Raw genomic sequence first — 144,179 nt, 5'->3', positions numbered from 1 at the left:
GTTATACCATGAGTTTTTACTTCTATATGTAAACTGCATCAAATATACTTGTATTCAATGTGAATACACTGTTATACCATGAGTTTTTACTTCTATATGTAAACAGCATCAAATATACTTGTATTCAATGTGAATACACTGTTATACCATGAGTTTTTACTTCTATATGTAAACTGCATGGAATATACTTGTATTCAATGTGAATACACTGTTATACCATGAGTTTTTAGTTCTATATGTAAACAGCATCAAATATACTTGTATTCAATGTGAATACACTGTTATACCATGAGTTTTTACTTCTATATGTAAACTGCATGGAATATACTTGTATTCAATGTGAATACACTGTTATACCATGAGTTTTTAGTTCTATATGTAAACAGCATCAAATATACTTGTATTCAATGTGAATACACTGTTATACCATGAGTTTTTACTTCTATATGTAAACTGCATGGAATATACTTGTATTCAATGTGAATACACTGTTATACCATGAGTTTTTACTTCTATATGTAAACAGCATCAAATATACTTGTATTCAATGTGAATACACTGTTATACCATGAGTTTTTACTTCTATATGTAAACTGCATGGAATATACTTGTATTCAATGTGAATACACTGTTATACCATGAGTTTTTACTTCTATATGTAAACTGCATGGAATATACTTGTATTCAATGTGAATACACTGTTATACCATGAGTTTTTAGTTCTATATGTAAACAGCATCAAATATACTTGTATTCAATGTGAATACACTGTTATACCATGAGGTTTTACTTCTATATGTAAACTGCATGGAATATACTTGTATTCAATGTGAATACACTGTTATACCATGAGTTTTTACTTCTATATGTAAACTGCATGGAATATACTTGTATTCAATGTGAATACACTGTTATACCATGAGTTTTTACTTCTATATGTAAACAGCATCAAATATACTTGTATTCAATGTGAATACACTGTTATACCATGAGTTTTTACTTCTATATGTAAACAGCATCAAATATACTTGTATTCAATGTGAATACACTGTTATACCATGAGTTTTTACTTCTATATGTAAACTGCATCAAATATACTTGTATTCAATGTGAATACACTGTTATACCATGAGTTTTTACTTCTATATGTAAACAGCATCAGGAATATACTTGTATTCAATGTGAATACACTGTTATACCATGAGTTTTTACTTCTATATGTAAACAGCATCAAATATACTTGTATTCAATGTGAATACACTGTTATACCATGAGTTTTTACTTCTATATGTAAACAGCATCAAATATACTTGTATTCAATGTGAATACACTGTTATACCATGAGTTTTTACTTCTATATGTAAACAGCATCAAATATACTTGTATTCAATGTGAATACACTGTTATACCATGAGTTTTTACTTCTATATGTAAACAGCATGAAATATACTTGTATTCAATGTGAATACACTGTTATACCATGAGTTTTTACTTCTATATGTAAACAGCATCAAATATACTTGTATTCAATGTGAATACACTGTTATACCATGAGTTTTTACTTCTATATATAAACAGCATCAAATATACTTGTATTCAATGTGAATACACTGTTATACCATAAGTTTTTACTTCTATATGTAAACTGCATCAAATATACTTGTATTCAATGTGAATACACTGTTATACCATGAGTTTTTACTTCTATATGTAAACAGCATCAAGGTATACTTGTATTCAATGTGAATACACTGTTATACCATGAGTTTTTACTTCTATATGTAAACAGCATCAAATATACTTGTATTCAATGTGAATACACTGTTATACCATGAGTTTTTACTTCTATATGTAAACAGCATCAAATATACTTGTATTCAATGTGAATACACTGTTATACCATGAGTTTTTACTTCTATATGTAAACAGCATCAAATATACTTGTATTCAATGTGAATACACTGTTATAACCATGAGTTTTTACTTCTATATGTAAACTGCATCAAATATACTTGTATTCAATGTGAATACACTGTTATACCATGAGTTTTTACTTCTATATGTAAACAGCATCAAATATACTTGTATTCAATGTGAATACACTGTTATACCATGAGTTTTTACTTCTATATGTAAACAGCATCAAATATACTTGTATTCAATGTGAATACACTGTTATACCATGAGTTTTTACTTCTATATGTAAACAGCATGAAATATACTTGTATTCAATGTGAATACACTGTTATACCATGAGTTTTTACTTCTATATGTAAACTGCATCAAATATACTTGTATTCAATGTGAATACACTGTTATACCATGAGTTTTTACTTCTATATGTAAACGAGCATCAAATATACTTGTATTCAATGTGAATACACTGTTATACCATGAGTTTTTACTTCTATATATAAACAGCATCAAATATACTTGTATTCAATGTGAATACACTGTTATACCATGAGTTTTTACTTCTATATGTAAACAGCATCAAATATACTTGTATTCAATGTGAATACACTGTTATACCATGAGTTTTTACTTCTATATGTAAACAGCATCAAATATACTTGTATTCAATGTGAATACACTGTTATACCATGAGTTTTTACTTCTATATGTAAACAGCATCAAATATACTTGTATTCAATGTGAATACACTGTTATACCATGAGTTTTTACTTCTATATGTAAACTGCATCAAATATACTTGTGTATCAATTCAATGTGAATACACTGTTATACCATGAGTTTTTACTTCTATATGTAAACTGCATCAAATATACTTGTATTCAATGTGAATACACTGTTATACCATGAGTTTTTACTTCTATATGTAAACAGCATCAAATATACTTGTATTCAATGTGAATACACTGTTATACCATGAGTTTTTACTTCTATATGTAAACTACAGCATGGAATATACTTGTATTCAATGTGAATACACTGTTATACCATGAGTTTTTACTTCTATATGTAAACTGCATGGAATATACTGTGTATTCAATGTGAATACACTGTTATACCATGAGTTTTTAGTTCTATATGTAAACAGCATCAAATATACTTGTATTCAATGTGAATACACTGTTATACCATGAGTTTTTACTTCTATATAAAAACTAGCATGGAATATACTTGTATTCAATGTGAATACACTGTTATACCATGAGTTTTTAGTTCTATATGTAAACAGCATCAAATATACTTGTATTCAATGTGAATACACTGTTATACCATGAGTTTTTACTTCTATATGTAAACTGCATGGAATATACTTGTATTCAATGTGAATACACTGTTATACCATGAGTTTTTAGTTCTATATGTAAACAGCATCAAATATACTTGTATTCAATGTGAATACACTGTTATACCATGAGGTTTTAGTTCTATATGTAAACAGCATCAAATATACTTGTATTCAATGTGAATACACTGTTATACCATGAGTTTTTACTTCTATATGTAAACAGCATCAAATATACTTGTATTCAATGTGAATACACTGTTATACCATGAGTTTTTACTTCTATATGTAAACTGCATGGAATATACTTGTATTCAATGTGAATACACTGTTATACCATGAGTTTTTTAGTTCTATATGTAAACAGCATCAAATATACTTGTATTCAATGTGAATACACTGTTATACCATGAGTTTTTACTTCTATATGTAAACAGCATCAAATATACTTGTATTCAATGTGAATACACTGTTATACCATGAGTTTTTACTTCTATATGTAAACAGCATCAAATATACTTGTATTCAATGTGAATACACTGTTATACCATGAGTTTTTACTTCTATATGTAAACTGCATCAAATATACTTGTGTATAATTCAATGTGAATACACTGTTATACCATGAGTTTTTACTTCTATATGTAAACTGCATCAAATATACTTGTATTCAATGTGAATACACTGTTATACCATGAGTTTTTACTTCTATATGTAAACTGCATCAAATATACTTGTATTCAATGTGAATACACTGTTATACCATGAGTTTTTACTTCTATATGTAAACAGCATCAAATATACTTGTATTCAATGTGAATACACTGTTATACCATGAGTTTTTACTTCTATATGTAAACAGCATCAAATATACTTGTATTCAATGTGAATACACTGTTATACCATGAGTTTTTACTTCTATATGTAAACATGGGATCAAATATACTTGTATTCAATGTGAATACACTGTTATACCATGAGTTTTTACTTCTATATGTAAACAGCATCAAATATACTTGTATTCAATGTGAATACACTGTTATACCATGAGTTTTTACTTCTATATGTAAACAGCATCAAATATACTTGTATTCAATGTGAATACACTGTTATACCATGAGTTTTTACTTCTATATGTAAACTGCATCAAATATACTTGTATTCAATGTGAATACACTGTTATACCATGAGTTTTTACTTCTATATGTAAACAGCATCAAATATACTTGTATTCAATGTGAATACACTGTTATACCGTGAGTTTTTACTTCTATATGTAAACTGCATCAAATATACTTGTATTCAATGTGAATACACTGTTTTACCATGAGTTTTTACTTCTATATGTAAACAGCATCAAATATACTTGTATTCAATGTGAATACACTGTTATACCATGAGTTTTTACTTCTATATGTAAACAGCATCAAATATACTTGTATTCAATGTGAATACACTGTTATACCATGAGTTTTTACTTCTATATGTAAACAGCATGAAATATACTTGTATTCAATGTGAATACACTGTTATACCATGAGTTTTTACTTCTATATGTAAACTGCATCAAATATACTTGTATTCAATGTGAATACACTGTTATACCATGAGTTTTTACTTCTATATGTAAACAGCATCAAATATACTTGTATTCAATGTGAATACACTGTTATACCATGAGTTTTTACTTCTATATGTAAACTGCATCAAATATACTTGTGTATAATTCAATGTGAATACACTGTTATACCATGAGTTTTTACTTCTATATGTAAACTGCATCAAATATACTTGTATTCAATGTGAATACACTGTTATACCATGAGTTTTTACTTCTATATGTAAACAGCATCAAATATACTTGTATTCAATGTGAATACACTGTTATACCATGAGTTTTTACTTCTATATGTAAACAGCATCAAATATACTTGTATTCAATGTGAATACACTGTTATACCATGAGTTTTTACTTCTATATGTAAACAGCATCAAATATACTTGTATTCAATGTGAATACACTGTTATACCATGAGTTTTTACTTCTATATGTAAACTGCATCAAATATACTTGTATTCAATGTGAATACACTGTTATACCATGAGTTTTTACTTCTATATATGTAAACAGCATCAAATATACTTGTATTCAATGTGAATACACTGTTATACCATGAGTTTTTACTTCTATATGTAAACAGCATGAAATATACTTGTATTCAATGTGAATACACTGTTATACCATGAGTTTTTACTTCTATATGTAAACAGCATCAAATATACTTGTATTCAATGTGAATACACTGTTATACCATGAGTTTTTACTTCTATATGTAAACAGCATCAAATATACTTGTATTCAATGTGAATACACTGTTATACCATGAGTTTTTTACTTCTATATGTAAACTGCATGCAAATATACTTGTATTCAATGTGAATACACTGTTATACCATGAGTTTTTACTTCTATGTGTAAACAGCATCAAATATACTTGTATTCAATGTGAATACACTGTTATACCATGAGTTTTTACTTCTATATGTAAACAGCATCAAATATACTTGTATTCAATGTGAATACACTGTTATACCATGAGTTTTTACTTCTATATGTAAACAGCATGAAATATACTTGTATTCAATGTGAATACACTGTTATACCATGAGTTTTTACTTCTATATGTAAACTGCATCAAATATACTTGTATTCAATGTGAATACACTGTTACTACATGAGTTTTTACTTCTATATGTAAACAGCATCAAATATACTTGTATTCAATGTGAATACACTGTTATACCATGAGTTTTTACTTCTATATGTAAACTGCATCAAATATACTTGTGTATATTCAATGTGAATACACTGTTATACCATGAGTTTTTACTTCTATATGTAAACTGCATCAAATATACTTGTATTCAATGTGAATACACTGTTATACCATGAGTTTTTACTTCTATATGTAAACAGCATCAAATATACTTGTATTCAATGTGAATACACTGTTATACCATGAGTTTTTACTTCTATATGTAAACAGCATCAAATATACTTGTATTCAATGTGAATACACTGTTATACCATGAGTTTTTACTTCTATATGTAAACAGCATCAAATATACTTGTATTCAATGTGAATACACTGTTATACCATGAGTTTTTACTTCTATATGTAAACTGCATCAAATATACTTGTATTCAATGTGAATACACTGTTATACCATGAGTTTTTACTTCTATATATAAACAGCATCAAGTATACTTGTATTCAATGTGAATACACTGTTATACCATGAGTTTTTACTTCTATATGTAAACAGCATCAAATATACTTGTATTCAATGTGAATACACTGTTATACCATGAGTTTTTACTTCTATATGTAAACAGCATCAAATATACTTGTATTCAATGTGAATACACTGTTATACCATGAGTTTTTACTTCTATATGTAAACAGCATCAAATATACTTGTATTCAATGTGAATACACTGTTATACCGTGAGTTTTTACTTCTATATGTAAACTGCATCAAATATACTTGTATTCAATGTGAATACACTGTTTTACCATGAGTTTTTACTTCTATATGTAAACAGCATCAAATATACTTGTATTCAATGTGAATACACTGTTATACCATGAGTTTTTACTTCTATATGTAAACAGCATCAAATATACTTGTATTCAATGTGAATACACTGTTATACCATGAGTTTTTACTTCTATATGTAAACAGCATGAAATATACTTGTATTCAATGTGAATACACTGTTATACCATGAGTTTTTACTTCTATATGTAAACTGCATCAAATATACTTGTATTCAATGTGAATACACTGTTATACCATGAGTTTTTACTTCTATGTGTAAACAGCATCAAATATACTTGTATTCAATGTGAATACACTGTTATACCATGAGTTTTTACTTCTATATATAAACAGCATCAAATATACTTGTATTCAATGTGAATACACTGTTATACCATGAGTTTTTACTTCTATATGTAAACAGCATCAAATATACTTGTATTCAATGTGAATACACTGTTATACCATGAGTTTTTACTTCTATATGTAAACTGCATCAAATATACTTGTGTATATTCAATGTGAATACACTGTTATACCATGAGTTTTTACTTCTATATGTAAACTGCATCAAATATACTTGTATTCAATGTGAATACACTGTTATACCATGAGTTTTTACTTCTATATGTAAACAGCATCAAATATACTTGTATTCAATGTGAATACACTGTTATACCATGAGTTTTTACTTCTATATGTAAACAGCATCAAATATACTTGTATTCAATGTGAATACACTGTTATACCATGAGTTTTTACTTCTATATGTAAACTGCATCAAATATACTTGTATTCAATGTGAATACACTGTTATACCATGAGTTTTTACTTCTATATATAAACAGCATCAAATATACTTGTATTCAATGTGAATACACTGTTATACCATGAGTTTTTACTTCTATATGTAAACAGCATCAAATATACTTGTATTCAATGTGAATACACTGTTATACCATGAGTTTTTACTTCTATATGTAAACAGCATCAAATATACTTGTATTCAATGTGAATACACTGTTATACCATGAGTTTTTACTTCTATATGTAAACAGCATCAAATATACTTGTATTCAATGTGAATACACTGTTATACCGTGAGTTTTTTACTTCTATATGTAAACTGCATCAAATATACTTGTATTCAATGTGAATACACTGTTTTACCATGAGTTTTTACTTCTATGTGTAAACAGCATCAAATATACTTGTATTCAATGTGAATACACTGTTATACCATGAGTTTTTACTTCTATATGTAAACAGCATCAAATATACTTGTATTCAATGTGAATACACTGTTATACCATGAGTTTTTACTTCTATATGTAAACAGCATGAAATATACTTGTATTCAATGTGAATACACTGTTATACCATGAGTTTTTACTTCTATATGTAAACTGCATCAAATATACTTGTATTCAATGTGAATACACTGTTATACCATGAGTTTTTACTTCTATATGTAAACAGCATCAAATATACTTGTATTCAATGTGAATACACTGTTATACCATGAGTTTTTACTTCTATATATAAACAGCATCAAATATACTTGTATTCAATGTGAATACACTGTTATACCATAAGTTTTTACTTCTATATGTAAACAGGATCAAATATACTTGTATTCAATGTGAATACACTGTTATACCATGAGTTTTTACTTCTATATGTAAACAGGATCAAATATACTTGTATTCAATGTGAATACACTGTTATACCATGAGTTTTTACTTCTATATATAAACAGGATCAAATATACTTGTATTCAATGTGAATACACTGTTATACCATGAGTTTTTACTTCTATATGTAAACTGCATCAAATATACTTGTGTATATTCAATGTGAATACACTGTTATACCATGAGTTTTTACTTCAATATGTATACTGAATCAAATATACTTGTATTCAATGTGAATACACTGTTATACCATGAGTTTTTACTTCTATATGTAAACAGCATCAAATATACTTGTATTCAATGTGAATACACTGTTATACCATGAGTTTCTACTTCTATATGTAAACAGCATCAAATATATTTGTATTCAATGTGAATACACTGTTATACCATGAGTTTTTACTTCTATATGTAAACTGCATCAAATATACTTGTATTCAATGTGAATACACTGTTATACCATGAGTTTTTACTTCTATGTGTAAACAGCATCAAATATACTTGTATTCAATGTGAATACACTGTTATACCATGAGTTTTTACTTCTATATGTAAACAGCATCAAATATACTTGTATTCAATGTGAATACACTGTTATACCATGAGTTTTTACTTCTATATGTATACTGCATCAAATATACTTGTATTCAATGTGAATACACTGTTATACCATGAGTTTTTACTTCTATATGTAAACAGCATCAAATATACTTGTATTCAATGTGAATACACTGTTATACCATGAGTTTTTACTTCTATATGTAAACAGCATCAAATATACTTGTATTCAATGTGAATACACTGTTATCTCATGGGTTTTTACTTCTATATGTAAACAGCATCAAATATACTTGTATTCAATGTGAATACACTGTTATACCATGAGTTTTTACTTCTATATGTAAACAGCATCAAATATACATGTATTCAATGTGGATACACTGTTATAACAAGAGTTTTTACTTCTATACGTATACTGCATCAAATATACTTGTATTCAATGTGAATACACTGTTATACCATGAGTTTCTACTTCTATATGTAAACAGGATCAAATATACTTGTATTCAATGTGAATACAATGTTATACCATGAGTTTCTACTTCTATATGTAATCAGGATCAAATATACTTGTATTCAATGTGAATACACTGTTATACCATGTGTTTTTACTTCTATATGTAAACAGCATCAAATATACTTGTATTCAATGTGAATACACTGTTATACCATGAGTTTTTACTTCTATATGTAAACAGCATCAAATATACATGTATTCAATATGAATACACTGTTATACCATGAGTTTTTACTTCTATATGTAAACAGGATCAAATATACTTGTATTCAATGTGAATACACTGTTATACCATGAGTTTCTACTTCTATATGTAAACAGGATCAAATACACTTGTATTCAATGTGAATGCACTGTTATACATTGAGTTTTTACTTCTATATGTATTCTGCATCTGATATACTTGTATTCAATGTGAATACACTATTGTACCATGAATTTTTACTTCTATATGTAAACAGCATGAAATATGGTTGTATTCAATGTGAATACACTGTTATACCATGAGTTTCTACTTCTATATGTAAACAGGATGAAATATACTTGTATTCAATGTGAATACAATGTTATACCATGAGTTTTTACTTCTATATGTAAAGAGCATTAAATATACTTGTATTCAATGTTAATACACTGTTATACCATGAGTTTTTACTTCTATATATAAACATCATCAAATATACTTGTATTCAATGTGAATACACTGTTATACCATGAGTTTTACTTCTTTATGTAAACAGGGTCAAATATACTTGTATTCAATGTGAATACACTGTTATATTATGAGTTTATACTTCTACGTGTAATCAGAATCAAATATACCTGTATTCAATGTGAATACACTGTGATACCATGAGTTTTAACTTCTATATGTAAACAGGATCAAATATACTTGTATTCAATGTGAATACACTGTTATACCTTGAGTTTTTACTTCTATATGTAAACAGGATCAAATATACTTGTATTCAATGGGAATACACTGTTATATTGTAGCGTTCACGCATCGTTGTAAAGAGAACTCTCGCCATCCGTTATAACTGTAACGGATAGACAAACGACCGACGGAAGTGTCATTCGAGTGTCATCCGATTGCTGATGCATCGGATTCGCCGACTGACCCTTTCCCACGCCTGTAAGACTATAAATGGGACTGTAGTGTAGACCTTCGTGGCCAGTAGTTAGATAGAACCGTTATGTTTACTTTGTGTAGTTTTTGAGTGTTGGAGAGATTAAATACACCAATATTGATTCACTGAACCCATCGGCGATAACTCGTTACATGGTGGAGATGCAGGGTAGACCTTCCTGGTAAAATAAGGTAAGATCATTGTGCTTGAATCTGAGTTGTTAGGGGACGAAGTGAGAGAGTAAGAAACTAGGAGGCAGGTGCTGTTGAGAGGTCCTTGGAAGGTGTGACCAGCGGGTATTGGTACCTTAAATTGCTTGGGTATAGGACCACAGGCCTGGCCGAGCTTCTTATTCGTTTGAACGTCCACAACTCGGGTAAGAGAGCAGATCTTGTCTTGTTTTACGCGGGTTAAAATAGGTCTACCGGGGGTTCGTCGATCCTGAATGATCGGGTGTAGATGAGTACTGGTCCACTGCGGCAAAGTAAACGGCTAAGGAGGATTGCAGCGTCACCCGAGGGCGAAGTAAGGGAACGTAGGGGGCCAACGTAACGGAAGCTCAAACGGAAGTTACGACCAAAGTTTGTGTTAGTACTGGGATGCAAACCTCTCTAGCGATTAGTCAACCCGCCCCGAGCCTCGGAGCTGAATCAGGGAGTCTGGTTGGGAGTTCTGGAGAGAGGTCGAATCGGGGGTGCAATTATCGGAAGTTCTTGCTACAGCGGAGACCGAGAGACAGCGGTCTAGGAGAACGGACGGTCGTAGATCCAGACGACTCAGGAGAAGAGGCGGGCGCAAGGGAGCGATCCGCTACCTATCCACCCCTGCCAGGAAGTAGGGCCGAGAGTAGGCTTAACTTGGTGGAGGCGGGGATAGAAGGGGCCTATTACACGGAGTCACTGCAGTGGGATTCCGGCGACCTACGAGAGGACGCGGTAGAGCTCAGAGCGACTTCCGAGCCGGAAGAGGGCACCAGTCAGGAGGGCTCGGATTGGCACGATTGGAGAAGCCAACCCATATCCTCGAGAGAGTCATCACTTGCGAGTGAGTCGGTAGACGAAGAGGAGCTTGCGAGTGAGTCGGTAGACGAAGAGGAGCTTGCGAGTGAGTCGTCAGGCAGTTCAGCCGGTTCTCGGGCCGCGTCACCAGTAGTCATGGCCCAACGACCACCTGCCCCCCAATTGAAGTACCGGGCTCCTCCGATCTTCTACGGGAGGAAGGATGAGGATGCAGTGGATTGGCTAGAGCGTTATGGCTATGGAACGTCTACCAGCTACCCTTTTTCCCCCGCTGCAAATTCAAGCCGCCCTGAAAAAAATCGTTGCCCAGCAGTAACTCGATCCCTCTCATTTCCAATAGAATTACTTTTCCACTGGCCTTCATTCCTCTATGCTCGATTTCTAGCTCGAGGGCTCCTAGCGGGGGGAGCTCTCTGGCCGTTTACCATGACTACAGACGGTCCGTCCCATCCCATTCGACGAGCTCTTAATTTCTCTTGCAAGCTCGGAGACGCCACCGACACCACCGCTCCGGTGTCAATCACGGCCTTGATCCTTATTCCTCGGCACACTACCTCTTCGGTTATCAGGCGGGAAGAGTCGATAAGCAGTACGGCCGCCTCTCGTGAGTCTTCTTCGTCGGCCGACACCATGCCCACGGTATTCCGGTCATCTTCTTCGGAATCCCGTCGCCTAGCCTGCCAAGCCCTTCCATCTTCCTTGCGCCGATCGTTTTTCCATCTGTTCTCTCCCTCGTCTCGACGGTCACTCCGCTGACCGCCCTTCCCATCTTCTTTTGGGGCCGTACTTTTCTGGTCTTGACCCTTCTCCGCTCTACAGAAACGAGCAATGTGCCCCGCTTTGGCACAATTATGACAGATAGGCTTCCCATCCGAAGTCCGAGACGCGAACGACACATTATTTTGAGGTCGCCCCGAGTTTCCCCGTCCGCCCTCCGGCCTGGGAGATTTTGACACGCGCTTTAACTCGGCGATCTCAGCTTTCAATTCTAACACCAGGTCTCTCAATTCAGTCCCAGCTTCCTCCTTTGGAGGAGGTAACCCCTTCATTGGTCCTAACACGCTCACAGCCCATTCTGGTCGAATAGCTAACTCCGACGCTTCCGTGTGCAGCTGCACCGCAGTCAAGAATTCCGCCGTAGTTCTCGGGCTAGTCACCCAGATCTTCTCGACAAGGGTAGGCTTCAAACCACGAAACAGATAATCCACTTTTGCCTCTTCCAACATCCCTGGGTCTACCCTCCGACACAAATCAATGACGTCGTAGAAGTATTCCACCCCTGATTCATCTATCCCCTGCTTCCGCTGTCGTAACTTTGCCTCTTTATAGCGGCCATAATGTCGGGCGGTCAGCGGAGTGATCGTCGAGACGAGGGAGAGAACAGATGGAGAAACGATCGGCGCAAGGAAGATGGAAAGGCTTTGCAGGCTAGGCGACGGGACTCCGAAGAAGATGACAGGAATACCGTGGGCATGGTGTCGGCCGACGAAGACGACTCAGGAGAGACGGCTGTACTGCTTATCGACTCTTCCCGCCTGATAACCGAAGAGGTAGTGTGCCGAGGAATAAGGATGAAGGCCGTGATTGACACCGGAGCAGTGGTGTCGGTGGCGTCTCCGAGCTTGCAAGAGAAACTAGGAGCTCGTCGAATGGGATGGGACGGGTCATGGTAAATGGAGAGAGCTCCCCCGCTAGGAGCCCTCGAGCTAGAAATCGAGCATAGAGGAATGAAGGCCAGTGGAAAAGTAATTCTATTGGAAATGAGAGGGATCGAGTTACTGCTGGGCAACGATTTTTTGAGCCAGTTCAAGCGGCTCAAATAAATTACGTCCCAAATGGCGCTGAATTATTGCTCGGAGAGTTACCCGTGAACGTAATCGAAGAACAGGAGGCCATGAAAGCACCTAGATTGGTCACAAAGACGGGTAGAATGCTTCCGCCCAGAGCCATTGTTCCGGTGGAGATAGAAACCACGACTCTCAATGAAGCAACGTGGATGATTGAACCTTCGGAACATCTGGCTCAAACCAACGGACTGACGGCGGGTAAAGTGCTGGTGTCTTCGGATCAACCGTTAGGACAAGTGTTGATGGTTAATTTAACCAATCGGCGCGCCTATCTAAGAGAGGGAACCGTTTTGGGGCAGATGGAGGCTGTGGAGCCCTCCATTGTCGCAGTGGATGAGGGGGAAACGCCAGATTCACTGGACGACGATGTTGGGGAGGACTCAGCTGAGTCAATAAGCGACTCAGATTCTATGCCGAGAGTGACCTCTATTCCGAGTCAAGCTTTTCGGGCTCAAGTAGCATCGACGCTTCCCCCTGCTGATGTGGAGAAGATGGTTGAGCTACTCGAGGAATTTGACACTAGTTTTGTGTTGAAGGAGGGAGAACTGGGGGTGTGCAAGATTGCAGAGCATCGCATAAATACTGGTACAGCTACGCCGTTACATCAGTCTCCCTACAAGAGTGCTTGGAAAGAGAGGGCTATTGTGCAAAAACAAGTGGACGAAATGCTGAGCAGAAGTGTATTTGAACGTTCAACTAGCCCGTGGGCATCACCTGTGGTCTTAGTGAAGAAAAAGGATGGAAGTTGGCGTTTTTGTGTGGAATATCGCCGCCTCAACGCCATATCCGTAAAAGATGTTTACCCGTTGCCGAGGATCGAAGAGACGCTGTCTCGGATGGGGAACGCTAGCATCTTGTCAACGCTGGATCTGGAGAGTGGGTACTGGCAAGTACCACTAAACGAAGAGGATAAAGTCAAGACGGCGTTTGTCACCCCCGACGGACTTTATCAGTTTCTTGTTATGCCCTTCGGGTTGGCCTCCGCACCGGGGACATTCCAGCGCATGATGGATTTGGTTTTAACTGGTCTGAGATGGACGATTTGTCTCGTTTACCTGGACGACATCATCATCTACGCGGCTGATGCGGAGGAACACTTGGTGCGAGTGCGACAAGTGTTGACCACCCTGCGGAAGGCCGGGTTGAAAATTAAGTTGGTGAAGTGTCAGTTTGGGGCCAGCGAAGTAAAGGCTTTGGGCCACGTCATTAGTGGAGATGGAGTTAGGCCTGACCCAGAAAAAATTAATGCGGTCGCAAACTTCCCTTCTCCATCGACCCTGTGTAAGCCAAGTGAACAGTTGAAGTGCGTACGTAGCTTTGTGGGGATTTGCTCGTATTATCGCCGGTTCATTCCTCAGTTTGCAAACACAGCCAAACCCCTGACGGACATGTTTAAAAAGGGTGGTTGCTTCGTGTGGGAAGAGTCGCAAGAAGTCAGCTTTGAGCTGATGAAGCAGGCGCTAGTGAGTTCGGCCACTTTGGCCTATCCCGATTTTACAAGGCCGTTCGAGATACACCCTGACGCCTGTGACTACAGTTTAGGAGCGGTGTTACTACAACGCGTAAATAACATTGAGAGGCCCCTGGCCTACGCGAGTCGCCTCTTGTCTCCAAGTGAGTCGAATTACTCGATCACGGAGAAAGAGTGTCTCGCTTTCGTTTGGGCCGTGAAGAAATTCCGGACTTACATATGGGGAATGGATACTTTGGTGGTGACTGATCATCACGCTCTGTGTTGGCTACTCACCAAGAAGGATCTAGCCGGACGTTTAGCTCGCTTGAGTCTACAGCTACAGGAACTTCTACTACGGATCATGCACCGAAATGGAAGACTTTATACGGATGCAGATGCGTTTTCCCGCTATCCGGTCGACGCACCGCAGGAGCTCGACGAACAGCTGTATTGTACTCTAGCTGCCTTCAGTATTGACACTGTGAGTTTCGGCATGCGCAGCAAGTGGAGTGGGACCAAGTCTTCGCGGGTCTGGAGAAAGGAAGAAAATACAGCCAGTATCGCTTTAAGGATGGTCTGCTGTTCCAGACCAAGGTCGTTGACGACGGCCTCCTACTAAGGCTATGGGTGCCTCAATCCTTTAAAAACGAGGTAATGCGCTCTTGCCATCATGACATTACCGCCGGCCACCTAGGTGTCACTCGTACTCTTGACAAAGTGAGGGGTAGATACTACTGGTGGGCCTAAGCCGAGGACGTGCGTAATTTTGTGCGGGCGTGCCGGGAGTGCCAGTCCCGAAAACCAGTCTACCAGCGACCAGCGGGGCTTATGGAAATTCAAAGAAGTGAACGTCCATTCGAGAGACTGGGAATGGATATTCTGGGACCTTTTCCACTATTCAAGAGTGGGAATAAAATTATTGTGGTAGCCGTAGATTACGTCACCAAGTGGGCGGAGACTCGAGCTCTACCTTCAGCAGATGCGTCGGAGGTAGCAGATTTCTTGGTGAAATTTGTGTTTTTAAGACATGGAGCTCCACGCCAGTTGACGACCGACCAGGGACGTTGCTTCACCGCTGAGGTAACTCAAAAGTTGTTGCAGGCCTTGGAGACGAACCATCGTACGACAACGGCTTATCGTCCCCAGGCAAATGGTTTGGTGGAAAGGTTGAACCACACCCTAGCTGACATGCTGCCCATGTATGTTAGCTCCGACCATAAGGATTGGGACGAGTCGTTACCTTTCGTAACGTTCGCTTATAACACCAGCCGTCATAAAAGTACGGGACGAACTCCATTCTACCTGGTGTATGGAAGAGAAGCTGTTCTCCCCATCGATGGCGCTCTGAACGCGGATCCGAATTTGGTACTTCCACCTAGCCGGGATCCGTCCGAATGGGCGGTGGAACGTCTTCAACAGGCCCGATTGGAAGTGCAGGCTCGCGCTGCTGCTGTGCAGCGGAAGCAGAAAAAATTTTACGACGAGGGCCGGAGGGAGGCGATGACATATCTACCTGGAGAAGAGGTACTGATCTACAAGCCTATCAGAAAGGTAGGAAAATCTGAGAAGCTTTTGCATCGTTGGTTGGCTCCGTACACGGTCGTACGACAGACCACTCCTAGTAACTACGAGCTGCGGCTGGGACGAACGGTTAAAACCGAAATCGTTCATGTGGAACGTATGAAACCGTTCGTCGATTGCGTTAGCATTCCGCCGCCGGAACGAGAAGCTGCCGTTGGGAGCTCATCAGGAGTCCGTGGACCTGAACCGAGAGGAGTAAACCGGAACTCTCCGGCTGACAATCCCGCTGCACGTGATGGGCCGTCACATGCTACAGCCATCGCACCCGAAGGCGTCGGCCTTCGACGCTCTACGAGAATACGGGCACCGAGGAAAACCTTCTTACTTGCTTTCCCGTTGATGTTTTTGCTTACCATAATGTCAGGTCCGGGTCCGGTAGCTGCCAGCGAGATCGTCGCCTATCAAGGGGTGATCTTCAAGTCGGAAAGAGACTTAGCCTTCTCCGACTCGGAGTGGGTCGTAGTGACAGATTTTACGTTTGATCCAGTGGATCAAGTGGTAAAATCGTTATACGAGTGGTTAGACATTCGAGTGAATGCCATGTCCGATCACTACGACGGAGTTCAATCACAGTTAAACAGGCATTGCAACAACATGTGAAAGAACGGGCACAAGAAGAATTGTTGAAATTGCGGAAGGTTCATCGGCGCTGGAATGAACTAAAAACAGCCGTCGGTGTGCAAGACTTCAGAGTGAAACGTGGCCTAGTGGATGGAGGAGGTCGACTTCTTAACTGGCTTTTCGGGGTCTCTACCCAAGGAGATCTCGAACACGTGAACGGCCGGATCAATAAGCTTTCGAGGGAGACAACATCCATTGTGCATGCCCTGGAAGTTCATGCTTCTCTCATTAACGAGACGCTGTGGGAGACTAAGGCAAGTGGCGAGGCCGTAGCTGAGCTACAGATTGCTTTCGACAAAATTGAACGAGAGTCCTGGAAAATGGACAACAAAATGGACGGGGTGGTAAAAGAGATCGAAAGGCAATGGATTGCTACCACGAAAGTTGGAGATGCGTTCCATCAAATTGGGTCCACCGTGGGATGGATCGAAGAGGTGTTGGATAACTTTGCCGTTGGATTGGCTGTTATGGCTATGGAACGTCTACCAGCTGCCCTTTTTCCCCCGCTGCAAGTTCAAGCCGCCCTGAAAGAAATTAAATCGGTGCTGCCGTCAGGATGGTCCTTGAGTCCATCCATCCAGAAGGGCGATGTCTGGAAAGTGTACACTGAAGCTAAAGTAGTCGTGGCTGCGGTTAATAATGGTCTTAGAATTTTTATTCATTTACCTGTTTTTGAGTTTCCTTTTCGTTTTACACTCTATAAAGTAATCAGTTTGCCGCGCCCTATAGACAATGCCACACAAGGTGCACAATTTTATCCTCTTCCACCATTTCTTGCCGTAGCAACTGATAGACAAGCCTTTGAAGAGTTATCAGCAGACGATGCATTTCGTTGTTTAATGTCACCGGCTTTAATTTGTCCGATAAGTAGGGCTATTAATCGGAAAAACAGGAAACCCGGGTGTGCAATGTCTTTGTTTGTTAAGGACGAGTCCCGTAGTCGCGCCCAGTGCAAGACTCATGTTTCACCTTGGCTTGGCCAACAAACTGTATATCTAGGCCATAGGAGGTGGGGTTATTCCACTACTGAAGAAACAACAATAACAATAACTTGCCCGCAAAGTCGTGAAAAGGTTAACACTTTAATTAGAAGAAAACCTTTTGATGTCTTTGAAGTTCCAATGTCGTGTACCGCACACCTGGATAATTGGATTTTTCAGGCAAGCTTCAGGAAGAATGTCAAGTATATGTAAGTATGCACTTAACAACGCGTCACTGCCGTCGCTCACTGAGCTTGAAACGGTAGGGCAAGTTTTGAAAGCGCCCGAGGCTAGTGAGACTATCCTAGAAAGGGAGGAGGGCCAGAACCCAGAATAGCCAGCCGATACTGACGCGCCGTGCGATGATTCAAGGTCGCGTAGCCCTCATGGGGGAACATCTGCGTATCATTGAGGAAGAAGAGAAAGCTAGACGGGGCGCGGGGCAACCCGAAACAGTTCGGTACCCGTTCGAATTGGTAGCAGTTATAGCGATTTTATTCTTTGGTTTGGGAGCAAGTCTGTTCGTTTATTTCGTCAAACCGGGGCATCCATAAAAACCTTGACTCACTGCATAGTCCAATTGGAAGGTCGATTGACTATTCATGAGGCCGAGGTGGAAGAGCGTTTATAACCGTTACCCGACCCGTTGTATTTGTTTTTGTTTTTCTCTCTCTCTCTCCCCTTTTCTGTTAGGAATTATTCGAATTGCTGAACTTATTTTGGTGTTTCTTGTGTAACTTTTCTTTTTCTTCTCAATAGCTATTTGTAGCTGTTATTTTGTTTCATGCTTGTTTTATTGGTAATTTCGTTTTTTTTTTTAATGTTTTGCATTTACTTTTGGCAAAAAAATTGTTTCTTTGCACTGATTTTTTTTTGGCCGAAAATTGCTCGTGTCTCTTATGTTTTGGGGTTTTTGTTTATTTTTCTCCTTGTTCTTCGTCGTCATAGTGCGATCGGGACGAGTCGCAGGCTGAAGGGGGGGATGTAGCGTTCACGCATCGTTGTAAGAGAACTCTCGCCATCCGTTATAACTGTAACGGATAGACAAACGACCGACGGAAGTGTCATTCGAGTGTCATCCGATTGCTGATGCATCGGATTCGCCGACTGACCCTTTCCCACGCCTGTAAGACTATAAATGGGACTGTAGTGTAGACCTTCGGGGCCAGTAATTAGATAGAACCGTTATGTTTACTTTGTGTAGTGTTTGAGTGTTGAAGAGATTGAATACACCGATATTGATTCACCGAACCCATCGGCGATAACTCGTTACAATATCAAACACTTTGCTGATAGCATCCTGACTATTCTTCACTTTCAATGCTAACTTGATAATGAGTGGAACGTACTCAATCCAGTTTGCCATGAATTTCTGGCAAATTCCTGTCCCTTTTATTAGCTCAAAGTCACTATGAAGCTGTAAATTGCATTGAAAAAGAAAATTAGTTTTCCTTGTGAAGTGTATGTGAAAAAAAAACGTGTTACTTACGTATTCAACTTGATTCAGTACTGGACAGGCAGTTTGAAGAAGATGAGCGACGTTAGGAAATTTTCTGGATAAAATGTCTTGCCGTCTGCCCTCGAAAGTTGCTTCCCACAGACATTTTATACTGGCCGGTTTTCCAAAGCTGCGAGACATTTCAATTAACTTTGCAACATTTTCTGCATAAGACACCATGTCTACAGCTGAGAAATGAGAGGTGAGTATGACGAAACGAAAAGACATTTGTTACAAAAAATGTACGTACCAGGGCAGTCATTTCTCCTTTGAGGTCCTTTTTCCAGCAGCAATTTTTTTGCTGATAATTGACCGAAATCATCAGTATGCAATTTTTTGGTTGATACACGGCCACCATTTCTGGAAAATTTCTCGTCGTTCTTACTCCTCTTGTACTCAAAAATCCTTTGGATTTTAAAATAAAAAGTCACCTACATATTCAAAAGCAAAACTCTTAATAACTGTAACGTAGAGGTGTTTTAATTTGAGCATACTTACATTTGTTGCCATTGAATCATTTTTGTCCAATAATAAATGAGGGAATTTCATCAATACTGGTCAACCACATAACGAATAGAATGCGGATGTGGGTGGATGGTGTGTTCTTCGATTGAGTCTGCGAGTATTAGATAGATTGCAGGTACTCGGTGTTCGTCAAAGTCTGTTTACTGTCTTTCATTTTTTTAGTTAACTGGTCCCGAAAAATGGTGGTAATTTGTACGTGGCAGTGTTCAGTCGAACATAGTCCATTGACATCGCACATTTGCATCTCTCAGTGTTGTGGCCATTTCATAGCAAAACTGTTTGCTATGTTTGACGTAGTAATAATCTTAATGGCTTCAGCTCCTATCAGAATCACACCAGTTGAATACACTTTGACATTGGGCAGGGCTGAAAACAAAATGAAAGACCCATCGTTTTTGTTAGCTAATTGGACCAAATTTTGCTGCGCTGCATTGTGTCTACAATTATTCGACACTTTTCTTGATGACTGCCGTGACGCTGGATAGACACTTTACAATGACACAGATTTATTAGTGGCCCAATGAAAAACCTATTGTATCAGATTCACTGGGTTAAGGGATGTATTCAGTCATAGACAGCTTACACGACACAAACACACAGCATTACACAGTGACAGCACTAACAGCACTAACCACTAGTCTGAATCACTACATTGGACTTCTCGTCTGCTCGGCCATAGACCGGCATTTGAGTCCTCTGACATCCGGCTAGAGTGGCAAAGTCCATTGACATCGCACATTTGCATATCTTAGCATCTCGCGCTAAAGAATAAAGTACATTGGCGCTACATCCCCCCTCCTACCTACTGACATGGGTTCCCTAAACTGGATAACAAACCCCACAAGGCATAACAAACAGAGTCCCCTATGTTTTCTACTTTAACATTTGGTAAATCTAATCTGGGTTAAACGACAATATTCATGCGACTGCATTCGGCCCGGGCTGGCCTTAATCCTCTTCTCCTGGCTCCCGCACCTCCACAAGACGATCCAACAGTAGGGTGTCCACGTGACTACTCAGCCTCCGATACTCGAAGCACAGGTACACCACCATTGGCAACGGGAACAAGCATCCGATCAACCATTCAAACGGATAACGCTTGGCATTCTCCTCTTCTTCCCATTGCCGTTGTAGGCGTTCGACCACTTTCAGGTGTGAACTCGTCCCCGCTAGGTCTTTACGCGTAGGCGTTCTTAGGGTGGCTGGTGCTTCCTCCATGATAGGGCTCTTTGCCACTTTGCGATTGCTCGACCACCGGTGCCAGTAGACCCTTCAGCATCCCTGCAGCTTCCTCGTCGATGACGCTTGTTACATTCACTGGCATCATCTGTCGAAAGCTCGCTTGCAGAACCCATTCTTTCGAGGTTGCCGAACACAACCATGGGATTTTTATGACTCCCGCTGCTGGCAGCACTTGCGTTAGACCAATTCCGCCGATCCTTTTCCCAGGGCACTGGAGCACTATGGTTACTTTGTTTTTATCAGCGTAACCCCACTTCCTTACTCCAATGTAGAACAGGTCAATGCCGGTCCACTTCTTATTGTCTAGGTGACAGTTCCTCTGGATTCCTTCCTGCTCCTGCAGAAAGACAGCCGCTGCGCAGCTCTTCATTCTTCCTTTTCTGTCAATCGGCTTCAAGAATGGGCACACACTGCCTATGTATGGAGCGCATTTCCTGACTTCATTTATGATGAACTAAACGAACAGCTGCCGATCTGGCGATACCCCCAGGTATGGAGCCAATCCCGCGTACGAGTGGGATACCGACTCCTCTTTGCTGGTGGCTACCGGCATAGGAAACACGCTGTAAATCTGCAAGGCATAATTAAACTCAAATACCGGCAGATGAATGAACAAACTAACGTTGCCGTTCGCCAGCGCCGCCTCTACCCTGGCCTCCTGGTACGCTCTCCAGCCATTTCCTCCTTGCAATGCTGGTGTCAGTCCCCAACCTTGAAGCAAGGCTTGTCGAACCGAATTCAGCGCTTTAGCCAGTGCATTTGGAGGACAAAATGGTGACAGTCTCCCTATAGCTGCATCTGCTAAGCCGGTTTGCCAGCCGTCCAATCCAGTGCCCTATTTGCCTTTTCCACAGACCTCGTTACCTTCTTTAGGAAAAAAAATTCTCTGGAAAGGTGGGTCCAGCTGTCATTGAAGACTTTTTTAGCTGCGCCTGTTCTCTCCGCATCTGACCCGCCGCTGCAATGAGAGCACTGATTTCAGACTCATGCTCCACCAGGTGCCCCATGGTCACAATTAACAGGGTGGCCTGCTCCTGGAAAAGGTGCACCACCTCCAGACCTTTCTTGTCAAATGACTCGAGCCTCGAGTGCACTGATTCCAGGTCCTTTGTCGTAGCGGTCCCGAAGAGCCAGTTAAGCAGCTTACAGCGTTCACAGCCCGTGCTTCCGCCTGGTTCCATCGCCTTTCAGAGCTCGTTCCAACTCCCGAAATTCCTGCCTCCGGCGCTCCGCTCTTGCCTTGATTTCCGCCAAGTCCAGTGCTGGACCTTCCAAAAATGGAGTGACTTCCATAGGGAAATTCCCCGTGATTGCTTTGTCAAACGCCCGCGCCATATCGTCTACCCAAGCAATGACAAGTTTAATTACTTGTTCCGCTCGCTTAGTGGGCACATCATAGATGACTACCCATTCCGAGTCCCTTAGGGCCAAAGTACCTCTGGGATGAAACACCGCTCCTTCGGTCGCGACGTACTTCCCCCTCATTTCATCTGCTTGAACCATTTGGCCTACGACACAGACCAAGGTGAAGAACAGCATGTTCTTCATCCAACCGGGTGCCCGTTTCTTCTTGGTCGGACGACCCGCTGGTGATTCCGTTGCTGCTGGGGCCACGGAATTCTTTCCGTCTTGTAGGCCCTCGTCCATTTCAGCTATCGGCTCCAATGGCCGGCGCCTCATTCTCCCCTTTTCTCTCCTGGCTGGCGGCTTCACAGCTGTCGCAGCAGTGCTGGCATCGGGTGTCACCCCAGTGTCGACTTCAGGCGTCTCACCCATGTTTGTTTCGGCACACGCCATACCCTCTTCAGTTTCGGTTCGTGCTTCTTCCGAGCCAGTGTCGGCGCGCGCGACACCCGAGTTGGTTTCGGCCAGCTCAACATCCAAGTCGGTGTCGGCATGCTCTAGTTTCTTTTCTTCTTCGTCGCTATCGGACTCCTCGTCCGATTCCAGAACAAACTTCTTCATTTGCGACACATGCACCACAAGAGTTTTTTTTTCACTTGGTTTCCGAAGTTCGTAGTTCAGCTCCGTGACCTGCCTGATCACTTTGTAGGGCCCCACGTATTGATGCAGTAACTTTTCCGCGAGCCCCTTCTTCCGCTGCGGGCGAAAGATTAACACTAGGTCTCCGGGTTCGTACACTGGTTCTGCACTGACTCTGGCATCGTACTGCGTCTTCTTACGTTGCTGTACCATGGCCAGCCGGTCCTTTACGTCTTCTCTAAGCTCCATCATCGCCTTCATTAGGTCTTCTGCACAGACGAGCTTCGTCTGGCTTGGCCCAGTCGCCGCCAGCAGATCCGCTGGAATCACCACTTCCCTTCCATACACAATCATGAATGGTGTATGGAATACACCATATACACATACGCCTCTCCTCTCGCGCGGTGTTGTAGGCAAAAGTCACAAATCCCAGGATTCATACCAGTCTTTGTGGCTCTCATCCACGTACATCGCTAACATTGTTGCTAGCGTTTTCTTCTGTCTTTCATCCAGGCCGTTCACTGGTTCGGCTGGACGACAGTCGCAACAGGGCCAACGCTTAACGGGTGTCTTCAGCCGTAAAACACTTCCCTTGGTCCAAGGTCAATTCCCGTGGAAATCCATGTCGTACCAATACATCCTCGACGAAGAATTTTGCGATTTGTCGGGCCGTGGCATCCGGCAAGGCCCTTGCTTCTACCCATTTCGTAATGTAGTCCGCCGCAACAACAATGTTTGTGTTCCCGTTTCGTGATCGCGGGAAAGGGCACAGGACATCAATTCCGATGCGCACGAAGGGTCCCCCCACCTGCGTTATCTCCATCAGCCCCTTCTTCTTCCCTTGATCCGGCTTCCGGGTCTGGCAACTCTTGCAGCTTTGGACGTAACGGGTAACCACCCTGTCCATTTTAGGCCAATAAAATCTATGCCTAGCTCTCTACAGAGTCTTTTTTTGCCCCAGGTGACCAGCCGTGGGATCATCATGAACCCACGACAATGACTCCTTACGACGTTCCGGTGGCACACAAAGCCAATCAAACTCCTGCCCGAACCTGATTGTTCTCAGGTACAGCAAGCCCTCCTTGAGAATGAAGTTTCCGTACTGGGTGGAGCCATTCTTGATCATTACTTGCTTGATCTATCGCCACTGCTTCACCCAATCTTGACCATCCGCCCAAGACCGCGTATCCAAACCTATGGCAGCGACTGGGATGGCCACCGCCTGCTCCTCCCCACCCCTTTCTTGTATTTTGTATAGGGTAACGCGATAGGGCATCTGCGTCCTCGTGCAAGCTTCCTTTCTTGTAGTGGATGGAAATGTCGTACTCTTGCAACGACAAACTCCATCTCTCAAGCCGGCCGCTTAGCTCCTGCTTGGTCATTAGCCAACATAAGGCATGATGATCGGTTTTTACCACAATTTTCGTACCCCAAATGTATGGCCGAAACTTCTATACAGCCCATACAATGGCAAGGCACTCTTTTTCCGTTATCGTGTAATTTCTCTCCGATTTTTTTAACACTCTGCTGACGAAACAAATTGGCATGGGATGCCCGTTTCTTTTTTGCATCATTTCCGCCCCTATGCCGTAATCACAGGCACTAGGATGCACTTCGAAACTCTTTGAATAATCCGGTTGAGCAAGCTGTGCTGCTTTCACCAGCGCAGCCTTCAGCTCGGCAAAACCGTTCCGTTCCGGCTCTCCCCAACGAAAAACCCCTTTACCTTCCATTACCGTAAGCGGGTACGCCACCTGGGAGAAGTTCGGAACAAACTTGCGGTAAAATGAGCAAAGGCCTGCAAAACTCTTCACCCACTTCCTCTTTGCCTTTTAATTGGCATTAAGGTTCAGCCACGGGAACATTTTTATAGCCTTACAGTGCTCCGGATCAGGTTCGATTCCGGCCTTGCTTACCACGTGACCCAGCATCCACACACGCTCGTTCCCCAAAAGGCACATTTTTCCATCTTCAGCTTTAAATTGGCCTTTCGGAAGCACGATAAGACCTTTCCTAGTCTCTCCAAATGCTCTTTGGAATCCTTTCCAAAGATGACCACGTCATCCATGTAACCCAGGAAATCAGTCCACTTCAATCCAGCCAACACCATATCCATTAGCCGTTGGAATGTGCTCGGAGCTGAGCATAGCCCAAACGGCATTACTCGGAACTGGTACAGGCCATCCGGTGTAACGAAAGCTGTCTTCGGCTTATCAGCTTCCGCGACTGGCACCTGCCAGTACCCGCTCTGAAGGTCTACAACACTAAACAGAGCCGTTCCTCCCAATTTGGACAGTACATCGTCTATGCGTGGGAGTGGATACACATCTTTCGTTGTCACTTCATTCAGCCGCCTCTAGTCAATGCAGAATCGCCACTTCCCGTCCTTTTTCTTCACCAGTTTTGTGTTGCTGCAGAGCTGAAGGGAAAAATTATAACGCTTATTTTATTATTATAAAACTTAAGTAAATATCTCGAGAACAAATCGGTAGGCGCATCACCGACTTTAGCGGTTATTATTCAAGAATTTTGGTAGTGATGTCATCTAATCTTTGGCAATTATTAATTGAGTCTAGGGGTTTTTACACCCAATTTTTAGTATCTTGTATTATCAGTGATTTACAATTTCTAATCGAGATGACACTTATCTAACTTGATAAGATGACATGCACAATTTATACAATCAACTTGGACGTTGCTACGAAGCCAACTTTGGTCAACATGGAACACAGCAGCGGTAAACTACTTATGATTTCCTGCTTAAGAGGAGCCAGGATCTCTTATATGTTTTGAGTACTAAAATTCCGTCCATACTTAAGTGATATATCCCTACTAACACAACCATTATTATTAAGTATGTGTCAGTTGTGAAGTAGGAATGATTGAAATCAATTGAAACGCGAGTTGAAAAAAAATCTAGCTATCGACGTAATGAGAGGAAAAGATTTGATAAAATTTGGGGTAATAGACCTTTTTCGCAATGCGAATAACACGGATTTTTTCATGTGCAACGCCGAAATCGGCCATCTTTATTCCGTGTTTACCTATCCCTGTTCGGGTACCATGCTTATGGGGAAACCAATGTTGCTATTCGACGTCGATGGCTCCGACATTTTTGCGTTTTTTAAATTTGGGGAATCCCTAGTTTTTTACAGTTTACTGCTAGTTATATCCATGTTACTCCACAAAAAATATTGTTGTTTAGCTAAGATAGTTTGTTACACAACTTTATGTATTTGGTTGAATTAAATCAGTATTTTAGTTAGAGGGACCAAAAATACAAAAATACGTGGCAGTATTCTAGTATTTTAGGGATATTAGGATACTGCCAACAGGGAACTCGGAGGTGTTTATCCACAATCACGACAGTGTATTACTAGACTAGGCCAAAAATATAAAGAGAATACACGTATAAGAATATGGGGAAATAATGGAAAACAAGAGGGAAATTGTAACGTAATTGTGTCTTACCGTAGTAGCGCGAGCAGTACGGACGAAATTAAAAGACGAAAAGAGACGATAGGAAATACAACTCGGATGGGCACTTACGGAAAGCAGGTAGGCGGTGAAACACTTGTAACAGAAAAACACTAAGGCAAGTTAGGAGTCGAACTAGTTTGCTGAAGGCAACTGAACGTTTAGCGAGCTGCTAGTTGTCTGATCTTTCCCAGATTTGTGGGTTCACCATGAGATCTTGCATCTCGTCAAAGTGGCGTGATGCTCTTGACGTGTCGTTATGTCGCGCGTGCAGCCAATCAGAAGTTTATTTAATGGCTTGATTGGCGTCACGCGTGTGACCAATCAACGGATGTTTGTTTGGTGGAATGATTGTATCGCACGCGTGAATCAGGCAGCAGGTGTTCAATTGGGTCAACGCTTAGATGTCGATGACTAATGGTTGCAATGCGGATAACAATATTCGAATAATATGGAAGAGAGGAGTAAATGTGTGAGAGTAAAACGTGGACATAATTATATGCCAAGGGAGAGTAAACATAATAGAATAAAAATATGGTTATCATAAGTAAATGTATTTCTAGGCCTTCGTTACATAGCTCCCGGCGGTGCGAGATTACATCCCGTAATCAAACTGGGAGCATGGGGATGCGTTCGGAGGTTGGTGATCAAGCCTCTTCCACTGGGTGGCCGCATAGTTTCCAGATGAGTCCAACCAACTTGGCCGTTGCTACGAAGCCAACTTTGGTCAACATGGAACACAGCAGCGGTAAACTACTTATGATTTCCTGCTTAAGAGGAGCCAGGATCTCTTATATGTTTTGAGTACTAAAACTCCGTCCATACTTAAGTGATATATCCCTACTAACACAACCATTATTATTAAGTATGTGTCAGTTGTGAAGTAGGAATGATTGAAATCAATTGAAACGCGAGTTGAAAAAAAATCTAGCTATCGACGTAATGAGAGGAAAAGATTTGATAAAATTTGGGGTAATAGACCTTTTTCGCAATGCGAATAGCACGGATTTTTTCATGTGCAACGCCGAAATCGGCCATCTTTATTCCGTGTTTCCCTATCCCTGTTCGGGTACCATGCTTATGGGGAAAACAATGTTGCTATTCGACGTCGATGGCTCCGACATTTTTGCGTTTTTTTAATTTGGGGAATCCCTAGTTTTTTACAGTTTACTGCTAGTTATATCCATGTAACTCCACAAAAATATTGTTGTTTAGCTAAGATAGTTTGTTACACAACTTTATGTATTTGGTTGAATTAAATCAGTATTTTATTTAGAGGGACCAAAAAGATGTCGATGACTAATGGTTGCAATGCGGATAACAATATTCGAATAATATGGAAGAGAAGAGTAAATGTGTGAGAGTAAAACGTGGACATAATTATATGCCAAGGGAGAGTAAACATAATAGAATAAAAATATGGTTATCATAAGTAAATGTATTTGTAGGCCTTCGTTACATAGCTCCCGGCGGTGGTGCGAGATTACATCCCGTAATCAAACTGGGTGCATAAGGATGCGTTCGGAGGTTGGTGATCAAGCCTCTTCCACTGGTTGGCCGCATAGTTTCCAGATGAGTCCAAAGAAACCCAAACAGTAGCAGACGCGTAAGATGACTTGGCTGAACCCACATAGCACACTTCTGCCGTCGGATGTCCGATTAATCGCCGAACATCCGTTTGATATCCATGTACTCTATGAGCAGTTCCAGGGATGTCCGTCGGACAGCAACAATTGAAGTGCAAATGGATGTTCAAAAATGTGATTCTACGGACGTCCATTCAACAGCCAAAAATATTTTTTACTGTTTTGTTTTTGATTGACAACAATTTTTTTTTTTTACTTATGGGGACTTTAATTTTCCACCACAAGGTGTTTGGCTTTGCACATGGAAGGGCTAGCTTGGGTTTGGGGTGGTTTAAGACAAGCTCTTGGCTTTTTATAAAAATAAAAAAAAAACTGTGATGAGAAGTTAGATTTTACGATTTTATTTATATATTTTCTTATATCTGTGAGCTCGATAATTTGTATCAGCGATTCGTAGTGTAACAGGAACAGCAAAATAAAAATAATAGAATGAAAAAATAAGTCTATGCAAGTTTTAAATTATTTTAAAATTGTACTAAGCTGATAATTATATAAGACAGCTGTTGGGCATCCCTAGCAGCAAACATTTCACAAGTATTTCACAATATTTTGATTCAGTAACAAAATATAGTTGAAATGATTGTTAAAGGGATGGCAGAATGGTCAGAGATTCCATCGACGACGTGGGAGACCCGGTTTCGAATCCTCACTCGGCTATATTCCTTTCGCATATAATGTCTTATTCATAGCCCAAAGAAGTCATGTTGGATGTTCTTAGAATGTCCGATGGTATCTTTTCGGCAGGTCTTGTAATATTCAGTCGTTACCCATCGGATATATCGGATATCGGTAGTTCGAATATCGGGCAGTTCTACGGATGTCCGTAGCATATCACCATTAGCCGTGTTGGATAAGCTATTGATGTGCGTGGGACCGACCTGTGCTATGTAGGAAAGGAATGTGCCAGCGTTTGTTCCGGCAATACTGTGTTGCCGTCAACTGGTTTCCAGGTGTTTTTGCGAAAAACGCAAGGCTTATCATTGAAGTTAATGTATTCGTTGGTCCAATAGCATGGGGAATATTTCACTAATTCCCAGCCATCGAGATTAATTGTGTAATTGTTGAATTTTGGCTGCGATCCGCATGACGTAATTACGGTCTCAAATGTGACATTCACGGAGTTGTTATGTATTACACTTGATCACAACAGTAGTTTATCCAAAAGCTTGTAATTTTGTGCACTTTGGTAATTTTAAATGTGAAGCGGCAAGCCAACCCTTATACTAAGCGGTTGCAATTGCTCTTTCATGTTTTGCTTTCCGGGCATCTCATTGTAACTTTTGAATCATACGCATTAATTCATTCTCATGATCGGTAACAAGGTCTTGGATATATTGTTTATAAGCCATTTTGACTAAATCCAGTGCCATATGGCGTGGAAGTCTCTACGGTGGTTGGCGGATTTTTTTCCATGATAGCCGACGTTACCAGGGTCAATTTTGATTGGCCGACGATGTTAAAGGCTGTAATATGGTTGGAACAGTGTTGTTCAGTTGGAACGCAAGGTGGCTGTAGAGTTAAGTGAAAATCCAGTTGGCAACAATCATCCAAAAGTCGAAAATATTTATCATCTCTCAATTTCTTCATTAGTGCACCGGTTCCAGATTCAACAATTCGTGATGTATGTTGAGATTTTTGCGTGTACGTTTTGTCCTAAACTAGTGTCAAGTGATTGTGGGACAAATTACCGGATTTTGCGGAAGCTTCGCCGATAGGTGTTGGAAAATCTTCATCTTCCACTTATTGATAAAACTGAATTCGTTCGAGCGCACAATTTATAATTTTCGAATCGATTGTTTGTAACCAGATCCGACAATTTCTGGATAACACCCAAATACATATTCGTTGTCAGAAAAAGCCATTTGATGTTCACCACCCCTTTTATTATTTACCATATCGTAGCACTCTGATGGCATCGTATCAATAGAAATTTTGTCCGGCACGATCACTAACTGGCCGAAAAGGTCTTTGTAATATGGCGAATATTTATCCACTTCGCGCAGATAAAACCGGGAAATTTTACCGCGGCGCGTTCATCACTCTATACGGTATATTTCACTTGCACGGTATCGATATTTTTTGTTTCCGGTTTGTAGTTTGAATCAGGAAATTGAATAATTCCCATACTCGTCGGTTCGGAACAATCGCATACAGTTGTCTCAAATGCCTGCGTGTGTAAACCGCAAAGCCGCAGTAGGAAAGGTAACGAGGACATTTCTACATATGAAAATAAAGGGTAAATGACAAAGACAAAGATAAAACGAACAGTATACTGGCCAACTATTCTAAGTCGTCATGTGGGTTAACTAAGCTAAGATAATCAAATATGAAAAGGAAGAATGGAAAGGTAAAATTGATATCGTTGGAAAGAGGGAAAGTAAACCTAATTATCGAAAAGAATGAATTAAAAAATATTCATTGATGTGGAAATGCTGATGAGAAAGAAACGTTTCAAAAATTGACGATGGAAAATTTGTCTGCCACGGAAGGTAATGCGCGTATCTCGGTATTTTTTCAAGTCGAGTGCAGGGAAAAACGAATAGAGGAAGAGCGGAGGGGAAGAATAAAGAGTATGAGAAAGGGTGAAACTAAAAAACTTGGTGGTTGCCGTCGGCAATGGGAAAAAACTTTGCAGGGATAGCAAGGCTATGGAAAATCGTACAAGGGAAGTGGTATATAGTGGGAAAATTTCAACTGTTTCGTTCGCTTGCGAATTTCTTAGAGAAGTGGGAGTTGTTAAATTCAAATGGAATAAATTACTATCAAAATTTTATCTTTTTTCAAGACTTCACTTTTTACTATTTCCAATGTTGTATTGCTACTGAATAATTACAACAGATAAATTCTTAAGAAAATCTACTATCTTCCAATTTGTTTCTGATAAATGTCTGTTATTTCTATCTTAAAAGACTTAAATATAAGAAGTTTCAATGAGAGGGAAAATGCAAAAATTTTAATAGAAAACAGAGGAATGGAGAAATAATGAATTATTTTAACTTGTCGAACAAGAAACATTGTTTATGGTATCTGAACATATGACTTACTATGGAATGACTGTAAGAAATGCAATAGTCTAATGGAATAATTAACTTGTTTTTTCATGTTATACATGTATTTTTTTCATGTTTTATATATATATATTGTTTGTTTTTGTTTGAGAGAGAACATGTATTTTTTTTTGTTTCATTATTTTTTTTTTGTTTTTTGGGGTTTTTTTTTCAAGAGATTATTGTTCTCCGATGTTTATTTTCTTACGATGAATGGTATATAATTTTTATAATTACAATAAAAATCATTCGACCATTTCGTCAGTAAAGCGAATTGGTTTTCTTCGATTGCGTTGCGCGCGTCCGGTGACAATTAGTTGTTCCAATTTCTCTGCCATGTCGAGTGCGGCGTTGTCCTCGGTAAATGGAGGGTGATGACGCTGATCTGTGGCGTAGTCGCACATTTCAGTGGAGGTTGATATACTACCATCGTTACACTATTACTACTATTTATTATTACTATTTACTACATTTCGCTCGTTTATTATATTTTTCACGCTGGCGGTTCCGTGCTTTTTCACTTTCTTCACGGACTAGCTGAAAGCTATAGCGTAAAAGACCAGCTAGGTTTCCTACAAAATAAGATGCATATTTAAATGTTTGAGGGGAAGCGTCTAAAAAATCATTAATGGGAATATTATGATCTCTACCATGGACTAAATAATAAGGGGTTTCAAGTCGAGAGTGAACTGAACTACGATAAGCGAATAAAGCATCGTCTAACATATTTTACCAATTTGCATCGTCTCCGTCTTTTAATTCTTTCCTTAACATAGTGGTCAGTGTCCGATTAAACCTTTCTGTCCGGCCATTACTAGCGGGATTGTAGGATTTGGTCAATCTTTGGTCAATTTTTAACTTTTTTTAAAAATAACGGAACAATTTTGAGGTGAAATTTGTTCCACGATCGGAAATAATGGTTTTAGGCATACCATGTCTTACAATTATTGTTTTATATACGCATTCTGCCGTGGTTTGGGTGGTTTGATCTTTTAGAGCAACTGTTCCACCCAGCGACTAAAATAATCAGTAATAACTAAAACTTAACTATATCCCTTAGGAGAAACTGAAGTAAAAGGTCCTTAACAAATCCATGCCAATTACTGGAAAGGGGCTTTAGCAATTTCATGGGGGTGTATAAGTGCTCTATATGTGGAAGAAGTGTTAGCTATACAAGTTTCACAAGCTTGACAATATTCTAAATTATCTCTTCTCATTGTAGGCCAATAATAATGATTTTTGACTCAAATAAGTTTTCTAAAAAGCTAAATTTCCTCCCATCGGTGCGTCGTGTAATTCCTTTAACACCAGATGGCGAAGTGATAAAGGCAAAACCACTTGACGGTTAATTTTATTAGGCTTACTAGTTTTGGAAGGCAATTCATGTCGATAAAGTGTACCTTCTATAATTTCAAAGAATTCAATTTCTTTAGCCCACTCAGGCTTAGATTGGCTGTTTTCCTCGTCGGGTTCTTTCTTCTCTAAATAATTTCTAATGGTTACACAAAGTTCGTCTTCTAACTTTTTTTCGCAAATCAACTTAATATTATTGGGTACAGGTTATATACTAGCAATTTTTAATCGTGATAAACAATCAGCATTTTGATGAATACGTCCAGGCCTATACTTTAATTTATAGTTTGTAATAAAATAAAACTCATGCATAGCAACCCATTTCTATACCACTGAGCTATACCATGCTACAATTCAATGAAATTTTTCTTTAGTCAAATAAAAAAGACTTTATCCAAAAAAGTATAGTATAGTATAGAATAGTTCAGTGAGTATAGTATAGCATAGTATATAATAGTATACTGCAGTGAAGTATAGCATAGTAAAATATATCATAGTACAACAAATCATAACAAACTATAGTCTATAAATAAACAATAATGTAGTAAAGTATAATATAGTAAAGTATACAAAATATAAACATACCTAAATGCCAAAATTTTAACTTAAGAAGTTTAGTAAAGTATTACTAAACAAACTATTCCACGGACAACAATAGAAATACAATACTTAACTAAACTTTACTTTTTAAAATTTTTATTGCTGAATAGTAAAAAAAATAGTTAATTTACTTTATTTAACTTTATTATTAACTTAATAAGCTAAATTCATTTACATAGACTTAGGGTGCGTTTTATCGTCAACTTGTAGTTGAGCTACTAAAATTTTTGGTTGACCATAAAATGCTTTTTGGGTGGTCGAGTTGAACTTTTTAGTTGGACTGTTGTATTAACCATAAAACGAAAATTGAGCTCAAGTTGAAGAAAGCTCCTCCTCCTGTCCCATCCCTTTCATGAACGTTAACTTTAAATTAAGTACTGAAAAATAGTGGTTTTCAGATATTTTTACAAATTTTAATATTATTATTACATTGATAACTGGAATACACTAAAATGATTAAAAATATTTGGAATTGTGTTGCAGTAGCAGACGTAAGCTATCAACGCAAAACGTAAGAAAACAAATAAAAAATTTATATTTTTCAATATTTCTTGAATCGTCTTCGTTGTTTCGTCTCTAATCTCTCATTTCGAGAATTTTTATAAATTTATTTCATAATACTTTCACACTTATTGTTTTAACTCATAGATCCATATAAAGTAGTACTATGTATTTTAAATATAGATTTCCGTCTGCTACGCCAACTTAATCAAAAACATAAGTGTTGCCAGATGAAAGAAAATATGAATTATTATAAAGTGGGAGGGTCAACCAACTTGGATTTAGTTCAATCATGGTCTGTACTGTGGTTGAACTTTTAGAAAATATCTCGCTCAATTTGGTAGAGCTCAACCTTGGTTGATCTTTTGGTGAACCATAACTCGGAAATCGTGCTCAACTGTGACGAATTGGTTAACGAAAAAATACTGATTTAGCTCAATTTAGGTTCGGTTTGAGCTCAAAAGTTGACGATAAAACGCACCCTTATACAATTATGCCACATCTAGATTTGAACAATAAGCTTTATTCTTAGCAATCCCTTTGCTATACCACTGAGCTACCCAATTATACAATCATATGATTCTTTACACATTGTATAAACCGATCTGAACATGTCATTTAATAACGACTAATAATAATAGATCCATTCGTAGAAATAATCGAACCAACTAGTATTACGTTAAATAATCAAAAACCGGATTAAAGTATAAAGTATAATTGTAAGAAATTGGGGAATTGTAAGGAAACAATCTCCCAGATTGCAAAGAACCTTGAGAGTTCAACGTTCTCAGGGTAGCCCCTGTTATTGTCACAAAGCAATACGGGGAGTTGACCGTGGGAATGACTTTCTACTCGTGACCTCCAATCGGAAACCCATCTAGCTAGTCTAGAATGTTCCCCCTTACTTGTCACTATGACAAGGCCAAGAGTAGACCATAGACTGCTTTCTTTTCATTTGACTTCTAAGAAATGTAACAAATAGGACCAAAAAAGCAGAAACAAGTAGATTCTCAGACGGACCATTCTTCCCTTAACTTGTGTGTTATCCCTGTTCTCCATTGTACTAGAAACCCCTGTCATGTGCTTCATCATCAAGCTGCATTCTTCCTCACGGTGTTTCGGTGTACTTTTAATGCGGTAAATACAGAAATTACATTAAACCTCTACATTTGTCGTTAATAGTCTACGCAGTCACGCGCGGAAACTATTACACTGGTGGCAGCGATTATCCGAACTTTTTACAATTCATAGCAGTTTTGTTGACTCACAGCCAACTCTGCCAATCTTTTTTACAATCTTTTTTTCACCATTCATAGCAGTTTTGTTGACTCACAGCCAACTCTTCCAATCTTTTTTACAATATTTTTACACAATTCATAGCAGTTTTGTTGACTCACAGCCAACTCTGCCAATCTTTTTTTACAATCTTTTTTTCACAATTCATAGCAGTTTTGTTGACTCACAGCCAACTCTGCCAATCTTTTTTTTACAATCTTTTTTTTCACAATTCATAGCAGTTTTGTGACTCACAGCACACTCTGCCAATCTTTTAAAATAATTTTTACAATGGATAGCAGTTCGACAGGTTCTCTGTCATTTCATCAATTTTCTTTAAATAATAAAAAAAAAGAAAGAAAAACGAACGGTCAACCGACGATCATTTTATTTTGGGCGGAATGTCAGAAACCACTAAAGAAAAATTAGGTACAACAGCCTTTTTGAAAAACATTGGGAAGGTAGTCTTAAACACATTATCCCCTAAACAATTTAAGCGAACGCCGAAAGTGGGAGAAACAAAATCAGAAGGGCCAGACAATAGCGAGTCGGAAGACCATCAAACATTCAGTTCAGAAACCGAATACGAAACCGACGAAGAAGTGCCAAGAGAAGACGAACAAGCAGCAGACGACACTCATTGGGAAAATTCAAAAGGGAAAGCTTTAAGACGAACACCTCCCCCTACTGAGAGACTTTACCCACACCTATCTGAGGTCGAAGAAAATGAAGTCGTGGAGTCAAAATCTGAAAAAGAATTACCAGAAGTAGACGAGGAAGATAAAAATCAGGCAGAATTAAGCAAACCAAAAAGAAAGGCACGCAAGGGACACATTAAGGGACAGCCACCAACTCGGTGGAGTAGTCGTGCGCAGGTGCATCAGGAAGAAGAGAGTTTGAAGAACCCAAAAATCTGCAGAAATCAAAGAAACAAAATTGATGGAAGAGAAAGATTAAGCAACGGAAGAGGAGGACGAAAGCGATAGCTCTATAGATAGTGAAGAAGAGGTAAAAGGAGATAACGAGAATCTCACGTCAGAAGAGAAGGAGGACGGCAATCCAGTCTGTCAAATAGGGAAAGAAAAGAGCTTAAAAGAAAGAGAAATAAAAACAGAAAGAAATAAGCCGATAGCTTCTAGCTATCCAAAACAGTTAGATCAATCCATCAAGACAGGGAAGAAGCTACTGGGAGAGAAAATACCCAGAATGAATTATCAAAGCCACTATGATCACATGTACCGTTGCATGAAAGCGGGAGGAGCTTCAAAGGAAGAAGCGCACGCAGGCGCCAACGCCGCAGCAAAACACGTAACGAAATCAATGAACAAAATTAAGGAAGAGCAAAAAAAGGAAACGATAGAAAAATATTGCCCAGTAGAAACAAATCAAAGCTACTATTTGAGCCAAAAACTATTGTGAAATCAACAACAACAGACGGTCTCCCTCTTGGCTCAAGTACCAGCCTTTAATGGATTAGGTTCGACGAAATTTGAGGACTGGATCAAACATTTTGATGCAGTAATGAATACTTCAGAGTTTGAAGAGGGAAGGAAAATAAAGTTGCTGTGCTCTAAACTTTTTGGTTCAGCGACCGACTGCGTAACGACTTTTCAGTTACGCTATCCAAAAGAGGCACAGGAGTTCTCAAAGATAAAGCAATACTTACAAGACCGGTATCATTGAGGAAATAGTAGAAAAATTTACTTGACCGAACACAACAATTGTATACGAAACCCTGGAGAATCAATTAGGGATTACGCGTGTCGCATACAAAAACTTTTTTCATTTGCTTACCCAACAAGGGAGGGGAAATTGGTAGACCTCGAAATGAGAGAACAGCTGATAATGGACAAATTCTTGGGGGGACTTTAAAAAAATCTTCGAGAACGAGAGAGAGAACGAGAATGAGCTTTAAAGAATTTAAGAATCTAGATAGTTTGATTAAAGCAACGGAGAATTGTGCGGCCGTCTTAAATGAAGCTAAATAAGAGAGACGAAACGTAGAATTCATTAATGCTGTCGCATGAAATTCGAATGCATCTCCTTCAAGCGAAATTAAAGGAAAATTATCAGAATTAGAAGTAACGCTAAAAAATAATCAGCAATTAATGAGTGAGTTAATGCTGCAAAACCAGGAAACGGTCAAATTATTGAATAAAGTCGTACAAGCACAGACCCAAACCAATTTCCGTTCCCAAACCGGTTTTCATCCCCAGCCCGCTTTTCAAGACCAAGCTGGTTTCCCTACTCGATCCATGCCGCAATCCCAACTAACACAGAACTGCAATAGTCAATTTTAAATTAAAAATTTAATTTAAATTATTTAATTAATGTGTAATATGATTAAACGAAGACCAGCAGACAACAGATTTACTTACAACAAGACTTCTAAGTGAAGAACGACGAATTGGAAAGCCAAGCACAGAAAAACCAGATACAAGCAACTTAACTGAGACTGCCTTCTCATCCACACATTCTAATCAAAAATTCAAAAGAGGATCTTATAGAACTTCTGGCAGTATCAGGGGCTCGTATCAAAATCGCAATAGAGGGTGGAAGAATAAGGCTAATATCTACTGCGATTTTCATAATAGTACAACTCATTCGTCTCAAGAGTGTAGAGCCAATCCAAGTAATCAGAAGAAACAAAGGATCGATGACCATGCCAAGATGAGTTGTCTACAATCCGAAGAAAAGGGAACTGAAGAAGACCACAGTTTTCACACTACAGATAGTCACATCCCACTGATATCAGAAACAAGCGTTGACTGGTTTGCTGATTCCGGAGCGACGCGTCACATGTCCGGTAATTACCAGCTATTCACAAACCTAAAGGATCAAGAATCTACCAAATGGAACATCAAAGGCATTGGTGGAAAACGACTGCCAGTCAAAGGTGTTGGTGATGTATTTTTCGAAACTGTGATGAATGGTAAAACACAAACAGGTGTATTCAAAGATGTACTCTACGTACCCGATCTCGTGGTGAATCTGGTGTCTATCGGAACAGCAACTGAAAAAGATGGAGTTCAGATTATCTTTCTTGAAAAAAAAATTGTTTTCTCAAGGAATGGGACTGCCTCGATCAAGGGTAGCAAGATTCAAAATGGACTCTACCGGTTAGACCTGTCAACAATTCCTCAACCCAACCATGAAGCACTACTTGCTACACCATCAGAACCACTATCTACTTGGCACGAGCGACTAGCACACATCAATATCAAAACTATTCAAGAGATGGCCAAACGGGAACTCGTTCAAGGACTGAAACTTGACTGTGAATCTTTTCCTCCTATCTGCCCTGGGTGTCTTCACGGAAAGATGGCTCACAAATCTTTCAAAAAGGGACGCAAGAGAGCTAAAAGAGTTGGAGAACTTGTCCACTCTGATTTAGTTGGCCCTATGCAAGTGATCTCTCCTGGAGGCAAAAAATATTTTATGGTCTGTAAAGATGATTTTTCTCGTTACGCACAAATATTTTTCTTACATTCAAAAAGTGAAGCTGCAGCCAAACTCAAATCACTTAATGCACTTTTTCACACAAAATTTAACCGGGGAATAGAGACCCTGCGTGTTGAAGGAGGAGGTGAGTGGTTTCACAAAGAATTTATCGAATGGCTAGAACAGGAAGGAATCACTCATCAATTCACCGCTCCTTATACCCCACAGCAAAATAGGGTGGCTGAGCGATACAACCGCACTGTGATGGAGGCTGCTCGAAGTATGCTCTATGCCAGAAAACTTCCGCTATCATTGTGGGCTGAAGCTGTTCATCACGCCAACCACGTGCTGAATAGAACGCTGTGTAAGGGTGGCTCCACCACGCCATTTGAGATGTACCATGGATTTAAACCCGACATCTCTAATTTATTTATCTTTGGATCGACAGCCTACTACTACATCCCCTCTGAACAACGCCGCAAACTCGACTCTAAAAGTAAGATTGGAATCTATGTCGGCCTTTGTGATACCTCTAAAGCCTTCAGAATTTGGGACCCACAACAAAACAAAATAAAAATCTGTCGCGACGTGTTCATCGACGAGTTAGCTTCTCTTGAAAAGGTTGAATGGTCTGCTTCAAATGTTAATAATCTCCGAAGTTTCCTAAAAACCATGCTACCAGTAGAAGTCCAACACAGGTATGGAACCAAACCTCTCGGTCAAGAACAAGCACACCTAGAACCTACTCTAGTTTAAAATACATCAGCCTCTTTATCCTCATCTGAACAACCGTGTGAAACAACAACTCAACATCAGGTTCTCCCAACTCAATCCATGCCTGAAGACTCTAAAACGAGCGACGACTCAACAATGGAGCTGCAATCTTCAGATCCTCCACTATGTTCGTCAACAAACATTTCCGATGATCCAATTCTCCTGCAGGAGTCAACTGAAGAACGCCCACCAGAGCTCCGTAGATCAACAAGAAAGAGAATACCTAGAATCATTTCCAGCATGACTACTCTGATGGAACCCTCCATTCTATCTTCAGAATTATATGAATCAACAGATTATCATGATGCAATCTCGTGTCAAGATGCATCCCTCTGGAAAGATTCCATCGACGCTGAGATTACGGCACTTAGGACGAAAAATACATGGATCCTGGCTGAACTTCCATCCGACCGTAAAGCCATCAAATGCATGTTTGTTTTCAAGTGCAAACCAGGTTATGCTGGGGTGGAACCAAGAAGAAAAGTTCGTCTTGTTGCGAAAGGATGCTCGCAACCAGGTATTGACTTCTCTGAAACCTTTACTCCAGTCGTCAAGTTGGACACATTCCGTCTAGTTATTGCCTTCTCCTTGAAGCACAAACTCCAGATTTCTTCACTCGATGTGTGGGTTGCCTTCTTAAATGTTGACCTTAACGAAGAAATTTACATGGATCAGCCTGAAGGCTATCAGGACCCCGAGAGACCGCAACCACATATTTATTTATTTTTTTTTCTGTTAACTCACATTTTCTTTTTTTTTTTCTTTAGCAATTTCAAATGTATCTTGAAGAAATGCATTTACGGTCTTAAACAGGCTCCACGGGCCGGGCCTCAAAAATTTTCCCCAAGATTAGTTGAGTTTGGTCTAGTTCAAAGTCAAACAGATCGCTGTCTATTCTTCCGTCGTCAACAGGGGTAAATATTAATCGTCATTATCTTCGTTGACGACTCGCTTGTCCTTTACAACAACACGCTGGCTTTCCAAGATCTTACTCAACATCTAAAACAACATTTTGAGATTAGAGTGCTTCCTGCAACACGGTTTATTGGAATCGATATCGAACAAGACAAGAAGAACCACCGGATCTTCCTTCATCAACACAGTTACACAGTGAAACTGTTGGATAAATTTAATATGGGGAATTGCAACCCCAAACTCACACCTAGTGATCCAAATGTTCGTTTTACAAAGTCCGGTAATCCTCAAGAAGAGGCTGCTGATGAAGACCCCCTAATCGGACGCTACAGAGAGATTCTTGGTGGAATCATGTACCTTGCCGTTTCAACACGCCCAGACATTGCGCAAGCCCTAAATGTCCTAGCAAGATTCGTGGAAAACCCAAAAAAGGAACACATGACTGGTGCCAAACACTTATTGGCTTACCTCAAAGGAACAACTACCCGCGGATTATTGTTCGATGCTGGCCATCCCACCATATTGACTGGATATGCCGACGCCGATTTTGGAGGTGATCTAATCGAAAGGAAATCAACATCCGGTTATATTTTCTTACTTTCTGGTGGACCTATTGCGTGGGCGTCAAGAAGGCAAGAATGTGTAGCCCAATCAACCACAGAAGCTGAACTGATAAGTGTCAACGAAGCAACCAGAGAAGCCGTCTGGCTGAAAAGAATGCTGGAAGAACTGGAACCTTGCAACACTAGTCAAATTGAGATCAAGTGTGATAATCAAAGCGCTATTCGACTCACAAACAACTCTGAACTGCATCGTCGGTCTTAACACATCGAACTCAAGCACTTCTATGTTCGCCAAGAACAACTAAAGAAAAACGTAAAAATTGTCTACATCGACTCCCTAAATCAACTGGCTGACGGACTGACGAAAGGACTGCCACGTCCACGCTTTGAGGAACTATGGTCCAAATTAGGAGTCATCAGTGGTAAATAAATTACGAAAAGAATAATCTTTTTTTTTACCAGTTTACCATTACAAGTTTGAGGGGGAATGTTGGAATCTGGTATAGGCTAAGTATTACAAACTTGTTACTTTATATAGATGGCGTTGTAGGTGACCAAGGGAATGCTGTTTACCCCCTATCTCACCTGAGGTCACTGTACGTCTGAATGGCTCTGCCTTCCCTTCTCTTCTCTCTCTCTCTTTATTTTTTTTCACTGAACTTACTTTGTACATCAGAGACTAGACTTGCGCTCTTGATTCTAATCAGCTACTTTGTGACACCTCAACGATTAACTTGTATTCTGTGAAATATACCCTTAAGTTAAAACATCAATTTACTACATTTATTTCCAACAGATAAAAACGGAAATTTTGCAACGAATTGGGAATCAAATCATAAACTATAGTACTGATGCCCCGGTAGAACTCTTAGGTGTGGACAACATTAGACTTAGAACAAGAGGGACAGTTACCCTCGAAATGAATGTATTAGGCGATGATCTTCTGCAGGATTTCATTGTCGTGGATAGAATCAACGAAGATTGTATCTTAGGTTTAGACGCTTTATACGAGCACAAATTTATTATAGATGGGAGCGAGAGAACAATATACCGTGTCAAAGAAGACACGGCCTCTTCGCCAGCCATAATCACAAGACAGAGGATCACGATCATGCCCTTTAGCGCCACTGTCGTTGAATCCGAAGGGGAAGGCGGAAAACTTCCTCTGAATATCACATGTTATTTAGAAAGAGGGCCGGGATTACACAGCGGGTTACGAGTGGACCCCTACGTCTGCAGTGTTAACGACTTGACAGTTTTCTCCGTAGTTTTAATTAACGAAACCAACGAACCGATAACCATACCAAAATTCCAAGTAATTGGAAGAATGGAATTCGGAAGAACAGAAAAAGAGTGCATTAACTTTTGTGGGACAGAAGAACAATCTTCTATCGAATTAGATTTTAGTAAAAACTTACCTCCAGTAATGGCAGAAGCAGACCGAGCTTCTTTGATTAAATTTTAAAAAAATAAATCTTTAATGTTCGCATCTAAAGCAGATGAATTAGGAAAAACAGGACTAGTTAAACACCACATTAACACGGAAGGACAAGGACCCATACGATTAAGACCCTATCGGATTCACAAAAACAATAAAAAAGAATTAGAAAGTATTTTGCAAGAGTTATTACTTAATAGAATAATAAAGCCGTCCGTTTCCCCATGGGCAGCACCCGTAGTTTTAGTAAAAAAGAAAAGTGGGGGGATTAGATTGTGCATAGATTACAGGAAACTAAACCAGATAACAAAAAAAGACTCGTTTCCGCTACCCAGAATTGATGATGTCCTCGACTTACTTCATGGACAGCAGTACTTCAGTACACTTGATTTAGCATCAGGCTATTGGCAAATTGAAATGGATGAGAGTTCCAAGGAAAAAACTGCTTTTATAGTTGATAATAATTTGTACGAGTGGAACCGACTGGCATTCGGATTGACGAATGCACCGGGGACATTTCAACGTTTAATGAACTTTGTGTTACGCTCAGTGATTGGCGAAATCTGTTTAGTCTATCTGGACAATATTATAGTTTTTACGAAAACCAAGGAGGAACATCTCCACAACTTGGAAAGAATTTTCAATCTATTAAAAGAAGCTAATCTAAAACTTGGCCCCTCAAAATGTATATTTATGTGTGAATCCGTGCAGTATTTGGGGCATGTAATTTCAGCAAGTGGAATCACCCCTGATCCAGAAAAAATTCAGCGACTAAAAAATTACGAAAGGCTGAAAACCATAGACTTGCATCTTATTACAGGCGTTTTATAAAAAAAATTGCAGATATAGCCCACCCGTTAATTAAGCTTACAAAAAAACAAAAAACAGAGTTAACAAAAAAGGAAAAAAAGTAACAGTAATAACGAAAGAAGAAAAGAAAAAAAGTAATTTTGAATGGGGGGAAGAGGAACAAAAATCCTTTAAGACCCTTTGCGAATGTCTCATAACACCGCCTATTGTCGCATTCCCTGATTTTAACAAGGAATTTTTAATTTTCACGGATGCAAGTAACTATGGTATTGGAGCGGTCTTAAGCCAGATTCAAAATGACCAGGAAGTAGTCATTACGTATTCCAGTAGACATCTAAACAATGCTGAGCGCAACTATTCAGCAATAGAGCGTGAAGCACTTGCAATTGTTTATGGGATAAAAAGATATTGCCATTACATACAAGATGAAAGGTTTGAGATCGTAAGCGATCACAAACCACTACAATGGCTGGAATCTCACAAGGACGAGAATAGTAGGTTGGGACGGTGGTCAATTGCGTTATCGGCAGCAAAATACAAGATTAGATACAAACCTGGAAAAGAACATAGCAATGCTGATTTTTTCTCCCGTATCCGAGTTGTAACAACTGGGGAACTATCAGATTTTACAAAAAAATTGATAGAAGAACAGAAGAAAGACAAGCTATGCGCAAAGATAATGAATTATTTGAGTGAAGGATTTCTATCAGAAATAGATGAGCTAGAGAACCCTGATTGGGTGAAAGAAATTGGAACTTTTCGAATCGACAGCGGAGTTTTGAGAAGGGAATTCTATCCTGCTTCAAAGAAAAGAAGAAAATATGTACAAGAACAAACTGTTGTACCCTATTCGCTGAGAAAAACTGTAGTTAAAGAATACCACAATTCTCTTTTAGCGGGACATCTAGCGTTTCTACGCACATACTTCCCACATAGCACACTGATGTCTTAAAGACGTTTTTAATACATGGTTGCTAAACCACTTGGATGTATTTAATTCGTCCTAAAATCCTGCAACTATGACTTTTAGACGTATTTCTCAGGTGCTGATGACCGGCAAAAACTGCTCTTAAAAACGGATTCTGCTGGTCTGGCATGGACGAATTTTTGCTATAAATAGGACGTCTTTTTAACTGCTTATAAGCTGTTAAAAAGCTGTGAAAACGACGTTGTAAAGCTGTTAAAAAGACGTCTTTTTAACAGCTTATAAGCTGTTAAAAAACTGTGAGAAGACGTTGTAAAGCTGGTAAAAAGACGTCTTTTTAACAGCTAATAAGCTGTTAAAAAGTAAAATTTAACAGCTAATAAGCTGTTAAAAAGTAAAATTTAACAGCTAATAAGCTGTTAAAAAGCTATGAAAAGGACGTGGTAAAGCTGTTAAAAAGACGTCTTTTCACTATGTAATATTTCCCTTTTATCTTAAATATTAGCATAATTATTATTGCAGCAAAATAATTGGGAAAGTTAGATTATTGTTTCGTATTTTATTGTCTTGTGTATGACACATTTTTTATCACAAAAAACATGTAATAAAATTATTCATCTTCATTGCTGCTGCCATCTTTTCTAGCCCGCGCATGTCGCAACCAGTTTTTAATTTTAGATTCAATTGCGTCTTCCGTTAGGGATAATTTTTTTTGGCAGCGAACGGATTCTGGGAGAAGGTAAATACAAAAAAGTTTAATTATTATTTCTTAACATTACTTATTGTTTAGATATTACCGATAACAGCGGAACATAGGGCCAAATTTTGGAATGCACGCTTTTCTTCGTTTTGTCCTTTGTAGCAGTATTGGCTAGCCAGCTCGTTTGTCATCGCACGACTGAGGATTCTGCCAACGACATTCGATTGGCTTCCTCCAATTCCGCTGAAATACGATATCTTACAAAAAATGAATAATTTTACGTGTTTCAGGAAGTTAAAATTTAAAAAAACTTACAAGTGTCCTACGTTCCACATCATTTTCTAAAATGCTTTCTAGCTTTGTCATGTCAGAGAATGTTTTTAATTTGAACCCGAACTGGCGCAGCGCGTCTTTTATTTCAGGCTCGGGAGGTGAAGAATTTTTAAGTACAATATCGAGCAGTTGCCCATGTTCCCGCTGCGTAGCTTTGATGATTTCCTGGTTTCTTATTATCAAATCCATTTTCCTCATCAATGCCAATAAACCTTGTACCTCTGAAAAAAAAGTTAGTTTAATCTTCTTATTTGATCCTAGTACATCTTAACTGATAGAGACGAAGCTGGGGTAGTGGTATGGTTAGTTGACCTTAAGTCCGCTCTGTCTGCTAACCGCGTACATTCAGTAACGGGAAATGTCTTTGAAACTCTGGTGCGGACTGCGTAAACTGGCCTAGCAGCCGCAATACTCAGCTCGGTGGATGTGGAGGTCGACTGGTAATCATTTTCAAAGGTGTTGCTGTTTTGGCTTCCGATGTCATGGATGGGGCTTTGCAATACTGGGAAAAATTCCAAAGTTGAAACAATGTGATGGTACTAAAAGTGAATATGAATATCTTACCTGAATTTAGCGATGATGGGGGGTGATTGCTCGTTTTGTGGGCTTTGTCTTTTGTACAAATCCTATTTGTTAACCCTAGTGCGGTAGGAACTAGCGGAAGCCCACAATTCTTCCTTCCTTTACGATATAAAATAAAATAAGTTTTAAAACGTACTAAGTGAATTCCTGCATAAGCTTAATTGATTGTATTACCTCTAAGAGTACCGACATTGTGAGGTACAATATGAGAATCGTGTGCTTCGCTTTGGCGTTGACTAATGGGTGTAGACTGAATATCCATGTCTTCATCTGATGATTGTGGCTGCACGTCACTATCGCCCACATCACTAGAAAACGGATCGTTTTCTGGCGATGGAATCACTGATTTACGAGACAAGAAAGACGAGGAGGCTGAGGCTGCCTTCATTGTAGCTTGCCGCTTCCGTTTATGTTTCCCCAGATCTTCGATGTCAGTACTGCTATGAATTGGCAATTTTTCTTTCCTTACATTTACATTAGCTTCTCCATAATTATCTAAAAATAAAAAATTTATTGCAACATAGTGATCTTTATAAATATTATTAAAGATTAAAGTAATGTTTGCTTTACTGCTGTATGAAGCAAGGAATGCTGCACTGTGTATGGTCCATGTGGATTCATCTATCGGTCCTGATTTCATGACAAGCTTTGTCAAGTCATCTGCGGTATGCAGTGATGGAGGCCACCAACAATGTTTGTGTCCAACACACCAAGACTTTGGCACGATTTCAACTGCACTCCCTTTACCTTCATCGAGAAATTCGACGACACAAAACATCTGTTGGAAGAAAAAAGCACTCAATGTAACATTCCTATCATTAAATTAACTCTTATCTTACCTGGAAAAAATGTTGATCTTCTTTTTTTTACCAAAGTAAGAGGGCTTATAATCACACTATGATGAGTGATGTGACACAAAGAATTATCCAATATGAAAAATCACTGCAGAAAAAAAAATTACATCGCATCCAACGACACTTGGAGAACCATGCTACATCAACCGAAAAGACGTACTTAAAAGCAATGTTAAGGAAGATGTTTTTATCCTGGTCTTGTAAAAAGTATGCAGACAAATTATCTCCAGCACAGCAGTCAGTCACATGTAAAAGGTAGGGTAAAGCATAGTTGCCGGATAACAAGATTAGGTAGGCCTGCAATATAAATAAAATTGATTATTAACGCATGATCGATTTGAAATAAATTATTTTTAAGCAATATTCCGTACCATTAATTGTTCTTAAAGAAGTTAGGAAGGACATACGCAATTATGGATGTATTTAGTGCCCCATTTGTTCAAACAATAACGGGAAAACGGCAAAACTGTCAAATTTTTCGGCGCGAACAGGAATCATTACAGCTTTTGATTTAAACCGCGATACAGGCCAATAATGCATGGCAGCCAACTGATTTACTACATAAATGCCAAGTCGCGATGACTCAATAGGCGAGTCAAACAGATTTTTTTTACTTTAAACTGTTGACCGACAAAAAATATTCCCGACTCGTTTTGAACAAAATTGCAAATTTTTACAATAGTCTCGCCATGAAGAATTACGCAGCAGTCAGCAGCAGTATAAGATTTTAAATTACAGTAAGATTTTACTGTCAAGCACATAAATTGACTACCGGAACAATTGTTCAAAACCGGCCCATTTAAATGTTTTCTTGTTAATGTAACGGCACCTACTTCTTCCTTTTCAGCTTCATTCAATAAATTTTTTTCTATTTCGATTATTCGCCTTATCACTTGAGGTAAGGGCTTATCGTGTTTTCTGATTAGCTTTTTGATTTCCTGCAAATGATTTTCAAATGGAAATGCACAAAAATTGTCTAAGTGTCCAAAAGTTTTTACGTCATCAGCCAGGTGTATCAAGTTGTGTACGTTGTAAGATAAGAAATCTTTCCCATAAAGTTCTCGACATTGACTCACAAAAAGGACAAGTAATTGTTTTGCGTAATCGTTAAATTGTTGGCTTAACAATTTGTGAGTCAAAATCTTGATACCTGTGTGTAGTAATAAAAAATGCAAATAGAGTGGTTTCGGTAAAATTGGTTTTAAGACGACGGGACCAGTGTACAAAAGAAATTGACGTAATTCCGTGGCTTTCCATCTTGCTAGTTCGCAAAGGGACCTGGGTTTACGCGCAAAGTCGGCAGGAATATAGCTAGAAATAACTAACAAAAAATTCGATATCTTGTTAACACTTCTGAGACCAATTCGGCATTTTAAAGAACCACGAATCCAAGCCCAAAGCAACTTGCGCATTATCCCGAGGCAAACTAAATGCATGTAATCAAGAGGGAAGGACTGAACCATGTCAATGGGCAATCGTTCTAATATTGTTTTTCCAGTGTGATGGTCTTCATGTTCTCGTTTTCTAAACGTTGCATCACTGCGAAGTGGTGCGTTTTCGTTTAAAAAAACCACCTTCCCCTCCCAATCACCCTCTTCGATGCACTTTGAGCAGCTCGAATACCCACTGTGAGACTTGGTGGCGGATATGTATGCTCTTGCCGGAGCATCACACACGAAACCCAACAATTCAATTTTTAAATTTTGTCCGTTACTTACAAGCCCTGACTCTGTCAATTGTAAAATTTCGTTTACAAAATCTTCAAGGAACAAGTTGGCGTTTTTTGGCTTACTGTGACCATGGTAAATGCCAATGAGAAATGGTTTTGAATTTAGAATATCAACAATGAGGCCTAATATAGGCCAGAATGGACTGCCGGAGCTCTTTGCAATGGGAATGCCATCAACGTTAACAATGAGTTTAATTTTAGGATTGGAAAGATTTATGATTTTCAATTTGAAAAGCATTTGCAAAATGCCGTTAGCAATTCCCAAGTGATGGTAATGGCCCGGGTCGACTATTTTTAACGGGGTTTTTCGAACAGTATGTAATAATGAACGACATGTTTCTGGAAGATCTAATAAATAGCTTTCAGGAATTGTTTTTAGAATGAAAAGTTATTTGTCAACATAACATTGATTCACTTGACAATCGACCACCCATGATGCCAGCTTCTCACGGAAAGAACTTATGGTCTTCGTCTGTCGAAAAATTAGTTTTTCGTCTAACAAAGTTGTAGACAACGTTTCTAAGCCACCGTCATTGTCAACATCACTATCACTGGACACCCAATTGGTTTCACCGTCATAAAAATTACTTGTTTCACTTTGCAGATCTTCAACCGTGTTCAATTTCACACGAAAAACTACAGCGAGATGATTTTCACCAGCACTATGGTCAACCTCATAGGAAGTTAAGTGCACGTCAGTTGTCATGTAACTATCATGAACCGCTTCACTTAAATTTCGTCTTTTTTGCCTCGGCCCCACTAAATCAGATCGTTGTCGCCGACACGCCATTAAAAATAATGAAATTGTATGAAACGAAAATGGCGACTCTAACACTAACTCTACTCTAACTAACACTGGACACTAAGCAACTACTGTGGCGTCTACTGGCGTTTTTCTTTACTTCTTTATTCGCAAACGTTGCCAGATTGTTTTTTAAGAAGCTTTCAAAACTGGCAACCTAGGATTTTAAAAAGTTTTTACCAAAACCTGCCAAAACACGTCGGGATCAGACGCAAAATTGTTTCAACAACAAAGCTGATTTAAATACGTTCTAAGGCAGTCCTGTATAGGTCCAGTGCTGGACGTCCTAATAGGATGGACTTAGGACGAGTTTCTGCACTGAATTGTTATGTGGGTTTAGAAATAGAGACAAATTCTATTGGCCAGAGATGTTAAAAGACATAAAAAATTATTGTAAATCGTGCGAAGTTTGTGCATTACAGAGACGCGTGGTAACCAGAGCGTTTCTGAATCCTCTTGAAATAGCGACGGCCCCATTTGAAGTTATAGGTATGGATTTTCTAGGGTCAATCAAACCCGAATCCTTGAACGGAAATAAATATGTATTGGTGATGACCGATGTTTTTTCAAAATGGACGGAGATCGTAGCGTTGCCGAACCAAACGGCCGAAACGACTTGCCGAGCCTTAATGGACAAGATTGTACTGTATCACGGCCCACCCAAAATTATCATTACTGATAGAGGCTCCAATTTTACCTCCCAACTGTTCAACAGTTTGCGTAGAGAATTGAAAACTAAACACAAGACTACGACAGCCTATCATCCGCAATCAAATGGTATGACAGAGCGCTTCAACAAAACCGTAGTTGAAATGATTCGGAAATATATAGATGATGGTTATGAACATTGGGAAGAGGTATTGGGACCTATGGCGTCAGCGTATAGAAATTCAGTTCACTCATCCACAATGGAGAGCCCCTATTTTTTAATAATGGCAAAAGACCCAAATATGGTCGTCGATAGATTTTTAATCCCAGAAGCAGAATTGATCACTCCGCAAGATTATAAAAGTTAGGCAATGAAACGACTAAGAGAGGGTTTCGCACTAGCAAGAAAAAATCTATTAGACGTCAGAGTAAGACAAAAAATTCAATATGACAAGAGGGCAAAAGAAAACAACTTTGAACTGGGAGACAGAGTACTGCTAGACGTAAGAGTGACTAAGATAGGCACGAGCAAAAATCTCAATCCGAGATATCAAGGTCCATATAGAATTTCTAAAGTCCACTCAAACGGAACTGTAGAAATACGTTCCTACAATGGCGCGAGAACTCAACTCACCCATTTAAATCGGTTAAAGGCGCTAACTGAATGTATGGTATGGCGTGATGAGGAATGTGTCGACTTTGACGATCTGAGAACGACCGAGTTACGAGCGATAAGACAGTCTGAATCGTCTAATGGTGACAAGTTAGACGAGGAACCGGAAGAAGAATCCGACGAAGACGAAGCAGAAAATTTGAATTTCGAGAGAGAAAATAGTCCAATTAAGACAAGCCCTGAAACAAGTCAACAACCAGGCACCTTTGGCTACGGTAACCCTTTTTTGGAAAATAAAGTTCCTAAGCATATCCGGCCAAACCTAGAACAAACTAGGGACGAAGAAGCTAACGTACAAAAAGAGAAAGACAAACCAGTACAACCAAACGGTACCCAACGAGAAAAAAGAACACGAGTCGCGACCCGTCTTCCCGATAAGTTTAAGGACTTTGACATGGAAGCATAAAAAATAATAATCTAAATTTTCTTTCAATACTTTCAGAGAGTATAAAAAGACAAACAAAGGTGACAGTCACCAGGCACAAGCTAAAATGGAAGAGGAAACCAAAACAGAGGGAAGGTCTGTTGGAGGACGAAGTCGTTCTCTAAACTTTACAATATTTTGTGTTATAATTTTGCACGCCATAGCTGATTCGTGAACAACGAATCCTTGTGACCAATTTCGTTCAAATCGAACGAAGCGTGCGGGAGTTTTTCAGAAATTCAAAAAAATTGAATTCAGCGCGTAAAGGTACATAGAAGCCTCTCCTCACTAGGAGTAGAAATTCAGTCCCTTAATTTAAAAAAAATATATATTTATACATATATTTTGTGTTATAATTTTGTACGTCATAGCTGGTTCGTGAACAACGAACACAGCGTGACCAATTTCATTCAAATCGAACGAAACGTGCGGGAGTTTTTCAGAAATTCAAAAAAATTTAAGTTAGCGCTCAGGTACGATGAAGCCTCGACTCACTAGGAGTAGGAATCCAAAATTATTAATCCCATAATAAGCCACCATGTCTTATTATATTTTTCCTCTCACATAACAACCAATTTCATAATTTTTTCTCTCTCTCCTTAGTTTATTTTTGGTAGTACTATTGACCTGCCTTCAAACAGCATTGGCGATGAACGCTACGATATGCGACTGTAGTCAGGCAAAAATGAAAGGATTCTTGAACTTTGGCGACGAAAATTGCCAAATTATAGAAGATCCATCCCCCCCAAAAGCTGTTATATATACCCTCTTGTCCCACTTACCAGAAGTTAAACGATTCCCGGGATATATGTGTAGCGTCTGGTATGCCCATCGTTCAGTTAACACAGATTTCTTTGGTTGGCATACACATAGTCAAAGAAAATCGCCAGCAGTAGCTACTCCAGAAATGTGCAGCCAAATGAAAGAATTCAGAAGATGTGGCGACTACGCAATGAATCCGGCGGGGCCACGAAAATTTACTTACGACCTGTATCCTAACATTCAACCATTGTGTATGAGAACAATAACCCATAAGGTTCTGAACTGTAAAATTGAAGAAATAGCTCTAGAAACGGAATGCGACAATTGCACAATCAATTCTCCGTTAGGAACACTTTCAGGCAGCTTGAACGGGACAGCAATTGTTAACTTCGTTACTTTAATCTGGGATAATTCATATAAAGAAAAGAAAGACTGTGAGCTTAAGTTAGTAAGAAGCGGAGAAGGACAGCTTTACAAAACCAATAATCCCGAGATCAAACGTTTATAGGATAAACACAGCCAAACAGACTTTCTCATCAACACAACAATGCTCGCTTATTGCGGAAAGCGGCAGTTACAAAGTGTAATGGGAATGGAAAAAATTTTAGTAGCAATTAACATGGCACCCCCAACAGGAGATTTTGAGAAATTCGATCCCAATGCAACGGTAGAGAACGAGAGGAAAACCAGCAGTAGTACAACAAATGCACAGGTCAAACAGGTTGCCTGAACAATAAAAGCAGAAATTGAAGCCGCAGCCCATGTCCAATACACCAGAGACATAGCATTAGACTACGAGAATAGACTGGCAAGAGAAATTCGTCGGTTACAATGTGAAAACCGAAAAATGAACCATCACAGCGTAATCGTAAGCGTTCAGTAAAATGGCTGGTTAGCAGCTACTCACATGCAACTTCCAAAATGTTCTAAATTAGTAGCCAACGGTGCCTAAGCTTCAGTCTTACAATGTAGAGAACAAAATGTAACCTTCCACACAGAATTTACAAAATGTGGTCCTCAACCACATTATCTCAATTTTACAATTGCAGTCGAAGGTTGGAAGCTCGTAGCCTTCACCGACTGCTATTGGTATTCAAATTTTGTAAATTTTAACGGGAAAACTCACGCTCAAAAAAATGGGGAATGGATTCCGGTGTTTGCCAACATCCAAGTTCAAGGTAGAAAACTCATTGAAACAGAGAAATTCGAAGCCGACAATACTCTAGCAACCCTCCTGCAAATGCACCCAGCAATTCAAAATAGCCCTTTGAGTCATGCGTCGGTAATGGCTGACATTCTCGCCACCATTCATGAGCATCACTCAGAAGACAACACAAAAGAACTCCTCACTTCCAATGTCCTAATTCACCATAGCGATGCCCCTCACGTAGATTTTGTAGCTAAAATGGGGGGTTGGATAAAAAATTTTGGAGCCATTTCAGGCTTTGGGATAATTTCAGTATTCGCTGTAAGATTTTGTGGTATCGGGTCCCTCCTACTCAAAGCCTCCCCAATCATGTCAAAAATATTTCAACTCAACTACTTCAACAAAACACCACCAGCCATTACTGCAACAGCCACACCACCACCGATCCAAATCATTATGCCTCCTACCAGTTCATATTCAACCCAATCTACAGCCTCAGAGCGATCGACAGAGCCCCCACGGAGAAAGAAGAGGCAGCGAAACCGCCAATGCCCTAATCAGCCAGAAGCCGAATCATTCCTCCAAAATCGAATCAATCCTCCCACATAATTTAGCTAATTGACGTCTAATGCAATAAATTCGCCACTGTGTTCCTATAATCAATATACTCCTATTCCTGTACTTTCCTTAAACACCCTTCTAGACTTAACCGTATAATTGCTGATGTCGGATTTGCTTAGATATTTCAAACTATGTTCCATTTTTCATCTCCTAAGTAGAAATGGGTCTTCGAAGGAATTTACGAGTAAGAATGCAAAAGAGATCAAAACGTATACACAAGTCCCCTATAAAAAAAAAAAAAAAAAAAGGCACTGCTATAACACTCACAATGTATGCCGGCTGAATGGTTCACCTCGGGAGCACGAAAAATAGACGAAGTCTAATTCAGGAAACTGAAACATCGTACCCGTGTCATCAGCGTAGGATCCACACATCATTCGATGAAAATAAAATTCAGAAGCTGGTACCGATTGTTGCGGGACGCAACAAAAGAGGAGGGGGGGTGATGTAAGGAATTGATCTCCCAGATTGCAAAGAACCTTGAGAGTTCAACGTTCTCAGGGTAGCCCCTGTTATTGTCACAAAGCAATACGGGGAGTTGACCGTGGGAATGACTTTCTACTCGTGACCTCCAATCGGAAACCCATCTAGCTAGTCTAGAATGTTCCCCCTTACTTGTCACTAGGGCAAGGCCAAGAGTAGACCATAGACTGCTTCCCTTTCATTTGACCTCTAAGAAATGTAACAAATAGGACCAAAAAAGCAGAAACAAGTAGATTCTCAGACGGACCATTCTTCCCTTAACTTGTGTGTTATCCCTGTTCTCCATTGTACTAGAAACCCCTGTCATGTGCTTCATCATCAAGCTGCATTCTTCCTCACGGTGTTTCGGTGTACTTTCAATGCGGTAAATACAGAAATTACATTAAACCTCTAAATTTGTCGTTAATAGTCTACGCAGTCACGCGCGGAAACTATTACAATAATAATTGTTGAATAGTAAGGGAAAAAGTAACTTTACTTTACATAAACGTAATTTATTAATATACACTAAGAAAGTTTTACGTTCGCTAGATTTGTACCGTAGATCTCAATCACAACAATCCAGTGATATACTACTAAGCTATCCAACACTGTATTCATATAAAATATTGCAGATTATATAAGCCATTTCATACATTATACCATTTAAGGATTTCAACATGCCTTACTACGTTTGGAACTATTGTGATTCTAAAATAACTATTTCTCTGTCAATCAGTAGAATACAGAAGAGTTCAGTTTATTTGTGTCTCTACATTTTGTACAAGTTAAGTAATAACAAAGTTACTTTGGTCATGAAAATTAGACTTTATCCTTTCACTGAATCATCGTTTCTGTTATGCCAATATTGATAAATTAATCCCGGACCAACACTGCTCGCCGGTGTTCTACCAAAATACATGTGTAATATTGGCATAACAGAAATGGACAAGGTTTGGCGACTCAAGTTGGAAATGACCCGGGCCAATGTACGATTCTGATCCTGAACCAATGGCCGATTCTGTATCGGCAACAACATTGGACCAAGATAAAATTCCTACCCGGGTATGACGCCCCGGGACCAAACACCTGAAACTAGCACTCGCATGCGTTGGCCGTTACTTAACGCTAAGCAACGAGCATCCGGGGCCCATCTATGGAAGAATGACGCTTCCGCCTGTCTCTTCTGTAGTTATTGAACTTCTCTGGCTGCTGAAACTGACGCCAGCTGAAGACATGATCGTAAGAAAGGCAAAGCATCGCGTAAATTTGGGCTTTGCAGCAGGACCGCTGGTGACGGCAGGGACTCTGACAGCGGGGTTGAGCGAATTGCCGCTAGAGCTTCAAACAGCGTTTTCCCACCCTGGAGCCTTTTGAGAAGTGTTCTTTACATGATTTGGATATGACGTTCCAGGAGATGATTGGAGCGTGCATACTCTGTACTCGACGTTCTGAGGCGGCAGTTATGTCGAGCACCGAACCTCCTTACTTCCGCGTTTGCAAAATGAGTCCCATTGTCTGACTTGAGGACTTCTGGCAATCCAAACTCCGCGAATATTCAGTCAAGCTGTACGATGGTGGCCGCAGCCGACAGATGTTTGAATTGGGCTGCACCCGGCCACTTACTATAAGCGTCTACCGTCAACAAATAAAACCGGCCCTGAAACTTGAAAATGTCAGCTTACACGAACTGAAATGGGTGTACGTGCAGTTCTACTGGGTACAACGGCTGTGACGGGTTTCGGCTTTTGTTTGACTGACAAATGGTGCTGCTCGCTTCAACGTTTTTGACTTGGTCCTCACAACCCGGCCAGTAAATCGCTGACCTTGCTCTGAGTGAGTTTAAACACTTAGTTTTGCCGAAATGGCCAATGTGAATCACTTTTAGCACCTCCTGTCGTAGAGTTGTGGGAACTATCAGACGTTCTTTGTAGAGAAGCAGCCCACCCACTTCAGCAATATTATGCCTTACTGCCCAATAAGGCTTTGTAGGAACGTGGCACTGGCTTTTGTGGTCGGGCCACTCATTTAGAGTGAGCTTTTTTACTAGCTGCAACGTTGAATCCTCCACTGTCGCTTCCGCATAGCGAACACGTGTATCGGCTGCTGGCACGACTTGATGCAACACAAAGAAAACTTGCTCTTCACACGCCTAGGTGACATCATCCTGATACTGGCTGGACACAGGTGCTCTGCTTAGAGCATCAGCGATGAAAAACTCTTTTCCCGTTTTGTATTGGAGGTTGAAAATGAACCGCTGGAGTTGGAGCCTCTTGCGCTGGATTCTGGGGGGACTGGTAGCAAAAGCTTTTCAACAAGGCCAATTAAGGGCTTGTGATCCGTTTCCACAACTCCAGACTGTCCAAGCACGTACTGCCGAAAGCGCATAAGCCCAAACTGGACCACCAGGAGTTCTTTTTCAATTTGAAAATATCTACGTTGGGTGGGTGTGAGAGAAGTGGACGCGTTTTCCACCGGGTGACCTTCTTGCAGCAATACAGCCCAGATTCCTAAAGACGAGGCGTCGACTGAGACCCCTACCGGTTTCAACGGATCGTACAGGCGCAAGACGGGGAGGGTTGCAATTGCAACTTTGAGCTTAGTCATAATCACTTTCTGCGGCTCCCACCACGTCCAGTCTGTGTCTTCTTTCAGGGGATCTCTAAGCGGTCGAGTTAGGCCGGCAAGGCTCTTACAAAACTTGTCAAGGTATTTAACCATTCCTAGCAGACGGATTAGGCTCTTCTTGTCCTCGGATTCTGGCATGTTGATGATTGCTTTGACTTTTTCTGGGCCAGCCTTGAGCGTCCCCTCCGCTATTATGTGTCCTAGCCACGGTAGTTCTTTTAAAAAGAACGGGCACTTTGACAGCTGTAACTTTAGATTGTATTTTCGGCACCGTATTAGCACTTGTCGGAGGTTGAATTGCTGCTCGCCGAGTGTTTCTCCCACTGTCAGAAAATCGTCGAAATAGATAAGTACACCCTTTAAATCTCCGAACAGTTTTGCAATGGTTTCCAGATAAACTTCCGGCGCTGACTTATTGTCGAAAGGCATTCTGAGGTATCTGTAGCAGCCTTTTGGTGTTGCCATGGTGCCGAGGTAAGGCACTTCTTCTGTTAGTGGTGTTTGATAGAAGCCAGATGCCGCGTCAAGGCTACAGAAAAACTTAGCTTTTCCCACTTTTGCTGGGCGAGCTACGTTACGGGTAAGAGCTGTTTGGCCGTGGGCACTGTGAAAGGTTGCCTCTGGATCGCCTGGTTGAGGTCAGATGGATCTAAGCAGATTCGGACGTCTCCACTGGGATTTCCGACAGCTAAAATTTTGCTTACCCAATCAGTTGGCTCTATGACAGGCGTGATTATCCCATCTCTGACGATCTGGTCAAGTTTACTGAATACTGGCTCCTCCAACTTGAATGGCAGGCGGCTGGCTGCAGAAACCGTTGTCTGGATTTTGCCTTCCCCGGTGGTGAGCTTGTTGTCGTGTGCCACTGGCAACTTGCCTAACTGACTACTGTTAACATCACTAAACTCGTGCACTACTGCGGGATTACCATCGACAGGCGCCGGCTTCACTACATGAACTCTGTTGGATGAGATTCAACCTCTCACACGTGCGAAGCCCTAGAATGGCAGGCTTCCCGGCTCATCCACCACTACAAAGCTTACTTTGTCGGACTTGTTCTTGTGGCAGATTTCTGTGCAGTACAGCCCGACAACTGATAAGTAACCGCCCTTCGCTCCATAACTCCGAACTTTAGGACCTGGCTGAAGACGACGATGATGTCGAGGGATACATTTGAACAATTATAACGGTAGGAGATCTAAGCTGGCACCAGAGTCGATTTTGAACTTCACCACTACTCCGTCAACTGAGAAGCTTTCGAACCACTCCTTGTCGTTGCCGTTTGTCTCCAGTGTTTAAACAACATAGTCTTCACTGAAACTGAGTCTGGCGTCAAACTGCTCAGGGAGGAAATCATACTCGTCGTAAATTGTATGCACTCTTCCATCACGTGGTGGGTACCTGGATGGACGTGGACGGGTTTCCGCTCTCTGATCGCGACCCTTTGGACACTGACCGCCACTGCAGCAATTTTCGAAATGTCCCATTAGCCAACACTGGTAACACGTGATATTGACGGCACGGCAGCTACCATGATCATGTTTCCGTTCACAGTTAGGGCACTGCGATTTTTTATTTTCTTCTTTTGGGTTTCCAGTGCCGAATCAACCATCTTGCTTGCGGGTTTTCTTAAGAGCAAGGCTGTGCGATTTTTAAGTTTCAGTGCTCTGTGCCTCGATCTGAGACAAGTGAGATTTGGATGACTCACATGCTCTTGTGATTTTGTTGCGTGATCCAGAGTTTGATCCTTCTCGAACAATAACCTCTTGCGAACCCCACTGTCTGCCACACCAAGAACGATCTGGTCGCGTAAGATTACCGAAGTCGTATTTCTATTATTGCAATTTTTTACTAGAGCACGCAAGTCAACCATCTAATCATCGAACGACTCGCCTTGCTGTTGGTGACGACATAGAAATTTAAAATTTTCAAACAGTTCACTGCTGCGTGGTTCGAAAAAACCGCTAAACTTGTCTAGCAGCGGCGTAATTTTCTTGGAATCACATGCTGTCGCGAAGGTAGATTTTGAGAACTTCACTGCCGAGCAGGGTGAGAAGAACACCAACCAACACCTCTCCGTCATGTTCCTCTTTTCTTGCAGCTACCAAAAACAACTGAAACTGTCGACGTCTCACTGCCCATTGTGTGGCCAAATCACTAGCCGAAAACGAGAAGGGCTCCCGAGCTTTAAGAGAGGACGACATGACGACAGGGTTTTACACAGCGTGGTACACATTTGGTTGAGCACAATACAACAATATGGAACTTATTCTGTCGCCCCATGGAAGACGCTAGAGTTCCAGTCCCCGAACGCATCGCCATGCATCCAGTCTGATTACGGGACGTAATCTCGCACCACCGGGAGCGATGCAACGAAGCCTAAAAATACATATGGTTATTTTGCCGACATAAAGCCCCTTGGGCGCCTTCAGGATTTAAGGTTAGATTTAGTTGTTATAGTTGTTAAATTATCTCTTCACTTCCAAGATTCGTAATCCAAGTTTGTCTTCATAATTGGTTACTGTGACACGTTTTCCAATCTTTTTTGTTTTCGTTGAGCTCTTGCGGAATACAAAACAATTTAATTTGGTTTCTATTACAATACCTGCTACATATTCTTGTTTGTTTTATTGATCGGCTTCGAAACCTAACATAATCCGGACAACTGTTTATCTCAAATCTAAATTTCTGTTTTCCAATTTTGTTATTATAGTGACATCTAGTTTTTGAATTTTGAATTAGAAAAAAAGTATAAAGGTGCTGTCTGTTTTCCAAATGTTGAAGCACCCCAAACAGTACAAAATGGCCGATTGTTGACTTTGTTATATACGAAAAAAAGATTCTAGTTGTCACATACTTTAACAAATAAGACAATAAAATGGCGTGCATTATCATTTGTCACTTTTGTCATAATTTACATCTACTAATTTCAGCTTAAGAAATATCGTTAATGGTGTTTTTTCGCTTTCCTTCATTCTTATTGGTGGAAAAAATTCCAATAAACCTTTTCGGGTCCCTATCTCGAGGAGGAGCCTATCGTAAGTTGTGCTGCATTAAAGGCCCTTAAACCTTCGGTAATTTAGTAAACTAAATCCCTCAGGGATTATATTCTTTAAAAATTACTCCTCCATTGCATATTATTCAAGTATTGTAATCTATATAGTAACAAGTAGTCATAGATGTTTCCCTAAATGAGAAGTTGCGTTCTGACTCACTCGTGCGACGCAGATCGCGCGATAAATGAACAATTGTCTGATTAGTCGCCCGTGCGTTACCAATCAATCGATTAAATAAACATCTTTTGATTAGCTGCACGCGTGACATAGCCACTAATCATCAGGATCACGCCACTTTGCGTAATGCGAGGTATCGTGATGAACCTGCAAACTAAGGAAGATCAGACAAGTAGCAGTTCACTAAATGTACAGTTACCTTTTAGCTGAACTCGTTTAGTTACCTTTTTTGTCTTTCTCGTCAAATTGTCGTATTCTTCTAAGTCTCTCTCTCTCTCTCTCTTTCTCTCTCTCTCTCTCTCTCATACACACACATTCTCTCACTCTCTCTCTTCACTCGAGTTATTAAAACATTATCCTTCAGTGAACGCTATCAGGGAGATTCAGCTTTCTCAATAAGTGTTTGTGGTTTTCCTTTCTTGCCCGAGTGTTCAAACAAGCCTGGTTCTTTATCGCCTTTCCGCTTCTATTTTCACCCGTACTGCTCGCGCTTCTACGGTAATATTGAATTACCCTGACTCCAATTTTGCTCTCGTTCCCCTTGTATTCCTATATGCTTATCCTCCCGTGTATTTGTATGGCCTAGCTTAGTAAAACACATTTAACCATTGGGTGTAAAACGCTTCCGAGTTCCATTTAATTAAAATACAATTAACTTTAAATCCCGTATCATCATCCACCTCTCGGAGGATGCGTTACAATACAGGACAGCATCATACGTCCAAATTTTGAGACCACCACTCATTTCAAAGAGTACGTACCATCCCATTCGGAATGGAATTTTTGCGGTAATAGACGCGCATAAGCGGTATCATCAGGTACCGTTGGATGATGAATCCATCGACCCCATGCAATTCTTTACTCTGTTCGGTCGATAACTATATTGTCACATGAATGTCGTATTTGCCCAACAAGAAATAATACAACAATTGATGACTTAAACTAAACAATGTTTTTCTAAAACCAAAAGGGTAGTAACAATTTACCCAGACTCGCTGAAGCATCTGAAGACCTCTATTGAAACCAGGGAACTCCTCTAACGGAGCCCAGCTCTCGGAGCTCATCCAACGAGACTCATCTAACGCAGATTCGGGGCAGTGTTTTATACCGTCGCGTGAATTACTCCTCTTCCGGACTGCGTATCTCCGTATCTTCCTTAGAGCGGACTTCTCCTGATAATTTCTTCACCATGGTCGCAGCGTTCTTCAAGGAGCGGATGACTCATCTCTGCAAAGAGATAACCAATCTCACTTTTCACTCGTGACAATATATACGGCTCCCGTTTGGTGTCAAATACACTGGCAATGACTATTGCCGGAGAGTGTCCCAAGTGTTCTTCGATTTGCCCAACTGCAGTAGCATCGTTGAAGACCTTATAATGTATTCCGCAAACTACGATGAACACATCGACACAGTGCGTGCATTATTTTTCCCGAGCAGCGGCTCACCATGTGGGCATCAATATGAGCAAACTTGTCTTAGCGAAACCGACCGTCACATTCCGTGGTTACCTGGTCGACGAAAACGGTTTTCGCCCGGATCCTGAGAAAATGCGAGCTATCCGTAAATTTCCACGGCCCCCTTCCATCACCGACATCCGGTCAGGTTTGGCATTGTAGCAACAAGTCACTTCTCCGACGAGCTATCGGAGGCTTTGGAACCTTTATCTCCACTCTTGGAGACAGGATACACGTGAGAGTGGAAAACACGGAACGACGACGCATTCAACGCTTCCAGAATTGTCATTTCGACGTTCAATGATTTGATCGTCTTTGATCCGGCACGGCCCACCAGCCTCCAAGTTGAAGCATCGAGGCTCAACGACCTCGGGTTTTTATTGAAACATCTCGTCGATGCAAAAGTCTTGCGCGTTGTTCAGACCGAATCTCGCTTCTTTTCCACTGCGGAACAAGATATGCGATGATTGAACTAGAGTGTTTATGCGCTGTATGAGCCATGCACTTGCATTTAGCGGGCGGCAGCCGCCGACACCGGCATGAAATAGCTCAGGAGCCAAATAGTCATGGGATTTCCAAATGACAAGTGCAATCTGGACCTGGATCTACGCCCTTTCTGGTTCATAACACAAGGCATGGTCATCTACGAGTAAAAAGGTTGTTGTCGACCAAGAATAATGATCCCGCAGTCGGTTCATGCCGACGTTTTACGGGACTTGTTAATAATGCACCAGGAGGCCACGAAAACTCGTCAACTAGCCCGCCTGTCCGTCTACTGGCCAAACATTGATAATGACATTATCAACGCCACCAAAAGCTGTTAAGTATGCACCAAGCATCTCCCTTCATTGCCTCCCGAATCATTCATTTGCGTTAACCACTACCTCTGCCATTCTGAACAAATCCATGCCGATCTCGGGGAGATTAACGGCCACGGTTTTCGTGTCCTGGTCGATAGTCTTAGTGACTGGCCTCACGTAGTGGCGTTCCGCGACAAATGCACGACTCCCCGTCAAGTGGTCGAACATTTTCGGAAATTTTTCTCAAATATAGGTGCGCCGCTGACATTCTGTTCCGACAACGGTCGTCAATTTAGGGCGGAGGAATTTTGATTTTGTCTTTCCGATCAAGGGATAACGGTCCGCGTATATTCGTCAAACTACGATCAGTCAAATAGCCGTGCCGGGTACAAAATAAACACAATGAAAATACTCATCCGAGGGTTTTGGACGTCTGGCGCGATCAACGCGGCAAAATTCAACAATAGCATCTTGCTTTTTCGCGACGCGCCGCGGTCCGAAGGTGCATCACCCACACAATTGATTTTCATCCGCCTCGTTCGTGATTGTTTATCTTCGGCCTCATTCACTCTCCGTTAAATACATCTCGGATTCAGTTCACAGGTTAATTTACTTCATCACGGCTAGGATGCAAATCCGTAGGAGGGCTTTTTCCATCTGTTATAAGATAATATATGCAGTATTTTAGAATGTGGCTAGATTGTCCTCTACCATATGTTGTATTGCACATTTCTCGTATTGGTTGGGGTGTCGGATTCGTGTATGACCAATTCAGTCAAGGAGTGTGGTTATAGGGTTTTTAGTATTGCCTTTTATCTCTTCAATCTTAAATGTGTGGGATAATTTCCTACGGTGGTGATTTTACGTAGTCTTCCATGACTTTTTGAACTTTCTTTCAATTGTAGAATGCCGTGGGGTGGATCCAATAAGATAAACGCAATTCCTAAACCAAGCCATAGCTATGGCGGCCAGGTTACGTTCCAAAGCCACACCAGATTTTGCAGGAGGAGAGCATGACGACGTTGGAAACTGGCTACATACCCAGGTAAAACTTTACTTGGCATTACTCAAGTAATACAAAAAAAAACTTGAGTAATACTAAAGGATTTTGGAACAAGTATTTTTCCAATAACAAAATAGAAATACTATAGAATTACTTGAAGCAAAAAACTTTTAGAAAATAAAGCAAGCAGTACCGAAGCAGTCATTTTCTAGTGAAACCCTCGTAAATGTACTTCAGGGAATTTAGAATATAATATAATAGTAGACTAGTCTACCATTGACTAAAACGTAAAAAAAGAAAAGTCTTCGGTGGGGATTGAACACAGAACCACACATTACTGACTTTCACAGTCGAGCGCCTGACCCACTAAGCTATTTTGATATAATATTGTTTCTACATTTTCCTGACTATATCGAGGATTCAGTTAAGAACTTAGAAAAAATTCCATTGTCATATCAATGGTTTCCTTTATTAGTATTCACCAGGCCAGGAGTGTCGGATACCAGGCCAGGGAGTGTCGGCGGGTGACCAGATGGAAAGGTTGGAGAAAATGTTCGAAGACTGCATGGAAGGGGTATGAGACCTCCAAACGGTGGCCCAGTAGAAAAAGGGGTGGTATACCACCGGGTGGTCTCTATTTTCATTGTTTTAAAATGTAGTACTTCATTAGGGGATACAGATATGCAAATAGGCTGGATAGGGGGATGTCCTGCGGTCGCTTAACCGCGCTAAAATTTCAGCGACAAATCCCGCTCTGGTAGGTACGAACGGCATAGTGCTATGGGTAGCCAGACACTATTCCGGGGCAATATATCCGGTGGGGGTGGCCTGCTTTATTGGGACCAAGAGTTGAACGACGGTCTCAGTCTGTTGACAAAATTGTTATCTTATATACAACGAGTTCTTCGATTCATTTTTAAGGCAGTCTATTGTCGTTTTCATTTGTTGTCTGCGCATGGTTACCCTTAATTGTCAATAGCTTTCAGACCTAGAAGTCAAGTTATTCATTTTGCTGACATTTAGTAAAACATCCTTGTCATTCTGCGAAAGAAGAATAAGCGTCTAGCTGAGAAGGATGTTGATAAGCAGCGGCTTCCGACAGGAGCAATATCGATTCCAGCATATTAAGGATCAGGAGCCAGCTAACCGAGAGACTGCACATGACACAGCGCCAAGAGTTATCACACAGCAAAGGAAAGCAGACGACATGTTAGCAGTTGCTCTTCCTGCTCCACGTGTAAAGAATCGATATCTTAACTTACAAAGAACCTTGAGAGTTCAACTTCTCAGGATAACACTTGTTATTGTCACAAACCAATACAGGAAGTTAACTCGAGAAAGACCCCTACTCGTGACCCTTAATCAGATTGCCCATCTAGCTAGTCTAGAATATTCCCCTACTTGTCAATAGGGCAAGGTTACCGCTTTCTTTAGTTGACCGCTAGAAAACGCTTCACTTGACCTCCAAGAAAATGCCACTCTGAGAGGTAATAAATACGACTAACGAAGAAGAAACAGAGAGACTCTTTGACAGACTGTTCCCCACTTAACGTGTACTAGTGTGTTATTCCTTTCATCAAACCAACCATTGTTCTGTCCTGTTCTTTCATCATCGTACATCCTTCCTCTCCGTGTGTTGTAGCAGAAAAATGCGGTAAAAACAAAACCCGAATTAAAATCTAACTTCTTCGTTAATAGTCTACGCAGTCACACGCGGAAAACTATTACACTGGTGGGAGCGATCTATCTGAACTTGCATGCTATATTATCCTTCAAACGTATTGTATTTCACAAATCACGTCAGGTGCGGTCTCCAATTTATTGGATGTAAAAATTCACAGCCAACGACGTTTATGTATTTTTGTCTCCAGAACCCTCGTATGGTGGGTACCGAATGAACAAGGTTTACCGCTCCTTGTGGCATCTCGAAGCGGCTTTCGAAAGGTATAGCGACCGTAGTAACACGTCGTGAATCTTGTCAGTCGGATAGGGATTGGCTAACGAGTAATTTTCTTGCTTTCAGAAAAATGCGTACGGGCCAATCGACAAACTTTCTTTTGACTATGTTAAACGAAAGCAGAAGAAAATAACCCTCCATTATATAAAGCTGGGGGAATATTGTGCACTACACATTTGTATAGCAGTTTTGTTGACCCACAGCAAACTCTGCCATTTTTTCTCGAAGATTTTTTTCCCGATTGATAACAGTTTTGTTGATTCACAACCGACACTGCCAATCTTTTTCAACTTACTTTTTTACAATGGATAGCATTTTTTGATAGCCACAGGTAACTCTGGCCTTTTTATAATTTATATATATATATATAAATGCAATGCTGTTCAGACCAAGAACTTGAACGGTTAAAGTCTCAATTTTTTTGTTTTATAATTTTGAATCAGCAGCGTTTGTCCAAGTAACATGACCAAGGCCCAGATAAGCAAATAAAAAAAAACCAAAAAAAAAACAAAAAAAATAAAAAAAGCAATCTTTTTTCGCAAACAAATCAAAAGGGGGAACACAACGCCTCTTTAAGAGGGCTTCACGAATCTCTAATTACAATCGTTAAAAAAAACCTGAATCATTTTTAGCAAAAAGAAAGTATAAAACTAAGGCAAAAGGACGGTCAACCGACGGCCATTTTTTAGTGGAATGTCAGAAACCCCTAAAGAGAAATTAGGTACAACAGCCTTTCTAAAAAACATAGGGAAAACAGTTTTGAATACATTATCTCCTAAACAATTTAAGCGAACACCAAAAGTAAAAGAAACAAAACCAGAAGAGGCAGAAAATAGCGAGTCGGAAGACTATCAAACAGGCAGTTCAGAAACAGAATACGAAACCGAAGAAGAATTGCCAGGAAAAGACGAACAACCGACAGACGACACACGTTGGGAAAATTCAAAAGGGAAAGCATTAAGGCGAACACCTCCCCCTACAGAGAGACTTTACCCGCAGCTATCTGAGGTTGAAGAGAAAGAGATTGAAAAGTCAGAATCAGAAGAAGATCTACCTGAAATAGACGAGGAAGATAAAGATCGGGTAGAATTAAAGAAACCGAAAAGAAAGGCACGCAAAGTACATATTAAGGGACAGCCACCAACTCGGTGGAGTAGTCGTAACAAACATAAAGCTCAAGTGCATCAAGAAGAAGAGAGTAAGCAGGCCCAAAAAACTACAGAAAGCAACGAAACAGAAGGGAGAGAAGAAAAAAATTCATCAACAGAAGAGGAGAACGAAAGCGAGAACCCTCGTGATAGTGAGAACGACGAAAAAGATAACGAAAATCTCGCGTCAACAGAGGAGGAGGACGCAAAACCAGTCCGTCGACCAGGGAAAGAAAAAAGCGCAAAAGAAAAAGAAATAAAAACAGAGAGAAACAGGCCGATAGCCCCCAGCTATCACAAACCGTTAGACTAATCCATCCAGACAGGGAAGAAACTCATGGTAGGAGAAACACTGAGAATGGATTATCAAAGTCACTACGATCACATGTATCGTTGCATGAAAGCGGGAGGGGCGTCAAAGGAAGAAGCGCACATGGGCGCCAAAGCCGCAGCAAAACAGATAGTTAAATCAATGAACGAAATTAAGGAAGAGCAAAAAGAAAAAACAAGCGAGAAATCTTGCCCAATAGATACAAGTCAAAGCTATTATTTAAGCCAAAAGCTATTGTTAAATCAACAACAACAAACGGTTTCCCTCCTTGCTCAAGTGCCAGCTTTTAATGGATTAGGTTCGACGAAATTTGAGGACTGGATCAAACATTTTGATGCAGTCATGAATACTTCAGAGTTTGAAGAAGGCAGGAAAATAAAGTTGCTATGCTCCAAACTTTTTGGTTCGGTGACCGACTGCGTAACGACTTTCCAGTTGCGCTATCCAAGAGAGGCAAAGGATTTCTCAAAAATAAAACAATGCTTACAAGAACGGTACCATGGAGGAGACAGTAGAAAAATCTATTTGACCGAATATAACAATTGCATTCGCAACCCTGAAGAATCAATTAGGGATTATGCTTGTCGCATACAAAAACTTTTTTCGTTTGCTTACCCGACGAAAGAGGGTAAATGGGTAGACCTCGAAATGAGAGAACAGCTGATAATGGACAAATTTTGGGGGGGTTTAAAACCCAATCTTCGAGAACGGATGAGCTTCAAAGAATTTAAAAATTTAGATAGTTTGATAAAAGCCACGGAAAATTGCGCGGCTGTATTGAACGAAGCTAAATTAGAAAGACGAAACGTAGAATTCATTAATGCAGTCGCATCAAACTCAAATGCCATCTCTTCAAGCGAAACAAAAGGGAAATTGTCAGAACTAGAAGCAAAGTTAAAAAACAATCAAAAATTAATGAGTGAATTGATGCAACAAAACCAAAAAACCGCTAAACTATTGAATAAAGTCGTACAAGCACAGACCCAAACGAATTTTCGCTCACAACCTGCTTTTCAGCCCCAAACCGCTTTTCAGCCTCAATCCGTTTTTCAGTCCCAAACCGGTTTCCAGCCCCAGCCAGTATTCCAAGCTCAAGCTGTTCTCCCAGCTCGGTCCATCCCGCAATCCCAACAACCACAGAACTGCGTTAGTCAGTTCGAACAAAACCCCCAAGGATCTCAACAACAAAATTCGGGAAGTCTATTCGGACAAAGACAACTATCCCAAAGTGACCGAAATACCCAAGCGGGTTGGAAACCCCGCCAGGCCCAAAATACTGTGCATATTGCAAAACGAACACACATCTTACGGCGATGTGTAGTTGGGGCTCCGGGGGTCCTAGATGTTTTAAATGCAAACAAAATGGGCATGTGCAGCGTGAATGTCCAGACTCGCAACCGAAACATAATCAAACATACGGTCCACTCCTACAAAATAATGCAGGTCAATTGAACCCGTTTGACCAGGGAAACTAAAAACCACCTTTTGCAATGTTGGGAACAAAGGTGGGCCTTGTCCAAAGCCCCGACAAAATGTTAATGAGGTCAGAGAAAGTAGAAAAAATAAAATACCCCGACTAAAGCTACAAGTCGGTGACGTAAATTTTTTTGCTCTTTTGGATAGTGGTGCGGGTAGAAGCTTAATAAAAACGGAAATTTTGCAACGAATCGGAAATCAAGTCAAAAACTTACTGATGCCCCGGTAGAACTCTTCGGTGTAGACAACACTAGAATTAGAACAAGAGGGACAGTTACCTCGAGATGAATGTATTAGGCGATGATCTTCTGCAGGAGTTCATTGTCGTAGATAGAATCAATGAAGATTGTATCTTGGGTTTAGACGCGCTCTACGAGCACAAATTTATTGTAGATGGGAGCGAGAGAAAAATATACCGTGTCAAAGAAACAAAGGAAGACACGGCCTCTGCGCCAGTCATAATTACAAAAAACAGGATCACGATCAAGCCCTTTAGTGCCACTGTCGTTGAATCCGATGGGGAAGGCGGGAAACTTCCACAGAATGTTACATTTTATTTAGAAAGAGGGCCGGAATTACACAGTGGGTTACGAGTGGACCCCTTCGTCTGCAGTGTTAACGATTTAACAGTTTTTTCCGTAGTTTTAATTAACGAAACCAATGAACCAATCACTGTTCCAAAATTTCAAGTCATTGGAAGAATAGTATTTGAAAGAACAAAAAAGAAAACATTAATTTTTGTGAGACAGAAGAACAATCTCCTGTCGATGTAGATTTCAGCGAAAACTTACCCTTAACAATAGCAGAAGCAGATCGAACTTCTTTGGTCGAATTTTTAAAAACTAATATTACAATGTTTGCATCTAAAGCGGACGAATTAGGGAAAACAGGACTAGTTAAAGACCACATTAACACGGAAGGATAAGGGCCCATTCGATTAAGACCCTATCGGATTCACAACAACAATAAAAAGGAATTAGAAAGTATTTTGCAAGAGTTATTAGTTAATAAAATAATAAAGCCGTCCGTGTCTCCATGGGCCACACCTGTAGTTTTAGTTAAAAAGAAAAGCGGGGGGATCAGATTGTGCATAGATTACAGAAAACTAAACCAGATAACAAAAAAAGACTCGTTTCCGCTGCCAAGAATCGATGACGTTCTTGACTTACTTCACGGACAACAGTACTTTAGCACACTTGATTTAGCGTCAGGGTACTGGCAAATTGAAATGGATGACAGTTCCAGCACGGTCTACCAGGAGAGGTACCCAAACGCCGTATCCCTTTCGTCAGCCAGAATAATCAAGGGACTTAGAAGCTTCCACAAAATGCCGCATGGAACGCGGGCGTAGCTTGGTCCCAAGCTGTGTGTAAAGCGTCTGTCATTGCGTGGTGTTCTGTGGTTCTGTCTTACAGATCTTGTTGTGCGTTTTGAATTTTTAACTGATTTCACACCTTTAATGCCTTTAATTTAAATTTTCTTGTATTTCAAAATGGTGAAGTGCTTTGTGACGAGTTGCTCTATAGGATTTCTCAGATGTAAAGAAAAAATTACAAAATTTCGTGCTCCCAGAGACGAAGAAAAGGTTATTGAAAAAGCATCCCATTTTACCATCTACTCAATCTGTTGCCCTGCCCACAAAAAATCCCTTGTCCCTAGTCTTGTATATGAATATGTAGTCATTCGTTTTCGATTCCAAGCAAAGTGGAAGAAGAACGAGGAAGTGTCGAAGATAACCAGTCAACGACATCAGTCAAGAAAATTATCGAAATTGTGAATTATTCTAGTCGAAATCGAAATGCTGCCTGCGTATGTCTTTATTTACGACATTATTTTCTTTAATTGTCAAACATATTTCCTAAATGTGATATTGTAACCTTTTACAAGTTTTTTTAACTTTCAATAAAAACCCAGTTATAATTGCAAAAAAATTGAGAAATGTATTTCAAACCATATCATATGTTTCGAAATTCAATTGATCGTAGTTCGTATACCCGCCAAGCTTTGGAGAGTTGGGACCAAGCTACGCCCGCGATCCTAACGGCAAATTAGGGAAGCTTCTGAGTCCCTTGATTAGTCTGCTGCCATGGCGTTTGGGTACCTCTCCTGGTAGACCGTGGTTCCAGGGAAAAAACTGCTTTTATAGTAGATAACAACTTGTATGAGTGGAACCGGCTAGCATTCGGATTGACGAACGCGCCGGGGACATTCCAACGTTTAATGAACTTTGTGTTACGCTCAGTGATTGGCGAAATCTGTTTAGTCTCTCTAGATGATATAATAGTTTTCTCGAAAACCAAAGAGGAGCATCTTCTCAACTTGGAGAGAATCTTTGACCTTTTAAAAGAAGCTAATCTTAAACTTGGCCTATCTAAATGTAAATTTATGTGTGAATCTGTGCAGTATTTGGGACATGTCATCTCAGCAAGTGGAATCACTCCTGATCCCGAGAAAATTGAGCGACTAAAAAATTATGACAGGCCGAAAACAGTAGTGGAAACCCAATCATTCTTAGGACTTGCATCTTATTACAGACGGTTTATAAAATTTTTTGCAGATATAGCCCACCCGCTAATCGAGCTTACAAAAAAACAAAGAACAGAGTTAACAAGAAACGGGAGAAAGTACCAGTAACATGTAAGGAAGAAAGTAAAAGCAGTAATTTTGAATGGGGAGAAGAGGAGAAAAAAGCCTTTGAGACACTACGCGAATGTCTCATAACGCCGCCTATTGTTGCATTTCCTGATTTTAACAAAGAATTTTTAATTTTTACCGATGCCAGTAACTACGGTATTGGAGCGGTCCTAAGCCAAATTCAGAATGTTCAAGAAGTGGTCATTGCGTATTCTAGTAGACATCTAAACAATGCCGAACGTAACTATTCAGCAATATTGCGCGAGGCATTAGCAATCGTTTATGGGATAAAAAGATATCGTCACTACATACAGGATGAAATGTTCGAGATCGTTAGTGATCACAGACCACTCTAATGGCTGGAATCTCACAAGGATGAGAATAGTCGGTTGGGAAGATGGTCGATTGCGTTATCTGCAGCAAAATACAGGATTAGATATAAACCTGGGAAAGAAAACAACAACGCTGATTTCTTCTCTCGTATTCGCGTTGTGGCAATCGAAGAACGTTCGGATTTTACAAAAAAAATTATAGAAGAGCAGAAGAAAGACGAGCTGTGCGCAAAGATAATAAACTATTTGAATGAAGGAACCCTTTCAGAAATGGATGAATTAGAAAACCCTGATTGGGTGAAAGAAATAGGAACTTTTCGAATCGACAGCGGAGTACTGAGAAGGGATTTCTATCCTGCCTCAAAGAAAAGAAGAAAATATGTACAGGAGCAAACCGTTGTGCCCTATTCCCTGAGAAAGAGTGTAGTTAAAGAATACCATGATTCTCTGTTAGCAAGACATCTAGCGTTTCTACGCACATACTTTAGAGTTAGAGACAAATTCTATTGGCCAGACATGTTAAAAGATATAAAAAACTATTGCAAATCATGTGAAGTTTGTGCATTACAAAGACGCGTAGTAACCAGAGCTTTTCTGAATCCTCTTGAAATAGCGACGGCCCCATTTGAAGTTATAGGCATGGATTTTCTAGGGCCAATCAAACCCGAATCCTTGAACGGAAATAAATATGTACTGGTAATGACTGATGCTTTTTCAAAATGGACAGAGGTCGTAGCGTTGCCAAACCAAACGGCCGAAACGACTTGCTGGGCCCTGATGGACAAGATTGTACTGTATCACGGCCCACCCAAAATTATCATTACTGATAGGGGCTCCAATTTTACCTCCCAATTATTCAACAGTTTGTGTAAAGAATTGAAAACGAAACATAAGACTACGACAGCCTATCATCCCCAATCGAATGGTATGACAGAGCGCTTCAACAAAACTGTACTAGAAATGATTCGTAAATATATAGATGATGGTTACGAACATTGGGAGGAAGTATTGGGAGCAATTGCATCAGCCTACAGGAATTCAGTCCACTCTTTTACAATGGAGAGCCCCTATTTTTTAATAATGGCAAAAGATCCAAACATGGTCATTGATCGATTTTTAATCCCAGAAATAGAATTGATCACTCCGCAGGATTACAAAAGCCAAACAATGAAACGCTTAAGAGAAGATTTTGCACTAGCTAGACAGAATTTGTTAGACGCCAGGGTTCGACAAAAAATTCAATATGACAAAAAAACAAAAGAAAACAACTTTCAACTAGGAGACAGAGTACTACTAGACGTATGAGTGACTAAGTTAGGCACGAGCAAAAAGCTCAATCCTAGATATCAAGGCCCATACAGAATTTCTAAAGTCCACTCAAACGGAACTGTAGAAATACGTTCCTACAATGGCGCGAGAACTCAACTCACCCATTTAAATCGGTTAAAGGCGCTAACTGAATGTATGGTATGGCGTGATGAGGAATGTGTCGACTTTGAAGAACTAAGAACCATTGGGTTTAGAGTAACAAGACCAGATGACGAATCCAACAATAACAGGTCAGACGAAGAACTGGAAGAAGAATCTGACGAAGATGAGACAGAAAATTTTGAAGCAATTACTGCAACAGCCACACCACCGCCGATTCAAATCTTTATGCCTCCTACCAGAAGTTCATATTCAACCAAATCCACAGCCTCGGAACGATCAACAGAGCCCCCACGCAGAAAGAAGAGGCAGCGAAACCGCCAACGCCCTAATCAACCTGAAACCGAATCCTTCCTACAAGAAAATCAAGCCAACCCTCCCAGACGAGCTTGATGACTTACAATAATAAATACAATAATTTCGCCGCTGTGTACCTATAATCAATGTGCTCCAATTTGTTTACTTTCCTTAAAACCCACTTCTAGACTCAATAGCATAATTTCTGGTGTCAGATTGTCCACTTTTCCAACCATGTTCCATTTTTTCGTCTCCTAAGTAGAAACGGGTCGTCAAAGGAAGTTACAAGGGAGAATGTAAAAGAGATCAAACGTATACGCACCCCCCAAAAAACAAAAACAAAAACAAAAAAGTACTGTAATAATACTCACGAAGGATATGCCGGCTGAATGGTTCAACTCGGGAGCACGACAAATAGACGAAGTCTAATCCAGGAAACTGAAACGTCGTACCCGTGTCATCAGCGTAGGATTCACACATCATTCGACGAAATTAAAATACAGAAGCTGGGACTGATTGTTGCGAGACGCAACAAAAGAGGAGGGGGGTTGATGTAAAGAATCGATATCTTAACTTACAAAGAACCTTGAGAGTTCAACTTCTCAGGATAACACTTGTTATTGTCACAAAACAATACAGGAAGTTAACTCAAGAAAGACCCCTACTCGTGACTCTTAATCAGATTGCCCGTCTAGCTAGTCTAGAATATTCCCCTACTTGTCACTAGGGCAAGGTTACCGCTTTCTTTAGTTGACCGCTAGAAAACGCTTCACTTGACCTCCAAGAAAATGCCACTCTGAGAGGTAATAAATACGACTAACGAAGAAAAAACAGAGATACTCTTTGACAGACTGTTCCCCACTTAACGTGTACTAGTGTGTTATTCCTTTCATCAAACCAACCATTCTTCTGTCCTGTTCTTTCATCATCGTACATCCTTCCTCTCCGTGTGTTGTAGCAGAGAAATGCGGGAAATACAAAACTCGAATTAAAATCTAACTTCTTCGTTAATAGTCTACGCAGTCACATGCGGAAAACTATTACACACGTAACTAATCATAGTTAATTATTTACGTCACTTTCGTCGTCTTTATTTTAAGCCACCTTAAAATTTAAATATCTACCTTTCTCTATGGCCCGAGCAGGCATACCTAACGGCGAAAGAATAACTATTTTTCAGGATATTGGTATTCCGGGTCATCGTAATAGGATTTACACTAGCGTTGGAACACAAAGTGTATTACCACAATGTACAAATGAAACACTCCATATACCATATGGCGAAGCGGTTTACTTTCCTAATTAGTTCCCCCGTCAAACTTCCCCGATTAATTTGTAACGGTAAACGTTAGCGGTGTACCCGATTAGAATGTGATCGTGGCCGATCCCTACTTTTATGACTTTTATTGAAATGAAAAATAAAGTCTTGGAGTTCTACTGTCGGCCGTAATAATTATTTAAATATTCAGTGGAGTTTTACTGTCGGGTGTTGGGGTTCTACTGTCGGGTGTCGGGGTTCTACTGTCGGATGTTGGAGTTCTACTGTCGGGCATTAAATATCATATTTAAGGTATTGGAGTTCTATTGTCAGACAAAAAAATATATTTTTTAAATCATATTAGTTGTACTGTCGGGTTGTGGGGTTCTACTGTCGGGTGGCGGGGTACTACTGTCGGGTAAATAATGCAATATTGAAATGATTGGAGTTCTATAGTCCGGAAAAAAAAAATTTACCATAAAGAGTTCTAATGTCGGTTGCTAGATTACTACTGTCGGGCATTTGATATTTTATAAAAATCGTTGGAGTTCTGTTGTCGGGCATTGGAGTGCTATTGTCGGACAGAAGAGTTCTATTGTCTCATGCTATTTGTTATTTTTAATTTTTTTTGTGGGGTTCTAATGTCTTTGGAGTTCTACTGTCGGATTTACCAACAATTCTTAAAAATATTTTTAAAAGTTGGGTTCTAATGTCTTGGAGTTCTACTGTTTTTGGAGTTCTACTGTCTTAATGTTCTACTGTCGCCATACCCCTACAACGCATTTCTGTTAAGAGGGAAAATATGACGTTAAATTTTTTTCTTCTATCGTTCTCTCACGTTTGCACACGTACCCGTACTACCACGGTAAGATAAAATTACTTGACTCAACTTCCACGTACCGCTACCCTATTGGACTCACGTCCATGTATCCGTATTCTTTTTGTATTCTTGTTGCTTTAGCTTAAAAATACATATTCATCATTGTGGGTAAAATACCTCTGAGATTACTTACAATTCAAATTTTCTTATTTCTGTAAATTCATTCACACGAGAAGGAGAATTCTTTAAGGTAGTTTTAAAAAATTTCGTTGATTTTTTTTTCGGAGAAGTCACATAAACCTTTTCCCCGGATTTTGTTTATCTGGTTAACTCTTTGCGAAAAAAGAAGTTTAGATTGAAGGAAGTTTTGTCATCGTTGCAGAAGCCATCTTTTATGAGAAATGAACTGTTGTGTTGCAATTTTCGAAAAGCTGTCTGTTCAATCTTCTTCTAGGTTTAATAGTCCTGTAGGCCTATTTCGTTTCAGAAAGCCTCTTTTCCATGCAGCATTCTTCTAGTAGTCCTTTTATTCGTTTTATTGTTCTCTTGTTGAGGAATGTTGAGGGCTAGTTGTCTGTGCTTTCGTTAGTCTCCGAGTTAAGTATGATTTTTTTTGCTTTCCTTTTAGTTGTTTGCTTGGTGAATCTCGTTTCGGCAGATTGAGTTGAAACTAAACTGTCTTCGGTATGATGAACTGCTGATGGAGTTCAGTTACTCTCCATTCCTTTCCTGCTGAAGGTGTCGTAAATTCAACATGGTCTCCGCGAGACGTCTCACCACCTCGGTTTGTGTGAGGGAGCACCTCTCCGGCATTCTGATTGGCTCTCCCGGACAGATTCCAACCGTCACCACCACGGCGCTGAAGAAGGAAAGCACCCTGTCGTCTGCTTTCTCGTGGTTGATTAGCTAGTGGTGGAGCAGTCATTTAGTGATGGGAGATAGTATTCCAAAATTAAAAATAAAAAGTTTGGTGTTATTGTATATTGGTGTATACTCGTATGCTCAATTCAGTCTAATCAGTTAAATTAATTTTTTTATCAAAAGGGTGCCAAACAAGCAAATGTTGGTGTGTTCAAAGAGAAAGCTAAAGCTAATCCTAAGTCAAAACAAGGTAAAAAATCGCCTAAAAGATGACATTTTTTGCCGTTGCGAAACTCTGAAAGAAAATTATCGGGATAAAATTATAATATTTATACATTTTCCAAACGCCCAAGATACACCAATATACTGTAATACTTATGGAGATGTTGCTTTAGATCATGTTTTGATTTTCAATGATTTTGGGGAGAAATTTTATGAAAAATGTTGTGTCAATTCTGCTAAAGCAACTAAACAAATAGATAATGGATTTCCTGATAAAGTAAGTTTTAAAATATTTCATCGTTTACACTCAAACATGCATGATTTTATTTCTTTGTTATTTACTTCATTATTGGATTCCAGAGTACCATTGAGGTGTCTAATTCATGCACTGGAAATGTGGTAGGTAACGTTGGCCAAACTTCTCCAATTAATGTTAATCCAACTTTATCAACTATGGCCCACTCTCCTGGTAATTATAATTCTTTGCTTCATTTTTTAAATTTTGCATTCCAATTTTATGTTGTTTTTTATATACTTCAAAGCAGGGTTTTCTGAAGTTGTAGCATCAACTGCTGATAGTTCTATTCCCGATATTTAATTTCAATGCTCGGAAAACATTGAAAATTAATTCAATCCCAGTTAAAACTGCATTAGTTTCAGCTTTATGTCCAGTTGCTGCTCAGTCTCCTGATAATTATTTGATTATTAAAGTAATTTAATAGTCACTGGAATCAAAATTGACATCGCTTTCACTTCTACTCCTTTGGACCGAGGGAAGCTTACAACGGGAAAGCTTACAAGGGAAGCGACAACGCTTAAGCGTTGTCTTATTTCCAATGAAATAAGAAAAACCGGAACTAAGCTGGAATCCACTCTATCCCTCTTTCAAGAATATTTACCAGAAGATCTACACGACATGCTTGATGAAACTGACAGTAGTTCAGAAGATGATTATGATAGCGAAACAACTTGTGATGATGAATTAAGTGATGAAGAATCGGTTGAACTGTAAAACAGGATGTAAACGCACGATACATGCAAAATGAAAAAATAAATCTTTTTGAAAATAAAATAGCGATATTGTATTGTTACATAGATATGAGAATATATATATTGTGAGAACGCGCTTAGGGATTAGGGCGTTGTCACTGATATCCACAGTTTTTTTTTCGTACACCAATGCTGAAGGTCCTTGGAATTAAACATACGTAATGACTTTTACGTCTAGTAGTACTCTGTTACCCACTTCGTAGTCAACGATGGCTCATTTGTTGGATTTCTCTCGTTGTTTTTTTTTCACAAGTTTGCTGGAAGCTGATTCAAAGTCGTTACATAAAGAGATGCCACATAGTCAAATCGGGAGGCCACAAGTGTGGGCATGGCGTCTATTTTTAATCGGAAATTTAATGTCTCTACTATAAAGGAGAAAAAAGAAATTTCTAGTGTTGAACAGTGAATTGATGTTCGGTATGGGAAGCATAATTTTTGAAGAATATTTTTTCAATTATCCTGGCATCTTTGTTCCGATGTTTTTCTGAGCATGGTAGTCAATGTCCGATTCAAACTTTCGGTATGACTGTTGCTGGCTGGATTGTGTGTGGTCGTAAGGTGCTGTTTGATCTTGAAGATAAATTGGATGTGTATAGTTTGATAATAAAAAAATAACTTGAAAAATTAAAAATAAATTCCCCCAAAAATTGTCCTGACAACTAGCCCCCCTTACGCCTGAACGCTGGGTCTGGTTTGTGGGGAAATTTTCAAAGAAAGCATAGTTTTGAACCCGAACAAATGATTCCAAATAATCTGAAAATTGTCCCAATAGTATAATTTACAATGTTAACTGGCTATTAAAAGAATTTTCAAACTAGTTTATCTCTATTGGCTCCTGATTAGATTAAAGTATAACGGAACGTACAACTCAACCGATGGCAGTCAAAATAATGGTAAAAGTGATTTTTTAGCGCTTTTCGATTTCAATATTAGCTTTTGGAAAAAAGTTTGGGAAAAATTTTCGAGAGGGGGTGTTTCTCTTGCAGTGGCTGTACCAGGTTTCTATACCTCTGCCTCACTGTATAGAACCTATTTATACATAATTACATATAAGAAAGGTAACATTGCTTTACAACGTTTGGCAACATTGAAGTTCTAATTGAAGTGGTAGTGTATCAACAAGTAGAAAACTATACTTTACTTTAGAAATTAAAGTATACTTATATAATTTGCTTTACTTAAATGCCATAAATAAGACTTAAGGTTCAAATTTAGCTACAGGAAGGATATTTTTACGTTATCTTTTTTACAAAGTAGAGTATAGTTCCTACACAGTAAAAAGTTTTCTGTACACTTAAGCCCACTAGCTAGTGGGCTTCGTGAAAGTCCCCACCTATAAGTGTGTGTGTACACTAATAAGTGTACTGGTACACCTATGGGTACACTAAAAATTAAGTGTGTATATCCACTTAGGTGTTTAGTGGGCTTAAGTGTACAGAAATACGTACACTTACTTATGGTAATAAGTGGGCAAATAGGTGTGTTATAAGTGGACTAACTATAAGTGTATATCCATAAATTGAAATGAAATTTTTTTTTTGTGACAAAAAATCATTGTTACACAAAAGTGAGATTGAAAATTTTTATTACAAACAAGAAGCACACAAAATCTCCATCGAGAATTACATAACATTATGAAATACTTTAAGTAAAACTCGGGTAAAGTTTGATGAATGTTTCAAACGTCCTCAAAAGCAACTATGCTAAACATCACCAACAGCACCAGACATATTTTTTGAAGCGATATCGTCAAGCACATTGGCGAAATCTTGATTTGAAGAAGAAATTGTATAACAGTCTTCTCCTAAAAATACCTGATACACAAATTGCTCAAAAAAAAAGAAAAAATTTATCCAGGTATGTTGGATATTCAAGCCTGAAAATTCAAAAGGATGCGAACAAAATATTAAAAGCCCTCTGGCAGTCTGGGCCAAGTGGAATAACAGTTTGGTCCACAACTAAGTTTAAGAACAAAGGATGCTCAAAAGATCCTAGAACAATAAGGTAGGGCTGTTTGTGGTGGACAGCATCCTTTCCTTTCACAGCCTCTGCAATCGAAGCGTTTTGCTGCAAAAGAAAGCAAAAACAATTAATTACAAAGAATCGTTAAGTAAATCAGTTTTCACTTTACCTTCACGAAGTGAAACATCCGATCTAGTTTTGATTCAAATGATGCTTTTTTTATTTTGTAGACGGACGGCATCAACTTCAAACACAAAGCTAGTGATTTCAGACAATCTTAAAAAAAAACGTAATGTATAGGTTAACTAATTGCGAAAATTTTTTTTATTTCATTACCATCAGCTGAATTGGGAACATCTATTTTTTGCCTTTTAGCCAACAACGTCAGGGAAGTAGAAAAACGTTTAAGGAAGCGCATTTGTAATGAATAATGCGTGTCCGGATATTTACGATGAAAGTCAAGAAGAATCTGTTGACGGAAAAAGAATATGCGATTATGTTGTACGTACAATGACATCATTAACTAGAATATTTATAAAGATAATTACCAGCGATCCTTCTTCAACATCAATAAACCGGGGATATTCCAAAAGAATTTCACTCGCTGACGTAAATCAAAATGTGCTCTCTCTATCACGGAATTCGAACGTCTTTTCCATGTATTCATGAATTTTTCCTCTGGTGGTTACAGAATAAACATGAACCTTTAACCATTCAACCGGCAGCAAAGAAAAAACAAACTAAATGCATGCTACTAATTAAATTAAAATTAACTAACCTTAACAACAATCACCTTCACCAGCGCACAAAAACAGTAGCACACCGAACAGCATTAGCACATAGAACAGCAATCTACTTCGCCAAACCACGCGACTATACTGATTGCGGCTGGCACTGGCTGGCAGACGAGTTTCCTGTCGCATGGTGTGATTGCCAGATAAATTTTAATAACAACTTTCCGGCCATGAGTAAGTAAGAAAAACTAGGGTAGGGAGATGATTCCCCTGTGGGTAATATTGGGGAGGGTTGCACAGGGAGGAGGCGCGAGGAATAACAAAGGGTTTTGACAAGTGTGCTGCACACGTATAAAAGGGTACACGAAAAATGTTTTTTTTTTTGGGCTTGTCAACTTGTTAAAAGTGCGGTCGATGCCCACATAACCTACACTTAATGTCGGTACACTTGATAAGTGTAGGTAAGTGGGCAAGCCATTTTTAACTGTGTACTTACTTTACTAAATTATACCTTACTTTATAAACTTACAGGGCTGGGTGATTGCGTTCGGCTTCTGCTGCTGTTAGGGGTTTTTTGCTATCGGGATTTGAGTTTGGTCGGAATTCTTGTCGGTTAAAACTGGCTTGTTGGTGTTGGCGTTGACGTCGGTGGGTATGGGCTCTTAGTCTCCACTAGATACTTCAGATAATGAGTCGCAGGTCGAGTTTTCACTAAAACTGTACTCGGTATATCCTTGCTTATTCCTTATATTGCTAACAGATGAACAGAAGGTCACCCTATCTGATGGGGATTGTACCTTAGATGTCATTCTAATAACATCGCTATTCAGTCGCTTTAACCACTCACCTACGTTTCCATGTAAATAATCCATTATTTTTCGGCTTATATCGGGAATTCGAATGTTAACTTCTTTGAAAGAAAAAATGTGTCACTGATAACTAAAGTAAGTTTACGTTTAGAATATACGAGAATGTGTTTACAGTTGGATCGTATTTTTACTAATAAGAAACTAATTTGGCAAAAAAAGTTCCTTATTTATCATGTTAAGCCATTAATTTAGCCCAAACATTTCAAAATAAAAAAAAAGTAATGTGCAATTCAAGTGCAACGTTTTGGTTTGGCAGCTTCGTTTTCGAGTTTGCTAACACCATTAGGGGAGAGTGGGGCTAGTTGGCAGGAGGGCAAGTTTGCAATTCCTAATTTAGAAGAATTGTGTGAAAGAGGTTTTATTGAAATAATTCATAGTCAAAGATGTTTATCGTGCGCACATTTGTGCAAAGTTTTATAAATTTATCCCAAATAGTTTAGAAAATAGAAAATAACGAAATTTTTTGCGTCAAATCCACAATAGTTGCGTGCTTGGTATTCATCAATTTTATCTTTTCTTGGTATGCATATAATTTTTAAAAAATATTAGTTTTATAGAAAATTGTGTCTTCTATTGAACTGTAACAATGGATTTGTTTTAATCAATTATAAAGGAGTAATAAAATTTTTTATTTGAATAAACCCCGGGTTGGGGCAAGTTGATACATTGCAACATGGGGCATGTCGGCATAGGCATTATACATGCATATGTATAGTACATGGCCTGTCAAAATGTCAGGGAATTGTAAGTCGAAATTTTTCTAGATATGACTTATGGTGAACAGTGGTATGCATTACAGGCCAAAATTTGGCACATTTTATGTATTTCACTTTATACGATGTTCACCTGTGAAATGTTTGCCTGAATTATGGATATTATTTTTTATTTTTTGCATTTAAGGCTATTAATCTTTATGTAAGTTATCACATTTTATTTCTGAATTTCCCACTCTAAAATAACTATAGGATTTTTGTTTATTGTAATGTTATTCTAGTTTGTTTACAACATCAACATTTCACTGAAATCCGCATTTGAAATACATGGGGCCAACTTACCCCACTACCACTGCCAACTTACCCCGTTAGTGATGCATGTAGGCAAATTTTATTTTGCTTTTTGAACGTTGATTTCGATATGAATTCTTCAACGTAGATCAAATTAAAAAATAGCACGAGAAAGCTGGTTATCTGAGCTTTCTTTTACAATTTTTTGGGTGTCAAAATATGAAAAATTAAAGAAAGCAGAGAAGAAATTAAAAAAATTGTACCAACTAGCCCCACCCTCCCCTATCTGGTGAGTCAGCCCCGTTTTCTGCTGGGTCCACCCCGTTTTCTTTTGTGTCAATCTCGTTTTCTGGTATGTTAAAATCACTATTTTTTGTCGGGTTGAAAATCGCCGTTTTTTCGTAAAAAATTAAAACTACCGGTTTTAGCTAAAATTACCGATTTTAGGGGGGGGGGAGGGGTAAATCACCGAAAAAAGTACGTTTTTAACAGTGTACGTGATGTTGTGTAAATATTACCCCTAAGCTAGTTAACTAATATAAAAAAGAAGAAAAAAACAAGTTAAATACCGAGACTCAGATTACCCCAGCTCTTTGGCCTGTTACTAATGCCATGATTTTGTTTCAGTATCCCCTACAAACTGACACCAATTTCGGCGTGACTGCTTGAAAGGAAAAGTGTAACATGAAACTGCCGAGTCCTTTCGAATTTGAAACACCGTCTACCGGGAAAATCTGGAAAAGGAGGTCGGTGGAATTGTAATACAAAAGCGAGTTTTGATAGAATCTCTATCGTGCATTTTTTTCTTTAATGGGAAAAAGATTTTATCTCGAGAAAAATCAGCGTGAGGCTGTTCTAAAAAAGTTTAAAGATTTCAACAAACCGGTTGCAATGACACGAGTTTATGCACTTCGGCTAGAAGCATTAGACGCATTTCGTGAAAAGCCTGAATATATTATTGCGTTAGAAAGGTCATATACGACACCAAGAACGGAGAATTATCAGAAATACGGCAAATGATAATTGATGAAAAATAAATCATGAATAATGCGTTTGCTAATATTCGTAACAGGGATAAGCAAGTAGAGGAACCAAAAACTAAGAAAGACGAAATTAAATGTGCTTTTCACCAGCTTGCTCAGGCAGGGAAAAAATTCAAGTTTGATTAAAAAAAAGAGGGCTTGTCGTATTCGCCCAATGCTTCATTTAGAAAACAGGTTTCGAATCAAACACCCACTTTTAATCAGGACAAACATTGGAGATCTTCCCCACCACGCTTGAATATTAATAATGTCATTCAACAGTTTTAAAAATTTCATAATAGGCCTACTAATTTTACACCTTTTTGTTTAGACCATCTAATGTTTCTAGCTATAGGCCTAAAAAACATTAATGATTTGCAATTTTGTGGATAACGTGGCCTTCCATCTAAATCAAAATTTAGAACAAGCTCAACCACCCGTTTGTTATTCTTGCCGTGAAATTGACCATAAATCAAATAATTGTATTAACCCGTACAAAAGATTTAGTTAAGAATTAGCTACTTGATTCCACCGTAAAAATTGCTTATCCCAATGAACTACACTTGTTTAAGTGTACCGATGAAAGTGCAGTTTCGTGGGGTATCGGTCATATGTTTTTTTGGTAGGCTTACCCACATATTAATGTAGTACTTGGTAAGTGTGCGGTACACTTACCAAGTTATTTGTAGGAATTCGCGCGATAATCTGCAGCCACTATGTTGTCACTGATTTGTGTGTTTCAGTGTGCAACCCTCCCCAATATCCCCCGGGGTTAATCGTCTCCCCACCCTAATTTTTCATTATTCACTGCTTCGAGTCCTGAGGTTGATGTCTGCGTAAAAACCACCACAGGCACCATGTCCAGAGATTCTGGGCCAGAGTAATCCGTTCGCCAGTTAATTGTTTTAAAAACTTTGATAGGAATGGCAGTACTATATGCAGCTGTAAGATGTAATGTACAATTATACGTACGGCCAAGAAATTTTTCCTGCAAATAAGGTTCCCCAATTAATGCTGGATTAGAAGTGGATTTATCCCTTTTCTTCCGGGCGAGCTGTTTCGTTTTTTGTCTGTGTGTGTTGGAAGTAAGTATATTTCTATTTCAAGACTTAGGATGAAAGGTCTTAATGAGCAAATTTTCTTTTACAACCGACAGGACGGAGTCAAGGAGATTGGATGATATTGTTGTCGATACGTACTGGTTTAAGTGTTATAGTATTTTGTTTTCAACTGTATTTGTACGAGCACGTTAGTTGAAATTACTGCCATTTACAGTTACAATCGGGTACAATGAAAAACGGGCGATGCGACTGTAACTGGATAAAATCTACTGTCGCAAAAACGTGTTCTTCCCTTGTCGTTGCTTCGTCTATGTTTCCTGCCTCCGTTCTCGCCTATGGCACAATGCCGATCGCGACGAAGCCTCTGCTAGCTATTTTGGAATCGTAGGATTCGGAACATAACTGGCTCTGCCTTCGTAAGCGGACGCATCCTCCGTATCCCAAGACTCCAGCAAGCAGAGTTTCATAGCCGGGCCGTGAAGTTCGGAGGTTTGGTAGCCGAACGAGGGTGAACCATCGTGGAACGGACTACTCCATCTGGGCCGGAAAAAAACTTTGACGACACGAGCGATTGGTCATTCTCCACGGGGTGCATCTGGCTCGATAACGATCACGACGTAACCAACATTGAGATACTTTTGTCCGTGTAGCCATTTTCGTCGTTCTGTAAGGCTGGGAAGATATTCTCTCATCCAACGTCTCCAGAAACAATCAGTGAGGTACTGAGCGATGCGGTACTTCCTTTTGGTCGTCATATCGTTATTGTCGAACAGATCAAAAGGTATGTACGGATTTTCGTGTCAAAGGAGAAGAAGATTTGGCGGGATAGTTTCAGGGTCCACCGGGTTTTCACTTACATACGTTAACGGGCGGCTTTTTAGAAGTATCTTCACTTGAATTAGTGTGGTGACTAGTGTATGGTCGGTCAGAGTTTGCCCGTTGAGTACGAATCTTACGGTACATTTTGACGATTGAACTAGACGTTCCCAGGCTCCACCAAAGTGTGGCGCCGCTGGTGGGTTGAAAGTCCGAAGTTAAAGTCTTTCGTTTTCGCCCATCTAGTAGGGCTAGCTGTTCCATACGACGAAGGAACTCGACAAATTCACGCACAGCTCCAACAAAGTTGGTGCCATTATCACTGTGATAATGTTTGGGTGTTATACGGCGATCTTCGAAACGACTGATTCGGTTAATGAATGAAGAAGTGTCAAGAGAGGATGACATTTCCAGGTGCACGGCTCTTGATGACATGCAAGTAAACAAACAGCATTCTGCATTCTTGATCTCTGCTTCCGATAGTTTGCCTAATTCACGATGGGTTTTCCCTTTCCGTGCATTATTAATGAAACGTTTGGCACAGCCGACGACGCCGACTGAAAACTGATAGCGGGAAGTGTACGTGGTGAGCCGGTCGATGGGATCGTTTACGTTTGCTGTCGCACCAACCCATCTCGTACAGCGAACTTCGGGATCGTCTATTTCGTCGATTCCCTGTTTTACATCGGTGAAGGCCGACCAGTTTTGTGCTGATTGATAGAGGAAAGATGGTGCAGTAGAGAAACGATGCTCGATGGAAAATTCTTGGGCAGTGACGCCGTGGCTGACCTCTTCTGCTGGGTTTTGAGTTTTAGGGACATATTGCCATTATGATGTATGACTACTTCCAACGTAAATATGAAACCGATAATGTGGAGAGTTGATCCATCTAAAAACCGTTGTGGAATCTGACCAGAATGTGGTTTGGTTGATTTTTTGTCGGAGTTCTGACTTGATGACGGATGCTAGACTGGTGGCTAGTAATGCTGCACGTAGCTCAAGACTGGGTATCGAAATGTGTTTGATGGGTGCTACTCTTGCCTTGGCTATGACAAATCACACCTTTACGCTGTCGGGATTTTCCAAACGGAGATAGGCGATGGCAACAAATGCTGATTAGAATGCGTCAGTATACAGATGAAGTCCCACACCTCGCGCTTAGCTCTGGGTTGAAACATCGTGGGACGGAAAGCGGATTTAGCTTTGAGAGAATGGCGGCTTAATGTTGCCATTCATCGACGGTCGTCTGGTCTAGTTGATCGTACCAGCCCACCGATTTTCTGCATACAGCTTGCAGGATTGGTTTTTCATGTAGCAACACCGGTGAAAGAAAACCAAATGGGTCGTAGACGCTTGACGTTTCTCGTAGTATTTCTCGTTTCGTCTATCCATCGATTTTTATGCTTGCACTCACCACAAAAAAGTCGTTGCAGTAATCGAGTGAGAGGCCTATCGTCCGCTTTATGGGCATTCCGTGTAGAGCGAAATCGATGGATGATACTGGATTGCCAGGCAACGATAACATAGCCTTTGGTCTTGATAAACCCCACTGGGCTTGCTGAATAGCTTCTTTGGCAGTCGGGAAAGACGTCAACCAATTATCTACGTAAAAATGGCCGATTATTTGGTTGGTAACAACGGCCACATCGGTCCCACCGTCTTAGGCTGCTTGACGTAGAACGGGAGCACAATTTGTCGGAGAGCAAACTGCGTGGAAGGGTTACACGTTCATTTGGTAGATGGCAGGTGGCTCTTGAATTCCCGGGTCGCGATAGAAGAAGCGAAGTTCCGGCCCGTCTTGTGGCCGCACTTTTACCTGGTAGAACATTTTAACAATATCCGCGCTCTACGCTTTTGGATGTGGTCGGAAACGAAGCAGCAAACCAATTAAATTGGTCAGCAAGTCGGGTCATTTCAACAGGACAGAATTCAGCGACATTCCCTTGTATTACTCCGAGGCATCAAAGACCGGGCGGCATTTTTCAGGTTTCTTCGGATTTTTCACCGGATGGTGAGGTAGAAACCAGGTTCGACCCGCTGGTCGCAAGTTGACCTCCTCGGCTGAGAGTTTTCGGGGGTGACCCATGCTGATATACTCGTTGATTGCAGAGGAGTATCTTATACCAAGTTTCTCGTCGGCGATGAGTCTTCGTTCTAGCTTGAAGAAGCGCAATAAAGTAGATTGACTGTTATCGAGAAGGATTGGTTCCTCGTTTTTCCAGAGAAGTTCTGACTCGTATCGATCGCCTACGAATTTTTTCGTCTTGCTTAGGACCTTGTTCGCTTGTAATTTTTCGTCGTTAACCGGCACCTTGACACCTGCTCGGGCTTCGTAAGTCTTGGTGAGGAGGAAGCGATCAATTGAATTAACAAGATCTTGGTCGGGTAGGGTTGCTAACGAGAGCGAGTTGCACTGTAGTTGTGCAACGGCGGCCTGGGAGATCGGCCCGGCTATACACCATCCACAGGCTGTTCGTAGCTCTCACAGGACCTGCTCGTTCAAAGTTTCTCTTTTGATTTCCAGGACCTCTTGCGGTGCCATATCACACGAGCCGATCAACACATTCACGTCGACGGAATTTTGGGCGGGAACTTTTAATCCGGCTTGATGGGGCAAATCCTTAACCAACTTCTTTAGGTCCATGTTTTCGTTTTTTATTTTTAGGACAGGAACGAAGTAGCAGTTCGGGATTTCAAAGGTACTGCTTTTTTCTAAAGAAGAGACTCTGAACGACACCTTTGTCGTGTTTGTTGTTGTTTCGCGGCAGTCGTACGTCCCGATTCTTGAAATTCCCCGTTCGCCTTGAAGTCCAAATGCGGATGCAAGTGTGTTGGTTATCATTTAAATTTGACTTCCAGGATCCAGAAATCCATATCCATTCCAGGTTCGGCCATTAGCTTCAATTAGCATTGGGACGATAGGCAGCAAGGTTGTTTCATTTTTGTAGCCGTGGCAGACTAAGCCATTTAACGGACCCTTTGGGGAAGGGGATGCCATCGGGCTCGATCGCGGCGTTTTCTGGTACATCCTCGGTGCTCCATGGAGAAGAGGGTGGTGAAGACGTCTACACTCGTCAGTTCTACATTCCTCTTCCTGGTACACTCGAAACTTAGATGGCAGTCGTCTAGACACTGGTAACAACATATTTTCTCTTTAACAATTTCTGATGGTTCCGTAGAATTTAAGGCTCTAAGCTTCTCGCAGAGATAAAGACGATAGGCACCGTCACAATTTGGGCAAGACGCGATCTTTACGGTGGTGGAAAAGACCAAGGGAATCGTGTTCGATTTGTTCTGTTTTTCGTTCGACGATCTGTGGACGTTTTCTCGAGTTTTCGGATTACTGCCTTGCTGGGCCGGGTGGTTGACGCCAACACGGACAAAGTACTCTGCCATCGTAACGTCATCAAGCAACGTGTTCAGGTCGATTATCGTAGACAATCTATCTTGAATTCGATAGCTCACTTCGGCCCATTTACTGCGTAAGGTGGGTGGCGATTTTCCAGCTAATTGAGCCAAAGTTGTGCTTCTGTATAGTTCTAGTCCGTATCCACCCAGTTGCAAAGTTGCGACGACTGAACGCAGTGCGGACGAAAAGTGGTTCGAACACACAATCAAACAATGAAACTTTTTCCGCGATCCATTCAACAGTTATGAATTTTTAAATTTCATTCAAATTTCTTATGCCTTTGGTGTGCGCGCTCATTTTCTACACACTCACACCTATAACTGGTACAAATTTGGGGCCAATGCGAAAGGCCAGATTCGATCTGCTTACTGTCAAATAAAAAACTTTTAAACGAAGATTACTACATTACGGAAAATTTTTTTTACAGTTTAAAATATATCATTAGAAAAAGAAAAAAAATATTTTTTTTTAGTTATTTTCTTATTTTTTTAAAATAATATGTATAACCAGTACAGTAATTTAAATAAAAAAACGCGCATAAAATTCATGAAAAGTGCAAAATTTTAACATTTTATTGTAGGCGAATCGCTCAAAATGAAAAAAAAAATCGTTTGGCACATAAATTGTTTATGACATGAAGAATACGTGATTAAAAAATGAAAGAAATCAAATTTTTTTTGCGACGAAAAAATTCGAAAGTCGGCGGAATTACCTCTATCTACTGTCGCAAACGTGTTCTTCCCTTGTCGTTGCGTCGTCTATGTTCTCCTACCTCCGTTCTCGCCTATGACACAATTCAGATCGCGACGAAGCCTCTGCTAGCTATATCGGAGTTGTAGGATTCGGAACAGATATCGACATTAGTCGTGAGCTACACGAAATGTTTCTTCCAAAAGTTCAACAACATTAATAACGTAAAAAGGTTTAAATACACAAATCTTTTTCTGAAGTTTGTATTTTAATTTAAAGCTTAATTTTAAACTTGGCAACCATGCGAATATGTGCCTGTGTGTATGACTTTGTTAGAGCTCGGCTCCGCGCCAATCGACTAGTTTTTTGGCCGATCGGTTTGGTTGTTTCCAATTTCAATGTGGTTCTATGCAGCCTGGTATCAGCTGCTGAAGCTGATGCTTTAGCCAAATCAGCGGCCCGGACTTCGGCAAAAGCATCTGCTTGAGCCAACATGGTCTCCGCGAGTCAACTCGACCGTTCGGGTTGTTCGCGGACCAACCTATCAGTCACTGTAACTGGCTCTCTCTCTCTCCCTACCCTCAACCCTCCATCTCTTTCTCCTTCCTGCTCCCACATTTTTCAAGTAGCCTCCTGATTGTCAAGCAGACGATTAGCTGTTTGAGGTTTGTTTTGTTTTAATGTTTATTTTTAAATTTTTATTTATAAGTCATTTTGTTTCTAGGTAAATTTTATTTGTGTTTTTTATAATAAAAAAATATGATTTTTTAAAAATAGATTTTTAATTAAAATACACCTTTAAAATAGAAAAATAACTTGCTGTGTTTGATTTCTAGAGAACCACGAAAACAATTAAATGTTAGAAGTGTAACGAAACGCCAACCGAAGCCCCTTCTTGCCCCTTTTCTTTTGCTTAATTAAACTAAGACCTTATTTCTTAAACTCTCCTTAACTTAATACCCCACTAGTTGACCTAGTTATTAGACTTTTTAGAAAATATAACAAACAAGTCTCGGCACACCCGTTATAAATAGAAACTTTTACGATTTGTCATAAGCCGCCCAAAACGGCCTTAACCTGTCGTTGCTAAAAATAGATATATTTTTGTCTGTTGGGAATTGTTCGAAATGGCCCGAAACTGCCCGGCCTATTTTTAAAAATCGTCCAAATTCCCCTGATACCGCTCGAATTTGTCCGCCTATACCTCTTCGTGACGTCCAAAATCACCCGATACCGCCCAATTTCGTCCGCCTATACCTTAATATTGTCCCGTATGTCCCCCACGGGATGATGACTAACATATAAAAAGCCACCGCAAACTCTCAAAAGTCAGTCAGATCTACTCTGCCTGTTCCTTGTGCCAACTTAGGCCCCTGCCGCTCTCCCGCCGAGCCCGCTACCGTAACTCTTGCAAGCCGCAGAATAAGTACCCCTTAAGTAATAACTAAGTAGCTGTTTGACTCTTACTTTATTACGTCTATGCCTTGAAGTTAGTACCCATTGGTAAAATTTAAGTCACATGAGTCTTCTTTCCTCAATTTACGAGCTTATTTAATTATTCTACGGGTACCTGTTGCAAATCGGTTTCAAATACACGGCTTTTTATTTATTGCGTGCGTGTTGTTTTATGCTTGCTAAGTATACAAGACATTGTGAGTAAAGACGCCGCATTAAATTTAACTTTTTCGTATTGGAGACAACATGACAACGTCGTGTACTCCTTTACAGAAGTAAGAACATTTTTTAATTGTTAAGAAATATACTTAATTTCTTATCATTTCCCGAATTTTTTAGGATTCATAAAAAGGTCTAAAATAAATGTTGAAAAATGTTATTTAATGCAGAGCTTAAAATTTGACATTTTTTGCTGCAATTGGTAACTGAAAAAGGAAGTAACTTCCTCAGCAACCTGTTAAAACGTTGCTTCTCTGCTGTACAAGCAGATGTATTCTCAGCTGCTCTATTACTACCTTGGGTCGACCTTGCTGACGATGGTTGACTTTGACAGTTCAAATTATCATTAGACGAAATCGTTGCTTGGCGACGAGGATCTGCCTGAACACAATTGCCTACAAATACAGCTATACTGTTACAGTTGAAGTCAAGCTTGTTGGTGTTAGACTTTAACAGCTGCAGTATCTATAAGAAAAAATTGCTGCCGGCTGGTTTTCAGAAGGAGTAACTTCAACGAGGATTACCTAGAAACACAAACTCTTTCCATTACGATGACAATTCTGTAAGTGAATAGACAATGCACTTACTTTGCATCCTGTCAAAATGTTGCTCTTCTGCATTGTTTAGTGGTGTACTCTCAGGTGGTACAGAAATGTCTGGACTTGAGCTTGATGCTGGTGATATATTTTGCCTATCTGGATTATCTTCAGTTGTAATTGTTGTTGGCTGGTTTACGGCAGAACCTGTTTGAACCCTACAGTCTATGACACAAACAATTTCCATAATAGTTACAATTTTAAACTTCAATAAATAAATACTAACTTTGTAATTTGTCAAAGTGTTGTGGCCATTTCATAGCAAAACTGTTTGCTATGTTTGACGTAGTAATAATCTTAATGGCTTTAGCTCCTATCAGAATCACACCAGTGGAATACACTTTGACATTGGACAGGGCTGAAAACAAAATGAAAGACCCATCGTTTTTGTTACCTAATTGGAACAATTTTTGCTGCACTGCATTGTGTCTTTAATTCTGTGTCCTACAATTATTCGACACTTTTCTTGATGACTGCCGTGACGCTGGATAGACACTCTACAATGACACAGATTTATTAGTGGCCCAATGAAAAACCTATTGTATCAGATTCACTGGGTTAAGGGATGTATTCAGTCATAGACCGCTTACACGACACACACACACAGCATTACACAGTCACAGCACTAACAGCAATAACAACTAGTCTGAATAACTACATTGGACTTCTCGTCTGCTCGGCCATAGACCGGCTTTTGAGTCCTCTGACATCCGGCTAGAGTGGCAAAGTCCATTGACATCACACATTTACATATCTTAGCATCCGGCGCTAAAGGACAAAGTACAGTATCCTGCACAAAAAGGTGAACACCGATTTTTTTTTTAAAAAGCCATCTGTGGGTAGAAAATATTAATAGTTTACATTTTTAAGGAGAGGTAGGGCGGTTTTGGCGCAAAATCATCATAAGGGGGGTTTGGTAATGTCAGTCCAGACACTTTTTTTTTTGCCCTAGGTATTAAATGTCTGGAAAAAAGTGTAGACTCGGTAGACTCTCCTACCCCCCGGCTAAGTAGAACTATTTTTGCAATACAAAATAGAGTCTTTCCATTACTCGTTATTGTCATTATCGGGTCGGGTAATCGGGTAGCATATGGAAACACAAAATTATATTTATCAGTATGCTAGCAACTGTTACTATATTGTTGGTGGTTTATTGGATACGATTCCGTCGGCGACGCGGGAGTTCCGCGTTCAAAGCTTGTTTGCGTTAATAATATTCAGAGCAAATCTAATTAATGAATATAAATAAATAAGATTTTGATGAGATAAATAATATTTAAAATTTTGAAAAAAGTATTTATATACGATTAATGATTATTTACTACGTAATCAACTACACTTTTTTCATGAACGTAATAATTTTGTATACAGTTATCTCATCCAAGTCTCGAACGCGGATCTCCCGCGTCGCCGACGGAAAAGTATCCAACAAGCCACTAACAATTTGATAACTAACAGCTAGCATACTGATAAAAATAATTTTGTGTTTCCATATGCTTACCCGACCCGATAATGACAATAACGAGTAATGGAAAGACTCTATTTTGTATTGCAAAAATAGTTCTACATAGCCGGGGGGTAGTGGAGTCTACCGATGATACAGTCTACACTTTTCCAGACATTTAATACCTAGGGCAAAAAAAAGTGTCTGAACTGACATTACCCAACCCCCCTTATGATGATTTTACGCCAAAACCGCCCTACCTCTCCTTAAAAAGGTAAACTATTAATATTTTCTACCCACAGATGGCTTTTTCAAAATAAATCAGTGTTCACCTTTTTGTGCAGGATACTGTACATTTGCGCTACATCCCCCCTCCCACCTACTGACATGGGTTCCCTAAACTGGATAACAAACCCCACAATGCATAGCAAACAGAGTCCCCCATGTTAATATTTGATAAAACTAATCCGGGTTAAACGACGATATTCACGCGACTGCTTTCAGGCCGGGCTAGCCTTGGTCCTCTTCTCCTGGCTCTCGCACCACCACAAGACGAGCCAACAGTAGGATGTCCACGTGACGACTCAGTCTCCGATACTCGATGCACAGGTATACCAACAGTGGCAACGGGAACAGGCATCCGATCAACTATTCAAAAGGATAAGACTTGGCATACTCTTCTTCCCATTTGCGTCGTAGGCGTTCGATCGCTTTCAGGTGTGAACTCGTATCCGCTAGGTCTATACGCGTAGGCGTTCTTAGGGCGGCTAGTGCTTTCTCCATGATAGGGCTCTTTGTCACCGGTTGCGATTGCTCGACCAACGGTGCCAATGGACCGCTAACCATCCCTGCAGCTTCCTCGTCGATGACGATCGTTACATTCACTGGCATCATCTGTCGGAAGCTCGCTTGCAGAACCCATTACCCATTCGTCCGAGGTTGCCGAACACAACCATGGGATTTTAATGACCCGCGCTGCTGGCAGCACTTGCAGTAGGACAATTCCGCCGATCCTTTTCCCAGGACACTGGAGCACTATGGTTACGTTGTCTTTTCCAGCGTAACCCCACTTCCATCCTCCAATGTAGAACAGGTCAATGCCGGTCCACTTCTTACTGTCTAGATGACAGTTCCTCTGGATTCCTTCCTGCTCCTGCAGAAAGACAGCTGCCACGCAGCTTTTCATCTGTCGTTTTCGGTCAATCGGCTTAAAGAATGGGCACACACTGCCCATGTATGGAGCGCATTTCCGGACTTCGTCCACGTTAAACTCGACGAACAGCTGCCGATCTAGCGATACCCCCAGGTATGGAGCCAATCCCGCGTACGAATGGGATACCAACTCCTCTTTGCTGGTGGCTACCGGCATAGGAAACACACTGTATATTTTTAAGGCATAAGGAAACTCAAATACTGGCAGATGAATGAACAAACGAACATTGCCGTTCACCAGCGGCCTCCTGGTACGCTCTCCAGCCATTTTCTCCTTGCAATGCTGGTGTCAGTCCCCAGTTTTGGGGCAAGGCTTGTCGAACCAAATTCAGCGCTTTAGCCAGAACATTTGGAAGACAAAAGAGTGGTAACAGTCTCCCTATAGCTGCATCTGCTAATTCAGTTTGCCAGCCGTGCAAGGCGTCAGCCGTCCTATCCAGCGCCCTATTTGCCTTTTCCACAGGCCTCATTACCTTCTGTAGGAAGAGAATTCTCTGGCAACGTAGGTCCAGCTGTCATTGAAGACTTTTCTCAGCTGCGCCTGCTATCACCGCATATGACCCGTCACCGCCATGAGAGAACTGATTTCGGACTCAAGCTCCGCCAGGTGCCCCATGGTCACATTTCACGGGGTGGAATGCTCCTGGAGAAGGTGTACCACCTCCAGACCTTTCTTGTCAAATGACTCGAGCCTCGAGTGCACTGATTCCAGGTCCTTTGCCATAGCGGTCCCGAAGAGCCAGTTAAGCAGCTGGCCACCTCCATCGAACAGCCCGTGCTTCCGCCTGGTACCATCGCCTTTCAGAGCTCGTTCCAACTCCCGAAATTCCTGCCTTGACTTCCGGCAAGTCACGTGCCAGACCTTCCAAAAACAGGGTGACTTCCATAGGGAAATTCCCTGTGATTGCTTTGTCAAACACAATTGCCATATCGTCTATCCAAGCGGTGACAAGTTTAATTACTTGTTCAGCTCGTTTGGCGGGCACGTCATAGATGACTACCCATTCCGAGTCACCCGGGCCAAAGTACCTTCGGGAAGAAACACCGCTGCTTCGGCCGCGACGTACTTCCCTCTAAATTCATTTGCTTGAACCATTCGGCCTACGACACAGACCAATGTGAAGAACAGCATATTCTTCATCAAACCGGGTGCCCGTTTCTACATGGTCGGACGAGCTGCCGGTGATTCCGTTGCTGCTGGGACCGCGGAATCCTTTAGTCTTGTAGGCCTTCGTGAATTTCGGCAATCGGCCTTAATGGCCGGCGGCTCATTAAAATTTCTTTGGTCGGCTGACGATCACCATTGGTCTTTCCAGTAGTCCAATCTCCGCCAATCACCGCGCAGGCCGCCTTAGGCTCCTCCTTCTCGGGTTTCTTAGGTTTTGTCACCCTCTCCTTCTTTTCTTTCTGGCAGCTTCTTGCAATGTGTTCTTCTTCATTGCAATTAAAACAGCGAATCAGATTTTTCTTTTTCTGCTTTTTGTTCCATTCGCTTTTCCACCTTCCTTATTCTTCGAAGGATCTCCTGCCTGGGCTAGCTCGTCCCTCAATTCTTGAATCTAGCGCTGTAGTTCTTGCACCTTGTCAAGGCCTACTTAACCGACCGCAGGCTTGTCGTGCTCTCTACGCGCATCCTCGTTTTCCCTCTCATAGGCTGTTCTTACGGCATGCGCGTGAAGTCTCGCCTCCTCCAGGAATTCCTCACACGGTTTAATGCCTAACACGCTAAGCCTCTCGTAGAGGGCCGGGCTCTGTCCCCTGAAAAGGTGATCTATGCGCACCTCTTCAGCCATGTCTGGCTGAACAATGCGACACATATCCATAACATCATGGTAATAATCTATGATGTCTTCCTCTTGAACCCGCATGCGCAGCTTCCTTTCCGTCTGCCGCTTCAGGTTTACCGCCACGAGATGCTTAAGGAACCGCATCTTGATCCCACGCACCTCTCTGTAGTGCAATGGCTCGTCATCCGTTTCGGCTACTTGGACCTTCTGGTCCTCCTAGCTTCTGGTCCTCCTCCTGGTGCTCAAGGCGGGCGTTTCTTGCCTCAAGGCCTACAATCCATTTGAAGGCAGCACCCTCGAGCGACACATCAATAGCCCATAAAAGATCGTTATTGGACCAACGATTATGGCGACCAATCCTTTCGAGCCGGTCTATCCACTCAATTGCGTTTTCCTTTGGAGTGCCTCTGAACTTTTCCTGTTCCTTATAGTGGAATATTGGGCGTTCCACTATGTCTTCCTCCTCTTCCAAAAACGGGTCCCACTCGAGTTCAGGATCCTCCAGAGACTGTCGGTTTGGCGATCCTCTGACGCTGAATCCACCGCGTCCCTGTCTCACCGTTGCCGCTTCCTGCGGAGTACTAAACGCTCTAGGCCGTAGGCCTTCACCCGGGCTTCTTCTTTCCGAGCCCACCCCTCGCTTCTCGTCTCCCCTCGCTTCCGACGGCTGTCCGCTGTCGGTGTCCGACGACTGTCCGCTGTCGATGTCCGACGAACGGTTGATGACCCCAGTGATATCGGCTTCCACGCTCACTGTGCGACTTCTGTCTGCAGCGCCTTCCGCCCGCGCCGACCCCTGCTGCACCTATCGGTTTCCGGTCACCGATCCCTGCGTTCCGAGCGAATTTGGTTCGTACGACTTCCTCCGCTGCTCGTAGATCTTTTCCTGGACACTGGAGACTGACACCTGCGGGATAAGTAACTCGCGGTCGTCGAACACTGTTTGACCCATGCGCGATCCTTGATCATGATCAACGACCGCACTTCCTGCCGCTTCTCGTTACCCGCCCTGGTACAGTATTCTGCACAAAAATCCGAACACCGATTTAATTTTTTAAAGCCACCTATTGGCGGGGTAAAGGGTTTTTTGTTTGTTTTTCTTTAAGAGGGAGGGTGCGCAGTACGAGGTGGCTTTAAAAAATTAAATCGGTGTTCGGATTTTTGTGCAGGATACTGTACGTGCGTTCAAACCTCCTTCGTTCCATACCTCCCGAGCCCCCTCGTACTGCTTACGTGCAGCTTTTCGAGAATCGAGAAATTCCGAGAATCCTGGTAGCTCTGTGCGTCCTCGAATTCCTTGCCCTGTGGCTCGGAATCAGACTGGAATTGTGACAGATCTGGAACCTCCCGCGGTAGACAAACTTCCCTGGACAACCACGTACAGTATCCTGCACAAAAAGGTGAACACCGATTTGTTTTGAAAAATCCATCTGTGGGTAGAAAATATTAATAGTTCACCTTTTTAAGGAGAGGTAGGGCAGTTTTGGCGCAAAATAATTATAAGGGGGGTTGGGTAATGTCAGTACAGACACTTTTTTTTGCCCTAGGTATTAAATGTCTGGAAAAAAGTGTAGACTGTATCATCGGTAGACTCCCCTACCCCCCGGCTAAGTAGAACTATTTTTGCAATACAAAATAGTCTAATTTTAATTGGTTAAGACATAATTTTAATTGTTATTGAATAACATTAACTTAAAAATTTTTATTTCTATTTATTTTATTTAATGCTAGCTTTTTATTTTTCTGTCGATAGTTTAAAACTATTATCTCTCTTCGAGCTACTACTATTCGTTTAGCTCTAAACTGGTGGTTTTTGGGGGATTCGAACAATTGCACCATACCTCTTTTTCACAGTAGTCTGATATTTTACCACTCTACCACATTGACTGTCAAATGTGCATTATAGAATGCACTATATTGTGAGACATGTGTAGGGTGATAGAAAAATTTTCGGGAAAATTTTCATAGAATTGAAAATCTTATATGTTATGTATATGAATTAGACTTTTGGCCATTGACGCTCCATATCAATTTATTTTACGATTGTCGAATTGTCGAAAAACGAATTGAAAATCAACAACTCCACTCATTCTCTTCATCTTGAGGCCAAAGTGGAAAAAATGTGCCTCCCCGTTTAAAAATCGTTATTTGTTAGGATAAAAAATTTGCCAAATCTAAGGGAAAACTACATTTTTTTTGTAATCCTTCATTCTTGCATAAACAATACAAAAAAATGTCCCCCACACCTAGGATAAAAATCAGTTAGGTAATTAGGCAAGGCCTCTGGCAATGTTTTGGTTTACTTTTCTTTGTTACGATCGCCAACCCGCCCTAATATGTTTGTCCTTCAATCGGAATACCGTGATTGATTATCGGATATATTTCTTAGCCTTTCAAAAATCATATTGTAGGGATTTTGGCGTAAAATCAGTGAAAAAACGACAAGTATATCGGTAAAAATGTACCGAAATGTAATCTCGGAATTTTTTCCTGACATATTTCTTAGAGAGTAGCTACTTTTTTTGCAACCTCAAAACTTAAAACACGAAGTTCATCTATTCCAACAGAGCTGTGGCCTAAGAATAAGATGGTAAAAATAGGTACTTTAATGGTACACAGTACGGTCCCTAAACAATAAAACGAAAAGTATTTCATTAGTATAGTAAAAAAATTCGAACAGGCCTAACATTCCAGGTCATCTTTAGCGTCAGAGAAACCAAAAGATATCAACTGTTACTTCGGGTCAGTTGATAAAGTGCCTCATTTAAAATCCCAGAAAGTCACAAAATTAACAAACCATAACAAATTAATCGAATCCAAGAATAAAAAACAAATTAACATCCCGTTTCAGGCATTTTTTTATAAAGTCGCGTCTAAAAGCATTGTTCATGAGAGATTATTAAAAAGGTGCCCCATAGAGGTCAAGAGCTGTGTGGTCAGCTTGATTTCAATTTATATGATGTAGGGGAGAAGAAGTTACATACGCTGGAAAGAGCAACATTCGATACTTAGGATACTTGTTCGATACGGAGAGTTAACTTTGAAACAAGAGTTTATCCGTTACAAATGGTGTTTATGAAGCTCGTGTTCTTGGATGGGATGCAATTCAGAAACATGGCTCGATGGAGAAGCAAAGCATTTTTTTAGCAAGAGATCAGCAGGACCCAGCTATCTTTAGGGTACCCGACATGGCAATTACTACGGACAAAAATTCGATATTGTTTCAGCAGACGTCGATAGTAGATGCAGCGCAAATGAAAGACTCATTTCCTTATGCCCACCTTATACAACATTTATAATTGCCGTGGCGAAGCTACTGTAAAGCCCTACAAAAGCCGTAAGAAATATTTTTTTCTTTTTCTGTTTCTTTCTTTTCAAAATAATAGTCTTATTATTACTTCTGTTATAGTTATAGTTATCTTATGTCATAGAATAAAATATCCAATTTTACTTTACAGATACCGAATTGAAAATTTTTATTATTCTTGAATTGTTGCTTTGTTTTTTACCTAATACTGCAACTAGAGGGTTGCCAAAAGGCATTAAACGTAAGAATATTTTGGGGTCTGTGTGTTGGCAGTGTATTTTCAATGCACCTATCTCATCCCTCTTTGTACATTCCCCGGGTAGGAAACAATACTGACCATTCTTAATCCGATGTTGATTTTAGGTCGGTTCACGTCGTAAATGCGTTATAACTTACATGAGATTGGTCCATGGTTGGAAAAATATTGGAATGTGGTTTTTCAAAAACCAACTCAATTCCATCCTGGGCCATTCTTAGAAAGTTGAGTTTTAACGATGCATGTATCCCGCTACTAAACCAATGTCGATACAATTTCGAACCTTTGCTGTTGTTCGATATCGACTAGCCAATAATAATCCAATGTCCAAAACCCAAATTTCAACGATGTATATATCCCAATATTTATCCAATGTCAATACAATTTCGAATTTTTGATGCTGTTCGATTTCGAAATGCCAATGGTTCCCCAAAGTCAGAAATTCAAGTTTAAACGATATTTATATCCATATACTAATCCAATGTTGGTACAATTTAAAAATTTTGCTTTTGTTCGATATCAAAATGCCAATAGTACCCAAAAGTCAGAAACCCAAGTTTAAACGATATATATATCCATGTACAAATCCAATGTTGGTATAATTTCAAATTTTTTCTCTTGTTCGATATTGAAATGCCAATAGTACCCCAAAGTTAGAAACCCAAGTTTAAACAATATATAAATCCATATACAAATCCAATGTTGGTACAATTTCAAATTTTTGCTCTTGTTCGATATCGAAAGGTCAATAGTATTTCAAAGTAAAAACCCAAGTTTAAACGATTTATATATCAATATACTAATCCAATGTTGGTACAATTTCAAATTTTTGCTCTTGTTCGGTATCAAAATGCCAATAGTATCCCAAAGTCAGAAACGGAAATTTAAACGATTTATATATCCATATACTAATCCAATGTTGGTATAATTTAAATTTTTCTCTTGATCGATATCGATTAGCCAATTATAAGCCAATATTGGACAAACAAGATTAAACGATCTTTATACCACGATACCAACCCAATGTCGATGCGATACGAATTTTTGTTGTTGTTTAACGATAATACTATTGGTATGTCTGTATATATGTATAGTTTTGGGGTAGAAGTCGAGGAACGGTAAAACCCTGTTTTTGGAACTGGTTTTTGGAACCGGGTTTAATTTAAGCGAGGAATTTTTAACTTAGGTCCTACGATGTTACCTAGTCTCGTCATTCGATAACTGATATAAGTGCAGAATTCCATCATTGGCCAAGCATTGGCTTGCCAATACAAAGCTTGTATTTTTGTGCATCAATCCAAGCCTATGCGAGCATTGAATTAATTTCGGCGAATGTTGTTTCCTGCCTGGGTATACATCGAACAATAATATAAATTCGAAATTGTATCGACATTGGATTAGTATCGGAATATATAGATCATTTAATCTGTTTTTCCTAATTTTGGTTTAGTATTGTCAAATTGATATCGATCAACAGCAAAAATTCGAAATTGTTTCAACATTAGATTAGTATCGGGAGATAAACATCGATTTCTGACATTGGTTTACTGTTGGCTTATTAATATCGAACAAGAGCAAAAATTTGAAATTGTACCAAAATTGGATTAGTATATGGATATATAAATATCGTTTAAACTTGGGTTTCTGACTTAAGCGTACTATTGGCATTTCGATATCGAACAAGAGCAAAAATTTAAATTGTACCAACATTGGATTTGTACATGGATATATATATCGTTTAAACTTGGGTTTCTGACTTTGGGGTACTATTGGCATTTCGATATCAAAAAAGAGCAAAAATTTGAAATTGTACCAAGATTGGATTTGTACATGGATATATATATCGTTTAAACTTGGGTTTCTGACTTTGGGGTACTATTGGCATTTCGATATCAAAAAAGAGCAAAAATTTGAAATTGTACCAAGATTGGATTTGTACATGGATATATATATCGTTTAAACTTGGGTTTCTGACTTTGGGGTACTATTGGCATTTCAATATCGAACAAGAGCAAAATTTTTAAATTGTACCAACATTGGATTAGTAGATAGATATACAGTCGCGGCTGTAAGTTTCTTTACGTGTAGCTAAAAAACCCGCCTTTTTACTGTGTATTGGCGGATGGTATGTGCCTATGGCAGAGGTTGAGATACCTTATTTGTTCTATTTTTTTGTTTCTTACACCCTACCCCTCCGCCCATATTTATACTTAACTCTTCTTTTATCGAAAATTACTATTTTACCACGATGTGTCGTACGATTACGCAGCCCTATTATCTCACATTCTAAAGAAATGAATAAAAAAGACGTTTTCTGATTCAGTCAAACGATGGGACTTAATGTTAATTTCCATGCCCAAGTAAGTCAGAGTGTAGCTTAATACTAAGTCGTTATTGTTAACACGTTAAATAGGGTTGCTTACCGTATGCCACATCGTGATAAAATAGTAATTGATGTTAAGCAGAAAAATTAAGTAAATATGGGTGGAAGGGTAGGGGAAAGAAACAAAAGAATAGAACAAATAAGGTATCTCAACCTCTGCCATAGGCATATACCATCCGCCAATACACAGTAAAAGGGCGGGTTTTTGAGCTATATGTAAAGAAACTTACAGCCGCGACTGTATACATCGTTTGAACTTGGGTTTTTGACTTTGGGGTACTATTGGCATTTTGATATCGAACAGCAGCTAAAATTTGGAATGGTACCAACATTGGATTAGTATATGGATATATATATCGTTTAAACTTGAATTTCTGACTTTGGGGTACTATTGGCATTTCGATATCAAACAGCATCAAAAATTCGAAATTGTATTGACATTGGATAAATATTGGGATATATGAATCGTTGAAATTTGGGTTTTGGACATTGGATTATTATTGGCTAGTCGATATCGAACAACAGCAAAGGTTCGAAATTGTATCGACATTGGTTTAGTAGCGGGATACATGCATCGTTAAAACTCAACTTTCTAAGAATGGCCCAGGATGGAATTGATTTGGTTTTTGGAAAACCACATTCCAATATTTTTCCAACCATGGACCAATATCTTATAACTGATAACGCATTTACGATGTGAACCGACCTAAAATCAACATCGGATGAAGAAAACAGAATGGTCAGTATTGTTTCCTACCCTGGTGTGCTTTTTAAATTTGTTATTTTTAATTACATTTTTTGTTGTATTTTTGAAATGTTTGGTCTAAATTAACGATTAAACATGAAAATCAAATGATTGTTGTGTAAATTAGTATCTATAATCAGTAAAAATAAAAAACTTTAACCACGTACTAAATTTAAACTAACTTTGGTTTTCACAGGGAAATTTTTTCTAAGTTTTTAGCCAAATTCCGGAATTACTCCAGAAAACATATTACTTGATATGTATAGAAATAGCTAAGTGGATAAAGCGTCTGAAAGATGATGTTGTTGTACGGTGGTCTAGGGTTCAAATCCGGCTAGGTCTGTATTTACTTTATGTTACGATGAATAAAGCTATTGTTTTGTTTTAGGCTACTATTTAATTTTTGATGTTGGAATGTTGAATGTTGGTCCAATGTTGTTTTGCGCCATTATTGGCTGCATATCGAAATCGCACATCGGCCCGGGTCATTTCCAACTTGAGTCGCCAAACCTTGTCCATTTCTGTTATGCCACTACTGATAAAATTATCCCGGATAAACACTGCTCGCCAATGTTCTACCAAAATAAATTTATAACATTGGTTAGGTGTTAAATTTTTAACATTGATACAATGTTGTTTTGCGCCATTATTGGCTGCATATCGAAATCGCACATCGGCCCGGGTAATTTCCAACTTGAGTCGCCAAACCTTGTCCATTTCTGTTATGCCAATATTGATAAATTAATCCCGGATCAACACTGCTTGCCGGTGTTCTACCAAAATACATGTGTAATATTGGCATAGCAGAAATGGACAAGGTTTGGCGACTCAGGTTGGAAATGACCCGGGCCGATGTGCGATTCTGATCCTGAACCAATGGCCGATTCTGTATCGGCAACAACATTGGACCTAGATAAAATTCCTACCCGGGTTCGCGTCGGCCCAAACACTCTATTTGGTCGTCGACAAAATCCTTCTTTTTGCTCGTCGACCCGTCCTGTGTGTCTGCCTGGTGCCCCTTTTATTAACATGTCCGTGGACTGTCTACCCTCACGCTTAATCTACGCGCCCTGTTAAGTCTCCCTTCTTGTAGAACTTTTTTATTGCTTAGTGACCTTACGACCCTTTCCATGACAAATCTTAAGAATAACTTTGCTTTAATCTCTAACGAGCACAGTCATAGCGTGAAGCCCTTTCGTTTTCCTAAAAATGATCCGGCCTTTAATACTTCTGATAGGAAAAGAATGTTTCGTCAAAGTTGATCAGGTCTTTATGAAAATAACAAGTGGCAATTTAATGGTTTCTGTTGCCTACCTCATTGTTACTACTGCATTCAAGAATTAGAATATCCTCTTCCATTATTATTATTTTTTTTTATTTAAAGTTTGTTTGATTTCGTTTTTGTACAGGGAATTAAATTTCGCTAGACCTTAAGGGTGTGGACTGTAGACCAATTGTATTCAGGCAGGGTTGGTCAAGTACTTTAAAAAATTATCGCAGTATCAATAACGATTTTTCCATTTTTATAAATAAGCTACCCTGGTAACGGTATTACCGAGTTAGTTTCAGTAAGTTCCTCGGGAACGGTACTTTCCCCGGTACAATGAAAATAAAAAATTAAAAAAAACATTGTGAGAAATATATTCAAATCGATCAACTAAAAAAAAGATTTTTTCAAATTTTCATCCTAAAGATTGTCGCTTGTAGAAACAAAAATTAACGTCCTCACTAAATAAGCGTTCAACTGAAGTAGATATTGGCAGAGAAGCATTAGGGTAATTCTCCCAACTTAATTCCACCAGTTAGTCCATATTAGTACCACTTCATTCGCTGCAGTACAAATTTTCTTAATTTTTAGGCTTCAAAAGAATAAGAAAATAAATTGTTGGGTATGGTTGTAATGTGCTGGCTCCAGACAGAATAAATTAAGATAAGAAGTTCAACAAACACAGCGGCGACAAAATACTTAATTTTTGATACTTAAAAAAGGCCAGTCTACTAGATTTTTTTTTCGTACTTAATTTCTATAAGATACTTAATTCTTTAAGACTACTGAAAAATTCAGTAACTTAAGGTAAATTTTTGGAAAAATGTGTTAGCCGTGCTAGGATTTGAACCATGGACCTTTATAATCGCTGTCTTATACTCTACCGCTGCGCCACATCAGATATTAACTTAACTTTCGAACTAATTTAACATTTAAACATGTGATTTTGCAGCTAACCAGCTAAAGTTTTTAATACATTGAAAAGTAATGATCGTACAAAATGTATTTCATAAAATTTAAGTGGCATATATTTCAGAAATTAAAGAAAATTAACATAAAAAAATTTTAAGCGTGGTTCAAAAACCCAGAAATCCCTTAGATTAAATAACTGATTTGTAGTTATAACTAGTAGGCAACCTGTCATGAGATGGGCTTGTTTTTGCCAAAAAATAGTTAGCCTTATTGCTAAATTTAAGTTTGGTTCCTTAAGATTAACACATGGTTTTGAGAACGAAGAAGTTTTAGTCACCGATACTTGTGAAAAGGTGATGTAACCAAATTTAGGGTTTTTGTAAAATTGTCATTGCATATTAGTCCTAGTCTACCTAACAATAGAGGCCATTATTTAACAGTGCAGTCAATGCATTTCATATGATTAAAATGACTGATTGTATATGTTGACTTGAAATCAAAACCTGACCGATTGGGCACTTTCAAAGATTTGCCAGTTGTTAAACCAAGGTGACATCAGTTTGCCAAATTATTGTAATAATACGTATTAATAGCCAAAGTCCTAATATTATTGTATAATATCATTTTAAAATATTAATTAATCCTAATTTAAAGATTGTTAGTTAATCCTAATAAGCATGTATACATCAGTAATTCAGTATGCTACGCAGGATACTTTAATATTTTAAATACTTAAAAAGCATTTTGTCATACTTAAAAAAAAATTTCAATGCTTAAAATCGATAGGATAGGTATGAAATTGGGTTTCAGTAGGGGAATTGAAATTTTAAGTATCTTTTTTCAAAATCAGGTATCATTTAAGGATACTTAATTTTTTCAGTAGCTTTTTCCTACTGAAAGACCCTTAATTAAGTATTCAGTCGCTGCTGTGAAGAATCTCAGAACTGAGACATTCCCTCGGGTGGATTGCCCTTCAACTGGTGAAAGTGATTGTAACCCTTCTCTTTTTAACTTCAAACTCTCGCTTTGTTTCAGCATAAATACCGTATGTTTGTAATGGTGTTAGAAGAGTAGATTCAGTCTTCTGAGAGCTAATTCAACTCCCATGTAACTGAAATACACGGTGCTAAGAAACTTTACAGTGGTAGACCTTGATATTGTCACAAAAATGTTGTATTTGTAACAAAAAAGAAATTATACAACAAGTGATTAATTAAACTAAACAATGTTTTGCTAAAACCAAAAGGGGAATAACAATTTACCCAGACTCAGAGAAGCGTCTGAAGACCTCTAGAGAAACCTCAACCCACCAAAAAAGTGGAGACAGCATCAGTATTCTGGACATCCATGGCTACCGTGCAGCCGCAATCGAGGTGAGGAATAAAGCGATCAGCCACCGGTTCCAACGGAAGGACCATCAAAAGATCAAGGATTGCCGGAAACAGTTTCTCCCCTACTAAAGAAATCGAATTTTCATAATTGAAGCCATCGAAGACGCGGACTCGATCTCCGGAACGGCACATTGACAACTAAGATCCTGTAGTGGTTTCGGTAGAGATAAACGAATTGCTAACAGGTTGGATGACGAAATGAGTGATGGCTGAGCAATCAAAGGCAATTTCCAAAAAAAGTTCTTTGGAGTTTACACTCTCAATTTCTGATTTCTACTTTTTCACTGCTTTTGGCTACCATTTGGTAGCGAAATGAAACATGCTACTTTTTGGTAGAAACTGCTACCATTTGGACGGAAAACCGTCGATTTTTTAAAAGTAGGGTAAAGTAGATCTTCTACCATCTGCCTACCATTTGCAATGGTAGACTAGTCTACCATTGACAAAAACGGAAAAAAGAAAAGTCTTTGGTGGGGATCGAACACAGAAAGACTTATTACTGATGTTCGCAGTCAAGCGCCTTGACCACTCAGCTATTTTAATATATTAAAATTTAAACTTTTTCCTGACTATTTCGAGGATTCAGTTAAGAACTTAGAAAAAATTCTGACTGAAAACTAAAGTATGTTTACAGTTAAGACATTTGAGTATTTGTTAATAAAAAAATCCTACTTTTAATAATTATATATTAATTTTAAACTATAATTTCTATCTTTTTCATTTTTAATCGCTAATTTAACACAAATATTTCAAAATAACAAAGGAAATGTTAATATTCAATAACAAATTTAAAAAGCAAAAGTGAAAATAGTTGTATAAAATCAAATAAAATATGACAGATTTAAAAAGGGGAAGTAAAATTAACCTGTAAGTCATCAGAAGAAAGTTTGTTTGCTTCCCAAGTTTTGTTTTGTTATATTCCAACGAAAAGTGCATATTTACTTGGGAATCGCCCCTCCATTTTTGTTGTGATTTTGCGTTTTCTTCTGCTAATTCTTACTTTATGGTAGACACGCATTTGTCTACCATATGGTAGGTCATCTTCCATTCCCCTACTAGCTAAAAGTAAACAAAATTTTCTACCATTTCTCTACCTTTTTCGTTCTACTACGCATGGTGGCCGAAAAGTAGGAAAAAGGTAGAAATCAAAAATTGAGAGTGTACTGCTGTTGGTGGCAGGAGTGGACGACCACAAGCAGTAGCTCTTGGATGCGAGATGGACATAGCTATGTTTTAAATGCCAAATTAGGGTTTAATTGAATCCTAATAGAGAAAGTGGGAGCTCGTTTGTAACTTTTGAACAAAACGATGGAAAGGCGTGATGAATGTTCCGTTGATTTTGGAAGGGTCGTTACCAGTAGGTCAAACTATACTTTGTTAACTACCCCTTTTAGGGTAGGGTCCCATCTTTGGCAGCCATGTCAACGGAATAGTAGGAGATTGTAACACGGAAATAACAGATCTTCTAGCTAAACAGGCAAAAGCCGAAAAAAAAGACAGATCGGATGGATTCCTGTGCTCTTTATTTTTTATTTTTAAGACATCAGGAGGGTTCCAGCCTGTCGTGAATCTCACACCCATTAATCAGTTTATACAAGCAATAAAAATATAATTAAATTGTTGTTAATTATTTAATCAGGGGTACAAGAATTTTAAAATAGAAAAATTTTAATTCGGTCCGATTCCTTTTTACCGAGAATATTCACATGACACAACAATTCTCAAGGTTGTAATGGGATTTTTGAGAAAGCAGGGGAATTAGCATTTATTTATCTGGACCTCCTTTGCAATCCTCTTTGCTCAAGCCCAATTGAGAAGTATGCAGAGGTTCTGCTTATCTTGCGTGGAAGTATCAGAGCGGCTTGCGTGGAACGAAGGTTTTGGTAGCGGTTTGGAGAAAAGGAATATTTTCACGATTCGGAGATGGTTGTGCAAGCGTTCTGCAGCCTACCAGAATGCTTATAGTCTTGCGGCGGAACAGTTGCAAGTTTCACCTGACAAGCAGCCTCATAGGTTCACTAGATCCCATTCCACCAACGCGGAGGCAGAGAGAAAAGGATACGCAAACGGATCCAGTGGGAAGAATGGAATTGGAAAGACCTTTTGTCTCCAAGATGACGGATCGCATCGGTTGGAAACCTGTGAAGTCTTCAAGTAGATGACTCCAAAAAACCGATGATATATCTGCATTCGTCGGAGACTGTGCTTCATTAGTATGGCACTAGTCATGCGTCACGTGATTGCAAGTTTAAGAAACCATGTTTTTTCCCGGGATTAAAACACTGGCATTATTCCGTGCTTCATGACAACGAGGAGACGCTCACCAGAGAGGCGCGCCTAGCAGCTGCGCATATAAGTTTGAGGACAGGAAAGAAGGCTGTCGCCCTGCTCTATCTGGATGTGGTTGATGCCAGCGGAAAGGTTGTAAAGGCGAACGATCGTGGATGAAGGCAGTGATAGCACGCTCTTCCGTGAGGCCTTTGTATGGAGACTCCAATTGGGGGGAGCCTCTCAAACACTATATCAGTTGATGGTGCAGGGGCGGTAAAGAACAAATATGCTTCTCGAAGAGTAGAACTACGAATCAGACTGCCCTGAGGGGAAATAGTTACGCTAGTCGGTTCGACGATGCCGACCATTGCCAGTCCAGTTTCCCTGATCGATTTGGATAAGCTGAAGACAAGGTGGAAGCATCTGGAAGATCTGCCGATAGATGTTAGCGGTGGCCAACTGGATATCCTGTTTGGTAGTGACGTGATCCATCTGACGACAGCTATTGAAACGCGCATTGGCAAGGATTACGAACCTACAGCAAGCCGGACAAGAATTGGGTGGATCGTACGTGGCGCGATTGGAGAGCAACATGGGCAGAAGGCTGTTCGAAGTAATGCCATCTTCATCACAAACGATGAAGTGGACACATTGGCGCAACAGTTAAAAAGATTTTGTGATACGGAAGACTTTGGGAACGAGCATCTCATCCCGGGCATGTCAGAAGTGGACAGGCAGGCAATCCAGTTCCTTTAAAGTGGATTCCGGAAACTGGAGTTCGGATACGAGGGCTCAATCACCTGGAAGACGGGGGAGCCATCGTTGCCAAACAGTCGTCTTTTGGCTGATAACCGATAGGAAAGTCTGCTACGAAGATTTCGCGGAGATCAAGAGTTTGAAAGCGATTATCGTATAGCAATTGAAAAGAATTTTACAGAAGGCAATGCAGTGATTCTCGAAAAGCGAGACGACGGGCCGGAGTACTATTTAACACACCATGGAGTCCAAAAAGGAAAGAAAACGAGAGTGGTGTTCGATGCAGGCGCCAAATTCAGGGGACAATGCCTAAATGATATTAGTATACTTAGCGGACCCGCACTGCAAGCGTCCCTCCCTTCTACAATTATCAAGTTTCGAGAGAAGGAGATGGCCTGAGCTCTGATATTGCCGCCATGTCTAGTCGGATACGACTGAAAGAGGGAGATTCGTCGTTTCTTCCGTTTCCTGTGGTGGCGTGAAGGAGAGCAGAACATCCAAGTGTTCTACACAGCGGCGACAAAATACTTAATTTTTGATACTTAAAAAAGGCCAGCCTACTAGATCTTTTTTTCGTACTTAATTTCTATAAGATACTTAATTCTTATAGGCTACTGAAAAATTCAGTAACTTGAGGTTAATTTTTGGAAAATAGAGTTAGCCGTGCTAGGATTTGAACCATGGACCTTTATATTCGCTGTCTTATACTTTACCGCTGCGCCACTTCAATTATTAATGAAAAAACTAATTTAGCTAAAGATCGTGATAAGATAGATAAAGTGATTGAAAATTTTCGAAAATTTTTTTGATACATTTACAAACATGTGACTTTGCAGCTAACCAGCTAAAGTTTTTAATACATTGAAAAGTAATGATCGTACAAAATGTATTTCATAAAATTTAAGTGCCATATATTTCAGAAATTAAAGGAAATTAACATAAAAAATTTTTAAGCGTGGTTCAAAAACCCAGAAATCCCTTAGATTAAATAACTGATTTGTAGTTATAACTAGTAACTTAGTTCAGGCACAACCTGTCATGAGATGGGCTTGTGTTTGCCAAAAAATAGTTAGCCTTATTGCTAAATTTAAGTTTGGTTCCTTAAGATTAACAAATGTTTTTGAGAACGAAGAAATTTTAGTCACCGATACTTGTGAAAAGGTGATGTTACCAAATATAGGGATTTTGTAAAATTGTCATTGCATATTAGACCTAGTCTACCTAACAATAGAGGCCATTATTTAACAGTGCAGTCGATGCATTTCATATGATTAAAATGACTGATTGTATATGTTGACTTGAAATCAAAACCTGACCGATTGGGCACTTTCAAAGATTTTGCCAGTTGTTAAACCAAGGTGACATCAGTTTGCCGTATTATTGTAATAATAAGTATTAATAGCCAAAGTCCTAATATTATTGTACAATATCATTTTAAAATATTAATTAATCCTAATTTAAAGATTGTTAGTTAATCCTAACATCAGTAATTCAGTATGCTACGCAGGATACTTTAATATTTTAAATACTTAAAAAGCATTTTGTCATACTTAAAAAAAATTTTCAATGCTTAAAATCGATAGGATAGGTATGAAATTGGGTTTCAGTAGGGGAATCAAAATTTTAAGTATGTTTTTTCAAAATCAGGTATCATTTAAGGATACTTAATTTTTTCAGTAGCTTTTTCCTACTGAAAGACCCTTAATTAAGTATTCAGTCGCTGCTGTGTAGTTTAAAAGGTTTCCCTTTGGACCCACCTGCTCTTCCTTTATCGCCATAAGTTTGACGCAACGAGCAACCGCCGACTTTGCAAAAGATCCAGAGGTTAGCAAAACGGTCGAAACAAAAATGTATGTCGACGATTATCTGAGCTGCGAGGCAACAGCTACACGAGGTGTGCAGGAGGCCAAGGGAGTACGAGAGGCGCTGGCGGAGGGAGACATGCATCTCAGGATGGCTTTCGAACTCAATGGAGTTATAGAAAGCCGTGCTCGGATTCATTGTATTCATCGTATGCTAACGTATATTCATCATTTGCGACCCCTTCACAAGAATGATGAAAAAAAATCGCCAAACTAGAAGATTAATAAAACATAAATACACGGTTTCGTTAGACGTTCGTACACGTTTTCGTCGACCGGTCATGGTCTTGTTTGGACCTCCAAATGTAAAGTTTCACAAAACGGGTATTTATGCCAGGTAGAGTCTTCTCAGTACTCTGAGACGACTCCTAAACAACTCCGAATATGATGTTACAATCATGCACTTATATACCGAAGATTTAAGGTTAAGAAGGGAGGGGTTTACAATAACTTTTACTTTTGTGATAAACAGCTAACCTAAGGGAAGGTTGCATACGTGACGACTTTCTTGCTGGGTAGGGTTGCTGTTGCTGGGAGGGGTTGCTGCTGTCTATTACATTTAAGTATGGTAAAAAAGAATAAAAGCATGTTATTTTCTTATTTCAGTACGCTAAAATTCCTACTTAAATTTTAAAGTACTGTTCAGTGTACAGAAAACCCTTAAATGGCGGAAAATAAGTACTCTTTAACAGCTGTGTTGTGTTTACCGCATATTGTATGTTACACTGAGGTTCCACGCTGAGAGGTAAACTGGCACAAGACAAGGATTCTAGTCTTTAAGTTGAAAAAAGTGGAACAGAGCAGCACTCTAGTCGGCGGAATATGCACAGCAGCGACTGAATACTTAATTAAGGGTCTTTCAGTAGGAAAAAGCTACTGAAAAAATTAAGTATCCTTAAATGATACCTGATTTTGAAAAAAGATACTTAAAATTTTGATTCCCCTACTGAAACCCAATTTCATACCTATCCTATCGATTTTAAGCATTGAAAAATTTTGTTAAGTATGACAAAATGCTTTTTAAGTATTTAAAATATTAAAGTATCCTGCGTAGCATACTGAATTACTGATGTTAGGATTAACTAACAATCTTTAAATTAGGATTAATTAATATTTTAAAATGATATTGTACAATAATATTAGGACTTTGGCTATTAATACTTATCCATATATAATAAAAGAACAAGCTTTTTTGGGAGGAGCCTGTGTCTGTCACAACGAGAGCACGCTGTGATTGGTCAGTCCAGCCGCTCTGGAAAGGGGTGAAAACCGCCAGCGGCTATTTTTCCGTCACCAAAAAAATAAAAGAACAAGCTTTTTTGGGAGGAGCCTGTGTCTGTCACAACGAGAGCACGCTGTGATTGGTCAGTCCAGCCGCTCTGGAAAGGGGTGAAAACCGCCAGCGGCTATTTTTCCGTCACCAAAAAAAGGGGGAATTTCTCAACGCAAATAACTCTGAACGCCATCTACCAACCAAATTATTAAACATTTTATATGCCATCTACCAGTCAAATAAACGGGCACAGACTATGAGGGGGCGGACGGGCAAGGCAACGATAGGGTCGACGGGCAACTACAGCGGGCGTTTTGGCGGACAAAGAGTGCGTCGACGGGCAGAGAGGGTGTTGACGGACAGAGGCTGTGAGTGATGTGACGGGCAAAGGCAGCAAGTTGATCGACGGGCAGAAGCAAAGAGTGGGTCGATGGGCACCTACAGCGGTCGTTTTGGCAAGCAAAATAGGTTGACGTGCAGACTATGAGGAGGAGGACGGGCAACTAGGCGGACACCTTTGCGGATAGAGACAGTGAATGGGTCGACGGGCAAAAAATGGGAACGCAGAAAGCTTAAAGAGTAGACGGGCAAAAATTAACCGTTAACAGTTTGGCAGAATTAAATGGCGAAAAAAGCGTTAAAAATACGCTAGCGCCACCTATCTCCCGGCCCTGGACGGGCCCAAAGTTACTAGTTATTACAATAATACAGCAAACTGATGTCACCTTGGTTTAACAACTGGCAAATCTTTGAAAGTGCCCAATCGGTCAGGTTTTGATTTCAAGTCAACATATACAATCAGTCATTTTAATCATATGAAATGCATCGACTGCACTGTTAAATAATGGCCTCTATTGTTAGGTAGACTAGGTCTAATATGCAATGACAATTTTACAAAATCCCTATATTTGGTTACATCACCTTTTCACAAGTATCGGTGACTAAAATTTCTTCGTTCTCAAAAACATTTGTTAATCTTAAGGAACCAAACTTAAATTTAGCAATAAGGCTAACTATTTTTTGGCAAACACAAGCCCATCTCATGACAGGTTGCCTGAACTAAGTTACTAGTTATAACTACAAATCAGTTATTTAATCTAAGGGATTTCTGGGTTTTTGAACCACGCTTAAAATTTTTTTATGTTAATTTTCTTTAATTTCTGAAATATATGCCACTTAAATTTTATGAAATACATTTTGTATGATCATTACTTTTCAATGTATTAAAAACTTTAGCTGGTTAGCTGCAAAATCACATGTTTGTAAATGTATAAAAAAATTTTTCGAAAATTTTCAATCACTTTATCTTATCACCATTTTTAGCTAAATTAGTTCTTTCATTAATAATTGAAGTGGCACAGCGGTATAGTATAAGACAGTGAATCTAAAGGTCCATGGTTCAAATCCTAGCACGGCTAACTCTTTTTTCCAAAAATTAACCTCAAGTTACTGAATTTTTCAGTAGCCTATAAAAATTAAGTATCTTATAGAAATTAAGGACGAAAAAAAGATCTAGTAGGCTGGCCTTTTTTAAGTATCAAAAATTAAGTATTTTGTCGCTGCTGTGTGAATGAACAACAAACAATATGTGGTTTCTCCTTTGTTAGCTCTATTTATTAGATTTTAGGGGTCGGTTTCTTACTAAGCGTCTCTTCCTTAGAGGTCATCCGAAGCATTTGTTCTAGCGGTTAACTTCGTGTCTTTTCAATAACAAGTAAGTTGTTACGTTGTAATATTTAAGATTGTAAGGTTGCCGGTCAATTGCATTGTGTTGAGCTACGGCAGAAGACGAAAAAGAAGTGGTATAGGGTCTACTCTTGGCCTTGCCCTAGTGACAAGTAAGGGTAGTTTATGGGAGAAATATTCTAGACTTGCTGGATGGGTTTCTTATTAGGGTAACGAGTAGAAAGTCTTTCTCACGGTCAACTCCCTAAATTGTTTTGTGACCATAACAAGGGTGAATTTGACAAAATGGACTCTCGATTCTCTGCAATCTGATATATTGATTACACATAATAATTTGTGACGTAATTTCTTCAAAGTTACAAATTGTACTACACAGTATACTCGTAGTTACAGCGTAGCATAATAATCAATAGAATAGTTATTATGTAATTATCAATTTCAACATGTGTTCACTAAATAGTTATAACGTATTATATTACAGAAACTATACACTTACTACTTGCAAAGCATAAAAATATGTAATCAATTTCATGATAACTTCACGAGTAGGCCTACAACCCGCATTTTATCCGGCTTGCTAACAGTAGTCACGCCATGATGAGGCAGATACACTATAAAGCAATTGGGGTTTAGTGGTTTGTTTTAAACTGGCTTGGTGTAGCCGGATCCAATGTAATCGTTTACAACACCTACGTAACTTTTAGCGAATTTTGGATCTTTTTTTTTAAAGGTCGCTCTAACGAAACAAAGTGACGCAACGCAACTTCAGCGTTGTAGGGCAATTTGACTTCAGGATTTTATTCAACATGAAACCGATTTTATATCTCTTGTAGGTGTGCTGGATTGTATGCTGAAGAATACGTAGAGCTTTTTGATCATCAGTGGATAATTTCGGTGAAGATGGCGAACCCATGGCAAATGTTTCCTTTAACAAAAATCTTGGCATGTCTTCACTTAAAATGTCGGCGTAAAATATGTCCTACAGAAAGTTGAGAGGATCTTTGTGGCTTTAGCAAAGACACCAGAACCGGTCCCGTATTGCCCCATCCAAAATGATTGAATATTCTATCTGTTGTGTCAATACCATCGGTTGAAATGCGGTGTCTAAAACCTTGTGAATCCTCATTACGTCTCTTCCGATGAAAGTGGTAACTTTACTGGGGTCGACATATGGCAACTTCATATCGGAAAGATAATTCCACTTACGCTTTGTTCCACTCGTTGGCCACATGATCTGCTGAGCGTTTATGTTTAAGTTGGAAACGGAAAAAAGCTGTTTTAACTGGAAACGAGCAACTTCTATCTCGAGTTTGAATGTCGAACTTCACTTGCTTCATCTTGATGACTGGATCTTGTCTATGAAATCTTGTTGATGCACGCAGTTTTGTTGTTTCCTCGTCATCGTTCAACCCCAGTTGCTGTGAAGTACAATTGAAGATTTAAAATGCTTGGCTTCCAGGATCAACAAAACCATACGTGTCCAAAGTCTTTCCTTCAGCTTCGATAGTAATTAGAACTATTTTCAACACATTGTTGCTTTGATCACCTTCAATTGAGACAGTTCCTAAATTCAAGGGTAGTGTGATTTGGAAGGTTGCTACATGAGATTTTTTTTCGGTCTCTATTTCACTATTTCTTGGTAAAGCAATACCTAAAGCATCGTGTAGGAAAGAATAGTGTGACTGATTGTAATTGTTCACAGCACATTTCTTCTTACTGGTGCAGTCTGTACTAATGTAACCTTTGCTCAAACACTTTAGGTAACACTCCTGCCCTATAATTATTTCAATTCTTTCTTCGGATGACTTGTCGCTGAACACTTTGCATTGACTAAGGCGATGGTAATTCTTGCATAGGAGAAAAACGAGTATCTTCTGGGCTCCATATGGTGGCTTAGTGCTCTTTTGTTTTTCAAGATCCATGGTGCTGGCATCGGCTGAGTGGATGACGAATTTTTCTGAGTGGATTCTGTTGTTTAGCTGCCTGCCTATATTGTTTAATTACTTAAATAAATGCCACTTAAATTTTATGAAATAAATTTTGTATGATCATTACTATTCAATGTATTAAAAACTTTAGCTGCAAAATCAAATGTTTGTAAATGTATCAAAAAAATTTCCGAAAATTTTCAATCACTTTATTATCACCACTTTTAGCTAAACTAGTTCATTCATTAATAACTGATGTGGCGTAGCGGTAGAGTATAAGACAGCGAATCTAAAGGTCCATGGTTTAAATCCTAGCACGCCTCACTCTTATTTCAAAAAATTGACCTCAAAGTAGGTAGTTTATAAAATTACTGAATTTTTCAGTAGCCTATTACAATAAAGTATCTTATAGAAATTAAGTACCAAAAAATCTAGTATGTTGGCCTTTTTAAGTATCAAAAATTAAGTATTTTGTCGCCGCTGTGTAGTGGATTTTTAAAGTTACTACACAGCAGCGGCTCCCTACTTATTGTTTCCTACTTAAGAGGTGCCAGGGTCTCTTACATGGTTTTGGATACTTAAATTCCGCCCATACTTACACAAGATTTCCTACTAAAAAAACCTGTTTCATGTAAGAATGTTGTAAGTAGTTAAGTAGGCTCAATAAAGGGTCGTAATCCGATGCTTTACCACTGAGCTACACTCGATGATTTAAAGTTGCAAACTTGGCATCATATACTATAAAGGTCTGTTGGGTGATAGAAAAATTTTAGGAAAAATTTTTAAGAAATGGTATCATTTGATTTTACGTGCTGAAATTCTGTAATCAAACACCACCGATTGATAAAATTTTTGAAGTTCATAGTTATAATTTGAATAAATTTATACTAATATTAATTTGATTAAATTAAATATCGTTTTCTTAGTTGAAATAGAAAAAGATAGAAAGAATAATGTTCAATTATCTACCGAAAATCATTACCTTTTTTAACAGTGCAACATTATAAACTTCCCGGTATTCCTGTGATGGAATTTGATGTGTTCAAAAAAAGTTGTTGGATTTTCAATTGACAGTTCATGAGTAGTGTTTGATCATCAAAATTCGTCAGAGTTACAAGATACTTGCAATTTTAACGACTTTGATTTAGTCAACCTGCTTCACTGTGCAAGGTACTTAACTAAAGAACTTAAATGGTATAAAAAGTACTTAAATTTGGGAAAACGATACTTAATTTTGGTACAGCTTTTAAATGTAAGTATTAAAAATGGGTAAAGTATGTTTCGCAAAACTTGAATAAAGATACTTAAATTAAAACATACTTATTTCGAATGTTTCATACTTAAAATGCCATTTACCATCTTATTTATAAGTGGGATGGTAAGTGTAAGTAGCATAACCACATATAAGTATTTTCAATTTACAGTAAGTGACTTGAAAAACTCGTTTTAAGTAAGAAAATTGCAAATTTAGTAGATTTCCGACCTACTTAGTCAATCAGTAGGAAATTTCCTACTGAAATACTTACATTAAAGTAGGTTACCGCTGCTGTGTATGCGTTCGCTTACCTCAACAACCTAAAACACGGCGAAAGTTTATAGTCCCTTTTTTTCCATTTGTTAGTCTCGTTGGAACCTACAAATGTAAGAGCTTACATGCCGTTTATTAATTTTTCCGGTACAAGTCCCACACGAGATGCGAGCACAGTCAACTCTGAGCTCATTCGCGAAAATCAAGGGTTTTTATACCACTTGGCTATTAACATTGGCGCACGCCATGTGAGAAATCCGCAACTTGCCTAGGCGGTAAGAGGGTAAAAGGTAGACGTGGCACGTGATTCATACACTACGCGCCATCCCTGGCTCCTCGTCATGGGGATTTACCGCTAAGCGCAATTAGAACGGCTAGATTCCCACGCGTGGTGACGCAGTAGGCTATGTTCTAACTCGTCCTTAGCACCAACGAAATTTGTGTCATTGCAGCTCCGATATTCTCGCGATACTCTTCAGCGTGCCTCAAAACGGAATATTGCCTCTAAAACGATTCGGTGAAGATTGCAAAGATCATCTCTAAGTGAAGAGCACGGGTCGACATTCAGGTAAAGAAGCAGATCCATCGTTTTAGTTTTCTTCTGAGTACTGTAACGTCGAAGTGACAAAAAAAATAAACGCCGGTGTACGTAAACGCGGGGTTACCGGCAGCAACTCTCTGATAAAGGAATCTCAGCCATCAATGGCTGAAGAGTTTTTCATTGTTTGATTCGACACTTTGAAAATAGTGTAAAATAGAGCCGCTGGTGATCAAGATCTGCCCAACACCAGTAGATCTTGAAGAATTGGATTGGGTGTTTGATGTCCAATATCACGATGAACTTTTTCAACAATCAATCGGATCAGCCTGTGGTCTTGGGAACGCAGAATTAAATGTTTGCTGTCGGGCAACATTTTCGCCTATATTAGTCTCCGCCTACCCGCTGCAGTCCTCTTTCGTCCATGTACGGGCTGAGTTTCGTTACACAGCAGCGGCTCCCTACTTATTGTTTCCTACTTAAGAGGTGCCAGGATCTCTTACATGGCTTTGGATACTTAAATTCCGCCCATACTTACACGAGATTTTCTACTAAAAAAACCTGTTTCATGTAAGAATGTTGTAAGTAGTTAAGTAGGCTTAATAAAGGGTCTAGCCTACTTAAAATTCATTCGCACACTTTTTCTTCTATAGGGCAATTATATAATCTTTAGTCAAAAATTCAGCAAATGACTTCTATCATATCAAAATTTGTTGTGGTAATTAAGGTATATCCATAAATGGGGTTCAGAAATGAAAAAAAAAAATGCCGCATATCACGGGATTCGAACATCAGACCTTTTGAATCGCAATCCGATGCTTAACCACTGAGCTACACTCGATGGAAAATATATTGCAAACATAGCAACAAATACTATAAAGGTCTGTTGGGTGATAGAAAATTTTTTGGAAAAATTTTTAAGAAATGGTATCATTTGATTTTACGTGCTGAAATTCTGTAATAAAACACCACTGATTGATAAAATTTTTGAAGTTTATAGTTATAATTTGAATAAATTTATACTAATATTAATTTGATTAAATTAAATATCGTTTTCTTAGTTGAAATAGAAAAAGATAGAAAGAATAATGTTCAATTATCTACCGAAAATCATTACCTTTTTTAACAGTGCAACGTTATAAACTTCCCGGTATTCCTGTGATGGAATTTGATGTGTTCAAAACAAGTTGTTGGATTTTCAATTGACAGTTCATGAGTAGTGTTTGATCATCAAAATTCGTCAGAGTTACAAGATACTTGAAATTTTAACGACTTTGATTTAGTCAACCTGCTTTACTGTGCAAGGTACTTAGCTAAAGAACTTATATGGTATAAAAAGTAAATAAATTTGGGGAAACGATACTTAATTTTGATACAGCTTTTAAATGTAAGTATTAAAAATGGGTAAAGTATGTTTCGCAAAACTTGAATAAAGATACTTAAATTAAAGCATACTTATTTCGAATGTTTCATACTTAAAATGCCATTTTCCATCTTATTTATAAGTGGGATGGTAAGTGTAAGTAGCATAACCACATATAAGTATTTGCAATTTACAGTAAGTGACTTGGGAAACTCGTTTTAAGTAAGAAAATTGCAAATTAAGTAGATTTTCGACCTACTTAATCAATCAGTAGGAAATTTCCTACTGAAATACTTACATTAAAGTAGGTTACCGCTGCTGTGTAGTGTTGAATCTTTGGGAATCGGCAGATGGTCCTTGAGGTACTTCAATTCAACTCGGTACTTGATGGCTTGTGGTCAAGGTTGTTCTTAACGTTAGGCTGTCCGTGATAAATGTAGACAAAACATAACCCGATTGGGCGTTTTGTTGCTGTTGATGTTGCTGACTCTGAATCTATATTTCGACTGCCGCTCACACGTTGCCACCAGCGTTGCCCTCTGGTGGTCAAGACGCTCAGTCTCCTCTATGTTTTAGATTGAAAATATCTGCGTTGACAACGTTACTCATGTTCATACCAGGCGTAGCTGCTGGTCTCCACTGCTAAGTCTCCACGGCCAACATGAGTGTCTGAGTTGCATTGACAGAATGAACGTACATAAAATTGAATGATACAATTAACTTCTGAGTTCTGTGTTGTTTACAAGAATTTCGATGGTGTTTCTATTTCTTGGGTCCTCCCAGGCGATAGTATGCTAGACGGTCTGGTTCAGTTCTGGTTGGGTTTTTTTTGCTGCTGTTGTGGACTAATCAACTGGGTTGCCGCTGCGAATGGTTTTTCTTTTTCCTTTCCAATTGAATCAAAATTTGCCTCTTCACGGTCATTCACGGTCTCTTCAGGAGTACCCTCTCCCGCGGCCGCATTGGTCCTGTCACTTTTGCCATCCACCGCCTGACCGATCTGCTTCAATGGTTGTATGTTTGGTTCAGCTGCTATAATAAAAGGCTCAACGTTTGGGATACCCAGCACCGTCGGGGCTACCGGACTTTCGGGTCTGGTCTGCGTCCCTGGCTCTGGATCCAAAAACGGTTACCTCCTATGAACGGGCGGAAGAAAGACACATTTCGGGTGATCGTCTTGCACTCTCAATTTCTGATCCCTACTTTTTCACTGCTTTTGGCTACCATTTGGTAGCGAAATGAAACATGCTACTTTTTGGTAGAAACTGCTACCATTTGGACGGAAAAACGTCGATTTTTAAAAAGTAGGGTAAAGTAGATCTTCTACCATCTGCCTACCATTTGCAATGGTAGACTAGTCTACCATTGACAAAAACGGAAAAAAAATTTTTTTGGTGGGGATCGAACACGGAAAGACTTATTACTGATGTTCGCAGTCAAGCGCCTTAAACACTCAGCTATTTTAATATATTAGGATTTAAACTTTTTCCTGACTATTTCGAGGATTCAGTTAAGAACTTAGAAAAAATTCTGACTGAAAACTAAAGTATGTTTACATTTAAGACATTTGAGTATTTGTTAATAATAAAATCCTACTTTTAATAATTATATATTAATTTTAAACTATAATTTCTATCTTTTTCATTTTTAATCGCTAATTTAACACAAATATTTCAAAATAACAAAGGAAATGTTAATATTCAATAACAAATTTAAAAAGCAAAAGTGAAAATAGTTGGATAAAATCAAATAAAATATGACAAATTTAAAAAGGGGAAGTAAAATTAACCTGTAAGTCATCAGAAGAAAGTTTGTTTGCTTCCCAAGTTTTGTTTTGTTATATTCCAACGAAAAGTGCATATTTACTTGGGAATCGCCCCTCCATTTTTGTTGTGATTTTGCGTTTTCGTCTGCTAATTCTTACTTTATGGTAGACACGCATTTGTCTACCATATGGTAGGTCATCTTCCATTCACCTACTAGCTAAAAGTAAACAAAATTTTCTACCATTTCTCTACCTTTTTCGTTCTACTACGCATGGTGGCCGAAAAGTAGGAAAAAGGTAGAAATCAAAAATTTTGAGTGTGCTGTTGCGTTCTGCCGTCACCATTGAGCCCTTTTTTCCGTGATTTTGTAGGGAGCCGGATCGTACAGTTGCTTCATTTTATTCAGCAACTGTGTCGGCTGATACAGCAATACTTGATCACCTTCCATCGTCGATGACGGCTTCGCTTTTCCCTTGTCTGTATATTTTCTAATGTTGGCTTTTCGTTTCTCGTCATGGCTTCGGGCTGTATCATGGTGGTCACTGTCTGGCTGAGTTGGTGGGAGTTCTGGAAGTTTTGTTCTGATGTTAGTGATGTGACGTTAACTTTAACGACTAACGTGAACATCATGTTAACGGACGTTTTTGGGGTCCGTTAACTTAACGTAATAACTTAACGTTTTGAAATTTTCATGCGTTAATTTCAACGTTATTTTATTTATTTTTTAGCTTGAAAATGCAACGCTGTGTTAAGGTTTTTTGGTTTAGGTTTACTGTAAAAATTTAAATTTCTACTTCTTACACGGCTCAGCGTACGTTCGTAGTCTGCTAGACATTTAGAAGTACACAATGTGTTTTTGAATGCTTTAATAAAGTTCATTTTTTAGTGATTGACTGATTGTACTGATTGAAATGAGTGAATCAGAGAATTCCTCAGAAGATGAAGGGCAATCTATTCATTTTGTCCCTGCTAATCTACGTAAAAGAAGCCTCATTCACAATTATTTTGTATTCAACCAAAAGTCGAATACAAGTGTGTGCAAAACTTGTGAAGCTGAGCTTGTAGGAAAAAATACCTCAAATCTTATAAACCACCTCAAAAAACCAATTCATTTGAAAGATTTATATCCTAAATATCTTAAAGAGGTGTCTGATAATCAAGAAGCTACTGCAAGTAAGAAGACTAAGTTGTCGAAGGAAAAAAAGAAACCTGATTCAAAATAACGTTTAAAATAACGTTTAACTAACGTTAACGGATGCTTTAAATTAACGCGTTAATTAACGCGTTAATTTAACGTCAAAAAGTAAAGCTCCGTTAACTTAACGGATAACTTTAACGTTTCAAAAAACCACTAACGTCACATCACTATCTGATGTCCCTGTTGAAAAGCAGCTTTGCTGCTGCTACTGCTGTGGTGCTGTGAGGCGATGCACGATAGTTGAGTACACAGTAAAAAATTTTATGCGTATTGAATTTAATGCGTATTGACGGCGCCTTACATTGACGCTTGACGCTTTTACCGTTACATTTTTAACTGTTTTATATGCGCTTCTATATGCGGGAAATTTTCGTAATTTTTTTCTTTTCCATAATTAAGATCTTTTTCTCCTCTTTCTAACGATACCAATTTTGCCCCAAAATATTGCACCTTTCTAGTAGGAAACTTTGTTAAATTGAAAGGCCCTATTTCCCCTATTTCTTTTGCCGTGGCACCGTTAAGGTAAAGCCGACGGAAGGTCTTAAATCTTTTAAAGCTATCAGAATATTTTCAATTTTCCTTCCCAAATTTCTACCTTTACGTTTATAGTTACTCTTTTATTATTCCCATTTAGTTAGTTTTAAGAAACCCACATGATAAAGTAGAATACTTGGCCATAAGATTGTTTCCATTTTTATTTTTCCCTGTTTCGCATTTCAAACAACTGTATGCGATTGCGCTGAGCCATCGAATATGAGAAGTATTCAATTTTCCGATGCTGATTGCATGCCGAAAGTGAATACTACGAGTGCTGTTCCAGTGAGATATGTTGTCTACAGTGATGAACGCACCGCAGTAAAATTTCCGGGTTTTATTTTCGCAAAATGGGGAAATATTCACCGCGTGACTATGAACTTTTTTGGTAAAACAGTGATCGTGCCTGAGAAAATTCCTATCGACACAACAGCTTCTGAGTGCTATAACATGATTAACACTAAAAAGTGCGGAGGATATGAAATGATTCTTTCGTACGATAAACATGTATTTTCGCATGAACTTCGATCTGACGGTTACTGGATGCGAACCATCGAGTGGGAAACTCTCAATTGTGCGCTTGAACAAGTACAACTGTTTCAACAAGTGGAAGATGAAGATTTTCCAACACCGATCGGAAAAGCTTCCGCAACCGCTGGAACTTTATCTCACAACCATTTAACTTTGGTTTGGGATACAACATACACCCATAAGATTCAACATGAACTACGTACAGTTGAATTTGGAAGCGGAACTCTTCTGATGAAAACGGAAAATGAAAAATATTTCCGCTTTTTGGACAACGATCGTCAACTAGATTTTCATTTAACTCTTCAACCACCTTGTACTCCAAATCAACGAAATTGCAACAACCGAACAATGACTTTTAAAATCGTCGGCCATTCAAAATTAATTTTGGTAACGTGGCCCATCATCGATAAATCTCTATCACTCACCGCCGAGTCGGCGGCCATCAAGGAGAAGGCCCCACCAAGCGTCACTATGGAAACCACCTCGCCATCTAGTGACCCAGATTTGGATAGATTGGCTAATAAACAATATATTCAAGATCGTGCTATTGATCGTGACAATCAATTAGCGCGTTTGTTACAAACAATTAAATGTGATGTTCGCAAAGCTAAAAATGAACGAGCAATTATCACCGCCCAATATAATGATTGGCTCACCGCTTTACTATTGAAATTACCTCGGTGCGCAAAGTTACAAGCTTTTGGACAAACCGCCGTAGTGATTCAGTGTAAAGCCGTGAACGCCACATTTGAAACCGTGATCATGCCTTGTGGACCACAACCGAAATTTAACAATTATACGATTTATCTTGATGGTTGGGAATTAGTGAAATTTTCCCCATGCTATTGGAAAAATGGTTTCGTCAATTTCAACGATAAACCTTATGCCTTTCGCAACAACACTTGGACAAGGCTTGACCCAAATATTGTACTGCCGGAGTGTACATTGGCTCATTCTTTCCGCTATGAAGACGTGAAATCCTTTGACTATGACCATCGCAGCAATCCAGCTTGTTAACGACAGAAGTCGTTAGGTATAAATGTAATTAATTTTTTTTATATGTCTGTATGTACGTGTGTGTGTGTGTTCATATCATTGCCAAGGGGCAGACAAGTCTGAACTTGTCTGACCTTGACCTGATCTTCGCCATCGCCTGTTCATTCACATGTTCATTCATCCCTGGGTATCCCGGCTCATCATTTGAACACTTCAATCAGGACGCAAGCATTGTTAGCTGGCATAGTTTTGTCCGACCTATGGTGGTTGGTCAATTCTTGTCAGTATTTGCTTATCTCGTCCTATTTACCATCGTCGATACCTTTTCAGGGCCGTCGATTGGTAATTTTCGATGTCCAACACAAATTTACAATCGTCGATACCTTTACAGCGCCCTCGATTGTTTATTTCGTTTTCGTCTTTGCATATTTCAATCGTCGATACCTTTACAGGGCCGTTGATTGATCTTTTCGTTTTTCGTCTATGCACATTTACAATCGTCGATACCTTTACAGGGCAGTCGATACCTTTACAGGGCAGTCGATTGTTAATTCCGTTTTCGTCCGTCACATTTTCAATCGTCGATACCTTTACAGGGCCGTTGATTGTTAATTCCGTTTTCGTCCGTCATATTATCAATCGTCGATACCTTTACAGGGCCGTCGATTGTTAATTCCGTTTTCGTCCTTCATATTTTCAATCGTTGATACCTTTACAGGGCCGTCGATTGTTAATTCCGTTTTCGTCCTTTATATTTTCAATCGTCGATACCTTTACAGGGCCGTCGATTGTTAATTCCATTTTCGCCCGTCTTTAATATTTTCAATCGTCGATACCTTTACAGGGCCGTCGATTGTTAATTTCGTTTTCGTCTGTCATATTTTCAATCATCGATACCTTTACAGGGCCGTCGATTGTTAATTCCGTTTTCGGCCTTCTTCCATATTTTCAATCGTCGATACCTTTACAAGGCCGTCGATTGTTAATTTTCGTCCGTCATATTATACAATCGTCAATACCTTTACAGGGCCATCGATTGTTCATTTCGTTTTTCATTTGTGCACATTCACAATCGTCGATACCTTTACAGGGCTGTCGATTGTTCATTTCGTTTTCGCTTGTGCACATTCACTGTTAACGACAAAAGTCGTTAGGAATTAATGTTAATTTAATTTTCGTTTGGTATGTCTGTGTGTGTATGTGTGTGTGTGTGTAATATCGTGTAATTGCCGAGGGGCAGACAAGTCTGAACTTGTCTGACCTTGGCTAAACTAATACCCTTTGGTTTTGCTATAGGTTACCTTCCCTTACATTTCCGCCACCCCATTTACACCTAAAACTAAATGTTCGCGTTAGCGCCCTTCTTTTGTTTTCCCTTTTTTTCTGCATTTCCGCCGTAGTCGAAGACGGAGGGAGAAGCGGCAACTAGGTCATTCTGATTCGTTTCCGTTGTGGTGGACAGTCGCAACCCGTTGTTCCCTTTTTCGTCTGTTGTTACCTCGTTCATGTTTAATACATCGCAGAGTGGCCCTTTTGGCCACTGAGTAAGTCACATTTTCATCTCGTTTATTTCGGTGGTTAACATGTGGTGCATCGACCGGGAAACTTCATCGTTCGTGTTTATCTTCGCCATCTCCTGTCCATTCACGTGTTCATTCATCCCTGGGTATCCCGGCTTATCATTTGAACACTTCAATCAGGACGTAAGCATTGTAAGCTGGCATAGTTTTGTCCGACCCATGGTGGTTGGTCAATTCTTGTCAGTATTTGCTTATCTCGTCCTATTTACCATCGTTGATACCTTTTCAGGGCCGTCGACTGGTAATTTTCGGTGTCCAACACACATTTCAATCGTCGATACCTTTACAGGGCCGTCGATTGTTCATTTCGTTTTTGTTTGTGCATATTCTAATTCGTCGATACCTTTACAGGGCCGTCGATTGATCTTTTCGTTTTTCGTCTATGCACATATACAATCGTCGATACCTTTACAGGGCCGTCGATTTTTCATCTTGTTTTTCGTTCGTGCATATTTCAATCGTCGATACCTTTACAGGGCCGTCGATTAATCTTTTCGTTTTTCGTCTATGCACATGTACAATCGTCGATACCTTTACAGGGCCGTCGATTGTTCATCTCGTTTTTCGTTCGTGCATATTTTCAATCGTCGATACCTGTACAGGGCCGTCAATTGTTAATTCCGTTTTCACCCGTCTTTAAAATTTTCAATCGCCGCTACCTTTACAGGGCCGTCGATTGTTAATTCCGTTTTCGTCCGACATATTTTCCATCATCGATACCTTTACAGGGCCGTCGATTGTTAATTCCATTTTCGCCCTTCTTTAATATTTTCAATCGTCGATACCTTTACAGGGCCGTCGATTGTTAATTTTCGTCCGTCATACTATACAAGCGTTGATACCTTTACAGGGCCGTCGATTGAAAATTTCGTTATTCGCTTATGCACATTTACAATCATCGATACCTTTATACAGGGCTGTCGATTGCTCATTTCGTTTTCGCTTGTGCACATTCACAATCGTCGATACCTTTACAGGGCCGTCGATTGTTCGTTCCGTTTTTGCCCATCTCTCTAATTTTGAATCGTCGACCCCTTTACAGGGCCGTTTATTGTCAATTTAGTCTTCATCCGTCGTTTATATTTCAATCGTTGATACCTTTACAGGGCCGTCGATTGTTAATTACCGTCTCGTATCGTCGATACCTTCTCAGGGCCGTCGATTATACAGTGGTGATTCGCAGAGGAAACTTTAAGTTACCGAAAACTTATTTGCCTAGTGAAATGGCTCAACCACGGACACGTGACGGCAGCACAACTAGTATGCCAGATATTGGTATTCCGGTTCATCTTAACAGAAATGATACTGGAGTTGGCAGTCAAAGTGGATCATCAGATTCCAGAAGTCAAACGTCCTGTACACCAGAAAAAAGAATTCAAGCAATCGCAGCGGCACGTGTCGAACGAGACACATTAGTCTTTATCCTTGAGCAACAGTGTCGTGAGATAGAGCAGCTGATTAGTAACCGTGGTCGCCGTTCCATATTAAACCATCTCAAGACACAGATCCATATTCGTTTGGATCAAGTGCGAGATGCTAATTTCTTGTACAATCAAAGCTTATGGGAAGCCAAGAAGCCGATGACAGATGCCTATAATTATATTATAGGTATAGAGATTCATAGATCATTACCTTGATGATCGACGTTACTCGCCAGCTTCTACTGCCAGTCGTGCTACTCGGCGCCAAGCTGATGAAGAATCTTTCTTCACCATGGATTAATATCGTTACAATTCACGGCCGCAAACGCCTGATCCGGCGTTAAGGCAATCCATGGATAGAACTACCGATCGATATAGATTCGATACCTATCGACCTGTATCAACGATGGGAACCCGCCCACGTCTGAGTATAATCATAGACCATTAGAGCAATCAGGGAGAGTTGGTCCCCCACCCCCTTTAATTCCATCGTTCAGCAGCGATCATTGGATTAACAGGCGTACACCTCCGCCAAGGGGAGCTTCAGCGGGGTTCAGCCGAAATTGGCTAATGAATGCGTTACCACAGAAAAAGATAACGCCATTCAATGGCAACCCAAAGGAATGGCCAACCTTTATCTCTTCGTTTCGGGACATGATCCATAATGTGGTACCATCGGACGCTCAACGCCATGCTTTCTTAAAGCAGATGCTCACTACAGAAGTTCGTTCCTACATAGCCGAATACTTGGACTATCCGTCCATTATTATGATGCCTTAGTAGAACTGAAGAAGCGATATGGTCAACCACAAGTGGTTGCTCGGAGCCATTTGATGGCTCTTATGAATCTTCCATCGATCCGAGTTGATGATTCAGAGGCACTAGCCAAGCTCAACCGAACTATTCATGGAGCCATGCATGCCCTGAGGACTAGCGGATATGAGCAAGACTTGTAATCTGGAATGACTCTGGAACACGTCGTCTCCCGTTTACCTCCGCAAATGAGAAGTAGCTGGGGCGTGAAAGTGTACCGGATGACTCCAACACGAGCTACTCTCAAGGATCTAGCAAAGTGGATAGACGAGATGGTGATGAGTGAATTGATGACCAGGCCATCTACTCATAGATCACCAGCTCCACAGAAGGAAAAGAAAGCGGGAAGTGCTAAGCCTTCAACCAAACCAACTCCTCTCTTTGGTAAAAGTCCTGTTGTTTTTCACACCTCCACATCTCCACCAGTCAAGAAACCGCAACAAAGTCCTCCCTCTGAGAGTAATTCGTCATCGCTGAAGAAAGGCGTCATTAAGAAGTGCATTTATTGTTATAACCCCCATTCGATAAATACCTGTTCCACATTCAAAGATCTAGATGTTACACCTAGAGTGGAGTGGGTAAAAGAGAAACGATTATGTTTCAGGTGTTTGATTGGAACACATCGGGGAACTGAGTGTCCCACCAAAATCATCTGCAACATTGGGAACTGTGGTCAACGACACCACCCTCTTTTGCACGGAGCACCTCGACTTTATCCCGCGAATGCTTCAACCACTTAAAATGCAGGTCAGCCATCAGCAAAATCGTCTGATGGTCGCGCAATGACCATTAAAAACAGGGATACGGCAATTAACACTTCCCTAGCTATCGTTCCTGTGTTACTTCAAACTAACTGGGTGGAAATCGAAACTTTCGCTTTTCTAGTTCCAGGAGCGACCGTTAACTTAATTCGAGAGGATGTAGCTAAACAGCTCAAATGCAAATGGAATGCAAGGAATGTATCCTTTGGCTCGTTTCACGGCCAAGACCCACAGTTTTAATCAACTACGGTTAGTCTGACTGTAGAGGCTCGTGATAGATCTTTCGAATCGGATTTAAAGCAGGTCTCTACTTTTCCGATTCAGTACCTAAAGTTACCATGCCCACCGAAGGAGTTAATGGAGATCCGAAGTCGTTACCCTCATCTCAAAGACGTAAAACTGGTTGGTGGTTGGAGAACCAACCATCCTTATTGGAGCGGGAACCAATGGCTGCACTTACGTCTCGATGAAAGACTAACTCCTGTTGGAACCGACGCTCCCTTTGGTTTATTGACGCCATTTGGTTGGACTTGCGTTGGCGATCTAACATTAGGGACACAGCAACATGATTCAACGGTTTGTTGTAAGAACAAACCCTTGCTGACGGAGCAAAAACTCTACTACCATGTACAAGAATCACCGACGGAAGCATTACTTTTGCGCTAAGTTGAGAAATTGTGGGAAACGGAAAGCTTTCCAATTGTAACTCCAGCTCAACCACTAGAATCAACCGAGGTTAGCTAGCGAGGAAGAAATTCGATGCAACTATTTAATTCGACGGAACCAGGTATGAAGTAGGTCTACCATGGGTCTCAGATGATATCGCACTACCCGATAATTACAATAGTGCATTGCGTCGACTTTTTTCTATCGAAAACAAATTCACGCACAATTCTAATTTTGCTGAAAGATACAAAGCCGTAATCGATGACTATGTGGCAAAGAGATTCGCGCGGCCTCTCAAAGAAAGTGAATTGAAGGGCACCTTTGGGAGAAATTGGTATCTGCCCCACCATGGAGTCGTAAATCCTCGGACACCTGAAAAGGTTAGAGTGGTCTTTGATGCTTCCGCGAAGTATCAAGGAGTTGCGCTCAACGAAGTGCTCTTAAAGGGTCCCAATCTCATCAATGACATACGTGCTACCCTTCTACTCTTCAGAGAAAAGTCGGTGTCCCTATCTGGGGATATTCAACAAATGTTTCTTCAAGTTGGCGTGAAGAAAGAAGACCGTTTCGCCCTACGATTTCTATGGCGTCCACCTGGCTCTCGAAAAAGACCCACCATATATGAAATGCAGCGAAAAAAAATTGGATCGGTCTCATCCCCTTTCATCTGCTCTCAAGTGCTCCGACATATTGCTGACCTACATCGTGAAGAATTTTCTGAAGCCGCTGAACGAGTCTACAATAACCTCTATGTAGATAACCTTCTGGATTCTTTTTACACCGAAGAGGAGGCTAGTCGAGCGGTCAAAGATTCTACAGCATTGCTAAAAAAGGGAGGATTCCATCTGAACCAATGGCTCTCTTAATCTCGACGGGTATTGTCACGTGTACCAGAAGGTGATCGTATTCAGCCTCGCCTGAATTTGGATCTAGAGGATTTGCCCACGGAGAGAACCTTAGGTGTTTTATATGACAGCGAAAGTGACAGCTTCATCTTTGATGTTAAAACCGACGTCGAAGCGAGTACTAAGCGTCGGATCTTGAGTGCTGTGTCTACCTTGTATGACCCACTGGGTTTTTTATCACCAGTGATCCTTAGCGCCAAAAGAATTCTACGAGAATTGTGGCTTGTTGTTGACTGGGATGACCAAGTTCCCGAAGTAAATCAACACCAGTGGAACAAGTGGAATACTAATTTTAGCCAGGTCGAAGCGTTCAAGATCCCGCGAGCTTTAACTTCGTCTAGTGACATCCAAGACATTCAGCTGCATGCCATTTGCGATGTATCCACCGTTGGGTTTGGCTCTGTGGTATATCTACGAGTAACCTATTGCAATAATATCATCGCCGTAAATTTCGTTTCGTCAAAGTCCCGCGTGGCACCCCTTCGTCTGCTGACCGTTCCGAAATTAGAACTCCAAGGAGCAGTTGTGGCACTACGCCTTATGAAGTTTGTCAAATCGACCCTTCGTATTCAAATCAATCAAATCATCTATTGGTATGACTGTAAAACTGTCCTTCAGTGGATAGCCTCAAAGACTTGTCGCTTTCAGACGTTCGTCGCAAATCGAATATCCGAAATCTTATATATCTTCGTATTCTCAACCAACTGAATGGAGACATGTCCCAGGAATCGAAAATCCAGCTGACGAGTGCAACAGACGACTTTTCCCAGATGAGATGATGAAGAATTACCGTTGGGTTAATGGCCCAGATTTCTTGCAGCAAGAAGAAACGCCTGGCCGATAACCATTAAACTTCCCGAACCTTCTGTCGAAGATCCAGAGGTATCAGCCACCAACTGGAATGGGCTCGTTTACGGCCCCTCTGAAGAAAACAGGCTCCGCTCACTTTTGGAACGAAATTCCAACTATGACGTAGTGATGCGAATTGTTGCATGGATCCTTCGTTTCATTTTCAACTGAAAAAAAAAATTCTGTATCGTGACAAATCACGCATTGGTGTCAAATGCATTCAAAGCGCTGCTAATTATTGCATCAAATCTGTACAATTGGAGAAATATTCCGAAGAAATAGAGGCTTTAAAGGATAAAAATCTTTTAAAATTGAGTTCGACGCTGATTACTTTATCACCATTTCTGGATGAAGAAGGAATACTGCGAGTAGGAGGTCGCTTGAATTACGCCCCCCTTTCGTTCGACACCAAGCATCCCAAAATCCTTCCTCCTGATCATCCACTCACGCGTTTAATCGTCATGAGAGACCATGATCTCCTGTTTAATCCATCTCCAGAAAGATTGCTCAGCTCAATAAGGTATCAATATTGGATCATTAAAGGACGAGTGGCTATCAAAGGGTATCTGCACAAGTGCTTTACTTGCAAACGCCATTGAGCTACTCCCTGCATTCCTTTAATGGCCCCACTTCCGCATCATCGTCTTATTCCGTTCCAACGTCCATTCACTCATGTGGGTTTGTACTATTTCGGCCCGTGCAACATCACCATTTATCGTCACAAAATAAAACGATATGTTTTGCTGATAACCTGTCTCAACACTAGAGCGGTACACTTGGAAGTTGCAGCGTCACTTGACTTATCGTCTTTTTTTATCATTTTTGCTTCGTTCACCGCACGAAGAGGTCGCCCGTCAGTCGTGTATAGTGACAAAGGAACTCAAACTGTTGCTGGAGACAAGGCAATCCAACAAGGCATCGAGCGTCTCAAGGAGCAGAATATCGTTGGTCAAATGGTGAACCAAGAAATCGAATGGCATTTTTCACCACCATTAGCGCCACATTTCGAAGGCGTTTGGGAAAGTCTCGTAAAATCAGCAAAGGTGGCTCTGGAAGCCATTGTGGAATCACGTCCGCTTACCGAAGAGCTTTTACGTGGTTTCGTGATTCAAGCCGAATCGTTGTTGAATGGACGTCCACTGACCTATGTCAGTGTGGACCCTCGAGATCCCGAACCACTTACCCCTAATCATTTTTTTTTAGTCCAGAGCTCGCCTAACACCGAAGACGACGTCATCGAGGACGAGAAATTATATTCTCGAAAACATTGGGAAGCTATGCAAGTCATGACGACACATTTTTGGCGCCGATGGCTTCAAGAATATCTTCCCACTCTCACTGACCGTCGAAAATGGCTTTTCGATAAGAAGAATTTGGCTGTGGACGATACCGTGCTTGTGGTGTCTCCAAATTCTCCTAGAGAACATTGGCCTATTGGTCGAGTAACTCGGATCATCCCCAGTACAGATGGAATCGTCAGGTCGGTGTTCGTCAAGACCTCTACTGGAGAATACCACCGCCCGGTGTCCAAATTATGCCTATTAGAATCTGATGTTACTGATGTATAATTGTGTCTCTCTGTAATCAGTAACAGGCCCCGCTGTTAACGACAGAAGTCGTTAGGTATAAATGTAATTTAATTTTTGTTTTGTATGTCTTTATGTACGTGTGTGTGTGTGTTCATGTCATTGCCGAGGGGCAGACAAGTCTGAACTTGTCTGATCTAAGCTAAACTAATACCCTTTGGTTTTGCTATAGTTTACCCTCCCTTACACTTCCGCCACCCCATTTACACCTAAAACTAAATGTTTGCGTTAGTGCCCTTCTTTTGTTTTACCCTTTTTCTGCATTTTCGCCGTAGTCGAAGACGGAGGGAGATGCGGTCACTCTGATTCGTTTTCGTCGTGGCTGCAGTCGCAACCTGTTGTTCCCGTTTTCGTCTTTTGTACCTCGTGTCGTGTTTAATACATCGCAGCGTGGCCCTTTTGGCCACTGAGTTAGCCACATTTTCATCTCGTTTATTTCAGTGGTTAACAAGCTTATAACGACAATTTACTCAACCACATGAACGTTGTAGCCGACATCGTAGCCACCATGAATGAACAAACACCTGCTGCTTTTCCATTGAATCATCGTCCTCATGCAGTTGATGTTCTATTGATAGCAACGGGAGTCGAGAGATATACCATCTGGTGGGAGATCATCCAAATTTCTTTGTTCATCGTCGTCATTTCCATTTTTCCCTCATCGTCTTATGCATTTGCTGCTGTCTCGGTCTTTTCGGTGTTTGCTGCCCTCCAATTGAAGAAGTAAAAACTTCTCATCACGACCGCATGCCGCTCCACACGACCGCAGGCCTACAAATATATTTACTCAACATGCCCACATTTTACTGTCTTATATTTACTCCCCCTTTCACTTATGATATCCGCCGTTTTCCTTATGTTAACGTTTACAATTCGTACCGTATTTCATGCTCATTTCCTTGAAAAGTTGTTTGTCAATTCGGAGATGAAGTCATCGACGCTTTGGTCTGACCTCAATGAACACCTGCAACTGACGTATGTGCGATGCGCATATCGCACAATAAATAAACAACCGGTTTATTGGTTGAACACACGTCACAATCCCTCTCTTTACAAAACATCTTTTGGTTGGTTGCCCGTGCCGAGTTGCAACATGCCATCAGCGTCTGTGATCACTCCCGAAATGCGAGGTTTCGTGGTGAACCCACATTTCTGACAAACAGAGTCGATTCGCAACATCTAAGCAGTTCAGACGTCAATTGCTGAGTGTTTAATCCCGTAAGTCTATTCGTAATTTTGTCCTTTTCCTGTTGTCGAACTTTGTTCTTTTGTGAGTACTATCCGTGCTTTTCTCCCTTCTTGAACTGTCTGTTTATTTCGTGTCTCGCTCTCGCTTCCACGAGCCGCATCTTATTCGTTCTTACCGCCGTGCGCTCCCGTAACATTCGCGCTACATCGGTAAGCTTCAACTTCCCTTATGTTTCTGTCATTATGATTTGGCTCGTTATCTTTTTCTTGTCCTGTTGTATGTCCCTTCCCGTGTAATTCTTATGGCCTTAGTCAAGTAAATACATACCAATCATTGTGGGTAATTCGCTGCCGAGTTCAGTTCATTTCCAACTCTCAGATACACATTTCAATCTTTGTAATACTCTTCCCCACACAGGGATGTATTACAGAATACTCGCGATGCTCGGAGAGGAAAGAAGAACAAAACAAGTTGGGAGGAATAACTAGTGAATTAAGAAGAATAAGCTAAGACATCAAGATAAAAAGTCTACTGTTTAAGAGTGACAATTCAAGCTAAAGACGACTGAACGTCTTGCAAGCTGTTACTTGTCTAACTCTTGCCAGATATTGGGTTCACCATGAAACGTCGCATCTTCGCGTATGGCTTGATTTGTGATGACGTATAGGTAGTTCACGCGTGTAGCCAATCACAGATGTCTTGTAAGGTGGCGTGATGTTCGTGACGTACAGGTACGTCACACCCTTTGAGTCAGAACCCGGAAGTTTTATCAAGGTCAACATGATTGCACATCAAGCAACTAGCAAATACGTTTATAATAGTGAATAAGAATATAATATGAATATAAGGCAAGTAGATCATATTGTGGGTATCTTGTAAAGATATATATTTTCATAGCTTCGTTACACAACCCTCTTCAGCTCCTGATTCTGAAAAGCCTACGGCAAGGAGTGACACATGGATTCCAAGAGATGGAGCTTTCGGCATCTTGTGCATTGGTGATTGCGAGCCGGGCACTTAAATAACGTAATATGATAATCGCCCCCGCAGAAGCTACACATTTTTTTTACAATGTCATTCTGATGACCTGCTTGTCATTGTTGTAAGTGGTTTGTCATGGCACCTTGCTGATTGCGTTGCTGATGTTGTGTACGCTGGTTAGTATCTTGATTTGGTTGACCTGACGGGAATGACCCATGCTGTTGGTACTGCGATTGTTGCTGAAGTAGCTGTACTTGTGTTCTGTACTTGTTGGATAAGGCCATAGCATGTTGGGACTGACGCTGTTTAATTAGATTGGCTTGTAATGACGTGACTTCTAACGCTCGGCCTTTGGTTCTGACTGTTCTAGTGTCAGTGTTGGCTCTTCCAAAATCTTTCTACGTAATTCTGTGGAATAACAGCCTTGTACAATTTGCGCTTTGACTTCCGATCTTTATTTTTAAAATCCACAGTTGGCTGCTAATTGGTGAAGCCTCGTGTGGAATGTATCAAATTCTTATTCCTGGTATTGCTTTGCTTGACAAAAGACTAGTATTTCGAAGTCCACGTTTTTCCGGGGATTGAAGTACTCTTGTAGGGCCCGAAAGCTAGCTTCGTAGTCTGTTTCGGCCACTTCTGCTGCGTTGGCCGTCGCTGGTGTTATTATGCGAGAAGTGGAGTACAAAGTTTCGAAAATATGGAATACTTCGCCTTCACTGTAATGAAGTAGCATTGCATATTTGCGAGCGTCAACCGTGACATTCATAGCTGCTAAAAGTTCTGCAATAATTTCTACCACCGTTTCCATCTGAAACCCACTGAAGACGGGTCACTTCCTACGTCGAAAGGTTCAAAAAATGGCATGGCTGCCATGACGACTTCATTGCTGAAATTCACACACCAAGATCAAGTGTTTAAGACGGGAAAAACTCACGATACACACAATCTGTAGATTTGAACAAGTTCGTCATAATCTTCGTCGCCAAATGTGGTGTCTCAGGTTGTTCTTAACGTTAGGATATCCTTGATAAATGTAGACAAAACATAACCCAATTGGGCGTCATTGTTGCGGACTCTGAATCTGTATTTCGACTACCTCTACCAGCGTTGCCCTCCGGTGGTAAATACGCTACAATGGCTTGGGCATGGCCGATTAGATGAACGATGCCTCGCGAATAATCTTCTTTACTGATAACCCCACGGATTCTCCGTTCCCTCGGAAATTTTGCGTTGGCTGCTATGCGCTTGACGAGAGTAACCATTCGGACAAGCGGGTGAATTGTGATTTGCGTTCAATCAGCCGCTCGATTTAATCTTGAAACGACATAAAAGCATATATTTGTAGAGCTGGATGGGTTCAAGGTCGTCTTCTTCGATTGGTGGTAGTAGAGGTTTGATTGGCCAGTCGTCAGGGGTCCGTGTGATAAATTCTGGTCAAATGAACCATCGATGAGCTTGGTGTAGTTCTTGTGGGGACAGTCCTTGGCTGGCATTATCCGCCGGGTTAAGTCCCGTGTGCTTGTGGTTCCACTGCTCAGTACGGGTTAATTCAAGGTTTCCCTGATCCGGGCACCGACATAAGGGGTGAATCTTCAAGACAATAAATTGGTCCAATGCAGAGCGGTCGTTCAGTCGGTCCAGGGACAAACTCGTGGAAAAAGGAGACCGTTGTCGTCGTGCAGAGATGCAGCTAGGCAAGCCGAAAAAAAAAAGCACCACACTGTTCAAGACGTGATATCGTAGATGGGTGTATTGGCGCCAAGATCGATTTACCCATGAAAAATGCACACGACGCACAATTGCCTATAACGAAAAAAGCGTACGCTACTGCTTCCAAAGTATATTCAGATGCGTCGGATGCAGTTCCATCCTTGACACTCGTGCATACTTCGGGTAGATACAGCCTTGTAGCTTTAAATCGTTCAAACAAACGACTTATTGACTCCAAGGAACCCACGTGTTCTTTATCGATTCTTCCAGTGGATCATCCCAGTCAAGTCTCAGACAGCAAGTTTGTTTAAATAAACGCTTGAGAATTAGTTTGACTGGTGCCAGGAATCCTAGCGGATCATAGATGCCGTAGCAGACCTGAATTTTGGGGCTTATACCCCATAAATAAGAACCCAAAAAATCAGTGTTTAAAACTGTATTACAAATAGAGAGAAAAGAAACTAATAGTACATAAAAATATCGTAAAATAAAATTTTTGCTCATAATTTTTTTGTGTTCACGGACTTACAAATAATTACAGCAAAAGGTTTCCACCAGTGTACCTTCGAATACGATTAAGTTTTATTTTAATAGAAATAAGATAGAAGAAATCAGTTGAATAAATTTATTCAACTGAAAAAAAAATATATAAAAAAAATAAAATACGAATATTTTTCCAAGTAGAACGAATAAAAAATAAAGAATACGAATAAAAAAATTTGTATTCGTATTTTCGAATGAAATTTCGAATAAAATTTCGAATAAAATGAATAAATTTAATTTTGTAATTTAAACGATATCAATCTGAATTTTAATTCTCTCCTCGTAATTGTATCGAGAATACAGCGGAAACAAATGTCATGTAAGATTTAAGAAACAAAGAACTAGAAAATTCAATCAAAACACTGAAAATGAGTGAAAAAATGCTAAAATTATTTTAGCAATATAGTTTGTTTACTAGCTGAGGTTGACGGTGACGCCATAATATGATAACGAAAGTTTCAATTAGAATTACACTAATAGGCCACGCGACAAAGAGATTGATAGAATATTTGAACAATAGCAGACTAGCCTATTCAATGAGAACTCTGGAAATGTGAATGCAGTAACTGCTAAACAGTACCCCAAAATCGGCTTTGGAATTTGTATTCTTTTATTCGATTTTAGTGGTTTTTTAAAATATTTCGAATAAAGAATACAAATAGAATAAAACTTTAAATTATTCGAGTATAAAGAATACGAATAAATAAAATGAAAAAATTATTCGAAAATAAAGATAAAGATTTATTCGAATTCGTATTTTAAAATACATTTTTATTCGAAAGAACTTTATTCGAAGGAACACTGGTTTTAACCCCAAAAAATTTTTAAACTCTTTGAATTAGTCGTAAATTGAAAATTAAAAATTTTGCAAAATAAATTTTTATCCATCGGTGATGTTCGAAAACAACATTTTAGAACGTAATATCAAATGTTTCAAAATCTTTTCAAACTTTTCGCAAAATTTTTTCTACCATCCACGCACTTAAATTGTACTTGAAAAGATGTTTGGAACTAATTGTGTGTCAAACGCAGCTCAGTGGGCTGGAAATCCAAGCATCAGTTCCAAGGTTCAGTGTTTCGAATCCCGTCCCTGACAACTATTTATTGAAAAACAATGAGATAAAACCCCAAAATTTTTTTGTTTAATCCTCAATTATTATCATTCAGCAACTTCGACCTTAACGGTGTAGAACCCATTTTATTAGCTCCTCAAAAGACAAAAGAAATAATCTGGCAACGCCTGACTGTCTGCACAGTGGGCGCGCAAGATCCCCACATCCTCAGAACCTTTTCAGCTCCGTCCAAGCTTAGTCATGGGTGATAGTCCGTCCTCGAAATCGTCAAGTGAATCTACTAAACTTCGTCGTGCTCTACGTAGTCTCCCATCTGGAAGCATGTCTGGTGACACGCTTACTGTAGATTTAGGTGGATATAGTGTTAATACACCTGAAGTCGAATTCCGAACGTCCTTTTTTACTTGACTTTGACTTGACTTAGGTGGTTTTCCGACTAGACTTGAAAATTTTTTCAGACTTTCATCCAAGTAGGATTCCGAGCACAAAAATCTCAACTCAAGTTGAAAACTTGTACTTGAAAACGCAAAAGTCAAGTTCCCAAACTTAGTTAATTCTCCGAAATCTCAAAGTACCTTCCTAGGTGCCTTGAAACTGACTTAAGGCTCAAGTTTACCTAAGTTGTGGGGGAAATGGGCAGTGTTATTGTTTTTGTTTACACAATGGCGGATCATACTGACGTAATTGATGAGTTTTTAGAAGATCTAGATAATTTAACAGACAATGTTGACGATTCCTGAACAGAAAGTGCTAATTCAGAACGAGCCGATGAGCGCAGTACAAGAAAACGTCGTCATATTCCATTTTACCAAACACGGAAAGATGTTTTAAGTTATTTCACCGCGGAAAAGTTAATGGGGACATTTAGATTCGATCGACCTTCCATATAATATTTAACAGGTTTAAATTGAACATGAATTGTTGTATATTGAATATTCCTACCATAACTGTTATATTTAAAAGCACTGGTAACAGACATTTTACCGAAACGAAAGACAGGAGCAAAGAGGAATTTACTTCCACTTGACATGGTACTGATTGCATTACAATTCTATGCAACTGGAACATTCCAAACTGTAATAGGAAATGTTCTTCGATACAGCTAATCGTCTGTTTCACGGTCCATTTCTGCAGTATCCCTAGCCTTATGCCTTATATCACCGAATCATATTCGATTCCCCGATAACCTAAATGACGTGAGAAAACATTCTAAATTGATAAGTTTATATGTTAGTAAAATTTTGTTAAATATATAGTTGAAACGCGAGTATGCAGAATTAGCCCGTATTCCAGGCATCATTGGTTCCATTGACGGAACTCATATTCCGATTCAACGTCCGATATTGCACGAAAAAGCATATGTTAATCGTAAAAACTACCATTCAATCAATGTGCAAGCAATATTTGATGCCCGTCACAAATATTTGAGTGTTTGTGCTACAAAACCTGGATCGTGTCACGATTTATCTATTTTTAAGGGCAGTTCAATCGGGAAAAAAATTTAATCGGGTTTTTTTGGCAGCAGCATTTTGTTAGGTGATAATGGATACTAAAATACTCCATTTCTGTTTATTCCTTATACTGATCCAGTAGAAGGATATAAGATAAGATTTAATCGGGCTCATAAAACAACACGCTGCACTATTGAACGATCATTTGGTATTCTAAAAAAAAGATTCCATGAATTGCACTCTGAAATTCGAATGAGTCCCACAAAAGCATCTTGGGTGATTGTGGCATGTTGTGTCTTGCATAATTTGGCTATTGACTTAAATATGCCACTTGATGACGACTGGGGCGTCGATGTTGATGATGTTGATGATGACGCGGATGAAGAAGAAATGCAGGGATTAGACGCAAGACCGATTGGAAATCCTACAAAAAAAGACGCGGAATTGCGACGACTGGGACATATTAAAAGAGACGGAGTGGTAAGACAGATATTTTCTCGTTAATTGTTTGTATTGCCATGAATCCATGAAACATATTGCAATTACAATACTCAAACTGTAGACTTATACATTTTCTTTCAAATTGTACAATAAATCAACCAAATCCTCAGGGAGTTCATCCCTTAAAACTGGATCTTTCAGCTTTTCACGGACATCCATGGCCGATGATAGGACCTTTAATCGTTGTTCAGTCAGTCGACTCTGGTCAGTAGTTTCTCCCAATTCACAAAGGGAGTATTTGGTTTTCTTCATGACTTGACGGAGGGTTGAGGAATCTCTTTTTTGTTTTAAAACATTAAATGTGTCCTGTGGTTCTGGCGAGGAGTGTGATGTTAAGGGTGTGCTTGGTCTGCTGATTGATGAACTACTTGTATGGAAAAGTGTTCGTTCGGCGACTATACTCTTTTTCTTCAATGTGAGGTTCCTTTGTCCATATTGATGGCAGGCCCACATTCTATTTCCAATCTCGTCAATGTAGTAGGGGGCATTGGGCTTCCTGCTGAGGAACCACTTTAATCCATGACGTAATACTGCTCTTCAGAATAATGCGTAGCAACCAGTTGATTATTCAAAGACGATTTCATTAAGGTTTCATTTGATATAACTTCTTCGGTTGGTTGATCAGACCTTCCAGTGATGGCCAAAACAATTTGTTGTTGCAGAACAGCGTTCTTAGCAACAACAGTTAAGTCATCGGTGTCAATAGCACCCTGTAATTGAAAACATGTGTTACATTTTACAAATTTATTGATGGGAATATCTAGAATTCTTACTGGGATGGCTGTTGCAGATACTGCGGGGTTGTCCAAGCCCAAAACTTCCTCGTAATACTTTTGATAGATTGGGCGCAATATTCCATCCTCACCCAAAGGGCCACCACCTAACACATTTATAAGTATTACGTAAGGCTAATTAAATGGTTCTAGGAAAAGTTTACCTGTCTCGGTTAAGCCGTTGTTGTAGTTTCGAATTGCCACTCGTGCTGCTGCAATAAAGTTCTTCAATTTTTTTTTTCAACTTGTTCTTGGGTTTTTTCCGTTCACTCAGGGTGATCATTGTGAATAACTGAAGTTATTTCCTTCCACAATGAATTCTTCCGTTCTTTGGTCACTGTTGATGAGTATGCTCCATTGAGGATGACCTACGTTATGATAAAATCAAAATTAAAGTAATTCTTTAGTTAAAATGACATGATTCACACGGTACCTTGTATATAATAAAAGTTTCCAGCATCGTGTAAGTTTCGTTTTCAAGCCACACATCTCTTGATCTTTTTGTACCTTTTGAAAGACTCATTGCACAAGTTGAAAAGCACAAACGAAACTTAACACCACTACACGGTCGACGGCTCAATTCTTGTTTACTCGTTTAAGTTCCTTTCCCTCTCTAATAAAATGAAAAAGCGTCTGCTGCTAAATTAAGAAATATTTTCAGTAGGCCTTCTCTCATTGGCTCAGTTGCCAATTTCAAGTCAAGTGAATTTCCTAAGTCGAGTAAATAATCTTAGTTAAGTAAAGGAAATAAAGTGAGCTTTTTTTGTTCGGAATCAAACTTCAACTTGAAAATTAAAGTTTCGAACTTCAGCCCAATACTTGACTTAAGTCGTACTTAACTAAGACTGTTTCAAGTCAAGTTCAAGTCAAGTCTTAAAAAAAATTCAGAATTCGACCCCTGATTTACCACCTGATGTTCCAGTTTCCATGGAGTCGCGTGGTGCAAAGAAGAACAAGAAGAAGCGTCGTCGTTCTAGTGATAATTCCTCTTCTGGTTCAAGCTCGAATGCAACGTCATCTACCAGATCTCGCGATCGCAAAAAATCCTGCAAGGATGACGTGGATACAGGCGGATTTGACGAGCCACCCAACGTCGCCCTGCTGCCCCGATCACGTGTTCGCGACCTACGTCGATGGATGAAAGAAGGCATTGAATCCAAAACCGAGGGAAACACCCTCCGGTCTGCTTATGTTCCCAAATTTGAAGGTGAATTTGAACTGATGGCTCCATTATTGGACCCGTCAATGGCTCGCAAATGGCTTCGTAATCTTGGTGAATCGTCTAATCGCGCTAAGTTGAAAGATTTATGGGAGAAACAGCTCTTTTATTGCAAAGGGAAGTGAAAGACGCCTTTCAGCCTCTAGTCTACATGTTAGGCGTTATGCCCGAAAATTCTGATGATGAGATGCCCGTTCCAACTGCTATTCGTTTGCAGGGCCCTGTGTTTTCTCGCATCACCAAGATGAGACGTTCCAACGCCATGCGCCATTGCGCACCCAAATTCTCTACGATGTTGATCGATAATCGTCTGTTCTCATCTCGTGATTACCGTAATTTATTTTGCAACAAATTTATTGACACTTTGGAAAAAGAAGCGATTGCTGATGCCAAAATAGATCAGCTCGGACGCTACGGTGGTCCTTCCAACAGCCGCGGAGGCAGTTCTCATTTCCGCAGGGATCCAATTCTGGCTCTGGCGCCAATTTCAAGTCCAACGGTAATTGGAACTTCAACAAACACCATTCGTCTAACCGCCCCATCAAGTCCGGCGGTCAACAATTTACCGGCGCTTCTAATAATAACAAGTACGTATTAGAGTTACTCCTTCTGTTCATAGTTCGATTGTAGGCAGTCGCCTCTCTCTTTTTACCAATGCCTGGCAAGCTTTCACTGATGATCCTTGGATCTTAAATATTGTTGAATATGGGTATTCTATTGAATTTACTCATTTTCCCGTTCAAAAGCCTATCCCACCAGAAGTAATTATGGACAAGAAAAAAATGTCAATTTGCAACTCGGAAGTCGAGTCCCCTAAAAAGAATGGAGCCATCGTTATGGCCCCCTCTCCCATCGAGAATAGTTTTATCAGTAACCAATTTGATGTCCCAAAGAAAGCCACCGGAAAGTATCGCCCCATTTTTAATCTCAATGCGCTCAACCGATTTATTCACTATGAGCACTTCAAAATGGAATGCTTAGACAATGTCAAATATTTGATTCGTAGAAAAGATTGGCTTGTGAAACCCGACTTACAAGATGCATATTTTGTAGTTCCTGTGTCTAGTCCACATCACAGATTTTTGCGTTTTATCTGGAATGGCGTCGTATACCAATACATATGCTTGCCGTTTGGATTCAGTAGTGCCCCCCGGATATTTACTAGGCTCATGAAACCAATAATTGCTCATTTGCGTAAACTTAGAATTCATTTGCTAATTTATCTTGACGATATGTTAATCCTGGGCAGTTCTCCCAATTAAGATCTAGGACATTTACGCACAGGCGTGAATTTACTCTTATCCCTTGGCTTCCTTATCAATTGGGAGAAATCGGTCGTAACCCCATCCTATCAAATTTCTAGGTCTCAAAATCGACTCGTGCATGTTGTCCTTTTTACTTCCAAAAAATAAAATCGAGAACATTGTCTTCCTCTGCCAATCCTTTTTGCAAAAAGATCAAGAAAAGCTTCGCGAGCTGGCCGCCGTACTCGGGAATTTCTCTTGGTCGATACCGTAGGTTCCTTACGCCCAAAGTCACTACAGGTCCTTACAAAAATTTTATATTCAGTCTGTCGGAGTTTTTAGTAATTTGAACAAACTAGTTACTCTCACGAAAGAAGCGTGAATTGATATTCAGTGGTGGGTTCGCAATCTTAAACCTTCAAATAGCAAATCCATTCTTCCTCCATGTCCCAACTTATCAGTTTATTCTGACGCCTCATTGCAAGGGTGGGGCCTCGGGCCTCTTGCCGACCAATCACGTCACATTAATGAGCTCGAATTATTAGGCTCCCTTTATGCCCTGCAAATTTTTACACATAATTCACGCGACGATTTCTTTCTCTCTTCTTTTGTACAATTCTACAGCTGTAGCTTACATAAATAATTGCGGTGGCACCAAGTCCCGTTTCCTCTCCGCCATCTCTTCTCGAATGATTTCTTGGTGTGAAACACGCAACATCTCTTTGTCAGCTTCCCATTTACCTGGAATGTTTAATTCCATTGCAGACCGGGAGTGACGGTCAACATTAGACCCCAGCGATTGGATGTTATTCACAGGGGCATTCAAACGTCTCCAAGACGTGTGGGCCATGGAGGTGGATCTTTTTTCGGTGGCATGGAACAAACAATTGCCGAAGTTTGTCTCCTGGCTTCCCCAACCGAATGCGATAGCCTTGAACGCATTCTCCCTCAATTGGGCGCGGCTGAATTGTTACGCGTTCTCACCATTCGCAATGATTCCGAGATGTTTGACAAAGATAAAGAGAGAGAAAGCTTTTATCATTCTAATTTGCCCACTCTGGCCGTCTCAGCCGTGGTTCCCTCTTCTGTTGGAAATGACAACGGACATTCCGAGGGAGTTCAGCTCACACCCGATCCTCATTCATTCCAACTCTTTCGAGCCACACCCACTCATTCAATCGAAAAATTCCTTCTAT

At 39.8% G+C, this 144,179-nt stretch overlaps 7 protein-coding genes, 6 long non-coding RNA genes and 3 pseudogenes across 22 annotated transcripts; 8 read left to right on the top strand and 8 right to left on the bottom strand.

Moving 5' to 3' along the window:
* The first annotated feature begins 35,265 nt into the window (after positions 1 to 35,265).
* Positions 35,266 to 36,616, top strand: LOC123477369. Its single transcript, XM_045180663.1, has one exon. It carries the CDS (start codon positions 35,811 to 35,813, stop codon positions 36,393 to 36,395), a length of 585 nt encoding a protein of 194 aa, XP_045036598.1. The 5' UTR covers positions 35,266 to 35,810; the 3' UTR covers positions 36,396 to 36,616.
* Positions 36,617 to 44,367: 7,751 nt separating this feature from the next.
* On the bottom strand, positions 44,368 to 45,534 carry LOC123477371. The gene is made up of 3 exons (XM_045180665.1): positions 45,291 to 45,534; positions 45,073 to 45,232; positions 44,368 to 45,004 (listed from the first exon to the last, which is right to left on the bottom strand). The coding sequence occupies exons 1-3, from the start codon at positions 45,504 to 45,506 to the stop codon at positions 44,886 to 44,888; spliced, it is 495 nt and encodes a 164-aa protein (XP_045036600.1). The 5' UTR covers positions 45,507 to 45,534; the 3' UTR covers positions 44,368 to 44,885.
* Positions 45,535 to 45,550: 16 nt separating this feature from the next.
* Positions 45,551 to 46,284, bottom strand: LOC123477370. The gene is made up of 3 exons (XM_045180664.1): positions 46,065 to 46,284; positions 45,873 to 45,989; positions 45,551 to 45,810 (listed from the first exon to the last, which is right to left on the bottom strand). The coding sequence occupies exons 1-3, from the start codon at positions 46,276 to 46,278 to the stop codon at positions 45,566 to 45,568; spliced, it is 576 nt and encodes a 191-aa protein (XP_045036599.1). The 5' UTR covers positions 46,279 to 46,284; the 3' UTR covers positions 45,551 to 45,565.
* A 161-nt stretch (positions 46,285 to 46,445) lies between these two features.
* LOC123466566 lies at positions 46,446 to 49,333 on the bottom strand. The gene is made up of 4 exons (XM_045180652.1): positions 47,116 to 49,333; positions 46,905 to 47,041; positions 46,730 to 46,832; positions 46,446 to 46,668 (listed from the first exon to the last, which is right to left on the bottom strand). Exon 1 carries the CDS (start codon positions 48,709 to 48,711, stop codon positions 47,302 to 47,304), a length of 1,410 nt encoding a protein of 469 aa, XP_045036587.1. The 5' UTR covers positions 48,712 to 49,333; the 3' UTR covers positions 46,446 to 46,668; positions 46,730 to 46,832; positions 46,905 to 47,041; positions 47,116 to 47,301.
* Positions 49,334 to 51,972: 2,639 nt separating this feature from the next.
* On the top strand, positions 51,973 to 53,538 carry LOC123477450 (annotated as a pseudogene).
* Positions 53,539 to 65,783: 12,245 nt separating this feature from the next.
* LOC123477449 lies at positions 65,784 to 71,035 on the top strand (annotated as a pseudogene).
* Positions 71,036 to 75,565: 4,530 nt separating this feature from the next.
* On the top strand, positions 75,566 to 76,969 carry LOC123477391. Of its 3 annotated transcripts, XR_006652590.1 has the most exons (4): positions 75,566 to 75,925; positions 76,029 to 76,174; positions 76,258 to 76,366; positions 76,440 to 76,969. XR_006652590.1 is itself a non-coding variant. In XM_045180725.1 (3 exons), exons 1-3 carry the CDS (start codon positions 75,875 to 75,877, stop codon positions 76,493 to 76,495), a joined length of 462 nt encoding a protein of 153 aa, XP_045036660.1. In that variant the 5' UTR covers positions 75,566 to 75,874; the 3' UTR covers positions 76,496 to 76,969. The 3 variants fall into 3 exon arrangements, 2 of the variants coding, with proteins under 2 accessions (XP_045036660.1, XP_045036659.1); XM_045180725.1 differs by having other exon boundaries at positions 75,566 to 76,174; positions 76,443 to 76,969; XM_045180724.1 differs by having other exon boundaries at positions 75,570 to 76,174.
* On the bottom strand, positions 76,955 to 77,950 carry LOC123477392. Its single transcript, XR_006652591.1, has 2 exons — positions 77,813 to 77,950; positions 76,955 to 77,517 (listed from the first exon to the last, which is right to left on the bottom strand). It is a non-coding gene; the product is annotated as an uncharacterized LOC123477392 (long non-coding RNA).
* A 565-nt stretch (positions 77,951 to 78,515) lies between these two features.
* Positions 78,516 to 80,309, bottom strand: LOC116933980. Of its 3 annotated transcripts, XR_004400432.2 has the most exons (6): positions 80,173 to 80,309; positions 79,688 to 79,823; positions 79,458 to 79,613; positions 79,246 to 79,378; positions 79,079 to 79,185; positions 78,516 to 79,014 (listed from the first exon to the last, which is right to left on the bottom strand). It is a non-coding gene; the product is annotated as an uncharacterized LOC116933980 (long non-coding RNA). The 3 variants fall into 3 exon arrangements; XR_006652592.1 differs by lacking the exon at positions 80,173 to 80,309 and having other exon boundaries at positions 79,688 to 79,942; XR_004400431.2 differs by lacking the exon at positions 80,173 to 80,309 and having other exon boundaries at positions 79,458 to 79,587; positions 79,688 to 79,942.
* On the top strand, positions 80,034 to 88,229 carry LOC116933981. Its single transcript, XR_006652593.1, has 5 exons — positions 80,034 to 80,104; positions 80,175 to 80,291; positions 82,144 to 82,262; positions 83,460 to 83,623; positions 83,695 to 88,229. It is a non-coding gene; the product is annotated as an uncharacterized LOC116933981 (long non-coding RNA).
* A 2,344-nt stretch (positions 88,230 to 90,573) lies between these two features.
* LOC123477381 lies at positions 90,574 to 91,141 on the bottom strand. Its single transcript, XR_006652579.1, has 3 exons — positions 91,011 to 91,141; positions 90,776 to 90,949; positions 90,574 to 90,712 (listed from the first exon to the last, which is right to left on the bottom strand). It is a non-coding gene; the product is annotated as an uncharacterized LOC123477381 (long non-coding RNA).
* Positions 91,142 to 106,994: 15,853 nt separating this feature from the next.
* On the bottom strand, positions 106,995 to 117,990 carry LOC116936286. Of its 4 annotated transcripts, XR_006652556.1 has the most exons (3): positions 116,791 to 116,928; positions 116,247 to 116,285; positions 106,995 to 115,323 (listed from the first exon to the last, which is right to left on the bottom strand). It is a non-coding gene; the product is annotated as an uncharacterized LOC116936286 (long non-coding RNA). The 4 variants fall into 4 exon arrangements; XR_004401675.2 differs by lacking the exon at positions 116,247 to 116,285 and having other exon boundaries at positions 116,791 to 117,990; XR_004401676.2 differs by lacking the exon at positions 116,247 to 116,285 and having other exon boundaries at positions 116,831 to 117,990.
* On the top strand, positions 117,764 to 118,362 carry LOC123477360. Of its 2 annotated transcripts, none has more exons than XR_006652558.1 (2): positions 117,764 to 117,900; positions 117,984 to 118,362. It is a non-coding gene; the product is annotated as an uncharacterized LOC123477360 (long non-coding RNA). The 2 variants fall into 2 exon arrangements; XR_006652557.1 differs by having other exon boundaries at positions 117,785 to 117,911.
* Positions 118,363 to 120,426: 2,064 nt separating this feature from the next.
* LOC116936287 lies at positions 120,427 to 133,834 on the top strand. Of its 2 annotated transcripts, XR_006652574.1 has the most exons (3): positions 120,427 to 123,755; positions 126,405 to 128,542; positions 128,618 to 133,834. XR_006652574.1 is itself a non-coding variant. In XM_032943442.2 (2 exons), the coding sequence occupies exon 1, from the start codon at positions 122,411 to 122,413 to the stop codon at positions 123,737 to 123,739; it is 1,329 nt and encodes a 442-aa protein (XP_032799333.1). In that variant the 5' UTR covers positions 120,427 to 122,410; the 3' UTR covers positions 123,740 to 123,755; positions 126,405 to 133,834. The 2 variants fall into 2 exon arrangements, 1 of the variants encoding a protein (XP_032799333.1); XM_032943442.2 differs by having other exon boundaries at positions 126,405 to 133,834.
* Positions 133,835 to 138,823: 4,989 nt separating this feature from the next.
* On the top strand, positions 138,824 to 139,750 carry LOC116936290. The gene is made up of 3 exons (XM_032943443.2): positions 138,824 to 138,871; positions 139,052 to 139,226; positions 139,470 to 139,750. The coding sequence occupies exons 1-3, from the start codon at positions 138,824 to 138,826 to the stop codon at positions 139,748 to 139,750; spliced, it is 504 nt and encodes a 167-aa protein (XP_032799334.1).
* Positions 139,751 to 139,810: 60 nt separating this feature from the next.
* On the bottom strand, positions 139,811 to 141,043 carry LOC116936289 (annotated as a pseudogene).
* Between the last annotated feature and the right edge of the window lie 3,136 nt (positions 141,044 to 144,179).

Source organism: Daphnia magna, unplaced genomic scaffold (genome assembly GCF_020631705.1).
Source record: "Daphnia magna isolate NIES unplaced genomic scaffold, ASM2063170v1.1 Dm_contigs021, whole genome shotgun sequence".
Taxonomy (NCBI): Eukaryota; Metazoa; Arthropoda; class Branchiopoda; order Diplostraca; family Daphniidae; genus Daphnia; species Daphnia magna.
This window is presented reverse-complemented; position numbering and strand designations above follow the sequence as displayed.

Excerpts from the sequence above, each read along its gene's own strand:
- LOC123477369 (XM_045180663.1), top strand. The coding sequence starts at position 35,811 with ATGTCAGAAACCACTAAAGAAAAATTAGGTACAACAGCCTTTTTGAAA.
- LOC123477371 (XM_045180665.1), bottom strand. The coding sequence starts at position 45,506 with ATGAGGAAAATGGATTTGATAATAAGAAACCAGGAAATCATCAAAGCT. Across the intron at positions 45,233-45,290 it reads ATGTGGAACGTAGGACACTT|ATATCGTATTTCAGCGGAAT; the intron begins GTAAGTTTTTTT and ends ATTTTTTGTAAG. Across the intron at positions 45,005-45,072 it reads CCTATGTTCCGCTGTTATCG|AATCCGTTCGCTGCCAAAAA; the intron begins GTAATATCTAAA and ends ACCTTCTCCCAG.
- LOC123477370 (XM_045180664.1), bottom strand. The coding sequence starts at position 46,278 with ATGAAGGCAGCCTCAGCCTCCTCGTCTTTCTTGTCTCGTAAATCAGTG. Across the intron at positions 45,990-46,064 it reads CAATGTCGGTACTCTTAGAG|GAAGGAAGAATTGTGGGCTT; the intron begins GTAATACAATCA and ends TATATCGTAAAG. Across the intron at positions 45,811-45,872 it reads CCCATCATCGCTAAATTCAG|TATTGCAAAGCCCCATCCAT; the intron begins GTAAGATATTCA and ends AATTTTTCCCAG.
- LOC123466566 (XM_045180652.1), bottom strand. The coding sequence starts at position 48,711 with ATGCTTTTCAAATTGAAAATCATAAATCTTTCCAATCCTAAAATTAAA.
- LOC123477391 (XM_045180724.1), top strand. The coding sequence starts at position 75,875 with ATGTTGGTGTGTTCAAAGAGAAAGCTAAAGCTAATCCTAAGTCAAAAC. Across the intron at positions 76,175-76,257 it reads ATAATGGATTTCCTGATAAA|AGTACCATTGAGGTGTCTAA; the intron begins GTAAGTTTTAAA and ends ATTGGATTCCAG. Across the intron at positions 76,367-76,439 it reads AACTATGGCCCACTCTCCTG|CAGGGTTTTCTGAAGTTGTA; the intron begins GTAATTATAATT and ends TATACTTCAAAG.
- LOC116936287 (XM_032943442.2), top strand. The coding sequence starts at position 122,411 with ATGAGAAGTATTCAATTTTCCGATGCTGATTGCATGCCGAAAGTGAAT.
- LOC116936290 (XM_032943443.2), top strand. The coding sequence starts at position 138,824 with ATGGTACTGATTGCATTACAATTCTATGCAACTGGAACATTCCAAACT. Across the intron at positions 138,872-139,051 it reads CAACTGGAACATTCCAAACT|TTGAAACGCGAGTATGCAGA; the intron begins GTAATAGGAAAT and ends TTAAATATATAG. Across the intron at positions 139,227-139,469 it reads CCGTCACAAATATTTGAGTG|GATTCCATGAATTGCACTCT; the intron begins TTTGTGCTACAA and ends TTCTAAAAAAAA.